Source organism: Saccopteryx bilineata, chromosome 11, assembly GCF_036850765.1.
Source record: "Saccopteryx bilineata isolate mSacBil1 chromosome 11, mSacBil1_pri_phased_curated, whole genome shotgun sequence".
Lineage (NCBI taxonomy): Eukaryota > Metazoa > Chordata > Mammalia > Chiroptera > Emballonuridae > Saccopteryx > Saccopteryx bilineata.
This window is the reverse complement of record NC_089500.1, coordinates 7869540-8013718: the sequence shown is the minus strand read 5'-3', so window position 1 is coordinate 8013718 and position 144179 is coordinate 7869540. Positions and strand designations below refer to the sequence as shown.

Here is a 144179-nt window from a genome sequence, read left to right as displayed (position 1 = left end):
GGACTACATGATTAAAATCTGAAATATTGCTTTTTGCACTGGCCAGATAGCTCATTGTCCAAGAGTACACAGATTGCCAGTTCATTGAGGCACATACAGGATCAGATCTATGTATCTCTTTCTCTCTCTCTCTCTCCCCTTCTCTCTTGCTAAATTGATAAATGTTTTAAAATTCAAAAAAAGAAATATTGCTTTTCTAATTAATTATGACACTCTTTTAGAGAGAAACTGCTTCAAATCAAATTGGTCAAGTTATTAAATAAAGGGTATTTCCTGAGTACTGTGCTTTCTATTTTAAATACATTATCTAATTTTACTATCAGAATAGGTTTCTAAATTTTAACTGTCCATTTATTATAGATCTGGAAAAGCAAACCCACTTTCACAGGGTCAACGACCAAAACTATTGGATTTACATTTTGGGACTCTGACCAAGATGGTGACAGAGGAGCCTCCTGGATTTTTCTCCTCCTACGGATGCACCAAAGAGGCTGGTGAAAGGTACACACTTCCAGTTATAAGATGGCCATGTTTGTGGATCTTACACATAGCTGATGTTAATGTATCATGTAACTGAAATTTGCTAAGAGACTCAATAGTAAATAAAAAAGGTATGTTGAAGTGATCCATGGGCTAATTAACTCAGTGATGAGAACCTTTTCACAATGTACATCAAATCAACACATTGTGTTTCTTAAATATAATAATCTTATTTGTGAATCATACCACAATAAAGCTGTGAAAAATAATAAGATTTAAAGCACAATTATCTGACTTCAAACTCTGGCACCATCTGCCTGACCAGGTGGTGGCGCAGTGGATAGAGCGTCCGACTGGGATGCGGAAGGACCCAGGTTCGAGACCCCGAGCTTCGCCAGCTTGAGCGCGGGCTCATCTGGCTTGAGCAAAGAGCTCACCAGCTTGGACCCAAGGCCCCTGGCTCCAGCAGGGGGTTACTCGGTCTGCTGAAGGCCCACGGTCAAGGCACATGTGAGAAAGCAATCAATGAACAACTAAGAAGTCGCAACGCGCAACGAGAAACTGATGATTGATGCTTCTCATCTCTCTCCGTTCCTGTCTGTCCCTGTCTATCTCTGCCTCTGTTAAAAAAAAAAACAAAAAAACAAAAAAACTCTGGCACCATCTTATTTTTTCCCAGCTTTATTAAGATGTTGACAAATAAAAATTGTATGTATTTAACATGTAAATGTGATGATTTAATATACACATGCATTTTAAATGATCACCATGATTGAGTTAATCCCATCAGCTCACATAGTTTCCCTTTACCCATCACCCTTGCAACATACATTTGTGAGTTTGAGAGACAGGAGCTACATGTTAATACAGAAAATTATGTGAAATTATTATATGTTATCTTCTGAGTTGTAGTTCTATACAGGTTTGTTTTTATTTCAGGATGTCAATTTTTCAAAAAGCCCAAAGGTTAATCTAGGCCTATGCAGATTTCTTTTTTTAAAGACTTTATTTATTCATTTTAGAGAGGAGAGAGAGAGAGGGAGAAAGTGAGAGAAGGGGGAAGGAGCAGGAAGCATCAAATCTCATAAGTGCCTTGACCAGGCAAGCCCAGGGTTTTGAACCAGTGACCTCAGCATTCCAGGTTGATACTTTATCCATGGTGCCACCACAGGCCAGGCAGTCTATGCACATTTCAATGCAATGTCACAAAATCAACACTGAAAAGGAAATCTTTAAAAAAACTCCATGTTAGAAAATAAATGTTTTCTCTAAACTACCAACTTTTAAATTAATGGCAATTTTTGCCTTACTGAAAATCATTACTTGCCTTAATTGGGGTAAACTAAATAAGAAATAGCTCCAAGCCTTATTCATTTTCTTTAAAAAAAAGTCAACTTTTATTTTTTGCATACAATAAATTCTGATTCCAATGTTCAGCAGACAGCATTCCCTAGAATCAGCGATCCTGGCTCCTTGCACATTGCTACTTTCTGAAAGCTGAGGGGCTCAGAGATGCCCATGGGACCCTTTGTGTCCTGTCAGTGAGGAGGAAGAGGCCGTGGGGACTCCCCGGGGACTCCCCACCCCCACTCCTCACTGCCTCCCTTCCTCCATATCCTGTCATACACTGGGCACTGGGCGTCTCCTAAGGGAGGGGCGGCTCTAAGTCTAGCAGCACCCCTAGGGAGAAGAGGGGGGTCATGCAGATTGTGACACTTCCTACATTTCAGGATGAAGCAAGGAAACATCAATTCATCATCTAGTAGAGAGAATAAAAATACATACTAATTGTATGGATAAAACCACCCAAACAAGAGAACAGCAACCACAGGCAGTTACTGATGCATTTGCTGAAGAATGCATGATGTAAAGAAGAAAGAGACGTTCTACTGTTTCAGTCTTTTTTATCGTAACTCAAAGTACTACATTACCGTATACACACACACACATACACACACACACACCTATAGACAGAGACATACTAATTCTTCTTTTACCTTCTTTTTTCTTATGTTTTATATTTCTTTCTGAGGTTTTCTTTATCTTTTTTTTTTTTTTTTTTTTTACTAACAGGTATTCCAATGATAGCAGCATTTGTCTGTTGCTATTGTTTTGTTTTGATGTTTAGTTTTACCGGCGCATTACTGGTGTTGGGACTTAAATCAGGATGCAATACTGGAACCTTTGCCTGAATTGTATTTTTAATTTGTGGAATTCTGTTAACTTCAATGATACCTGAAGTCATAGTCTAATCTGTTTCCTCCATCAATATTTCTGTGATAGTCGGTCATGATTTCCCCTGGAGCTCCCTCTCAAAATTGGTCTAAATTCAGAGTTTCATTGGGTGAGTCTGATTTTTCCAATAAGGGCCTTACTTCACTCTAGCACAGACCCTGAAGTCCTTGCGCAAATGAGACTACCTCTTGAATTTATGTGTTTCTAATGTGCTTCTGTCAATGGCAGGGAAGACATATCTGTGCCAACCAAGGATTATATTTCTGCTTGTTTAGTTCAAAATCTAGGAGAAGCTTATTTTGTTTGCTAAGATGAACAATTCAACCAAAAGCCCTAATGTGAAGACAGGTGTTATGATTGATATCCTCTGCTCTGTGTCTCACAGTTGCCCATCTATGTAATTCCTGAAGACAATGCCCACTGTTAAAGTGAGCAGGCGTAGGGACTCAGAGGTCCCTGCGTAAGACACAATGCTCTGCCAAAAAGGTTCAGCATTCCCAAGATGTTCTCTTTCATCTATTTTTAGGATTCCTGGCTAATATACCATATATTCCACATTGAAATCTGCTTAGTTGATGATATATTTCTGCAATAATCTAAAATTTGTCCTTCTCTATCTTTACAGTTAAATATACTATATTTAATCAACTCCAAGTTACCGATGACTATAAATTTTGCTAATATGTCATAGACAAAGTAGTATTATAATTATATAACCTATTGATTGTAAGACATTTCTCAATTTCTGGTATGTAAATCTATGGAAAAAGTATTCATCTTAAAATCAGTGTAATATGCTGTATCTTTAGCAAAATACATATAAAATATTTTGAGCAACCAGTTAGAGAAGCTCCTTGTTTTTTAATAAAACAACAAAAAGATTAATCTTGCAGATAGTTTTTAATTATTAATGCATTGTGAATATAATATGATATCTATAGTTATATGTCCACCTGCATAAAGTAATGCTTTATTCCACTGAGATCCAGGGTACCAGATTTCCAGCTGTACCTGTTGACTGATTTTTGGCAACACTATGGCAATAAAATGCCAAGACTTCTGACAGTTTACCTGAGCATGCAAATTCTTTAGTTGTGCCTCTAGAATTAACTGGTCCCTGATCTCATGTTGTAAGTATTCAGTGCTAGCAAGAATGGGTTACTAACTTCCTTCAGAAACTCCAACTATGCATTCAAAGAAGCTAAGGGGTCAAATTGTCTTCCATGACAGAAAACAATTGGACTTGGGTGGTGGGTATGCTACATAATCAAATGTCAAAGTAACCTGGAGATGTTTTCTCTGAACCTGTGTACCCTGATTGATCAATGTCACCTCGTTAAAATTAATAATAAAAAAATTAGACTTTAAAAAAACAAAAAAAATCAAAGAAGCTAAGAGAGACATCAGTTTGATGTGGTGCCACTTTGAAGGATGGTACGTAGCATCTCTTTTAAATACTAGTTCAAAAATGTGCCTAGTGTGTACGTCTACCTTATGCATTCATTCATATTCAGGGGCATGTTGTAAATAAAGAATTTTGAGGGATACCAAAATAGGGTTTAAAGGATACTGAGGAATAGCATATTTCAGCGCTATTTTTTAGGGTTGTTAAGCTATCAAGTAATTAATTGTCTTGAAACCCTTATGACAGGAAGTAGTAAAACTTAAGAGTAGATATCAGCCCATGATGAGGTTTATCAATGGAAGCATATTTGGGTGTAAAGAAACATATTTTGTAAAAAAAAATGACTTCAAGTTAGAAATATGAACTATATAATTATATATAAATCAACAACTATATAAATTTTTAAACAGTACGTGAAATCCAGAATAAATCTCAAGACATGGCTCTGCCTAAGGTAATATTGACAAACATTCAAACTTATGTTAGCTTCTTGCACCTTCTCCTAGACCAGGGGTGGGGAACCTATGGCTCATGAGTCAGATGTGGCTCTTTTGATGGCTGCATCTGGCTCGCAGACAAATCTTTAATAAAAAAAAATAATAATGTTAAAAATATAAAACATTCTCATGTATTACAATCCATTTCCTACCGCTCATGTTCATGGTTGCAAGTGGCTGGTGCCAATCACAGCTGTCCTCCGGGACAACAACAAATTTATTGGATAATGAATAACGTACATGGGTCGTTGTATGGCTGTCACAGAATTACATTTTAAAATATGTGGCATTCATGGCTCTCTCAACCAAAAAGGTTCCTAACCCCTGGACTAGACCCACGCGCACTCTTCAACAAGAACTCCTCCCCTCCTGCCTCTCTGCCTGATAACCCTCAATATCTGATCAGGTTCCTAGTTCTTCATCATCCCTCCAGGGGATGTCTGATCTCTCCGGTCTGTCTCAAGCAAAGAAGACTGTCAGCTTGGTTTTTCCAGAACCCTCTTACCCCTGTTATTTATTTATTTATTTATTTATTTATTTATTTATTTATTTATATATTTCTTTCTTTCTTTCTTTCTTTCTTTCTTTCTTTCTTTCTTTCTTTCTTTCTTTCTCTCTCTCTTTCTTTCTTTTCTTTTCTTTTCTTTTCTTTTTCTTCCTGAAATGAGAAGCATGGAGGCATGCCCACCAGGGGGTGATGCTCTGCCCATCTGGGGCGTTGATCAGTTGCCACAAAAGCCATTCTAGCACCTGAGGCAGAGGCCACGGAGCCATCCTCAGTGCCCCCGCCAACTTTGCTCCAATGGAGCCTTGGCTGTGGGAGGGGAAGAGAGAGACAAAGAGGAAGGAGTGGGGGAGGGGTGGAGAAGCAGATGGGCGCTTCTCCTGTGTACCCTGATTGGGAATCGAACCTGGGACTTCCACACGCTGGGCCGATGCTCTACCACTGAGCCAGCGGGCCAGGGCTTTCTAATAACTTTTTTTTAAAAGATTTTATTTATTCATTATAGAGAGGGGAGAGAGAGAGAGAAGAGGGGAGGAGCAGGAAGCATCAACTCCCATATGTGCCTTGACCAGGCAAGCCCAGGGTTTTGAACTGGCAACATCAGCATTTCCAGGTTGATGCTTTATCCACTGCACCATCACAGGTCAGGCTCTAATAACTTTTTATTCACTGATCCCACTCTGTTCCTTGGCTATACATTCCCCCACTATAAATTCCACTGCAGTGATCTCTTTAGCTATCACGATGATCCTGAATAAACTGTACTTTGCCATGTAACAAGTATCATGGATTTTTTTCTTTAATAATACATGCTTATTTTTTTTTAGAATTGTAGAAAAGGTGTATATAAATGCTCTCATAAAATGTAATATCTGGGATAACCCAATAAAACCACTAAACAATTATTTTTACTGATTGGCACACTGGGTTGAATTCAACTTGCTCACCTCCAAGGCTTTGCGAAAGCCATGAGAATAAAACACCTGTTAGAGTATGTCATATTCATTTAGGAGGTGCTCAGTTAAACACACAGATTCACAATTTAGAAAAGGTTTATAGAAAATTATAACCTAGAGTTTTTATACCTTAACACACACTTGTGAGTACCTAGTATCTATAACCTTTTCACCTTTCTTAACCTCAGACTAAAAATGGAAGCCTTGGGACTTTTAGAAGAATTGTAAACTGAACCAATGTTTATATGCAAAGCCCACCTGTGTACCTTTCAGTGGGGTTCATTATGGACTCTACTCCAGCCTCCCCCCCCCCATGCACTAAGACTCTGAGAAATGGGAGCCCAAATTCTAGTTCATTGTAGATGAAAATACACAGCAGGGCCTGGACACGTGGTAGGTGTTTCAGCCAACAGTTTCACAAATGCGTGCAATTACTTAAGTCAGAACTATCCAAAGTCACAGCCCAGAGCGCTCTCTAACGCAAACAGTCACAGAGGCTCTTAGCATGTGCTCCGTGCTTATTACTCTGATCAGCTTACCTGGCAGGATTTCCACCAGTTATTTGGGGTTGTCTCACCGGCAGATGAACTCCATAAGCTGCACACACAGGCAACAGCAGAGAGAAACCAAACAGTCTAGAAGATGGGAATTTGTAAAGGCAGGTTCAGAAAAAAACTGGTTGAGGTAGTTTTGCATTCTGCCCCAGAAAGGTCAGACTGAACAAAAATAAACATTTGTAAACTGAGCAAAGGTGAGAGAGTCGATGAGCTCCTTGGGAGAATGGCTCACATATTAGGATGCCACTTGGGAATTGAAACCACGGAAAGTGCTCTTCGGGGCCGTATTGGCCCATGGCCTTCACCCCAAAGTTCAAAAGCAATTTTAAATCACTTTAGTGAGCAGAACTGCGATGCAGAGATTCTGTCCAGATGGAGACAAATGACTGATTGTGGTATAAGCTGCCAGTCAAACAACGGGCAAGTCACAGGGTCCAAAATGTATGGCCCTCAGTTTAGCATCCCTAAATGTTAAAAGTAACAGAATGTGGGACCATCAGGATCAAGGAAGGGGCTGTCAGAAGTGAGCAAATGATTCATGGGATTTTATTCTTACTAGAGTATAATATTATAGTTGTCAGTCAAGATGCCAGAAAGCCAGTGTTTAGATTAATTGAGTAAATCACCCCCAAAGCTCTCCAGGGGTGGGGAGGACTTGTCAGGTATGAGCACTGTTGGCACAGTCTGGGAGTCAGTTCCATCTTACACACAGCCCGACTTGTAGTTTTAGAGCCCAGAGCTCCTAGTTCCAGTGTGCCCTTAGGCTGACTCATCTATCACATTTGGTCCTTATCTAACTGACTGTATTGCCTTTCCAAGAATCATTACTAGGGCTAGATGCTACTGGCTACAGTTCTGAACACAAAGAGAGGGGTAAGGCAGACAGAGTCAGAGTAAAACCAAATATGGTCTCCTACCTTTTCCAGTTATCTTTGGAATTGTCAGTTATGAATAAATGGGGGGGGGGAGTACACACATGACATGTTGAAGCCAATTATTATGAAACAAATGTATTTCCTTCCAGGTAATCAATCTGTAGACTTTACATATAAAAACTGAAATTCTTGATTCATTCTCTATGACAAAGAGAAGTATTTTCACTTGGAATATTGCTGTAAGCATAAACAGAAATCTACTAAAAAGGAAGAAAAATATATCTACCAGACCTCATGTGTGGAAAGAGTAACATCTCCAAAATAATAAATTATAATGAAGAAAACATTGCATAGTGAATAAGTAGTATGAGAACAGCATGAATAATTGCCAAATCTCATAGAACAATTGTGAATATTCTTAAGGGAAATTAAAAGTAATGGTTGACATAGTATCTTTAACTTATTTTCTTCTTTTTCAGTCATTTTATAAGATAACTGTCCCATAGCATTATGGATTTATAGTTAATACCAAAACCATTTGTCTGACCAGGTGGGGGCATAGTGGATAGAGTGTCAGCCTGGGACACTAAAGGTCCAGGTTTAAAACCCCGAGATCACTGTTTTGAGCCCACAGGTTACTGGCTTGAAGCCCAAGGTTGCTGGCTTGAGCAAGGGGTCACTGGCTTGGCTGCAGCCTGCCCCACCCCCATACCCTCCACATTCCCCTACCCTGGTTAAGGCACATATGAGAAAGTAATCAATGAACAGCTAAGATGTCGCAACTATGAGTTGATGCTTCTCATCTTTCTCCCTTCCTGGTTGTCTGTCCCTTCCTCCCCATCTCTCTCTCCTCTGCTCTAAAAAAATAAAAATAACAAAAACATTTGAGATTAACATGCATGCTTTTAAAGCAAAATTTAGGAAGTAAACTCTAAATAAAATAACATTTTTAGTATTGTATAGGCAAGAATCCAGTAGTCTGGTTTAGCACCATGGATTTTACACACACACACACACACACACACACACACACACACACACAATGCTTTCAGTATAGATAGGGTATGCTGTAAATCTGCACCGTCACCACGTGAGGTTGTGATGAGCTTGAAGTACTCACTGAGTCTCCAGATCACAGCAGGGTGTCTTTAGGACAGCAGCCTTCACCCTCTGGGCTACCAAAGAAGGTTCTAAAGTTAAATAGAAATGAACTGGCATCTCTACTCACTAGAACAGTGATACTCTTCACATATATTTAGAGGAGCGCTGAGAAATGGGGGAGCAGGGATTTATATGCAGTCTTTACTTCTGTCTCCTTACCCTCTGTGTTTTAGGATACATTTCATTTTTCTGTCTGAGTGGCACCCTTTTCTTTAGACATTTCCTCTCCCATTCCTTGTTATTACTAAGAAGCGATCATCCAACACGATCCAAACAACTCGAAGGTTAGTGTTCAACAAGCTCTTCAGACGCGAGAATCTACATAGTGAGCACACACCCGTGAATGTAAAGAAGTTGGATCTGAACTACTAGGATAGCCACGTGCTCTTGATGAATCTGCTTTTGGCTTTTGAGTTTCCTGGAGCTCTGGCTCTCTCTGTGATGATTTGGTGGGGTCAGGTTTTTTACGGAATGATTCTTGTGATTAACCAAAGGATACTCCAGAAAACACCTGTTTTTGCTTAATGTTCTCTGAATTTAATTGGCTTTTATTTTCATGAAAAAATCAACAAGCATAGGAAGCTTGAAGCCCAGTGCTTCCATAGACACATCACAAATTCAAGCAAAGCTGTCAGTGTCACATTTGGCAGAACTATGACAAATAGTCAAAGGTTTACAGCATACAAGTGTACATGGATTTTTTTAGAAAGAGAAGGCAACTTAGAAACAAGGTAAGAGGGTGTATGGTATTTTGTTTGTCCCGGCCACAAACTCTCTCTGGGTTGGTAGTGGTATTGAAGAAAATAGCCCATACAATAGGGATGGGGAAACTTTTTGGCTGAGAGAGCCATGAATGCCACCTATTTTAAAATGTAATTCCATGAGAGCCATACAATGACCCGTGTACCTTACGCATTATCCAAATAAAAATTTGGTGTTGTCCAAGAGGACAGCTGTGATTGACTCCAGCCACCCACAACCATGAACATGAACGGTAGGAAATGAATGGATTGGAATACATAAGAATGTTTTATATTTTTAATGTTATTATTTTTTATTAAAGATTTGTCTGCGAGCCCAATGCAGTCATCAAAAGAGCCACATCTGGCTTGCAAGCCATAGGTTCCTGACCCCTGGCCTATAGTATGTAATAACAGATATTGAATATTAATACTAAATCAATATATTTCATTCTACATATGTTTTTAAACTCATATAAATTGTATTTGGATGTAAATGACCAGTTATTTATTCCATAATCGATATTATCAGTTGCAGCATCAATCCTACTGAATGGGGAAATTGACATTCCCTGCGCTGACCTTGGTAAATCTAGGGTGCTGTAGGTCCTTTTCTGCCCACTTCCCAGAGAACATTTGCTTTGTATTCATAGAGGGCTGCCATAACATCACTACTGAAGAAACTTTTTTTAAATGTTCATAAAACCCTAAAATTTCATTCTAAATGGTCTGAAACATTTTAGGATGTAATTGTCTTTTGCTGGAAACTTCTGGTTTTGGATACAAATGATCATTTTTCACTATGCCAAACTAATGTTAATCAGTAGAATGGATAAAGAGAAATATGTGGGTAGATGGATGGATGGATGTATATGGAAGTAATTAGAAAGAAATTTCTTTTAGTCTAAAAAAATACGTAAACCACAAAACCTGTCAGAATAAATTCAATTTAGCTAATGTATGTACTCTGCCCTTAAATAATTCCTTTCCTCCCATTCCTGCCTTAAGCAAGCCAAAGGAATCTGGTGGAAAAAGTTTAAAAATAATGCAAGTAATTTCCCACTTTCTACTTAGTAACTAAGAGAGCCCAATTTAAATATTGGTAAAGGACTTGGGTAGTCAGTCCTTCAAAAAAGAGATACAAATGACTAGAAAGCACATGAAAACAGCTGCTCAAAAATAATTCTTTGTATATTCTGGATACTAGACCTTTATGATATATGACAGGGGTTGGGAAACTATGGCTTGCAAGCCAGATGTGGCTCTTTTGATGGCTGCATCTGGCTCGCAGACAAATCGTTAATAAAAAAAATAATAACATTAAAAATATAAAACATTCTCATGTATTTCTATCCATTTATTTCTTACTGCTCATATTCATGGTTGCAGGTGGCTAGAGCCAATCACAGCTGTCCTCTGGGACAACACCAAATTTTTATAGGATAATGCATAATGTACATGGATTGTTGTGAGGTCAGGAAGTAAACTTCCCTCCTTTTAATCAAGTAGTCAGCTAGCTAATTGCAGAAACCCTTTTGACAAAGAAGATGACTAAAAGAAAAAAAGATGAGGAGTATCTTACTTTTCATCAGGAATGGACAGAGGAATTTGCCTTTGTGGAGAGAGCAGGTTCTGCAGTACATCTAATATGCAATGATAAAATTGCATCGATGAAATGATCAAATATAAAGCGGCACTTCAACACGCCATACTACATTTGCATCGAAATATCCAGTGGGGAACAGCAGGAAGAAAGCATGTCAAGAGCTACTGTGCAGAGTGCAAGCTAGTCAGCAGCAATTCCATGTTTGGACCCAACAAAGTGACTGGAATTCAGCTAGCTTTGCTGGTGTTTTAGCAATTGTGAGAAATGGAAAGCCATTCACAGATGGGGAGTATGCCAAAACATTCATGCTTGATGTTGCCAATGAACTTTTTGACAACTTTTTGGATAAAGACAAGATAATCAAATGAATAAAAGACATGCCTCTGTCGGCAAGAACTGTTCACAATCGTACCATCATGATGGCAAATCAGAGTGAGGCAACAAAAGTGAAGGACATAAATGCAACACCATTCTTTTCTCTTGCTTTTGATGAGTAAACAGACATAAGGCATTTATCCCAGTTCAACGTGATTGCAAGGTATGCTGTCAGTGACATACAATGGGAGGAAAGTCTTTCTGTTTTGCCTATGAAAGAGACAACAAGAGGGGAGGATTTATTCAAGTGTTTCACTGAGTTCGCTAAAGAAAAAAATCTACTGATGGATAAACTTAGATCGGTGTGTACTGATGGTGCTCCGTGCATGGTGGGGAAAAACAGAGGATTCGTAGTGCTTCTTCATGAACATGAAAAGAGAACCATCCTAAGTTTTCACTGCATCCTACATCAGTAGGCACTTTGTGCTCAGATGTGTGGCGAGCAGCTTGGTGAGGTGATGTCGCTGGTCATTCAGGTGGTCAACATTATTGTTGCCCAAGCTTTAAATAATCGCCAGTTTAAAACACTGCTGGATGAAGTTGGAAATAATTATCCTGGTCTGCTTCTGCACAGCAATGTGCATTGGTTGTCAAGAGGGAAGGTGCTCAGCTGTTTCACGGCTTGTCTGAGCAAAATCTGGACTTTTCTTGAAATGAAAAACATCGAGCATCCTGAGTTAGCTAACACTCAGTGGCTCCTGAAGTTCTTCTGCCTCGTGGACATGACTGAACATCTGAACCGGCTCAATGTGAAATTGCAAGGCATTGGAAATATAGTCTTATCCCTTCAACAAGCAGTGTTTGCATTTGAAAACAAGCTGGAATTCTTCATAGCCAACATTGAAATAGGTCATTTACTACACTTTGAAAAACTTGGAGAGTTTAAAGATGCATGCACAGCAAGTGAGCCTGCTCAACATCTTGATCTCCAGCAGCTAGCAGGAGATCTAATCTCATGCAGCCATTCAAAGAGTGCTTTGGAGAATTTCGTGAGTGCACTCGTCTTTTTAAGTTCATCACCCATCCACATGAGTGTGCAGTGGATAGTGCCAACCTGAGTTACATCCCCGGTGTCTCCATCAGAGATTTTGAGTTACAAGCTGCTGACCTGAAGGCCTCAGACATGTGGGTGAATAAGTTCAAGTCACTGAATGAAGATTTGGAAAGACTTGCATGACAGCAAGCAGAGTTGATGAGCAAACACAAGTGGGGAGAAATAAAAATACTTCAACCCGCAGACCAGCTGATTGTCAAACTTGGAACGTGCTTCCCGTCACATATCACACACTGCAGCATGTGAGTTTTGCTGTACTGACAATGTTGGGCTCTACGTATGCATGTGAGCAGTCTTTCTCACATCTAAAAAACATTAAGACCAACCTACGATCACGTTTAATAGATGGAAGTCTCAACACCTGCATGAAGCTTGACCTCACCATGTATCAACCAGACCACAAAGCCATCAGCAAATCCATGCAGTGCCAGAAGTCACATTAATGGTAAGAAATACTTAATTCATCAGTGGTTAGCAACAGCATAACAACATTATTAAAAAGAATTCAGAGACTTATTGGACTTTAAAAGTGTTGGTCTTACATAAAATGCACACATTTACTTGTATTTAATGTTAAACATATTGTATGGCTCTCATGGAATTACATTTTAAAATATGTGGCGTTCATGGCTCTCTCAGCCAAAAAGGTTCCGTACCCCTGTTACAGGCCATGTGGCAGAACGGTTAAACTAAAGTTGGTGCCAGATCTATGTTATTTCCTGAAGCTTCCTGCCTTTGATAAATTTCATGGCAAATGGTCACAGACCTTATGCCAAACATTTGGCAGATAATTTGGAATCAACCTTTGCTGTCGCATCAGAATTTCGGATCTCTGACAAGAATTTGAATGTTGCCTTTGAGCAGAAAGCATCTGCCACGAATGGCCTTCCTGCTGCGATCAAGACAATTAGAGGCTTCTGTTTTAACCTGCGGGTTAGATGATCATCATGCCCCTTCTTAAAAGGTATTTGAGGAGGAAAAATAATGCTACAGAAGTTCAACTTGAGCAAAGTGCTGCTGTCAGAATTTTATTCACACTAAACGGCCTCAGCATGTCACTGCTTTCCTATGGGAATGGCAATGGCTCTCTGTCAAACACCAAATTGATTTCAAAATCTCCTGGATGGCGTCTGAGGCCCAGCAGTTGGGTGCTGGGTATTTTATCTGACTACGTGTCTGTCCATGAGCCAGGGTCCCGTTCAGCGGTTGCGAGACATGTCTCCACACGCTCCCAGCACGGGAGAGGTTAAAAGCATCAGGGTCAACAACCTGACCTGCACAGATGGCCACCACAGCCCTGCTTCTGCTCCACGTGGGGGATGTTTCCTACACGTGCTGCCACAATGAGCACATTCGGAAAGGATACACGTTTTCATGCAAAGCCCATCAAAATTTAGAAGTTGTTTTTAAAATATACGACCTTTTACATTTAGATTGTGGCACAGAAAGATATCTTACACCTTATAAAAGATGAAAGAATAATAAGTTTTCAAGGTAGCTCAGCTCATTTGCATCGAGAACTTATGAAAGAGCACAAAAGATAAGTCAACGGAGGGTGGGAATTCTCTGGAGAGTTCGGGAAATTTTAAGACAATTAACCTTGTTTTTTTTTTTTTTCCATTGTGCCAATTAACAGTCAGTTTTCCTAAACACACAGTATAATTGTGCACCCAGGGATACTGCTAGGGCATAAGCAATGACTGTCCAGCTCATCAGTTTTAGCCTGGACTGTGCCCACTCTTGAAAAAAATGTAAGTGTACTGAGGTGGTAAGAGAAAAAAGGAAAATGTTGGAACTCAGGGATATAGAAAAAGACAGGAGAAAGTGTTTAAAAATCAAGCTAGTTTGTACCACATGAAAATTGCCATCTCTAATAAAGTGAACCCCATCCTTTGTAGGATGGGACAGGTACAGGTAGGTGTGTAGGGGTGTGTGTGTGGGGGTGTGGGTGATAGCAGAGAACATATATAGTCACCTGTCACCTGGAACACCACAGAAGACCATGTTAAAACATTTACCTTATGGTTTACGGAGCATGGAGTTGAAAGGTTGAGGAAAATTAAGATATTTTTGATCAGTCTGTAAGAGAGACAGAACATTCACAGGGAGTAGGTAGGTTCAATAAGAGAAAGAACAAGGATTTAACTCACCCTGAGAAAGACAAAGAAGAAAAGATAAAGAGAACTCTACAAATGTGTGAGACTGTGTGAGAGAGAGAAAGCAGAAGATTCTGGAGGGTCAGAGAGGCTGGGAGAGGAGCACTGAGTACTGCCTACCAATACGGGCATGCAAATTCATTTGACCATGGTGGCCTGGACCCCTGCCATGACTGAGGGAAGGTGATCTATAAGGCGAGCCAGGATAGATCGGGATGATGTCCCTGTAGGATGTGGAGGGGCATCCATGTTAACTCCCTGAGTTCTTCCTGCCTATCCACCACCCCATCTTTCCTGTTTGGAAAGTTAGCATAGAAAGGTGGTTGTGACATGGGGTCCTGTGGTACTTTGGTGGGTTTTTCTGAAGTCTTCCTGTAGGGAGCACTCATCTAACACAGTGCCTGCGACGTGTAGACCTCCTTTAAACAATAGGACCGTGGGAGATCCTACTTCCCAGAATGCACTGCCCTGAGAGCATCTTATCACCTATTGTTTACACTCTGTGCCCAGCAGAGGGGAGAGATTGGATAAACACACAGTGAGAAACAGAAACCTGCATTTTGGAAAACCTGAGAGTACTGCCACTTTTCAACCTGTTCACCAATTGAATAAATATGGAATATTTAAAAAAGCCAAGTTATAACCACATGCATATTCAAATGAAGTTGTTGTCTACTCATCTCTGGCAAGTTGTCTGATCAGCCATTGGATCTGATGTCTCCTGCACTTTCCTGAGTAGAAGAGATATTGGGCCCTGGCTGGTGGCTCAGTGGATAGAGTATCAGCCTGGCTAACAGACATCCAAATTTGATTCCCAGTCAGTGCACACAGAAGAAGCCACCATCTATCTGCCTTTCTCCCACACCACTCCCCCTTCTCTGTCTCTTCCTCTCCTTCAGCCAGTGGCTCGATTGGTTCAAGTGTGGCGCTGGGTACTGAGGATAGCTCCATTGAAGTGCATCAGGATCAGGCACTAAAAAATAGCTCAGTACTCAAGCATCAGCCTCAGATGTGGTTGCCAGGTGGATCCTGGTTGCGGCACATGCAGGAGCCTGCCTCACTATCTCCCCTCTCTTCCCCTGAACAAAAAAAGAAGAAGAAAAAGAAAAGAAAAAAAAATAAGAAGAGCTATTGAAGAAAGAATGTTGTATAAACACTAAAGAATATTATATAACATTTGTGGTAATAAATTTTCTGATAGATTCTATTCAAACCTCAAGTTGATCACTTCTAAATAAATTTTGAATATACAAACATATGCAAGTCTAGACATGATGTAGAGATACAAGCCATTCATGATGTTGAACATAATTTTATGAAGGAATCCTTTTTAGTGGACTCACTGTGTGAAATGAGAACTCCTAGATTCCATTTTTTTTTTTTTAATAATTTTATTTTTTTAATGGGGTGATATCAATAAATCAGGATACATATATTCAAAGATAACAAGTCCAGGTTATCTTGTCGTTCAATTATGTTGCATACCCACCACCCAAAGTCAGATTGTCCTCTGTCACCTTCTATCTTGTTTTCTTTGTGCCCCTCCCCACCCCCTATCCCTCTCCCATTCCCCCCTCCCCCCCGTAACCACCACACTCTTATCAATGTCTCTTAGTTTCACTATTATGTCCCACCTACGTATGGAATAATACAGTTCCTGTTTTTTTCTGATTTACTTATTTCGCTTCGTATCATGTTATCAAGATCCCACCATTTTGCTGTAAATGTTCCGATGTCATCATTTCTTATGGCTGAGTAGTATTCCATAGTGTATATGTGCCACATCTTCTTTATCCCGTCATCTATTGATGGGCTTTTTGGTTGTTTCCATGTCCTGGCCACTGTGAACAATGCTGCAATAAACATGGGGCTGCATGTGTCTTTACGTATCAATGTTTCTGAGTTTTGGGGATATATACCCAGTAGAGGGATTGCTGGGTCATAAGGTAGTTCTATTTTCAGTTTTTTGAGGAACCACCATACTTTCTTCCATAATGGTTGTACTACTTTACATTCCCACCAACAGTGGATGAGGGTTCCTTTTTCTCCACAGCCTCTCCAACATTTGCTATTACCTGACTTGCTAATAACAGCTAATCGAACAGGTGTGAGGTGGTATCTCATTGCCGTTTTGATTTGCATTTCTCTAATAGCTAAAGAAGATGAGCATCTTTTCATATATCTGTTGGCCATTTGTATTTCTTCCTGGGAGAAGTGTCTATTCATATCCTCTTCCCATTTTTTTATTGGATTGTTTGTTTGTTTGTTGTTGAGTTTTATGAGTTCTTTGTATATTTTGGATATTAGGCCCTTATCTGAGCTGTTTTTTGAAAATATCATTTCCCATTTAGTTGGCTTTCTGTTTATTTTGTTATCAGTTTCCCTTGCTGAGCAAAAACTTCTTAGTCTGATGTAGTCCCATTCATTAATTTTTGCCTTCACTTCTCTTGCCATTGGAGTCAAATTCATAAAATGCTCTTTAAAACCCAGGTCCATGAGTTGAGTACCTATGTCTTCTTCTATGTACTTAATTGTTTCAGGTCTTATGTTTAGATCTTTGATCCATTTTGAGTTAATTTTTGTACAGGGGGAGAGACTGTAGTCCAGTTTCATTCTTTTGCATGTGGCTTTCCAGTTTTCCCAGCACCATTTATTGAAGAGGCTTTCTTTTCTCCATTGTGTGTTGTTGGCCCCTTTATCAAAAATTATTTGACTATATATATGTGGTTTTATTTCTGGACTTTCTATTCTGTTCCATTGGTCTGAGTGTCTATTTTTCTGCCAATACCATGCTGTTTTGATTGTCGTGGCCCTATAATAGAGTTTGAAGTCAGGTATTGTTATGCCCCCAGCTTCATTCTTTTTCTTTAGGATTGCTTTGGCTATTCGGGGTTTTTTATAGTTCCATATAAATCTGATGATTTTTTGCTCTATTTCTTTAAAAAATGTCATTGGAATTTTGATGGGAATTGCATTAAATTTGTATATTGCTTTGGGTAATATAGCCATCTTGATTATATTTATTCTTCCTAGCCAAGAACAAGGTATATTCTTCCATCTCATTATATCTTTTTCGATTTCCCTTAACAATGGTTTATAGTTTTCATTATATAAGTCCTTTACATTCTTTGATATGTTTATTCCTAAGTATTTTATTTTTTTTGTTGCAATCGTGAAGGGGATTATTCTTTTGAGTTCCTTCTCAGTTGTTTCATTGTTGGCATATAGAAAGGCTATTGACTTCTGTATGTTAATTTTGTATCCTGCGACCTTACTGTATTGGCTTATTGTTTCTAGTAGTCTTTTTGTGGATTCTTTGGGGTTTTCGATGTATAGGATCATATCATCTGCAAAAAGTGATACCTTTACTTCTTCTTTTCCGATATGGATGCCTTTTATTTCTTTGTCTTGTCTGATTGCTCTGGCTAGAACCTCTAGTACCACATTAAATAAGAGTGGAGAGAGTGGACAACCCTGTCTTGTTCCTGATTTAAGGGGGAAAGCCTTCAGTTTAGTGCCATTTAATATGATGTTAGCTGATGGTTTATCATATATGGCCTTTATCATGTTGAGATATTTTCCTTCTATACCCATTTTGTTGAGAGTCTTAAACATAAAATTGTGTTGTATTTTATCGAAAGCCTTTTCTGCGTCTATTGATAAGATCATGTGGTTTTTGTTCTTTGTTTTGTTGATATGGTGTATTACATTAACCGTTTTACGTATGTTGAACCATCCTTGAGATTCTGGGATGAATCCCACTTGATCATGATGTATTATTTTTTTAATATGTTGTTGTATTCGATTTGCTAGTATTTTGTTTAGTATTTTAGCATCTGTATTCATTAGAGATATTGGTCTGTAGTTTTCTTTTTTTGTGCCATCCTTGCCTGGTTTTGGTATGAGGGTTATGTTGGCCTCATAAAATGTGTTTGGAAGTATTGCTTCTTCTTCAATTTTTTGGAAGACTTTGAGTAGAATAGGAACCAAGTCTTCTTTGAATGTTTGATAAAATTCGCTGGTATAGCCGTCAGGGCCTGGACTTTTATTTTTGGGGAGGTTTTTAATGTTTTTTTCTATTTCTTCTCTACTGATAGGTCTGTTTAGGCTTTCTGCTTCTTCTTGACTCAGTCTAGGAAGGTTGTATTGTTCTAGGAATTTATCCATTTCTTCTAGGTTGTTGAATTTAGTGGCATAAAGTTTTTCATAGTATTCTACAATAATTCTTTGTATATCTACGGTGTCCGTGGTGATTTCTCCTCTTTCATTTTGGATTTTGTTTATATGAGTTCTTTCTCTTTTTTCCTTGGTAAGTCTTGCCAAGGGTTTGTCAATTTTGTTGATCTTTTCAAAGAACCAGCTCCTTGTTCTATTAATTTTTTCTATAGTTTTTCTGTTCTCTAATTCATTTATTTCTGCTCTGATTTTTATTATCTCCTTTCTTCGGCTGGTTTTGGGTTGTCTTTGTTCTTCTTTTTCTAGTTCCTTAAGGTGGGAAGTTAAGTGGTTCACTTGGGCTCTCTCTTGTTTGTTCATATATGCCTGAAGTGATATGAACTTCCCTCTTATCACTGCTTTTGCTGCATCCCATAGATTCTGATATGTCGTATTGTCATTTTCATTAGTCTGTATATATCTTTTGATCTCTGCACTTATTTCTTCTTTGACCCATTCATTTTTTAAAAGTATGTTGTTTAGTTTCCACATTTTTGTGGGATTTTTTTCCTCTTTTTTGCAGTTGAATTCTAGTTTCAAGGCTTTATGATCAGAAAATATGCTTGGTACAACTTCAATTTTTCTGAATTTGCTGATATTGTTTTTGTGGCCCAACATATGGTCAATTCTTGAGAATGATCCATGTACACTGGAGAAAAATGTATACTCAGTCACTTTGGGATGAAATGTCCTGTAGATGTCTATCATATCCAGGTGCTCTAGTGTTTTGTTTAAGGCCACTATGTCTTTGTTGATTCTCTGTTTGGATGACCGATCTAGAGCCGTCAGCGGTGTATTGAGGTCTCCAAGTATGATTGTATTTTTGTCAGTTTTTGTTTTAAGATCAATAAGTAGCTGTCTTATATATTTTGGTGCTCCTTGGTTTGGTGCATATATATTAAGAATTGTTATGTCTTCTTGATTCAGTGTCCCCTTAGCCATTATGAAATGGCCATTTTTGTCTCTAAGTACTTTTCCTGTCTTGTAGTCAGCATTATCCGATATGAGTATTGCTACACCTGCTTTTTTTTGGATGTTATTTGCTTGGAGTATTGTTTTCCAGCCTTTCACTTTGAATTTGTTTTTATCCTTGTTACTTAGATGAGTTTCCTGTAGGCAGCATACAGTTGGATTTTCTTTTTTAATCCATTCTGCTACTCTGTGCCTTTTTATTGGTGAGTTTAATCCATTTACATTTAGTGTAATTATTGATACTTGTGAGTTCCCTATTGCCATTTTATATCTTGCTTTCTGTTAGTTTTGTGTCTTGTTTGATCCTTCTCTTTCGTTTTTCTATCTTTTGTTTTTATTTGGTTGTATTCCATACATCTTTGCTCTGTTGCTATCTTTTTTATCTCATGTGCTTCTGTGGTGGTTTTTTCAATGGTGGTTACCTTTGAGTAATGAAAAGGGTCCCTACCCTGTTCATTGTAGCGAACTATTTTGTGAGTACTTTTGCACTCCATCGTCCTTTGCTACTGTTAATCTCCATCTTCTCCCCCTCTTTCTTTTTGTTGTTGTCACAGTTTAAATTTGGTTTTATTGTGTTCTTCTTGGAGCTTTTACTTGTGGCTCTGTTTTTTTTTGTTCTTTGTATCTGATTGGAGAACCCCCTTTAGTAATTCCTGGAGTGGGGGTTTTCTGATGATAAATTCCCTCATCTTTTCTGTATCTGTGAATGTTTTTATTTCTCCTTCGTATTTGAAGGATAGCTTTGATGGGTATAGTATTCGTGGCTGAAAGTTCCTCTCTTTCAGGACTTTAAATATTGGGGTCCACTCTCTTCTAGCTTGTAGAGTTTCTGCTGAGAAATCTGATGATAATCTAATGGGCCTTCCTTTATATGTTGTATTCTTCTTTTCCCTGGCTGCCTTGAGAATTTTTTCTTTGCTGTTGGTTTGTGTCAATTTCATTATGATATGCCTTGGAGTAGGTTTGTTGGGGTTAAGAAAACTTGGAGTTCTGTTTGCTTCTTGAACTTGAGGCTTTAGTTCTTTCCACAGGCTTGGGAAGTTCTCATCAATTATTTGTTTAAGTATGTTCTCCATTCCATTTTCTCTCTCTTCTCCCTCTGATATACCTATTATTCTTATGTTATTCTTTTTGATGGAGTCAGATAATTCTTGTAGGGCTATCTCATTTTTTTTAATTTTTGAGTCTCTTTCTTCTTCTCTCTGTTGTGCCTCAAGTTGCTTGTCTTCTATTTCACTAATCCTCTCTTCTATCTGACCTGTTCTATTAGCTAAGCTTGTTACTTCGTTTTTCAGCTCGTGAATTGAGTTTTTCATCTCTGTTTGATTTGTTTTTATAGTTTCAATTTCCTTGGCCATATATTCTTTGTGTTCATGGAGTTGTTTTCTGATTTCCCTATATTGCCTTTCTGTGTTTTCTTGTATATCTCGGAGGATTTTTAGGATTTCTATCTTGAATTCTCTGTCATTTAGCTCCAAGGTTTCCAATATATTAAATTTTTCTCCATAGATTTTTCCTCATCTAGCTGTGTTACCTCTCTTTCTTTTGTGTCCATGATATTCGATTTTCTCTTCCTTAATGGCATCTGAGGGTGGTTTTGTTGATAGTATTAATGAGATTTAATAAAGAATAAAAAGTTAAAAAAAAATAAAAAAATAACAAATCGAAAAGAGTTGTTTTTTTAAAAAAAAGTTAATAATGAAATAAAGAAAAATAAAATAAAATAAAAATTTTTAAAAAAGGAAATTATTCCCCCTCTCTTTTTTTCCTCTCCTCTCCTCTCCCCTCTTTCTTGAGAAAATCTTGTGGTGGACTGTGAGTTATAACAAACAATGCCTGTGATGGAGGGCCTGAATTGGCGAAAAGTAATAAAGGGGCAAAAAAGAGAGAAAGAAAAAAAAAAAAAAAAAAAAGGAAAAAAAATAGAAGAAAAAAGAAAAAAAAAAGAGCGTATGGACCCACAAAAAGCAAATAAGGAAAAAATTTGGGTCAAGAATAAAATGATTTGCTTTTAGGTGTTGGTTTTCTAAGAGTTATGATGAGAGGAATAAGAGGAAAATGGAAAAATGGGGGGACAAATTAAAAACTTACTATTGTATTTAGTGGAACAAGAACTAGATAATATGGAGAGCCAGGGATGGGAGCACTGCTAGTGAGTTAGAAAGGTGAAGTAAAAACCCCCCAAAATGCCACAAACATAGGTTTGAGTCCCAGATAAGATAATTTGTTTGTTATTGAGGTTTGAATGAGAGGAGATGTAAAGGAGAAAGAAAGAAACTAATATAGAGGGAGAAAAGAAAGAGAGAGAGAGAAAAAAAGAGGGAACCACTAAAAGAAGAAAAAAGAAAGGAGAGAGAGAGAGAGAGTTAAGGGTTTTGGAGTGCAACCCTCATAGAGAGAAAGGAAGAGAAGAGAAATGATAATGGGAGATGTAACACTTATGGGTAGTGTAGTTCAAGGAGAGGAGAGAGTAAGACCGGTAGAGAGTTAATCGGCCAAATTGGAGGAGGAAAAAAAAGTCTCAAGAATGAAGATAAGAGAAACAAACGAACAAATATAATAAAATGGGATAGGTTATAAGGTCTGCAGATTATTCTTGATTTTGAGAGGTTATCTTCTTGCTTTTTCTTTTCTCTCCCTCTTCCTGGTCGGTGACTCTGTACCCTGGGTTCTGCCCCTTTGGCACGCTCAGGTAGAGGTTTGCAGTTGATAAGTCTCTATGGCAATGTCATGTATTGTGCTTTATTCTCGTTGGGAGTCGAGGCTCATTAGCATTTATAGGCTCCGACAGTGAGAGAGTCTGTGTTCCTGGAGCCTTTCTCCTAGTCTTTCCTTCCTCAATTAGTAGCCTGATAGTCCAGGTATGGGGTTGCTGCTGCCTCTGCCTGGATAGTAAGAGGCTCAAATTGCTGGCAACTCCCCACTCTATTTCCACTCAGCACAGGGCTCTGGGTAAGGCTCAGTCAGTCAGAGCTGCTAGCATAATCAGGCGGGCTTTCCGCCCACTCGAAGACCTCTGGCTCTGCCACTCTATCCGGTAACACAAGCGGGCGCCCACTTCCGGGGCGCTTGGAGGAAACTCTCACTCACTGTCTGCAACCAGGATATCCGGCCAGCAGTCTCACCCTCTGAGTGAAACCCCCAACCGCAGGGAAAAGTTGCAGCGTTGGAATTGAGTCTCGCTCCGTCCCCGTGTGCGGCTTTTGCAAGGCGCTGGGGCGGCCCGAGATTCCGCTTTGGCCCACACAAAGGCCCCTGACTCTGCCCCTCTCTGCGATAACACGGGCGCGCACTGCGGAGGCACTCGGAGGAATCGCTCACTCCTTATCTGCGCGCACACCAGGATATGAGGCCGGCCGTGGTTCCCTCTGAGTGAAACAGCCTCCAGCACGGAAAATCTCCACCGTTGGGATTAGTTCTCACTCCCTCCCGTGCGTGGCTTTCCCAGGGCGCTGGGGCTGCCCAGAGACTCTGCCCTCAGCCCACAGAAAGGCCTCTGACCCTGCCTCTCCGTGGGGCAACACGGGCACCCACTTCCGCGGCTTAGGAAGAAATCTCTCTTCCACTAACTGCGCACCGACCAGGAGCCCGGGTAAAATGGCCGCTCCGCTTGTCTTTCTTTGTTTGGGTTTGGCGCGACTGTTAGCTTGTATTGCCCGGGTTGCCACAGGATCAGATTTTCCTCGGCTTGGATCTCTGAGCCACAGCCTGGTTTGGCCGTTTTTGCTGTGGGGGCCTGGATCTATTCACCCCCTTTGCCCGCCTCAGTTTCTATATTCACAGTTACCAGAGAAAGCCGCCCTGTTTAGGTTAGTGAGGAAGGCGGAGCATTTCTTACTCCCTATTTCCTTCGGGGTTTGGTTATATATTTAGCCAATTTTTCACTCAATCATACCTTTGGGTGTATTGCGAAGAATCTGGAAGCTCCAAGTATAGGTTTTTCTGTTTCTGGTTGAAGATCTTGTTGAGTTTTGGGGGAGATTTATCGGTATCGCTTCCTACTCCGCCATTACTCTGACGTCATCACAGATTCCATTTTTTTAAAAGACCTGTGAAAATGCTCTACGAAGGGAAGGTACTGGTTTTCAATTGATGCTCATTCTTAGATTTATTTGAAACCTTAATTTCATGTAAAATGATAATTTTGTACTAAGGCAATATGATCTGGGGAGACTAGCTGGGATAATGTTTAAACCATGGGCTCAGGAGTTTAATGAATTGTGAGTCTGCCTTTTGAATATTGTGTGAATTTGGCAAGTTATTTAAACTATGGCACATTTATGACAGGAATGATTGAATATTAAATGCTATGTGCTTATGAGTATACCTAGAACAAAAGTATGATCCTATCAGAAACACTTATTATCATAACTGCTTTAACAGTTAGCCCTAACATTTTAGAAGAAATTACCTGGTAGATCACTTAACAAGTAACATACTTTCCAAACAGTTTACTTCAGTAAATAACAGGAAATACAATTCAGAAACAAACTCATTTATTCAACTATCTAACTGATAATGTTTTTTTTTTTTTTGAAGTACTATAAAAGCATTGCACTTACAAAATTGTTACTAAAGATCTTTAGCTATTTTATTTTTTTCTAAATAGGTGGATTATATCTTGCAAAACTACCCACTTGGTGAAGTCAATTTCCATGCATTTTTTAGAAGATTAGAACACATTTCTTTGTTTAACAACAAGAGGAAACTGGGCAAGCCGAGGAAACGTCAAATTCAAACTCATGAGAGATCAAGAGATCAAGATCAATAATGACAAGAAAATCACTTTTTGGTGGATTTCTGAGTCAGTCCCTCCAACAGCACAGAGAGGAAAATCTTCTTAGGAGAACAATGAAAGAGTATGTTCACAAGTAATGGATAAACAACATGTTAATAATCTAAAACTTTTAAGAAAGTTTTTTGTGTATGTATTTCCTAGGGTGAATTTTAATGATATCCATGTATTACATTTTCCCCCCACTGAGAACTGTCAGGATTGTTGTTTTTCAATTATTTATAAGTGCAGTACTATATATTTTTATTTCAGGTGCTATACTGAATACTGACTAGCATTGTTCACTCTAGGCTAAATGAGACTCTCTTGTGTTTTAGTCCACATAGTATTCCGACAGAATATTTTTGGCTCATACACAAAATAAAAATGTATGTATATGATTGAGTTTGCATACTGGAATATATACATGGTCCTGTGCTAGAAAAACTGTATACTTGATATACACTTGTGATTAAGCAACCTTCTAATTGAATGCTTACTTTAGTCATTGGTCCCAGATTCCAGCTTCAGAAACTATTGTTTGATACATAATCGTGATTATTTTACTAATTCCCTAAAAAAAAGCATTATATTGTGGAGATTGTAAACATTGATCATGATTTAAGAGATTTAGGGACTGATGGTCATGTAATTATAGAACAGTTGCATTTGATAGTTCAACTTCATATTCATAGTCATAAATATAATTATAAAATATAGCATTTGGGGAATTAAAAACAATGTACTTCACAAATTTATTTAGGGAACCTGACACATAAAGTCATATTTTAATGTAGGTGTTTTCATTGGCAGCCCCATAGAAGGGAAATATTATTATTGCTAATAACATCTTTATAAGGAACTCTGTAATTCCTTCCTTGAAGATGCTCAAGAAGACAGTGGTTGTATGCTACTTCACACCAGGCACTGAGGTGCCTTTGGAGCAATTTGTACAATGTTTCTAGTCCTCAAGATACAAACAGCCTCTTTGTAACTTATCCCTATACAATCACATTATTCCTCAAAACAAAACTATCATCAACATTCTGACTCTGTCCAGTTACAGCTACCAAATTTTACGACATGTGCCTAAGTAGCTCAGAACATCAGATAAGAACTGACTTTCCTTAAACATGATATTCTAGAAAAATATTTCAACTTTAGACTGAATCCAGGGCACTCTCTCTCAAATTCGGTAACACCCTACCAACATGGTTTGGTTTGCTAAATTAGAGGCAAAGTCAAATCAAACAAATACACAAACAAACTAAAACCACAATGCAAATACTTCTGTACCCAGCCATTATCATATAATATTGCCATTAAATTGACCTATTTACCCTATATACGCTCGCCTTGCATTTTAACTCTTCCAGTTATAATGATAGACAATACTGAGAAAAGACAGTGAGTGAAGATACACCAGTGTGAAGCATCCGTTATTGTGAGTTCTTCCATTCTCCAGTGCAATGGAGAAGTCATACCCTTTTCAAGTGTACCAACTGATCTCCACCTCTAAAGGCAAGCAGCTGTTACCAACATAAAGAAAATGCAAATAAAACCGTGTAATGCATAAGCATATGGAAACTATAAAAAGCATCTCTTTTCATTTTCGATAAATTCTTCACAGCTCAGCAGCAGAGTGTCTACAGGGACTCCTACTGAGAATAAATGTAGTTCATTACATATCTGTAAAATATTTGAAAGTACAGTAAACAAAGATTTATAAAAAATCCCCATCATTATTTTGCGTGGTATAAAATATTTCATTTTCGCTAGCGTGTGTGTGCTGATCGGTTGGTTGTTGGGGGAGAAGTCGGTGAGCTGTGTCTGTCTCTATCATCTGTATGCATCTTGAACTGACTTTATAATCCATAAAGCAGTATATCACCACCATCCCATTCTACTATCTCACTGTATTCTGCAGCAACAATAAGCATATTTGATCTCCAAATAACTGAAAAGATAAATTCCTTGCAAAGTGACTTGAAATTTTAAAAATAGCATACTGTATCCTTGTAAAATAAATAGAATGCAGTCAGCTTGTTAAGTTTCTGGGCCTCTGCCTCTTCTTTGCGGCTGGAGTGAAGAGGACAATGGTTTGTAATCAAAGCCTTTATCTGTCTATCTTCCTAGTCTGATTGCCTGTGTAGCTCAATGTTTTGTAGGATTCTATCTCACAATCACCTCAAACTGAAGTTCATAGAAATTTCCATGAGTGCCTGACCTGTGGTGGCGCAGTGGATAAAGCGTCGACCTGGAAATGCTGAGGTCGCCGGTTTGAAACCCTGGGCTTGCCTGGTCAAGGCACATATGGGAGTTGATGCTTCCAGCTCCTCCCCCTTCTCTCTCTCTCTGTCTCTCTCTCTCTCCCTCTCTCTGTCCTCTCTAAAAATGAATAAAATTTAAAAAAAAAAATTAAAAAAAAAAAAAAAAAGGAAATTTCCATGAGTGTGATCGATGTTTCCACATTTCATCAATTGCCAGTGTTCATTCTAGAATATAAGACAGTTTTTATGAACATTTATCAGGAAGTCAGGAGAGGTAGCAGAAATGTCTAGAGGATTATACTAACCTTTGTCTTGGTTGATTTCCCCAAGGGAGAAGAACCAAGGACGGTGTGTCCAGGAAGTGCCTTTGTAATGAAGGCCAATGGGGAATTGAATGGAGTAGAAGCTGCAGCAAAATTTCCAATGTCCTCATCTAATCTTCTAGAACTGGGAAAACCCTTCAGAAACTGCCCCACCTAAAGGAAAAGTGGGTGAGCCTTTATGTTTCCTACAATGACTAATCATTAGATGTACACAGTTCTAAGAAGGTGACGTGAGCTTGGACAAGGCAGGGAGAAACCCGACAGAGTGATTTGGCTAAGAGCCCGGAGATGCCGTGGCTTCTAGCTCCAGAGGAACAAAAATGCCTTAGTCATGCAACAGAAATTTCGACAGTTCATTTTGATGGCCTCCACAGCTATAATAACTATGAAATCCTCATCTGCTTGAAATAATCTTGGAGGTTACCTGTTCTACCAAACCACTTATTTTGACTTAGGAGTGTTTGGTCCTAATTCTTGATAAGTTTTGATATATAAAGGTGCAAATCACAGTTCAGCATATATATGTTGAGCTATAAAACACTGTACAGCCTCTATGCATTTATATATAAATAATCAGGTAATTATTATATAGCTAATTAATATCTGAAGTAGCAAAGCTACTCAAATATAACTCAAATATAACCATTTTTATTTATCCAACATGTATATGGGTATATGTGTTTTATATATATATAAATACATTGGTGTGTATATATACATGCATATGTGTGTATGTATGTATATATCTGTATATATATGTATATGCTACAAGTGGTATATAGGTTGGGTAACTCACTGTGTGCCTGTCTCTAGTTCATGTGTCAAGCTAAAAAATTTATTTTTAATATAATATAGATCTTTAATCTTTAGAATGAGAACCAAATGTAATTGGGTACAATAATAAATCAATTTTTAATTACCATCTTTAAAAATTATGGTAAAATATGCATAGCATAAATATTGTGGTAAAATATGTGTAGCATAAAAATTACCATGGCCCATAACTGAGAGCCCAGTTTGGTGGCACGAAGCACATTCACATTCCTGTGCCACCATCACCATCATTTATACACAGAGGTCTCTTCATCTTGCAAAGCTGAAACTCCGTATGCATGATAAAATACTCCCAGTTTTCCCATACCTCCATCTCCTGGCAAGCATTATTCAACTTTCTGTCTCTATAAATTTGATTACTCTAGGTACTTCATATAAGTGGAATTAGACAATATTTGTTCTTTCGTGACTGGCATACTTCACTTAGCATAATGTCCTCAGGATTAAACCGTGAGGTAGAACATGTCAGAATTTGCTCTATTTTTAAAAGTTGAAGGAATGAATCTAGTATACCGAGTACATTTTGTTTATCTATTCATTTATCAATAGATACTATTGATCTATTGGAAGTATATATTGAGTAATAATGTGGGTGCAGAAACATTTATTTAAGACACTGTTTTCAATCATGTTGAGTTTATACCGAGAAGTGGAAATGCTAGATCATATGGTGATTCCATACTTAATTTCATGAGGAACTGCCATACTGTTTTCCTCAGCAGCTGTAACATTTACTACATTTTCATTCACATTGCACAGAGGGTTCAATTTTTCCACAGCTTTGCCAACACTTCTCATTTTCGGTTTTATAGTAGCAGACGTATGTAATATGAAGTGTTATCTCATGATTTTGATTAGTCTTCCCTTATTAATGATGTTAAGCATCTTTTAATGTGTTTATTGGCCATTTGTATACTTTCATCAGATAAATATCTGTTTTAAGTCCTTTCTCCTTTTTTACAATTGAATTGTTTGTGTATTTGAGTGCGTGTTCTGAAGATGTAGGAGTTATTAATTTTTTGTTTCATTATTTACAAATATTTTCTTCCAGTTCATGCTTGCCTTTTCACTCCATGGCATTCTTTGATGCACAGAAATTTAACTTTGGTATAATAAAATTTGTTTTCTCCTGCTACCTGTATTTTTGGTGTCTTATCCATGAAACCACTGAACAATATAATGTCATGAAGTTTCCTCACTTAAAAAAGGTCGAGAATATTATGCTAAGAGAAATAAGTCAGATCCAAAAAGTCAAGAATCATATAACTTCACTTGTATGCAGCATATAAAACTGAAAGCAAAAATAAATGAACAAGACAAACAAGTAAAAACTGACAGACACAGACAACAGTATGTGGTTACCAGAGTAAAGGGGTGGGGTTATGACAGGGTAAAGAGGGCCAAATATATGATGACGGAAGAAGATATGACTTTGGGTGGGAAACACACAATGCATTGGTATAGGTGATGTATCAAAGAATTGTACACTTGAAACCTATATAATTTTATTAACCCCAATCAATTTAATTAAAAAAATACCAGCACTTAAGTCAAGACAGTTCCTCATTGGTATACTTCATTCCCTTCCTCTCCTCCATACATTTTTCCTTAACAGTTGAGACTGCACACTCCACATGTATATCACTAAGTTCCTTCGACAATTTTTCATATGCACTATAACAATCACAGCCTATCTCTGCAAGCCGTGATCTACGCTGCTATAATTACAACGAGCAATTCCATAAAGTGTGTTTATCTTCTCCATCAGATTTGTTCTGTCTTTACTGTAGATTTAATCTTAATATTTGAATGGCAGTAACTCTGTTATATGGCAGTATGCAATCAAAACAGATACGAGCTTTGCAAGCATGTAAAATATTTATGCAGTGGCTCTCAAGAAAAATTGAATAATTCCTTGAAAAAATTTTTTAAATTTATTCTACCCCTCAGAACACCCTGGTCAATCTATAACGAACAGGCCATCCTTACAGTAATGATATCGATCCTGCCACTAAAGGTTAGGCAGTAGAACTTGACATCTGTTTTATAAATTTTTTTATCCCCACTGAAAACAGGGAGCACAGTTTCACAGCAGTATCCATACTATCACCTGTGACTTACAGAATGAAGCCAGCAGAATAAAGTCAGCGTGCATTTCTTCAGGGAACAAGGTCATCCTGTATGTTCTCTCACAACAAAGATCCATTCTCTCGTGCCCACAATCTAAGTTATTTGACCATATTTTCTGTACTCTGCCAAGGCGGTTAAGTTGTCACTTTTTTTTTTTTTAAGTGAGACATCACATTTCCAAGCTTCCAATCTGGTGTTAGAGAAAGGAATGTAAATCCTAAACCAAGGAAGAGCCCTCTCTGACCCATATTGACAAATCTTCCTCTACAATCAGAGTTTATTCTCTATTGCCCTCCTGGTCCACTCACAAGCACAATCCCCAAGACCCTAAGGACTAATACCACTGAATCACTACAGTGGCACTGGTGCACGTGCGGGTGTGCACACAGGTACATCGGTCATGCCAGGGGAGGTTTGACCTCATTTCCGGACTTGTGACCAGCAGAGCATGAGTAGGGGTCCTACTGAGGGAGGCAAATACTATCTTGCAAACCATCTCTCAGAGTTCCAGGGCAGATGTGACAAACCCAGAGAGGAGACCTCGGGCTGGAATCAACACTGTTACGTGTAAACCTGCAATTCTTTCTGAGCCCCATCCTTACAACTGGCAGGCATATGACCTTTGATCACATTACACATCCTCTACACAGGTCTCCATGTTGGGATATGAAATGAAATGTGGCAATATTTTACGTAACGTATATGTGGGTATGCATACATATATACATACATATATAATATATACAGACAAAGAGAGAGTTGGAAATTAGTTCAAACCTAGAACTTTAGGTTGCAGATCTGAATGTGAGACTTGAAAATAAATGAAGAGCTAGCCTAGACTATGCCCCAGAGGGTCAAAACAGGAATATCAGAAAAATAAAATTGCATCTCTGAAAAGTGAATTTGGCTGCTGAAGAGAAAAATTGAGCAGTGGTGGCATGAGGATTATCTTGAAGGAATCAAAAGGGTACTCTTATAAGAGGAACAGGATGTGTGGAATAAAACTCTAGATGAGAGAATTAAAATTAGTGGATATAAATTATGGTGAGGAAGATTCTGTACCAATATTATGATATTCTGAAAACAAAATATTATCAGGAAAAAAAAATAAACCCCAGAACAACATAGACTAAAGTTTCTCGGAAATGGGTTTATTCTCATGCCTGTGGATGCGTTTGAGCAGAAGCAGGGCTGACGCTAGCCAAATGTGTCGCACGAACATGTGCGCCCCCTGGAGGCCTGGAGTATAGATGCAGTATGAACTCTTGATACGAGATCCTAATATTTTTACCTAGGCGCATTACAAGTTATGATTAATTCATGATTCTATTTAATTATATATTCAGAAACAAGAAATATTAATATACTTACTATGCATCTCTTTATTAAAATGATTCGTACTGTAATATATACATATGGTACTTTCTTTTAGGAAAAAAATAAATAATTACTGACAAAATTCAAAACAGCCTAGAGGCATGGGTTCATTTATAAAGCTAAATGTGAAATGTCACAGTATTTTCTCACATCCAGTCCTGTTAAAAGTCAGGGCTAAGATATATTGATGTTTTTTTCCCCTCATTTTCCCTTTTATTTATTATAGATTTACTTTTCTGCTGCTATTCATCAATGTTAATATAACTTAAATAACAGCATTGTTTTTTATTCTGATTTTATAAAACTCGGCTTTGTCGGGCACAATAGTGATTCTAGTTTTACACAAAGCATCATTTATAAATTGGCACCCCAAAAGGAAGAATTTAAAACAGTCACCCCAAAGGTTTCCATTGACTTTAATTTTGATAGTTTACTGTTATTTGAAACATGCATTAAATTTATGTTGGTGAGTACAAACTTCGTTAATTTCCTCGCACATCTGTCTGCAAGAGGTCTGGGACATGCTGGCCGCCCAATACTATAACCTGAAGCAATTAGCTCTCATTCCAAATACATCTCTGTTTGTTCATTTTTATGAACTTTGCTTTTGGGGGGAAAATGTATTTAACAATTCCCAGAGAAGTGGATGGGATTTACAACACTGAAAATAAAAACGTTACCCTACATGAAAGTTAATGTCATGTCAATTTGTCTAGGCATGGTATCCAGAAAAGTGGTTAAACATTTTCTAAACCTTTGTTTAGGTTTGTTCTTTTTTAATCTACATATGAAGTTAACATTGCAATTTAATAAATTAGTAGACAATGAGTAAGGCATATTACCTTCTATAATGTGGGTGGGCCTCATCCAATCAGTTAAAGGCCTGAATAGAATAAACATTGATCTTCCTGAGAAAGAAGAGATTCTACTTACAGAGTGCATTGACTCCAACAGCAACATCAACCTTACTTAGCCTGGGTCCCAAGCCTGCTGCAGAATTTGGACTCACCAGTCTCCACAAATCATGTGAATGAATTCCTTCAAATAAATTAATCTCTCAATCTCTCTGTCTATTTCTCTGTCTCTCTCTCTCTCTCTTTCTCTCTCTCTCCCTGTCATTAGGACATACCAAGAAGGTGGCCACAATTTGGAAGCCAGAAAGAGAGACTTCATTGGGAATCAAAATTGGCTGCCACATTGATTTTGGACTTCCCAACCTCTAAACTGGTGAGAAAAAAATCCTATTGTTTAAGTTACCCAGTCTATGGAGATGTGTTATGGTCATAAATACCATAACAATACAACCTCTACACATGACATCATCAACACATGAGCTTAACAGGTAATGGCTAGAGTGTCTTGAGAAAGGAGCAGAATGGCATTTATTTACTAGTCATCCTTCTGCTTAGGCCACATAAGATACACATATCTACACTTTAGTTGTTCATTCAGAGAGATTTGCTTACATACTTCTTACTCAGACCTCCTTGTCACCACACTCCCACCATGTTCTGACCATGCAGCTAAGCTTTGGGCCATGGCCCGTGCATGGGCATAGACTTGTTCTGGCTATGCCTCTTCCAGGCAGAATGAAAAACCAGGTGAACCACTAGAAGTCTCACCAATGCGAAGATTCTCCTTCACTACCCTCCTTCCTGGATGTCCTAAAACAAAGAGCCATAGTCCCTGAACAGTTCACATGTGAGTGGTGCCTGCATATTGGACAGGGTTGTCTGTAAACCTGACCAGAGTTTCTTTCCTCTTCCTCAGTTAACAGGTGTTCAGGAACTTGCCGGGAGGCCTGGGCATAAGCTAAGCAAGAAAAGGTAGCAGGAGGAGCCACGGACATTCGGGATACTTTCTTGAATGCATTTGTGCCTTCAGGGCATGAACCCAACTTCTAATATGACACTTCCATTAGATGACAGAGTGCCATGCACGCCCAAGGGGACAGCTTTATGGCTCAATCAACAGGTCATGATGGGCAGATCAGGTCTCATGGCAACTTGGTGGCATATGGTTAAGCATTCAATTTGTACTAAGGTTTGGCAGGAAGCAAGAAGCTGTTTTCCTCTGAGAATGGTAAAGCTATTTTTCCCCCAAACCCTAAGGTTCTGTGCTGTGATTCACCCGTAGGGCCCTACTCCCATACGTTTCAAGTAGCATCTCGCTTTGCCACCAACATTTCAAGCATCATCGATCTGCTGGATTTTATTGGGCTGACAATGACAGGAGAGTGTGCGTGGCAGCCTGAGCCTGTCGCAGAGTCTTCCCAGGACTGGCGCTCACTCAAGGCCTGTAGCTTTTTGGGTCACTTATATATAAATGGACCAGAATAGTTGCGATGGACTGAATTTAACAACTCGACAATACAACTATTAACAGTTTGAGCTCCTAATTCCCAATGTGACTGTAATTGTAGATCACGCTTCTAGAAGGTAATTAAGGTTAAATGGAGTCATAAGGGTGGCCGAACCCAATAGGGTGGGGAATGGGGGTCCCATAGGCAGAGGGAGATGGAGAGCTTTCTCCTTCTCTGTTTCTGTGCCGAGGAAAGACCAACCAGGTTGAGAACATTGCGGAAGGGGTTGTCTGCGACCACGCAGGGCGTGCCTACCCTCACGACCCTACTGCCACCCCGACCTTGGACTGTCTTCATCTTCAGAACCATGACTTTGAGACCTTTGATCTTGCTGTGACCTTTCCTTCCCTTTCTCCTCCTTCTCCAGCAAGGTAGGAACACGCACTCACTCCCACTCACTCCGTCATTGTACTAAAATGTTCTAAGACAGGAAATGTGTGGACACCCAGAAACGCTTGATCGGTAGGCATTTGGTGAGGGCTGGCTGTTGACAGTATTTTGCTTGTTTTCAGTACCAGTTCACGCCTTAGACAACATTCCCACGTCGCCCAGTGGGAGTACAGGCGCGCGTGTCTTTACCTATAATCAGAGTGGAGAGCCTCCAGAAACCCCGAAGGTGTCTCTCCCTGGGCGCTGCTGCCGCAGGGGCACCGCTTCCCCTGCGGGTCTCTCAAGGCCCGGCTTCTCTCCTTCCCCTGTCCACATCCTTTCATCCTCTTTTTTTCCCATAAGCCACCAGCCTTTATACCCTGGGTCTTGACCCTGCAGCACCGACTACCAGGCATCTGCCTGAGCGCTTCTACACTCTTCTCTCTGCCTGCAATGCTACCCTGCCGACCCTTCCCTCCCTGTCTCAGTGGCAGTGACTGCCAGGTCTGTGCCCTGGGGCCGCCTTGCCCAGGAATCCTACCCAGTTACCCCTTCCGGAAAGTGCAACAACCTTCCTCCCCCCTCCCCCAGCATGGGTACCTTCTCATCCCTTTTCCTGGACTTTGTTACTTTCTAGCCTTCATGCAGACAGCACTTGGATGAGTTATTATGTTTTTTTTTTCTACTAAATCAATTCTGTTAATATCTGACTTTTGGTCTAATACACCAAAATTACTTTACACTTACATGTAAAGTAATTATTGATGTGTGAGAGAGATTAAGCACCATTTTATTACTTGTTTCTATTTCATGGAGGGAAATAATGTGAAAAAAAAGGGAGAGAAAATAATTCATTTCCAGGAGTGACGTCACGGAAATGGCGCCGTGAGAAGCGCGTCCGACAGCTCTCCCCTAAATCACAACAAATTTATCAACTAGAAACAGAAAAATTTATCCTCGGAGCATTCCGGAGTTCCACACAAACTGAAAGCAAAAGGACTGTTATCACTTGAATCTGAGAGACGAGGGTGTGGAGGAAGCTACCGCAGCGACGCTCATTCAAGCCGCCAGGGAGTGCGCCTGCGTGCTATCAAGAAGACCACCCTCAGATGCCGATAAGAAAGAGGAAATCGAATATTATGGATACAAAAGAAAGAGAGGTAACACAAATAGATGTGGAAAAATCTATGGAGAAAAGACTTAACATATTGGAAGCCTTGGAGCTAAATGACAGAGAATTTAAAATAGAAATCTTAAAAATACTCAGAGATATACAAGAAAACACAGAAAGGCAATATAGGGAGATCAGAAAACAACTCAATGAACACAAAGAATATATTACCAAGGAAATTGAAACTATAAAAACAAATCAAACAGAAATGAAAAACTCAATTCACGAGCTGAAAAACGAGGTAACAAGCTTAGCTAACAGAACAGCCCAGATTGAAGATAGGATTAGTGAAATAGAAGACAAACAACTTGAGGCACAACAGAGAGAAGAAGAAAGAGACTCAAAAATAATAAAAAATGAGAAAGCCCTACAGGAATTGTCTGACTCCATCAGAAAGAATAACATAAGAATAATAGGTATATCAGAGGGAGAAGAGAAAGAAAATGGAATGGAGAATATACTCAAACAAATAATAGACGAGAACTTCCCAAGCCTGTGGAAGGAATTAAAGCCTCAAATTCAAGAAGCAAACAGAACACCAAGTTTTCTTAACCCCAACAAACCCACTCCAAGGCACATCATAATAAAGATGACACAAACCAATGACAAAGAAAAAATTCTCAAGGCAGCCAGGGAAAAGAAGAGTACAACATATAAAGGAAGGCCTATTAGATTATCATCAGATTTCTCAGCAGAAACTCTACAAGCTAGAAGAGAGTGGACCCCAATATTTAAAGCCCTGAAAGAGAGGAACTTTCAGCCAAGAATACTATACCCATCAAAGCTATCCTTCAAGTATGAAGGAGATATAAAAACATTCACAAATACAGAAAAGATGAGAGAATTTATCAACAGAAAGCCCCCACTCCAGGAAATACTAAGGGGGGTTTTCCAACCAGATTCAAAGAACAAAAGAAAACAACACCACAAGTAACAGCTCCACCAAGAACACAATAAAACCAAACTTAAACTATGACAACAAAGGAAAAAAAGGGGGGAGAGGATGGAGATTAACAGTAGCAAAGGATGATGAAGTGCAGAAATACTTATAAGATAGGGTACTACAATGAATATGGTAGGTACACTTTTCATTACTTAATGGTAACCACTCTCAAAAAAACCACCACAAAAACACTTGACTTAAAAAAGGTAGCAACAGAGGAAAGAAGTATGGAACACAAACAAACAAAAACAAATGATAGAAAAACAAAAGAGAAGAATCAAACTAGATACAAAACTAACAGAAAGCAATTTATAAAATGGCAGTAGGGAACCCACAAGTGTCAATAATTACACTAAATGTAAATGGTTTAAACTTACCAATAAAAAGACACAGAGTAGCAGAATGGATTAAAAAAGAAAATCCAACTATATGCTGCCTACAAGAAACACATCTAAGCAACAAGGATAAAAACAAATTCAAAGTGAAAGGCTGGAAAACAATACTCCAAGCAAACAACACCCAAAAAAAAGCAGGTGTAGCAATACTCATATCTAATAATGCTGACTACAAGACAGAAAAAGTACTCAGAGACAAAAATGGTCATTTCATAATGATTAAGGGGAAGTTGAATCAAGAGGACATAACAATCCTTAATATATATGCACCAAACCAAGGAGCACCAAAATATATAAGACAGCTACTTATTGACCTTAAAACAAAAACTAACAAAAATACAATCATACTTGGAGACCTCAATACACCGCTGACGGCTCTAGATCGGTCATCCAAACAGAGAATCAATAAAGATATAGTGGCCTTAAACGAAATACTAGAACACCTGGATATGATAGACATCTACAGGACACTTCATCCCAAAGCGACAGAGTATACATTTTTCTCTAGTGTACATGGAACATTCTCAAGAATTGACCATATGTTGGGCCACAAAGACAATATCAGCAAATTTAGAAAAATTGAAATTGTACCAAGCATATTTTCTGATCATAAAGCCTTGAAACTAGAATTCAACTGCAAAAAAGAGGGGGAAAAACCCACAAAAATGTGGAAACTAAACAACATACTTCTAAAAAATGAATGGGTCAAAGAAGAAATAAGTGCAGAAATCAAAAGATATATACAGACAAATGAAAATGAAAATACGACATATCAGAATCTATGGGATGCAGCAAAAGCAGTAATAAGAGGAAAGAAAGTTCATATCACTTCAGGCCTATATGAACAAACAAGAGAGAGCCGAAGTAAACCACTTAACTTCACACCTTAAGGAATTAGAAAAAGAAGAACAAAGATAACCCAAAACCAGCCGAAGAAAGGAGATAATAAAAATCAGAGCAGAAATAAATGAAATAGAGAACAGAAAAACTATAGAAAAAATCAATAAAACAAGGAGCTGGTTCTTTGAAAAGATCAACAAAATTGACAAACCCTTGGCAAGACTCACCAAGGAAAAAAGACACAGGACTCAAATAAATAAAATCCAAAATGAAAGAGGAGAGATCACCACAGACATCATAGAAATACAAAGAATTATTGTAGAATACTATGAAAAATTATATGCCACCAAATACAACAATCTAGAAGAAATGGATAAATTCCTAGAACAATACAACCTTCCTAGACTGAGTCATGAAGAAGCAGAAAGCCTAAACAGACCAATCAGCAGGGAGGAAATAGAAAAAACTATTAAAAATCTCCCCAAAAATAAAAGTCCAGGCCCAGACGGTTATACTAGTGAATTCTATCAAACATTCAAAGAAGACTTGGTTCCTATTCTACTCAAAGTCTTCCCAAAAATTGAAGAAGAAGCAATACTTCCAAACACATTTTATGAGGCCAACATAACCCTCATACCAAAACCTGGCAAGGATGGCACAAAGAAAGAAAACTACAGACCAATATCTCTAATGAATACAGATGCTAAAATACTAAACAAAATACTGGCAAACCGAATACAACAACATATTAAAAAAATAATACATCATGATCGAGTGGGATTCATCCCAGAATCTCAAGGATGGTTCAACATACGCAAAACGGTTAACGTAATACACCATATCAACAAAACAAAGAACAAAAACCACATGATCTTATCAATAGATGCAGAAAAGGCTTTTGATAAAATACAACACAATTTTATGTTTAAGACTCTCAACAAAATGGGTATAGAAGGAAAATATCTCAACTTAATAAAGGCCATATATGATAAACCATCAGCCAACATCCTATTAAACGGCATAAAACTGAGGACTTTCTACCTTAAATCAGGAACAAGACAGGGTTGTCCACTCTCTCCACTCTTATTCAACGTGGTGCTAGAAGTTCTGGCCAGAGCAATCAGACAAGACAAAGAAATAAAAGGCATCCATATCGGAAAAGAAGAAGTAAAGCTATCACTTTTTGCTGATGATATGATCCTATACATCGAAAACCCGAAGGCCTCCACAAAAAGATTATTAGAAACAATAAACCAATACAGTAAGGTCGCAGGATACAAAATTAACATACAAAAGTCCATAGCCTTTCTATATGCCAACAATGAAATATTAGAAAACGAACTCAAAAAAATAATCCCCTTCACGATTGCAACAAAAAAAATAAAATACCTAGGAATAAACATAACAAAGAACGTAAAGGACCTATATAATGAAAATTACAAAGCATTGTTAAGGGAAATCGAAAAAGATACAATGAGATGGAAAAATATTCCTTGTTCTTGGATAGGAAGAATAAATATAATCAAAATGGCCATATTACCCAAAGCAATATACAAATTTAATGCAATTCCTATCAAAATCCCTATGAGATTTTTTAAAGAAATGGAACAAAAAATCATCAGATTTATATGGAACTATAAAAAACCCCGAATAGCCAAAACAATCCTAAGGAAAAAGAATGAAGCTGGGGGCATTACAATACCTGACTTTAAACTATATTATAGGGCCACGATAATCAAAACAGCATGGTATTGGCAAAAAAATAGACACTCAGACCAATGGAACAGAATAGAAAGCCCAGAAATAAAACCACATATATATGGTCAAATAATCTTTGATAAAGGGGCCAACAACACACAATGGAGAAAAGAAAGCCTCTTCAACAAATGGTGTTGCGAAAACTGGAAAGCCACATGCAAAAGAATGAAACTCGACTACAGCCTGTCCCCGTGTACTAAAATTAATTCAAAATGGATCAAAGACCTAAATATAAGACCTGAAACAATAAAGTACATAGAAGAAGACATAGGTACTAAAATCATGGACCTGGGTTTTAAAGAACATTTTATGAACTTGACTCCAATGGCAAGAGAAGTGAAGGCAAAGATAAATGAATGGGACTACATCAGAATAAAAAGTTTTTGCTCAGCAAGAGAAACTGATATCAAAATAAACAGACAGCCAACTATATGGGAACTGATATTTTCAAATGACAGCTCAGATAAGGGCCTAATATCCAAAATTTACAAAGAACTCATAAAACTCAACAACAAACAAACAAACAATCCAATAAAAAAATGGGAAGAGGACATGAACAGACACTTCTCCCAGGAAGAAATACAAATGGCCAACAGATATATGAAAAGATGCTCAGCTTCATTAGTTATTAGAGAAATGCAAATCAAAACTACAATGAGATACCACCTCACTCCTGTTAGATTAGCTATTATCAACAAGACGGGTAATAGCAAATGTTGGAGAGGCTGTGGAGAAAAAGGAACCCTCATTCACTGTTGGTGGGACTGTAAAGTAGTACAACCATTATGGAGGAAAGTATGGTGGTTCCTCAAAAAACTGCAAATAGAACTACCTTATGACCCAGCAATCCCTGTACTGGGTATATACCCCAAAACCTCAGAAACATTGATACGTGAAGACACATGTAGCCCCATGTTCATTGCAGCACTGTTCACAGTGGCCAAGACATGGAAACAACCAAAAAGCCCTTCAATAGAAGACTGGATAAAGAAGATGTGGCACATATACACTATGGAATACTACTCAGCCATAAGAAATGATGACATCAGATCATTTACAGCAAAATGGTGGGATCTTGATAACATTATAAGGAGTGAAATAAGCAAATCAGAAAAAAACAAGAACTACATGATTCCATACATTGGTGGAACATAAAAATGAGACTAAGAGACATGGACAAGAGTGTGGTGGTTACCAAGGGTGGGGGGGGAGGGAGGACATGGGAGGGAGGGAGGGAGAGAGTTAGGGGGAGGGGGAGGGGCACAGAGAACTAGATGGAGGATGACGGAGGACAATCTGACTTTGGGCGAGGGGTTTGCAACATAATTTGATGACAAAATAACCTAGACATGTTTTCTTTGAATATATGTACCCTGATTTATTAATGTCATCCCATTACCATTAATAAAAATTTATTAAAAAAAAAAAAAAGAAAAAGAAAATAATTCATTTCCAAGAAAATAATTGGCTTCTGTGAAAATATATTGAGATCGTTTCAAAGAAAATCTCTCTGAGAAGTCAGACAGCATTCTCACAACAGAATACTCGGAATAAAGGAACATGAGAGGCTCAGGGAATGCATCGTTTTTTCAGTGCATTTGGAAGTCATTTTTTGTGCTTAGTAAAATTTGCTTCAAAAGTACAAATCTCAGATGATGGAAAAAAAATTTAACCCCAAATCAACTTCTGGGTAGAACTAATTGCATAGGAGAGGTGAGTTTGCATACGGAGGGATGTCTCAGACAACACTGTAAAGCTGTTCCATTTGCTGATGAAATTTTTGGCATAGTACCAGGTTTTTAATATTATGTAAACAATATAAAATTATAATGAAAACTCAGACATGGTAAATCCTTAGTAAACGGTTTGAATACCTGACTATATGAAGGAATATTAAACAAATAGAGAAAGATCATAAATTTTATAATAAAATTACATATACTTTTATGATATGCTTATTGACAAAAGTACTTATTTTTCTATCGCACTCTTTTAAATAGATCCCTAATAATTGCATGGAATTATGTTGGACTATCTCATAAAGTCAATTTTTATGATTTCTGAAATTTTAGAATTGGAGAAGTTGGCAAATGTTAAGAATAAATATTTAGAAATTTTAAAATGTGAAATATTTACATGTCATTAGTTCACAAAACTATAAAGTACCATTAAAGTAAATAAAATTGTGAAAAAGTGAATTAAACAAGCTTTACAATATTTACATATTTTCATTTATGCTAAAAATAATTATTTTAAAATTAAAATGAAGATGAACAAACTGAACAAAAGCCTGCTTAACCTAATATTCAATAAGGGGGTTAAAAGTACAAACTTCAAATTAAGATAGAGCAAGGGAAGCTCGCAGAACAGAGAAATATTTTTTTAAAAAGAAACAAGTAAAAAGCACAAGGTTCATGTGTTTTTTTTCTCATGGGAATTTTTTTTTTTTTTTTGTATTTTTCTGAAGCTGGAAATGGGGAGAGACAGTCAGACAGACTCCTGCCTGCATGCGCCGGACCGGGATCCACCCGGCACGCCCACCAGGGGCAACGCTCTGCCCACCAGGGGGCGATGCTCTGCCACTCCGGGGCGTCGCTCTGCCGCGACCAGAGCCACTCTAGCGCCTGGGGCAGAGGCCAAGGAACCATCCCCAGCGCCCGGGCTATCTTTGCCCCAATGGAGCCTTGGCTGCGGGAGGGGAAGAGAGAGACAGAGAGGAAGGAGGGGGAGGGTGGAGAAGCAAATGGGCACTTCTCCTGTGTGCCCTGGCGGGGAATTGAACCCGGGTCCCCCGCACGCCAGGCCGACGCTCTACCGCTAAGCCAACCGGCCAGGGCCTCATGGGAATTTGAGCAATTCTTTAATGATCACAAAGTAAAATAAACCCTAAACTGTTTCAGAAAATAGAAAAAGACCGAAAATTTCCACTTTTATGTGAATACTCTGAAGTGTGATGAACGTAATAATAAATACTATAGGTTAGTATCACTTACAAATATCAATGAAAATTATCGAACACTTCCACAGCATTTAAAGATCATACATTATGACTAATTGCTGCTTATTTTTGAAATTCCGTAAGTGGATAAAGACATCCTTTACTACAATACATTATCTTTATAGAGCTAGGAAGTAATATCATCATCATTTCCAAAAATAAAAAGCATAATTTTAAAAGCTGAACTTCTACACCAAATGCCTGAGGTAGGTACAATAATCCCCACTTTACATATGAATAAAATCAAGGCCTATGGTTAAGGCTTTTGCCCAAGGTCACATAGCTACCAAGTGGGATTGAAGTGCAGCCCTCACCTTCCTGATTCTAAATGGCACTATAACAGCTCAGAACAATGGGCAAGGTTTTGGTGACATCCTGAGCACCTGCACTTTTCCCACACTGTGCCAAATGCTCTACCTGTACCTTCACTTTTCATACACAACAGTCTCAGCAGAGGGGTAGCCCTGTCCTCCCTGGTTAACAAAACGGGGACAAGCCCCCAAAGCTTCAGCAGCTGAAGGATGCAGCTGGAATCCAATCCAGGTAGTTAAAATAAATCACATGTCTATTTGCAGAAAGAAGCAATCAAACAATATAATGGAACATATGGTTATTGTTTCTTTTTATCATTTCTTTATAGAGAAAAAAGATTCCTATAGGAGTAAGCTCTGGGGATCTAATAAACATCATTGTGAATATTGGTAACAGTACTGTATTAGACACTTGAGAGCTGCTAAGAGTAGATCTGAAAGGTCCTCACCACGAAAAGGCAGTAGAAGAGTGCGACGCAGTAGAGGTCCTAGCTAAGACGCTGATGATAGTCACACTGCAGTTCCTAAGGGCATCGAATCATCACCTTGTGTACTTTAAGCTTATACAATGTTATACAATATGTCAACTGTAAATAAATTTTAAAAAAAGCTGGAAAAAGCCCATATATCGATAGAATCAAAATCATTAATAACAAAAGAAAAAATGAGAGTGAGATCCCACAGGGCTCCACGGCCCCTTGCACCATGTGAGGGTATGGTGGGACTTCTGCCACCTGGAAGAGAGCCCTCGCCGGTCACGCAGGCACCCTGGTCTCAGACTTCCAGTCTACAAAGCTGTGAGAAATAGATGTCTGTTGTTTATAACAGAAACAACAGTCTGCCCAGTCTGTGGTACTTTGTTAATGCAGTGCGAACAGGCTGAGAGAGTGATGTAATAAGAACGATGATATCTGTGCCTTCCATTAGACTTTCTTGTTAGATGCTGGGATACCATGCACGAATAACTGTTGTCAGAGAGAAAAATTCTACAGCATCCATGGATTGAATCTGAACAGCTAATAAACCAAAAGTTGCCGCTGACTGCTATCTGAGGTCTGTCTAGATTTCACCCTCGTAACCTAAACACCTCCTCAAAGCCCGGCCTCTATGCACCATCACTTTGGGGGTTCAAATTTCAACATAAGAATTTTGGTCAGACACAAATGTTCGGACTCTAGTGAATCCTCTGACCTCAGCTCTCTCGTCTCCTCTACATGGTAGGTTTTGCAGCACAGAATGAACACGCGTAGGCAGTGCCCTGAGAGATGTCCACACACTGCCCTTGCACAATAGTATGGTGACTCTGCTCTCATCCATGCCTGGCAGCCTTCAATCCAGACTACTCAAGAAAACCCTGCTAGTCCTCAGACAGGGGGCAGAGAAGAGGCATCAGGGAGCAGAATGGGGTAGGGGTCTGAGGCTCAGAACTCGATCCTACCTCTTCACTGTCTCTTTCTGATTTCTGTCACACGTGGAGCTCTCTGGTAGGGAAACCTGAGGCCACTGTTTCCTAAGCCTTTTGTCACTTTTCTTGCACACATCAGGCACCACCTTGACTTCCTTCACCATCTGTGTAGGGTTCTGCTTTCTCGAATCTGTTATTTTAGTTATCACTTTTCCACATGTTTTCTAGTTTTTGATAGTATATTCTTGCTTTCCTCATTTATATTTTGTTTATTTTATCTGGAGTCATCTCTTTAAAATTCCTACAATCTCACTTTAGGGGTGTTTTCTGAGGTAAAAGATGTAAATCTGCCTGACCAGGTGGTGGTGCAGTGGACAGAGCATCTGCCAGGGATGCTGAGGACACAGGTTTGAAACCAGGGGGTTGCCAGCTTGAGCACAGGCTCACCAGCTTGAACGTAGGATCGCTGGCTTGAGCTTGGGATCACAGACATGATCCTATGGCCGCTATCTTGAGCACAAAGGTTGTTGACTTGAAGCCCAAGGTCACTTGCTTGAAGTCCAAGGTTACTGGCTTTTCCAAGGGGTCACTCAGTCTGCTGTAGCACCCTGGTCAGGGCACGTATGAGAAAGCAATCAATGGACAACTAAGGTGCTGCAATGAAGAATTGATGCTTTTCATCTGTCTCCCTTTCTGTCTTTCTCACTTAGAAAAAAAAAAAAAAGGATATCCATATATTTAGCCTAGTGGTTCTCTATGAAATAGTCATAGGATTTTGAAGTTAACATTTTTATAGTATTGTCAGTTTGTCATTTGTCTATGTCCTTGAGGTTTTCAATATTAAAAGGGAAAATATGAACCTGCAACTATAAATGTGGATAGAAAAGAAGAATACTGCTAGAAAAGATATGGCGACATTTTAAATACAACTGAGGTAATATTACGGTGTGTGAAGAAGAGGCTTCTTTCAACACTGTTTGCACCACCAGACATATTCTATTAATTACACATGGGAAGATGATAATATAAATTTCAGCTCCATCCAAACATACTTTCAAAGCAAGAGAAAAATGGCATTATAAAAAATCCTAAAATCTTTATGCCTCACTAATTACCTAGAACTCCAAATATTGTCAACTTTCTTCACTGTATATGAGCTCTTCAATGAAGCATTGCTACAGGTGTGCTGGGCACACACACACTAAACATATTTAATTACAACTGCTGAACAGGTCTCAATGTTGTTAATGTCAGGGGGGTTTCAGGAAGAGGAGCTGCAAAGGAATGAGGCAGCAATAATACCGCAGGTGGAGGATCCCAATCTCTCCAGGATTGAGGTGCCTTGGAGAGATCAGCTATCCAATTTATTAAGCAGAAATATGTCATCTTGCATAAGAAATTAACAAGCAGAATACAGTGTACAAGTTTATTATTCAGTTTTGCAGAACTGATTAGATTGCTATTGTCCTTTCTGAGACATAACACCACGCCATCTACTGTCTGATTCCTGACTTGCAGAAAGCTCCAGTTGGGCCAAGCACCCACATGCTTCGGCCTTCCTTGGACGTGACTGCTTTCAGTCACGTATGCTTGGTATCGATTCACTTCCTCAGATGGAAACAGAAAGTCACTCGGTGTTTTGGCTTTCCTCCAACATCAAATACATTGAAATTGACTTGCCTTGCTTTAAGATACTATTTCTTTTCTTCTTTTCCAAGTGAGAAGAGAAGAGATAGAGAGACAGACTCCTGCATGTGCCCAGACCAGGATCTACTCAGCAACCTTTGTCTGGGGCTGATGCTCTGCCCATCTGGGACCATGCTCTCAACTGAGATATTTTCAACATATAAGGTGAAGGCTCCACAGAGCCATCCTCAGAGCCCAGGGCTGATGCATTCAAACCATTTGAGCCATAGCTGTGGGAGGCAGAGAGAGAGAGAGAGAGAGAGAGAGAGAGAGAGAGAGAGAGAGAAGAGGAAAGGGGACAGGTGGAGAAGCAAATGGTCTCTTCTTCTGTGGATCTGACTGGGAATGCAACCCAGGACTTCCACATGTTGGGCTGACACTCTACTGAGCCAGTGGGGCAGGGCCTAAGATACCATTTTAAAGTTACTGTTTTTTACACAATCTTTATATAAGAAGAGATGTAAAAGTTGAATCTTCAAGTGGCTAAATATGCCCTTTCAGTAAATAATGCTGCAATTTGAAGAAACGTAAGAATGTGTAGGTCCATGTATCTTATATCAATTGGAAGCACTTATCTTACAGAATAACATTAAACTTTGCTTACAAATAATAAACGTCATGACTAAAAGTTATACAATTTTTTACTAATGTACAAACATCTCTTCAGCTTTTCATTTGTTAACTGTGTAGGATGCAATCAAATAGTTGTATTGAGAAACTAATGCTAGCAATTGCCTGTTAATTTTCTTGCAATTAGTAAAACATTTTCGTTACTCTGGAGAAGGGAAGATAATATGGGACAAAAGGGAAGGATATAAATACTAATCTAAGAATTGGGGAAATGAACATTAGGATTCTGGGTAAAAGAAATTAACTAAGCATACATGAAAGGAGTATGTCACCTTCTTACATCATGTGAGCGTGACTTGAAATATCTGTTTCAACCTAAAGACACTGGAAAGTCTTTCTGTTTCGATTTAAGACCTTTTGCTCCATTTTCGCCCTACTTCTGCAAAATTCTAAATATAAATTTCACATGGTGGTTTTGTGACAATATTGTGGCTCTATTCTTTATGGTTAGAATAGAGATAAACATTAACATGGTTGTTTCTTAAATTCATATTTGGCACAGATAGAACTTTACAAACTTTTCAACATCTTGGCAGATCAATTTGAGATAAAGAACAATTATTCCAAGTTGGCAGTGTGCATACCATGCATTATTAACCAAATGTTATTAGAAATACTTGAATAACACAACCAAAATTTATCACTTTCAGAGAAAGAGTGTCTGTGCTTATTTAGACATTATTTTCCGAGTACAACTTAATTACATTTTTATATGAACTAGATAGTAAATATAATTTGTCAAAAAGTCATTTTTTGTAGTTTTTATTTTGTGAATTTTCTAAAATCCTAAGTTCTTAAGAAAGTTTTATATTAAATATGTTCTGTAACAGAATAAAATAGCTTCAGTATTTCCTCTCCGTGTCTTTCTAGTTTCTCCTTCCTTTATTTATTTGCACACCCTTTAGTCTTGTTTTTCTTTGTTTTTATTAAATTTCTTGGGATGATACTGGTTAATAAGATTATATAGGTTTCAAGTATACATTTTAATGATACATGAACTTCACATTGCATCTTTACTCAATGTTATTTTCACTAGAATAGTGATTCTTACTAGTTTTATTGTAGGTTTATATATTTTTGGTAAAAATTACAGATGATTAAAACTGAGCGTTCTTCCAGGTTCCTAATCTCCATTAAAATTTTCTTTAAATCAACTTACTTGGATGTTTATAATAGAAACCGCATTATTGAATAAATTTGGTATGGATTTTGCCTTATGAACAAATCAAATAATGTATGTAAATAAACTAATATAGGTCAACTTAAACATAACTCATTTTCAAGACCATATCAAATAATTAATACTCATAAGACACTATTCCCCACAGGAACTGTTTGAATTGCTTTACATACATAAGTCATTAAATGATTGTAGGTTTATTATTAGTGCTGTGCCACCTTTGATAAAACACAGACTCAGGGAAGCTCAGATATGCTCAAGTTCAAACGTTAGTTGAGTGAGTTTCACATTCAGGGCATGAGTTCTCTTAATTTCCATCATGCATTGAAATTGAGAAGTATGATTGTTGACTCTCTATTCTATGGAACACATTTTATATAATTAAGACTGTAATTCTCATGCATAAAGGATTCAAATGTTAGAGGTTTATAAAGATCAACTATATGTTTGAAGTGAGGCATTTTGCATTTTACTGCAAATATAAAAAAACATTCACTAATGTAAATCATTTTAATATCCATACTATATCAAGATAAGAGGAATTTTTCCTAACCCTGCTAAATAATTCAGGAAAGTTTTATTAATATTCATATCATGCCTGTGATAAACTTCAAACTTTCAATTTGAAATCCCCATTCAAATATGCACAGCTAATATAGCTACTATACAAACAGGTACCACTTCTAGAGTGTTTCCAAAGTCAGGCCACATTCAAGTACTTTCAGTTATGTCTACACTACTAATACTTAATAAAATATAACTTTTCAAATATCAGCATAATAACTTTATCAAGTTTTTACATTAAAAGGAATAAATCTATGTTATCACATTAAAAGGTATAAACTTATCATAGAATAAGTTCATTGATTTATTACATTAACTCAGTACCTACATTGAAGCTCACATTCATGTTATCTGTGGTGATGACTAATGATGTCAATACTAAATCATCCTCAAAGAGTCCACAGTCTCCTTTCAACCTCTATTTCATAGAGAAGTCAACTCTATTTTCAAATCTCTCAGAAATGCTTCCCTCTCCCTTTGTGAATATCATTGTACCTGACTTCTGCCTCAGGGTGACACTTCCTACACTGACTGATGCTTCCTGTCTCTCACACCTTCCTTATTCCAGGCTCATTTGTAGAGGGAGTATTTCCCTATCGACCTCTCATTCTTCCTGTCACTGTTGTCTGACTATTTTCTGGTCATCGTTCCCATTTTTCTTTACACTGTTCTACCCAAATCTTACCTTCATTATAGATATCTGAAATCATTATAAAATCAAAACAAAGATGACATCCTCTCCAGTTTACCCACCAACTCTCATGATCCTACCTTGAAACCTGTCACCATAAATAATTCCCATGCTTCAAATGGATTTTAGATAAACCATTTTTCTGAACATCACTCAATAGCCTTCCTGTGAGGAACACCACTGACTCTTTACGAAGAGACTGTAAAACTGATTCATTTCCAGATATAGTCCCATAAAAACACAGCACATTTTCTATGTTACAGTAGAAATAATAGCTCTAAAAGTTCAATGTGATCATGAAAATCATCATATTTTATTGTAATTCTAAGTAAATTTTCTAAGATGACTCAATATAACACATAAACACTTCATGAGCCAGTGTTGCTTTTTGATCACCAATTTTTTGTTATGTTCCCCCCTTTAAGGAACTAAGAAATACATATGAAAATAACAAATAACTATTTACTAGTCAAAGTTCTCCAGAGAAACAATCAATAGGACCCCCTCTCTATCTCTCCTCAAAATCTGCTGACATTAATGTCAATCACAACTAAAAAAATATCTTGACAGTGACCTCTGGACAACATAGCCTAGCCAAGTTGACACAAAAATTAACCATCACAAACAGCAAGGAAAAAAGAAGACATAAGAAAAGTTGTGGGGTTGAATATACAATTGCATGTCCAAACTATGCAACTATGCAGATTTTAGTGCACAAGGTAAAGCAAAAGCAGATGTACAGTTGTGAGCATGTGAGAGTATATTGTATATATTATTTTCCATATGAACAACCATAAGCCTATTTTTTTATAAGCCTATTTTTGCCCTACCCTGTATTGACAGTGATGAGTATGTGAAGTGGGAAAAATAGCAACTTACTTAGCAGAATAGCATCATCCCCTTTAGATAGAATTGAAAACATAGCAATGCATAAAAATTTCAGATTATCTCAACATACATCCTTTATATAAATTCATAGCTTTTAATACTAGTACATTTACTTTTTACATATAAGAACTTCAGAAATGTTTTTCTAGGGACAAAGACCAAATATAGTTATTTTCTTTTTAAAAATTAAAACAATTGTTTTCCTAATTTTTACCAAGAAGTAGAAGGGTAATAGTCATAATATCTAGTTTAAAAGAAAAAAATGTATTTTGAGTGGAGAACTGACTAAAGAGACATTACTAGTTATTTCTATATTTTGATGCAGAAATGAAGCATCAGCAAGATGGAATAAATCAATCAAGATACTCTGTTGATTTTCGGGCTGTGATGTAGGTGAAAAAGAAATGGGGAAGATGATAAATTACAGCCAACAGTCCCCTTCATCACCTTCTGCCTGCCACTCCCTGAGTTAGGGACAGAAAGCCCTGGTTGAGATGTTGCCTCTGAAACATCTGAAAGGCAGGAAAGCAAAGCCAAACAGAAGGCGGACGGGCAGTAGAACTTATTTTTATATCCTTCATTGATACCCAATAGATATGATACACCTTGACATCCAGCTATATCTGACCATGATATTTGTTTAGTTAGAGGCAAAGAATTAACTCTTCATGTGACAAATCATAAAGACAACACTCTCAGAAATAAATAAATTTAAAAAGAAAATGATTAAACTGGACCTGACTATGACAATGCCTTTGGAAGTTCTTGAAGCCATGTACAGAGATCGTTCAGTCACAGATCAGACTGGCTGGTGGCCCATGAGGGGTAACATGCCCATGGTAATTGACTCCAGCAAGTGTCTGGATTGAGGAGGAGTAAATGCAGAGAAAGAACCTAACTAATGCGACATCTTTGGGACAGGTTGGTCCAGCCCTGACCAATAGAATTATACTATAATACAAGTTGAAAGTGACAGACATACATGCAAACTTTCATAATTTAGCAGTTCTATTTTAGAAAGTAAAGATAAACAGGTGAAATCAATTTTAGTACCATATTTCACTTAACCGAATACATCCACTGTATTATCACTTCAATATGCAATCAATGGAGTATTATTAATGTGATATGATAGACTCTTTGTTTTCACATTAAGTCTTTGAAACCCTATGTGTATTTTGCTTCTACAGAGCATCTCAATCCAAAGTAGCTTCATTTCACATGGTCAATAGTCACCCACTTCTTTAGCTGTCAAAAGTAAATATTGTGCATAGTAAATATGTGGTAAATGCTAGTTATTATTACTGTTTTAAGGAGCTGGGTTTTGTTTGAACTGTGAAGGGAGAAGTGAAAGAGTGATAAACGTCGAGAGAAGTGAAAACACCTGAGATCTGTTTACGAGGCAGACTCAGCAGAGCGTGATGAAGGGCTGTGATGTAGGTGAAAAAGAAATGGGGAAAATGATAAATTACAGCCAACAGTCCCCTTCATCACCTTCTGCCTGCCACTCCCTGAGTTAGGGACAGAAAGCCCTGGTTGAGATGTTGCCTCTGAAACATCTGAAAGGCAGGAAAGCAAAGCCAAACAGAAGGCGGACGGGCAGTAGAAACTGTTATTTTCCCTCCAAGGGTCCCAGTTTTGGCAGACAGGAAGTTGGGTGGTGCTTCTGGTATTCCCCTGAAAATGTCCCTGTCCATTGTCATAGGCAGTGCTATTGCTGTTGAAATTTCCCTCTATTTTGACAAATCACCGATTTTTCTAATATATAATAACATTGAGTTAGTAATGATTTCTTCAGTATTCTCAGGGAATTTTAAGGGGATCATCCCCTGTATTAAATACCTATCTGCAGGAAAGAGTGGCTGTCTGACTCGGGTTAGATTGTGCTCTGTATTGAAGTGGGTTGAACACACCCTCGATCTGCATTATTTCAGTTTTCACTCTACTAATAAGAAGTAGTTGTGTAAGATGGGGAAAATAGAAAAGGCAATTACTCCAGTGGAGTCAGCAGACCCATGGGCTTCCAAGGATGTAATCTATTGCTGCTCCTCCAAGCGTTATTTTTTTCCCTGCAAACTTTTCTGTCTTGTGCTATTGACATCTGTGATTATTGGCATTTTCCTGCTAATTAGATAAATTTCTGATTTGAAGAAAACTAAGAGAAAAATCTCTAGGAAAGTTTCTCTTAGACTTTTGTAAATCCAGCCTTTCAATAATTTTCATGCATTTAATTCCTTCAATTATATTTTTTCCCTTGGACTCACCTAGAATGATAAAAATCAAACTCCGATTGGCACACTCCTTGGTCCTGTAAATTATCATCAGCAATAACAACATCAGGACAGAGAGACAGCAAATGATGCTTCCAGACTTTGAAAACAAACCTGTCAGTGTTTCTTATATTCTCATGGATACTCGTGAGTACTATGGTTTCTGTGACAGTGTTTTTAAAAGAAGATGTACATGTTAATGCGACTAACTGGAGGCCACCTGTGGACACCTTAAGATGCACACTAAAGAGCTTTCATAGAAAGGTACTGTTGAACCTTCAGCATTCTAAATGTTTGTCCATGGCTTTAATTAAAAATATGAAACCTGCTACCTATTACCAGATGCAATACAGCTGAAAGACTGAAAAAAAAACAAGCATAAATTATGCACAATGAAAATTTCTTTGTCTTGTGATTTTAGCCAGTTTGCTACTCAAGTTTATTTTGACACGTGTCAAGTCCAAATCTATAATTTGTAGGAAGTCATCAGATATGGGATCTCTTTCACCTGCTTGGCACCTTCCCCATGTGTGACACACGGCGATATAAAATTAATGTTGGTGGAAATTCTTGCGATAGAACGTGTGACAGCATTCCGTCTGCAGCTGTTCACTGAGTTCTTATGAACTTGAAATAGAAGGCACTTATGATCCAAAAAGAGCAGCCATGTCTCTCAGCCTCGCTGTAACCATTCCTCTTTTTGGCTAAATGAATTCTGTATGGGTAATTTAGACCTGTCTGAAGAGCTTAATTTATTATTTCACTGATGACCTATTAAGCACTAGGCTCCGGACGATGGCCTGTGATCGTTAAAGAGAAAAATTTGGCATGATAAATTAGGATCAATTCAGAAAGCAGTAACAGATATGAATTTAAAAAAAATTAAGCTAACTAAAAATAAAAAGATCAGGAACCACTATATCTCTTCCTATGACCTGTCATGTATCACTACGGGACTTTGCAAATTAAGTGACTTGCATTTAACCCTTTTCTAAGTGAACTTCTCTGGACATTTGTAAGTTTCTCGAAATGTGACTGGGGATGGATACAGCGGTTTAAAACGATGTCAGAATATGCTCTGCTGGTGATAATTTTGAAAACTAGAAGGCTGGTCCACACTGGACTATGTTTCAATATAAAATTGCCCATAAAGATCCTGGAGTTCCAGCCTGACAAATTCAAGTTTTAGAAAAAGTTTCCATAATTCTTTAGTAAAAAATTAAACCCACTTGACTGTTAAATTATATAAGGGAAAAAATTTTGACCTGCTGGCTTTTGTTTTAAAGAAATGACAGGAACTTCACTACTGTATCTTATGAGAAGTCCTGCATAATGGTAATCACTCTACCAAATGTGTCCATTCAGAAGGATGGCTGCTTTGGGAGAAATTATGGATAAAATGTAAAGCTAGTGCTGAAAATCTAGGTTATTTCAAAGTCATACAATCTTCTGTGAACCAAGCCAAGTTAAAGCAGAACCAACGGACAAAACCATCTGTTCTTTAAGGGGTAAAAAATGTCAGAGGACTAGGGATGAAAAGTATTGCTGATCAGTTAGTGGATTGAACACTGCTTCAATTCATTAGGATATGTCCAATTAACTTCAATAATACTTACCTGAATATAAAAGGACAGAATGTGTTTACTAGTCGTAATGATAACAAATCTTACGTATTCAGGTTCTTCTCATTTACAACTTACTTTCACATGATTACTTTCACTTGATATTTCAAAACAGGCCAAATACATACAGTAGGTATATATTTCTACACAGAACTGTGACAGGCACAGGGAAGTCATGATGATCTGATTTGTTTTCCTCAATCCCCTCCCTGTCAGATCATTGTTACTATGTTTCATTTTGCACCCTAATAGACTGAAGTGGAGAGTTTGAATCACCAGTCCATCTCTGATAGAAACCATACTAGGACCTTTTCTCCAAGGTTAATCCAGGCAAATTCCTCCTCACACTGTTTAACTGTTTAGGACACTGGAAACAAATCATCATTCAAAGCGGGAGAGTACTGAAATATACCAGTAAAGTGTGTTGGATTTCCAAAGAAATAGCCTAAAGGATTGGAGAACATGACCTGTGGGCAAGCTGCCTGGTTTCACAATGTTTCAGCCTACGCACTAATTTAGGTATCTCCTGCGGCTGTTTAACATAATAAAACCATGGTTGCAAAGTTGCAGTAGAAACCTATGCATTGTTCCCCTAAATATGTCCCAGCAGATTCTTCAAGGAAAGATTGGTTGACCACAGCCTGGAATTCACCACAAGGGCCACCAGCAATTTCCAATTCAACAAAAACCAGTGAGAAGCACAATCCCCAATCAGAGGACACTCAAAACCAGAGCTTCTTCCCAGGAAAGGAAGGTCAAACCCCATGTAGGACACCAACCTCTACGACCTGCACCTGGCAGACAGACCCCAAAACATAGAGCTTTGAAAACCCATGGAGCTCTTGACCAGGAAAGCCCTTGTCAAAGGCTCCAGCAGACTCAGGCACCCCAGGCCCCAGCAAAGAAGCAGACCTTTGAAATGTCCCTGGAGTTTATATGAAGGCAGCACATTTGCTGACCAGAAGGCTTCTGCTGGGGTCAGGGCCCTGCGGGGTTGGCTCCAGGGACGCTGACTGACGGAGGGTGCCTCATTCATCTGTCTTCTTCCCAGAAGGACGGAAGGAGCCCGCTCCAGTGGCCCGGGTACCATCTCTGCGCTCTCCTCCTTTGCTCAAAGCTGTGGGAGAGACTTCTCTTCCCAGCAACCAAGGGTGAAGGGTTTGGGGGTGTACCCACTTTCCTACAATATTGACAAGAAACTCTGAGCAAACAGAACACCAGTGACTCTCCTTAAGCCATCCGAACACAGACAAAGCAGTTCCTGGCTCGGGCCGAACCGCTGCTCTGGGACCTAGGAAGACAAGTGCAGCCGTCTGGGCTGACAGGCAAACCCAGAGGGTCGGCCCGAGCCTTTCATCGGTACTCAGTGGGAATGACTGTGGCCTGTGTGCAGCTGATGTCTCTCATAAACTCCCCTCTGGGATTCCAGCGGGTTCTCCTGGGAAAGAGCCCATTGGAAAAGTAGGCCCAGAATGTTCTCCGTGACCTGCTCTCCAGCGGAAAAGACCACACAGGGACAATAGCATTTATGTATGTGTGTATAAAGTATACACACACACACATACATAACCATTGTATGTATATGTATATATGACACTGTTTTCCATTACACATCTCTGAGGTGCTGAGTGTGTGTGTGTTCATGTATATCACTTAATAGATTTGCACTAAATCACCCTAAAGAATGAAATGTTATAGTGATTGCATAGCTATCTCATTTTAGTGATATTTAATAGTATTACTCAAATATATATATTTTGAAGAAAGTAACTGCTTAAGTGACAAAAATAACCTAAAATTCGCATTTTAGCTCTTGCTTCTTCTATTAGTTGAAAGACACGTTGGCGACCTACTATACTGTGTCTTTACAAGTAGTTTAACTGGTTTAACTGTATGAGATCCAATCCTCTGTTGACTGCACACTATACTTCCTAAAAAATATCTACTGATATGTGAGTGTTCTAAACCAATAACCCTGAACTTTTATTTTTAATGCAAAGTGGTACAGGTAGGCTGTTTAAAAGTTCATAATTATTCTGATTTTTTCTCATCCGAGGCAACATCTTAAGGCCAAGGCTAATTGTCAAAGCCGCGTATCAGATCATGTCTGCTTGAGTTAAGGAGCTTCCAGAAAATAATGCTGCCTCTTGAGTGGCTTTTTTAAAGGTGATGATGCCACTGAGATCTCTGTCTCTCAGTGGGACTGTTGCCATGGTTAACATATTTCATACAGTTCAGCATCCTACCTTTCAGAAAAGCAATCAGAGGTCCTTGTGAAAGAGTCTAATTTAGTTAATGCTCTAAACAGTATGAAAATAAATAGAAGTGATTAGGGAAGGGGAATTTGGGGCTGAAATCTGCCTCAGGGAGTAATGCACAGGCTATCGAAAGTAGCACTCGGCTTTCAGAATTGTAAGGTGTGCAGCAAAACAAGTCTCAGCTTGGAGATGAATAGCCCTGCACTAATAACGTTCTTGAAGTTCAAATCCCAAGGTTCCCCAAGGTTTGTGCAAGCAATTTAACCCATTCTAAACTAACAGATGATTTGCAAGGGCAGAAAGCCTTCTGCAATCTGGAATGTTACATATGCTAAGAGGATTCACTCATGGAAACCTCAGCTATGTCTTTCAGTTCGAGCTATCTCTCTGCATTTTAGTAAATCTATTCATGTTTACTGATGTTGCAAACCAATCGTTAGAAAAAGAGAACAACATAAGAAATTTAGGATTTTAATACAACACACATGTGTGGGTCCGTTTTACTTCTTCCTTACACATAGTCAACTATATTCTCTTCCTTTGAGCTGATAATGGTTGACATTTGCCTTGGCACAAAATGCAAAGAGACCCATATTCCTCCATTGAAGTGAAAGTGAGTAGAATGCATACCTGTTGGGGCCAATCTTCAAGTTGATGACTTGTCTCCCTGGCTTTTGTCAGACCTGAGTCAGGCTTCATTTCAGCAAGAGTAACAGTCATTTTAATGACCTGCTTAGGAATACAGTAAGGGGTCAATGCTAATCTGTCCCCACCATATTTGAATATTTTCTTTAAAGGTATTATTCGTGAATATTTTTGATTACCTGTACTTGCTTTTCACCATGTAGACTAGAAAAGGAATGTGGTCACTTACACCCACTTGCCTTTTGAGAATGTGCTTAGATATGTAGTTCCTAATGTATTCTCATTCTTACTTGCTTTTTCTGTTTCCAAGTTTATTACTGTAAAGAGTTCCATGCATTTTTGTCCTAAATTTTCTCAGAAGATATTTTTAAATAAGGAATTTTAAATGAAAACCTCCAATATAATTGGCTGTGTCTTTCTGTATTGAACAGTTCAAAATCGATACCTCATTTGATATATCTGTTGGGGAGGTAAAAAAAAACAATCACAATTAAGATATGCAAAAAAATTGATCTTCTCAGCATGTCAATTTTGTACCATGACCACGAGTTGATCAAAATGGAACCTTCTCCACTGTTTGCATTCTGAGTGAAGTGGACATGTGCTAGAGAAATCAATAGCCTAGAACTGGTGCTCAGTAGCGATGGTGCCTATTTTCTAGGTATGGGGGTCCTCTATTGGTCCGTTGTCTCTCCTTTGACAGGAGTGTGATACTCTTTGATATGATAGAGTCTGATGTCAGAAGGGGGAAGTTAAAGGAACATGCCCAGCTTATTACTTTGGTCTTGTTCCCAGGGAATTGATCACTACTGGGAAATAAGTCAGCAAATCAGGTCTATGTGTGTGCACGCTTACTGTGTTTTATCCAAGCACAGGAGAATCACCCGCCAATCCTATGTGTCTCGGTTCTCAGTCTCTGTGACTCCGAGGTCATAGTTTAAAAGCAAGCTAATCCCTGTCTCTAGTTAGTAATTAAATTGTAGAAAAAAATTAAAAGGATATTCTAGTATAAGTGATACATATCACTGAAAATGCCCAAATAGAAGCAATAGCAAAGGAAGCATGAGGGGGTGGTACCCAAAGCAAGGCCAACCAATGGCCGTTGCTCTGAAGGTTCCTATGTGAACTGAGTGTTCTCTCCAGACTCTTGCCTTCATCTTCCTTCTTTCTTTAGCTCATCGTTTATTTGCTCTTCACAGCAACATTAAAAAGTCACAGAAAAGTATTTTTCCTATGCTCTTTGTGGGTGATTGTTACTATGGAGAAGAAAGCATGCCATTGTAAGTGAATGAGTATGCTGGGGGTGTATGCCATTGCCTGATATAAGAATAATTTAAGAAGAAATGTGCTTGAATAATCAATGTTTCTTCTGCACCCACATGTTTTGAGTGTGTCATTTTTAGGCACTATATTAGGATATCTATTCATAAGGAAAGAAAAATGTTTGGCATTTCATTCTCATAGGAACTCTTAAGTAATAATAATATGAAAAAAGAAAGGGGAAATATGTTTTGAAACAGAAATGCTAACTAACTCTTAATCTGGTACGTAAGTACATATAATTTATATACAACCAGAAGAACACTGACAGTAACAAAAAATATTAGCAACCAAATATAACTAAAGCCCCTTCATTAATAGACTAAAGCAGCAATGTAACTGAGGCAGCAGCCTGCTATAACAGGTAGAAGCCAAGAAGCCAGAACTAGCTTGCCTGGCTTTATATGATTGCCACTCATCAGGTGTGTGACTTCCAGCAAATTGCTGAGTCTGCTTTTGTTTGTTTCCTTGTTGATATCCTGGGAATAACATTAGTACTTTCTCATATAATAGAGGATCTAACGAGAAAACACTTAAAGCCAGCCAGCCAGCAAACGAACAAAAACACCTAGCCAGTCAGAGGTAGAGACTCCTTTGGAAGGAAGCTGAGCCCTACTTACCTTAGCACTAACCGGTCACCATGGCCAGTGTCTCCCACTTCACCTCTCAGAGTTCCTCACCGTTATATTTTCAGGCTGGGGCTCCGATATTTCCATTGCTATGGTCCTGTGCAAGGTTTATGATAGAATACACAACTCGGAGGTTCTCTCAGAAGATGTTACTGGCCAATCAAAGCTTTGATCTGTGTTTCCTTACTTATTGAGGACCAGTGCACATAAATGGAAGAAAAGGAATTTTCAGTCTTATAATTTTCCTAGCATGTTCTTTGGCACAGATTTCCTTTTCAGGTATTTATGTAAAAAAAGTAAAATAACTATAGATACTATTTTATAAAGAGTAAGAAATTTCTGCACTTAAAAACCATGTTTTGGGACAAAATCGTTTAAAAATGTATGATAATAGTAAGTAGTTACTATGAATAAATGTGTAAACTGGGTGGGGCTAAAGCAGGTTTACAGTTATGAGTATGCAAAACAGAGATTATTCTTATATTATTTATTAGTTGTTGCATTGTTTTCCATAAAAAACAACTGTAAACCTGCTTTTCCCACCCCCTGTGTGATTTATCAACTTCTAATTTCATTTATACAATTAGTAAAACTAAAAACACTTTCAGTAAGTGGGTGAAATCCCCTTTATAAACTGATTATGTCAAGTATGGGTATGTGCTAAGCTTTAAAGAGAGTTAAAATTAGATAATTAGCTCTACAGAGAAAGCTTCCAGGATGATGTAGTGGTTGTCTGGATAAGCCCAAAGTTTCTGAAAACTGAAGTGTCACTGTGAGCTGGACAATTGCCTAGAACCTGCCTGAGCTCTAAGATTGAATAAAAGGAGAGACGATAAAATCTTACTCATCAGAGGACATATGGCGACGTGTCCTTACTTTTTGTTTTTCAAAACAGAGAGGATGGGGAATGGACCTAAAAGCCAAGGGTGCAGCTCTGCACTCTGTGTTGTCAGAGGCGATGAGAACAATCTGCTCTGTAATTTAATTTTAAGTTCTTCATTTGAAATTAGAAGTATGAGTATCAGATGTGAGGTATTAACAATAAGATTGAAAGCTTTCTCTTGGAGCCATTAGCTTGTTTCTTTGATTTCTTCCATGCGGTTCTAGTGGGACTTAGAAATAATTTTCTTTTTTTGTTATAAAGTGAGCAAAACCAAACCTTTCCTTTTTGATAATTTTTTTGTAAAATATATCTAGAAAAAGTTGCCAAAAAATTTAGTTACTACTTAATAGGTTGTTTTGTTTTTTGCTTAAATATTTAAGTATTATAGAGATATGACTTTCACTCAGAACATCTCATATCCAATGTATAATGTGAGCAATTAATATTTTCCTTTGGTAATAATATAACATTAAACTGGAAGGGTCAAGGTGGGGAGGCAGTAAGTAACACAGGGTAATTATTGTCCTGGGCTAATTTATTTACTTTCTGTCAGAATTATAATAATTTTAGAGTAAGTAGATCAGTCTATGAGCATTCCTAAATATGAACTTAACAATAATGATTATGCTAACAATAATAGACAAAATTATCGCTTGCCATGTATTAGGCAAAGTTCATTCTTTATATAGATTATTACAATGAATTCCTACAATACTGCAATGAATTATATATTCTTGATATCCTCATCGTACAGACAAAGCCATCAAAAAATGTTTCAAATAGTGTGACAAAGTTGACATAACAAAGAATGGTTAACAGCTGAGAATAATTAAAAGTATACTTCATAGAGCACTTGCTCTCACTACCATGCAAATGAGGTAATTTATGGAAACGTGAATATTGTACATCATCTCCCTTTCCCTTTCTAAACAAAATATTCAATAGATTTTTACCTCTATGTTGTTGTAAATATATTTTAGTTTCCTCGTCCAGCCTTATTTGTAGCTGAGATAAATCACTTTGCACAGCAGAATTCAATAGAAGATATCCCATTTTAAATATAAAAAGGAATAGGCACAAAGAATGGCATGAAATAAAGTTGTGTAAACAATTGTAATATACTCTGAAATGGTTTTAAAACCACTATAACTTACATGTCCTTCTTTTGTATTTTGCTTATGGTTTATATTAAAAATTAGAATTTTAAATTATTGGAACTATGTGAAATGCCAAATTAATTTGATATGTTAATATATTCAGTTTATTGATTAGTTTCTACCTTTCGAAGGGAACATCATAAAAATGTTTTATTTTATTCAGTTTTTCATCCCATCTGCATGAACCTTTCTGATGCCCACCTCAGTCAAATCTCAGACAGTTGGCACAGTTTCTGATCACTGTCAAATATTTTTTTGAAAACCCCTTTTCCAGGTAGCAGAAGCTCTTCAACTCACATGCTGTGTAAGGTTCTATCAGCCTCTCCCAGTGTCATTGCTGCCGCTGGCCCTCTGGTGTCTCAGGAGAGATAGGAAGAGGAGTGACACCAGGCCTGATATACCTGGCTGGTGCTCTCTTCTCCCGGGCAGAGTCCACTGTCACAACAAGCACCCTACTGTCCAACTTTGGGCCCTCCATCAGGGGCCACTGGCCTGGGGTCCTGGGAGACAGGTTTAGCCCTTGAGGTCCCCATTGTTCCCTAGCTTGTGTGACATCTTCTTTAGACAATTAAGTTCAGCTCGCTCTCAGCTCCTACCTCCTGTGCAACATTTCTCAGCTGCAAACATTTCACCAACAGAAAACTCCTGCAGCTTTGGTTGTCAGAGGCTAAGTAACTGCATCCTGTCTACCTGCGGCCCTCTCTCTTTCCAGACATTTCAGACCAGTCAATCAACCCGCCATCTTCAGAGAGCTAAGAGCAAAAGGCAGCAATAAATTCCAACAAGTCCCCCAAATCTGCTTTGTGGTTCAGATGCTAGTCTCATCTCCAGAAAAATCAGTTTTTCACAACAGATAAATAATAGATGATACATAGATGGATAGATGGGTGGTAGATTGATAGATAGATGATAGATAGATGATAGATGATAGATAGATAGATGATAGATAGATAGATGACAGATAAATAGACATAATTGGAAATGTAAAATGCCACGTTTCTTTCCTCCATTTATCTCTCAAATCAGTCTCCCACCCGTTAGTGTATCTGGCATTTAGTAGCCTATCTACATCACATAGAAGAACATGCAGCTTACCTGGTAGGTTTTGAGTGACCCTGTAAGCATAACAACGCATTGTGCTCTGAAATGAGGAAGAAAATGAGAAGTGGGATTCTCGTCTTTGCACATTTCCACCCTCACCACACTTCATGGGAACTGATTCATACACAGCTTTGTCCCTCACTTATCAGAGGACCTGTTCTGAGTGGAAAGAATACCATGATTACCTTTTTTTTTTTAATTCCAGGTATAATATCAATAAGTCCATTCAAGTTAAAATGGGAAACTCATATAAGTTCTAGAAAGATTTAAAAAATTCTTTACTGAAGAACTACCCAATAGTAATCTATTTTTTTAAATTTATTAATTCCATATCAATATTCAACAAAAGTCAATACAGCTTCTATACAAAACCAAGAATTGATTGGGATTCATTCATGTAGTCATTTAAAAAATATATTTATTGGTCATTTACTGTGTGCTAGTAGCAATTTTAGACAAGAGAAAGTGAACAAGTCAGACAGTTCCCTGCCCACTTAGGGTTTACATTCTAATGGGTAAGACAATAAAAAGTAAAATCTAGATAATGTAATAATAGCAGGTAGCTAAGTGATTTGATGAAAAGGGAGGCCAAGCAAGAGCCACCGTGGGGGCCGGGGTCACTTGGGCCATCCGAGGGAACCTCAGAGGACCACACAGATGAATGAAGGGAGGGGCTGACATGGAAACATTTGAAGGACGATTGTTTCAGGTCGCGAGGATGAGATTGCCAGCGTAGAGACAGTGCGGACGAAAGTGAGGACAGGATAAGCCACGTGCCCACATGTCGGTCGGGACACTAGTCTGTATTTCTGATGTACTGTGAAGCCATTGGGATCAGTCCGCCCCGCGTGTTCCGGCAGAATCGCACCTGCCTCGCGAGGATTCTGTTCATGGAGCCCATGCCTTGATCAGTCGCCCATCATGCTGCTGTTTGACAGACTCTTCCCAACCATGATGGGGAAGCGGGAGACTGGATCTCTTGTCGCAGATCCCAGACTCTGACCCAGAAAGATGAGGCAGTTTTCAGTGGAAAGGGAATGAACTCAAACTCAGCTCTGCAAGGCTCCAGCTCCCGCACTGAGTGAGCATCCATGACCCCTGATTATCTCTGATTCTTAAAAAGGGCTACACACGCTCCTGTTTCTTCTGGCAGTAATTTAGGGTTCATGTCTCACCCTGTGAGTTCACTCAGAGAGGAATGGAAGCACTTTGGGTACAAATATGAAGCTGTGCTGTTTTTATAAACATCTGCACTGATGGAGCCACAATTGAAATTGAAAAGGATGAGATCTCAAGGTCAATGTCTTTAGCTTAGGGTACAGCTGTTGTTTCTGCAACACTCATGTGACCAGGAAAGGGTTAACATAGCTATAGAAATACTGCTGAGTACAATTTCTAGCATATCACAACTTCTCTAATAGAATCAGATAGCATTTTTTGGATGCAGTTCGAAAGGACTCCTTTTAGACAAGAAAATAGCTGTGCAACCAGGTGTGCTCTTCTATGCATCCTGTGATTGACAATCTTTTCAGTACTAAAACATAATTTATTTTAACACATCGGCTTTATGCCATTGGCACAAACATGAAACCCGGTCGATGGGTTTCATACATAGGATTGCTGTGTGGTTTTATAAGGTGGTCATCCTAAAGGAAAAGATGTTTATAAGGCATTCAATCTACGACAGAGCCTTCTGCATCCTCAGCACTCTATTTCTTCTTCCTCATCTACTTTCCATAAATTGCTTCATCTGTTATCATTCTTTCCAGTTCTTCAACTATAATCACATGAATGGCATTATTCTTTAAATACAGGGAAAAATTCTTCATGATAAAAGTTTCCCTAACTTTACTCCTTCAATTTGGATGATGATGTGATAGAAATATAAATGTCTGAACTCATAAATTTCTATTTTATTTGCAAGTTTTCACTCTTACAATTTTGTTTGCTCTAATATTCTTACTCTTCCCTAAGTAAATGCATAAGGATTTACTACAACTTGTCTATTTACTGTCGTCTGCTTTTTATGTCTTCCTAAATTATTGTGTTTCGAGTCTTATATTCGCGGGCTTTGTAAAGTGCTGCTATCTCTGTTGCCAAGATAACGGTTGTTGATTGATATGGGTGAGGAAACTCTTCTATTACAGAATGTGGATGTTTACATTTCAAAGTGCAGAGAAACTTGGTTCAGCTCAGTTTCATGTGATATAAATAAAAAATGTAAACATAAAAACCAACTTTAGGACATTGTATTCACCACTTTCTTTCTGTTTAAAGTAAACTATGAATTTTGAATCCCACCTTGATTTGAGTAGAATAAAAAGGATTATTCTTAAAGAGTTGATTAAAATGAACGTGTTTTATCATCAAATATTATTATAAAGCTTTACATCCTGCAGCTTAGCGTTCATCTATCATAATGTGACAAAGTAACGACTGCACCTAATTCTACATTCTGTAATAAAAAAAGACACCGAGTAATAAGTTATAGTCTCAGCTCTCAATAAAAAAAGGAAATGCTGAGAATTTTATCATGTTTCTTCACGTGAGTGATAGGATTCAGGGCAGTTGATCATAATACTTAGAATGAATATTAATTTAAGTCTGAATCCAGTTCACCTCTCATTTACCTCTATCACTTTAGTAGCAATAAACGTTAACTCAAATTTTTTCACACTTTGCACCATTTCATAACATTTAAATTTAATGAGTAAATGTTGATATAAATTTTGTCATTGTATGTGACATGATACACATTTTTGTTAAACATAAAAACAATTTATGAAAAACTTCTAAATGTATTTATCCCCCTTTTATATACAAAGCTGTACTATCAAAAATAATCCAAATTTATACTATAGCTTTGATTAATTGACATGTAGCAATTAGCTGTCTAAATCTGAAATCAGTTTTAAAGTGTGGTCTTGACGAAGATTTAAAAATATCAAACTAGGATGAATCATAGAATCCTAGTAAGAAACTGGCTTATTTATGTAAATAAAATATTTCTGTAAATAAAACGGATTTTTCAGGTTTTATTTGATTACTTAGATTCTCCTATGAATTTAAGTTGATCTCTGTATAGTATCAAGCACTTAAAACACATACACACTTTACTCTTACTCGGTAAGATGTAATAAATGCATACATGAAATAGTATTAAGAGACTCTATGTTCAGTGCTTTTCCCATATTAAACATTCAAATATGCGGAGAACTGGTATTGGATGGTGTTGGAAGTGATGCTGGGAGCACGTGTCAGTGCAGCTGGAGGCGCCTTGCACCCGGGAGCTGGCTGGCAGCATCTCTGTCCACATTAGCACTCAGTGACAAGGGGCTGGCTGGAAATATCCGTGGGCATCAGCTCCGAGGAAATCTGAAAACATTCTAACTCAGGTCTTATCCTCTCCACCCCCCCCTACCCCCCCCCCTCCCGAGAACTGGCAAGTACAACTTTTTACCAGGAGACTACCTGTTTGCCTCAAAGCACATTAGTATTAAAAGAAATTAATTGGATTTATTGAGGTGACATGGATTGATTAAACCACATAGGCTTACCCTGTGCGCTCTTGTAATACATCCTCTGCGTACCAGGGGTGGGGGTGGGGTGGGGGGTGTTGCGCTCACCACCCCAGATCCGCTCGCTTTCCGCTCTTGACCCCTCTCATCGCCCCATGGCAATCTCTATACTGTTGGTTTTGGGTTATTTTGTCTTTGTTTTGTTTGTTTATTCCCTTCACCTTTTTCACCCCAACACCCCTGCCCCTCCCCAAGCCCTAGTTATTCGCCTGCACAGCAGAACCAAACACGCACGCCAGTCTCTCAAAGCGAGGTCCCAGTGCATGCAGGTCATCAAAGTCCTCGTCCCGGTCGGAGTCTGCGGACCCCAGCGAGCTCAGGGACGCGGCCGGGGACCCCGCGCCTTCGAAGGCGTAGGTCCGGAACGAGTCGAAGGGCGGGGCGCCGGGGTCCGAGTCGGCCTCCCGGAGCTTCTGCAGGATGAACTCCCTGAAGATGGCGCTCTCCGGGCCGACCTGCAGGGACTGGCGGTACAGGCTGCGGATCTGGGCCGCGCCGGCCGGCCGGGCCCTGCGCCCCCGGAGGACGCTGCCGCCGCCCAGCTCCGCCACGTCGTAGGCCTGCGTGTCGTCCTCCCCGCCGCCCTCGTCGTCGTAGTGGACGATGTTCTCTCGGAAGTCCTCCCCCTTCCCGGGAAACAGCGTCCGTGTTCGTCGTCGTTTCAGCCCCAGGATCAGAAAAAGAAACCCTGACAAAGAGAGCAGACCGAAATATGAACACGGTGTGAGCGAATGAAACACTAACAACAACAACACGCACAAAAATAATGGAGTTATTTTCAGATTGTGTCTCTTATGTTTAGCACTTGAAGGAAACTCTTGGGACATTCCTCCATATGAAACTCTCTTCTTAATGCTTCAAAGGGGCTAGTGAATATGTAGCGTAGGACTGAATAACGGGCAGATGGTTCTGGAATCTCAAAGCATCATTTAGGTGCTGGGAACTCTTTGTAAAGCACAGAATTCTTTGAGTTTCACTCTCAGCTGTTCAGCACAGGTGATAATGGTGACTACTTCCTAAGGGTTATTGTGAGGGTCAAATTGCAACATTTATAAAAAGCACTTAAGACACTCTCCTGGCGTATAATAATCACTCAACAGAAGCTCACCTTTATTACTGCTAGTTTTTATATAACTATATGTTACATGTGTAATGGGTCATAACCATTCTTAAACAGATGTGCACACACATATTCATGCACCCATAGAACTCAAGGATCGTTGATTTTCACCCAGAAGTGTATATTCACTATTTCTTAAGAATTATTCCACTTGATTTAAGATTTATAATACATTCACAAGAGGAATTAAAAACATATGCACAAAGCCACACTATATCACTGATAAAATTTTTTATTTTCCCTATTTACCATGTTATTTTCAAGAAATGAAGGTACATTCAGTTCAGCACTACTTACCAAATATTATCACAACACATATCAGAATAGCAATAACGATCTCATTCCTGAGTCCCAAGGGGAGCATAAAATCCTTGTTACTGCAGGTCTCCGTACTGCCCTTGTCACCACAGTCACAGACGCGAATGGTAAGAGTGTTGGTACTTGTCAGTGATGGGATTCCACTGTCGGCAATTAAGATGGATATGTAGAAGACAGGCTCTTCTTGAAGGCTAAAACCAGTTCTGTTAGTCAAAATTACAGCTGTGTTATCTAAAAGAAAAACACATGTGCATAAGTTTTTCAAAAGTACGTTAGAAATTCATACCTGGTATACGTATTGCAGGCATTAGTATAGAGATAATCTAAATAACTTTTTACAGTTCAATTTCTTATGCCTCAGTACTGTTTTCCTCTTTTGTTGTTTTGGGATTTCCACCCACCAAAATATTTTCTGTAGCAATCAGACAAACTTTAGAAGACAAATTATAAAACACAAACAAATGAAATTTTATTGAAATGCATGCCTACATATGATTTTTCTCAAATCATCTTTTCAAAACAAATTCTCCATCTTGCTTTTGAAGACTATGAAACCCTTTTGATTCTAGTTACTAGACTGATATAACAGGTGAGAGAATTTACATTTTTCCAATATACAGTTTAATTGTAAGCACAAACATTAAACTGAATCAATTATTTTCTTTGTTTCAGTATCTTTATTTTGCCTCAGTACTTTGTTTTGTATGAATATAAACAAATCTAAGTTACAACTCATTTCTTATATTGATATTTAAGTTTTTATTCTAAATCTATTTGAGTTCCCTTCACGGGGGAATTTGACAAGGGAAGAACATGTCTGCATTTATTATTTCAGCAAAAGGTCTCCCCTACATTAATTATTAAATGCTTTTGTGTCATCCCAAAGGACAGCTGCAGGTATTTGGTTACAGACGCTGAGTAATAAATCCAATGATGATACATATCTTTGGGATATAAAGTAGAATTAAAACAGACGTCCATATAATGTATCGATACTTGTCAGTGATGGGATTCCATTTCCAACTTTACTGATGTGGAAGAGAAAAAAAAAGAGTGGGTTTCTATAAAGTTAATTGTTTCTAAATGGAAGAAAAAGAAATTCTGTCTATCTGAAATCCTTTAGACCATTTGTCTAAAGGATATTGATATAAACATTTCATTTTGAAGAAAAAATAATTTTAAACCAATTTCATATAGTGATAGTTATAATTATTGACACCAAATAGCTTTGAATTAATTGAGATAACATGACTATAAGTTAAGAATGTATCACTTTCTTCCCTGCACAGAGACTGAAGTTTGAGTGACATGAGAAAAGAAAGGGACCATTATGTCAGAACCACCATTATGTCTGTAGGGTCATTCAGACTTTACAAGGACTTACAGCCACTGATGACTTGAAAAAGTGCTTCTAATTTCAAGAAATCCAGTAGAAAATGGGGTTTATATTTTCAGAACTTGACTCTGGGTTTTGCTTCCCATTTTCATTTCTCCTTTTTTTGCTCTCTAATGCAACATTATCATGTTTCAGTAACAGAGCTAAAAGCAATGCTATAAGTTTGCTTAAAATCAACCATGCTGCTAGAAGAATGGATCAAAAGCCATCAAGAGTGAGTGGAATTACCTTGATTATCTATGATTGTAAAACTCGAGTTCTCTGTGTCTTCCACAGATAAGTTAAAATAAAAATAGTGACCGTCTATGGATTCATCTCTATCCACCGCACTGATGGTCTGAATGATCTAGAAAAAAATAGAAAAAGGAAAAAGGTCACTGTTGGTGGTGTTGTTCTTTGCTTTTTAATTAAAATTCCTTGACCAAAATCTTTATGGACATTGCAGAGGATAACTATCTAATTGATGAAGATTTTAATGTATTTTCTCAGGTTAAAAACATATTACTCCCCAGTTCAAAAGAATGTTTTGATATTACATAATAAATTCATTTTTGTTGATGGGGCAGATGGTTTCCTGAGGCTGAGCTTGTTAGAAGCTCTCAAAACACTGCAGCTATCTGTCAAAACTACCTCCCATCCTTCCTCCCAGATTTCTCCTTTCCCTCTCCCACTCTCCCTTCCCCACCTGCATTCCAGCCAGTACAATTTGCTGCAATTATATATTCCCTATTTATATTGAGATCATAACTGCAGTGAAATTATTGTCTTACTAAAGTATTTGCTAAGGTCATGTTTTTAAAATTGACTTAAGGAAATAATGCATGTAAAGCTTAGGAGCAATGTACATGATTTTCTTTGACCCAAGGAAATGACAGAAGATGTGTTCCACATCAGATAAATCCCTCTAATTTAGATCACAAAAAGTGAAGCAATGCAGCTATGAACAAATCGGTCCTCACTTAATTATCTTCTTTCAATTCTGGAAATTACATAAATTGATTATTCGAGTTAATAGTGTGTTTATACTGCTAAACACACTAATCTTGAGTTATTACATTTTAGTACTTTCAGAAATCATGTTTAATTATAATTTGCCTATGATCTTTACAGTCATATGCTTGATAACTTTCTTGTGTTTGAGTTTACGTGGTACGTAGGTGTTTAATTTTGTCTTTTGTTTTGCTATGAGTCATTTAAAAAAGATACATCTTTTGGGAATATACCCTAAGAACACCATAGAACTGTTCCAAAAGGAGAAATGCACCCCCATGTTTATAGCAGCATTGTTCACAATAGCGAAGATCTGAAAACAGCCCAAGTGTCCGTCAGAGGAGGAGTGGATTAAAAAGCTTTGGTACATATATACTATGGAATACTACTCAGCCATAAGAAATGATGACATCGGATCATTTACAATAACATAGATGGACCTTGATAACATTATACTGAGTGAAATAAGTATATCAGAAAAAACTAAGAACTATATGATTCCAGACATAGAAGGGACATAAAAATGAAACTCAGAGACATGGACAAGAATGTGATGGTATTGGGGGGGGGGAGAAAGAGAGAGAGGGGTGGGGGAGGGGAGGGGCACCAAAAAAACTAGATAGAAGGTGACAGAAGACAATTTGACTTTGGGTGAGGGGTATGCAACAAAACCAAATGTCAAAATAATCTGGAGATGTTTTCTCTAAACATATGTACCCTGATTTATCAATGTCACTGCATTAAAATTAATAAATTAAAAAAGATACATCTTTACGGTTTCTGTTTTATAAGGATTTAGTAAATATAAAATAGTATTAAATGAGTAAATGGGAAGAATTGGCCTTTGTTTAACATAATTTTGTTAATATTAATAGTAATAGTTAAGAGTAGTGTCATCCAAGTTCTTAACATGGGGCCAGGTTCCTTCTTAAGAGATTCTAAATGAGCCATAAGATGTCTGTGTACACTTGACATTGCACAGAAACACTGTCGAAGTGTGACATGTTATTAAAGATAAAAAATAGACAGCTTATGCAGAACGCAACATAAAACATGTAATTAATATGTCAGCAACTTATTATGAGTTCTTACCTGACCATAGCCTGCATTTTCACAAACGTAAGTCTCATAGTGTTCAGAGAATTCAGGAGCATGATCATTAATATTAAGAACTTGTACAAACACAGGAACTGCAGAAATTTGTTCAACATTCTCTGCAATAAACAGAATAAAAATAATGTTAATGCTGTTTTTAGGAGAAATAATTTCAATTGAATAAAAGCTATCCGAGGACATGCTCTCTATATAAATCATATATTTATCAACAATACAGCTTAGAAAAGAATGTTCTCAACACATTCAACTCAACTGATATTTATCAAGTGCCCTGTACCGGCCACAGATGTAGGAGCTAATGGGAAAAAGCAGTAAAGAAGATAGTTACACAAACATCATCCTAAAACCCAGAAAATATTTAGCATATTTGCATTAATGCATCTAATCCTGATGAATATGTATATATATATTATTATTATTATCCTCCCAGCTTTACTTATACAAACACTGAGAAACCATTTAGTTTCATAAATTAGTGAAATAACTTGCTTAAGGTCCATAGCTGAAGAGGAAAAGGCAGTAAGAAGACAATAACCAGTAATCTTAATGATGGCTTCAGTCAATGCATTTTATTTTTTAACTTTTTGATTAGTTTTAGTGAGAGAAGAAGGGAGAGAGAGAGAGAGAGAGAGAGAGACCAACTTGTTTTTCCATTTACTTATGCATTCACGGGTTGATTCTTATATGTGCCTGAAATGGGGATGGAACTCACAACTTTGGCATATCAGAACGAAGCTCCAACCAACTGAGTTACATGGCCAAGGTCCAGTGTAGTTTTAAAAAACAAACAAACAAACAAACAAACAAAGGATATAAAATAATGATGTAAATACATGGTAAAATAAGGTAATTAAAATAATATCTAAGAAAATTTTTATATACACACTGAGTCAGGAGGATCTTCTTAAGTGAGGCAAGAAATACAAGACCATGAAGGACAGAAAGATATGATTTAATATATTTTTAAATGGCAAAGAAAAAATGTAAAAAAACCAAAACAACAACAAAGCAACAGTAATATGGAAAAGTGTCAGAATTACAAGATGAAATATTAATAGCTTTCATGTTTAAATCTTGAAAAATGATACGAAAAAGATAATTCTGGCCCTGGCCGTTGGCTCAGTGGTAGAGCGTCAGCCTGGCGTGCAGAAGTCCCGGGTTGGATTCCCGGCCAGGGCACACAGGAGAAGCGCCCAACTGCTTCTCCAACCCTCCCCCTCTCCTTCCTCTCTGTCTCTCTCTTCCCCTCCCGCAGCCGAGGATCCATTGGAGCAAAGATGGCCCGGGTGCTGGGGATGGCTCCTTGGCCTCTGCCCCAGGCGCTAGAGTGGCTCTGGTCGCAACAGAGCGACGGCCGGAGGGGCAGAGCGTCGCCCCTGGTGGGCGTGCCAGGTGGATCCCGGTCGGGCGCATGCGGGAGTCTGTCTGACTGTCTCTCCCCGTTTCTAGCTTCGGAGAAATCCCCCCCCCCCCCAAAAAGATAATTCTGTAGAAGTATGAACAAACCACAAATTTATCAATGAAAAAAAATTCAAATGATTCATACCAGGGTTTCTTAACCTTGGCACTGTTGATATCTTACACAAAAAAATTCTTTGTTTTGAGCCATTAGCTATGCATTGTAGGATGCTTTGCAGCATTTTTTGGTCTCTCTTCACACTAGTTGTGATAATCAGATTTGTCCTGAGATATTGTCAAATGACCTGTGAGGCGAAACAGACCACAGTGGGGAGATGCTGCAGTATCAGAATATTCCCAAAGGCTCTTTCTCACCAGAAGTGAGGAGAATGATTTACTCAGTCCTCGTAATTGATGTTAAACATGAAAATCAGAGCCAGTAATTGGAGTGCTGAGAAATAATGGAGAATAACAATACCTTTTCTAGAGCCTAAGCTGGCACCAGAGAGTGACAGTCAAATTACACCCAGCTTGGCCCTTTGGACCTAGGAGGGTGAGTCGAGGCTAGCGGTGCCTTCCCTAACCCTTCGGGAAGGAAGTCACAGAGGCAGCGTGAACCAGCTCGCATGTGTGGATTCAGGGAACAGGTCAAAGGCAAAAGAAGGGCCCTCGTAGATAGATGGGGGATGGGCCGCGGATGAGCTGCTTCTGTCCTTTGTCCTCTCGTGGCAAGTCTCCTGAGAACCTTCAGAGCATAGAGAAAGAAAGCAAAGATACGCACCTGAAGAAAGGAAGGGGAAAGCACGTTCAAGAGAGAGATCGTGCACTAGTTCCTCTGTTTTTGTTTGTTCATTGGTTTGTTTTTTAATCTTTCCATTGATTTGAGGGAGAGAGAAAAAGAGAGAGAGGAAAGAGGGAGGGAAGGAAGGAGAGAGAAAAACATCAATTCATTTTTCACTTGGTGTTTCATTTAGTTGTGAACTCATTGACTGCTTCCTGTACTTGCTCTGACCTGGATGAAACCCACAACCTCTGGCGTGATGGTTAACACTTTATCCACTGAGCCACCCTGTGTCCTTTGTCTTAAGGGTTTTTACCTGCTTTCTAAAGGTGGGAATTTTAGGCGTGGTCTCAGGAGAGGTCTTCAACAGAATATCGTTTGCTTTCCAGTGTGCCTTTAAAAAGCTCGTCCATCAAAACGAGCATATAAAGGGGTCAGGGTCATTCTCTGGTCAGCTTCCCTTTCAAAGAATGTCTCCTAGGAGGGACCAGGACTGAGGCCGCAGGGGTCCCCAAACTTTTTACACAGGGGGCCAGTTCATTGTCCCTCAGACCGCTGGAGGGCCGCCACATACAGTGCTCCTCTCACCGACCACCAATGAAAAAGGTGCCCCTTCCAGAAGTGCGGCAGGGGGCCGGATAAATGGCCTTAGGGGGCTGCATGCGGCCCGCGGGCTGTAGTTTGGGGATGCCTGGTTGGAGTGTGTAAACCACATGCTCCTAAGTGTACTGGGTTAGGGAAGATAAGACCTATGTTTTCTTATCTGGCTATAAATGGGTTGGCTGTTTAACTACCTGTCTCAGTGTCCCATTCCCCTTGCAAAAGAATTTCCCTAGCTTCTTACCGTCCTGCCTGAGCACCAGTATATAAGACTTTAAGATTCAATGTATCTATTCCAGAACTGTCTGCATGGCACCCAACTAACCCAAATGTATGTCAAAAGGGAACAGGCCAGATAAAGTACAACCATACTATGAAATTCCATGTCTTTATTAACAATGTATGAGTCAATGTAACAAATATATTAATATCATGAGCTTTAAAAAGGTATTATAAACTTGGTTCTAATCTTGAGAAAAATGCTTAACCATTGTTTGTTTCAGCTGATTCTCTGTAAAATCAAAATGATATTAGTAACTACTTATAGAACTGCTATAAAGGCCTGTTATTAAATAAATTAATATATATAAAGCATTTAGAAGGTTACATAGCAAATAAGCAATAAATACCAAATATTCTGTCTATATCTACTAACCAGAAGTGATATACATGATATTTTGTGAAATGATAAAAAGCAAGTTGCAATATATTATATTCTATATGTATAAAACATTATTTTAAATCTTCCTTTTTTAATTTAAAGATGCTGTGAAATGGTACATAGAATTAAAGAGGGAGGTTTCTTTGTTTCTCTTAATGTTTTTATTTATAACATACGCTTTTTAGTTCATGTAAAGGCATTATAGTTACAACTGTAACTTCTAATGCAAAGGCACTTTTTATTTTTTTAAAAAAGACAATTCTCTTTGTTGAAAGTAAGGGAAAAGACTATTCTTCCTTCCTGTTAGAACATTTACCTGAGAAAACTTGTAATTGTTAGTTATTTCTCTGTTTTTTTGAAATGTATGTAAACATTTTACACGTTAAATAAACCTCTTTCCAATTTTACAACCAGGTTCATCTTTCTCAACTATTGGGAGCCAACTCTTTGCAGTATAATCACCAAGGTGGAATTACCCCCTTTTCCAGTTTCTGTGAGCCTTGTCCTTGTTGAAAAGCTACCACATGTAATAAAAGAATAAAAAGTTTAGTTTTCTTTTCTTTTTCTTTCTTTTTCTTTTTTTTAGGTAAGAGGAGGGAGGTAGCAAGTCAGACTCCCACAAACACCTCAAATGAGATCCACTCAGTAAACCCATCTGGGGACGATGCTAGAGTATTGAGCTATTTTTAGTGCCTGAGGCTGATGTGCTCAGACCAGCAAAGCTATCCTCAGTACCTGGGGCTACACTCAAACCAATCAAGCTACTGGTTGTGGGAGGGGAAAAGGGAGAGAAAAAGGATAGGAAAGGGGGAAGCAGATTGTCACTTCTCCTGTGTACCCTGACCAGGGATTTAACCCCAGATGTTCATATGCTGGGTCACCGTTCTATCCATTGTGCCACTGGCTGGGGCCAAAAGTTTAGTTTTCATTTGGATGAAGTCAATTAGCAAATAGAAATGGTCACTCAAACTATTTAGTATATTTAAAATGAACTATGTGTGACATGTGATGTAAAGTCCTCCTACTTAAAGGCTAGTAATTTTTTCTCTTGAGAACATACTTGCAATGGTCTATATCTGCCTAGAAATTTCAAGATGGAATGATTCAAAATTTAAGACAGACCTTTTAATGGTTTAAGCATAAAATATATCACCATAGAACAACTTTTTACATAAATATGTACACTGGAAAAAAGTACTCCAGGTACAAATAAATATAAGAAAAATTAGTCAGAAATTCATTTAAAGTTTTTATTTTTCTTCTGTAAAATTCTGCATAAAATTAAGTTCAAATAAACCTTTGACATGACTACATAAAACAGATCTATATCTTCACAGATTCATTTTAAAATAGTTGTTTTATTAACTTAGCTGACATACTGATAAATAGCTTGTCGCTTCATTTGGGAAGTTTTCCAGGACAGAGACTAAGCACAGTGAACTTCATTTGCTGATAAAACATGCTACGGGGCAGCATCTCATTCCTGTATCAACATAACTGTTATGTTGCAACATTCTAGGTAGTTACCACATACAGCAGGTGCTTTTATAGCACTTTGATGGGATGATTTGTTTTCCATTATTTAAGTGTTTCTTTTATATTACTACTGAAAATTAAATAGTAAAACAATTTATAAGTGGTAATAGGAATGATCAGACACTGTTAATTTAAAATAATAAAATAAAATACACATGTATGAATTGACACATAAAATACGAGTTAACTCTAATTCCAATAATTTTTTTGTGTGTATTTTTCCAAAGTTAGAAGCAGGAGGCAGACAGACTCCCGCATGTGCCTGACCGGGATCCACCTGGCATGCCCACTAGGGGGCGATGCTCTGCCCATCTGGAGCCTTTCTCCATTGCAACTGGAGCCATTCTAGTGCCTGAGGCAGAGGCCATGGAGCCGACCTCAGTGCCCTGGCCAACTCTGCTCCAATGGAGCTTTGGCTGCGGGAGGGGAAGAGAGAGACAGAGAGGAAGGAGAGGGGCAAGGGTGGAGAAGCAGATGGGCGCTTCTCCTGTGTGCCCTGACCGAGAATCAAACCTGGACTTCCACATGCGAGGCCGACGCTCTACCACTGAGCCAACCTGCCAGGGCCTAATTCCAATAACATTTTAAGGCAGTTTTTTGTCCCTATGTTCAGAGGGAACTGAATATTTTAAAAAGTATGGTAAACCGATATGTGGCTCCCGAATGAGTACTTACCTTTTTCTCTGGCTATAACGCTTAAGTTGTACCAAGCACTAACCTCTCGATCGAGAGGGTTAGTTGTGATGATAGTGCCATTGTCATTGATATGGAACACTTTGCTTCTGGTAATAGAATACCTGAACCAAAAAAAAAGAAAGTGTTCCTTAATTTTATTTTTCTCTGCATAACCATAATCTATAACACCCTTTTAAAAACTTAAGACAAATTTTAAATACATGCTGCACATAGCTAATTAAATTCTGAACAATTTTCAAAAAGGTATATTTATATATTTAAGATTCAACTCAGTAGAGACAGGAAAAAAAAACTAAAATGGCTTCAGATTTAAATTTATGTAGGCTCAATCCAAACTCATTCTCTTTCCTGAGAAAGAATTTTAATATGTGAGTGACTAGGTTAAAAAGGAATGACAATATGTCCTTCAGAAAATAAAAAGCAATGCAAATAAATGGTATAATATGTATGTGTATAATATATATTATATATATCGCAGAAATGACAATAGTAGAACTAATGTGCTATTAGATCATACATGGAAAGAAGCCAAATACTGAGATTCCCTCTTGCAAAAATGACCTCCTACTCCACAGTGAAAGAGTCTTCGAAGTACTCAGCATTCTTATCAGCCGGAAAATTATTAATAATAAAAATTAAAGAAGGTTAATAAGTAGGGTTTGGTGACGGCTCCTCATTGCATGGATATTTTGGAAGAATGAGATATCAATGAGTTTTACCAGGTAATTATGTTGCAAAAGATGAGAATATTTTCATCTTAAATTGTCAGGTCTCTAAAAATATCACTATTTTGTTGCTTGATGTCCAGGGAGAACTAAAATTAAAGTGATAGAAAAGTAAGGTTTGGAGGAATTCAATTCTAACTCTACTAACTTTTAAACCTTTATTTACTTACCTACCGACAAGTGCTCACATTTCCTACCTAAGAAATTCATTAACAAATGAAACAACAGTTTACCAGTTAATATTTTGTATTAAATATCTAGAATATCCTGTCTCAATAATACACCATTAGAAATAAAACCAATAAAAAGTTAGAGATTATTTCCAAATAAAATAAAAAAATATTATGGAGTCAGCAGTAACATTTTAAGTCATAGCCAATAAATAGATTTAAGAAAGGAAACATATTTGCAGTACATTTTATAAAGAGCCTGAGCTGGAAAGCTTAAAATATAAAGTGTTGATGCTTAAAAGATTAGTCTTTGATTCACTTCAATTTTCCTTTGATGGACTCTTCATCCTTTAATACACACACACACACACACACACACACAATGGAATACTGCTCAGCCATAAGAAAAGACGATACTTATCAAATAAATCAGTCAGCAAAAGTTAAGAACCATGTGATTTCAGTCACATGTGGAATTTAAAACTGAAAGCAACAAATGAACAAACCAGAAAAACAAAGAAGCAAACCCTCCTAGACACAGACAACAAACAGTGTGGTGGTTAGCAGAGGCAGGGGAGTACAAACAGTGTGGTGGTTAGCAGAGGCAGGGTGTACAAACAGTGTGGCGGTTAGCGGAGGCAGGGTGTACAAACAGTGTGGCGGTTAGCGGAGGCAGGGGTACAAACAGTGTGGCGGTTAGCGGAGGCAGGGGTACAAACAGTGTGGCGGTTAGCGGAGGCAGGGTGTACAAACAGTGTGACAGTTAGCAGAGGCAGCGGGGTACAAACAGTGTGGCGGTTAGCGGAGGCAGGGGTACAAACAGTGTGACAGTTAGCAGAGGCAGCGGGGTACAAACAGTGTGGCGGTTAGCAGAGGCAGGGGTACAAACAGTGTGGCGGTTAGCGGAGGCAGGGGTACAAACAGTGTGGCGGTTAGCGGAGGCAGGGTGTACAAACAGTGTGGCGGTTAGCAGAGGCAGGGGGTACAAACAGTGTGGCGGTTAGCGGAGGCAGGGTGTACAAACAGTGTGGCGGTTAGCGGAGGCAGGGGTACAAACAGTGTGGCGGTTAGCAGAGGCAGGGGTACAAACAGTGTGGCGGTTAGCAGAGGCAGGGGTACAAACTGTGTGGCGGTTAGCGGAGGCAGGGGTACAAACAGTGTGGCGGTTAGCGGAGGCAGGGGTACAAACAGTGTGGCGGTTAGCAGAGGCAGGGTGTACAAACAGTGTGGCGGTTAGCGGAGGCAGGGTGTACAAACAGTGTGGCGGTTAGCAGAGGCAGGGGGGTGGGCACACAGAGAGTAAAGGGCTCACATATGTGGTCACAGAAGATCTAACTTTGGGTGGTTGGCACAAATGCAGTATACAGATGATGTATCAGACATGTACACTTGACATCTATATAATCTTATTAACCAATGTCACCCCAATGAATTGAATTAAAAAAAAGCTTAATAAAATGTGACTGTGCAATACTTTCTCATTGCTAACATTTTCTGCCAGAATGATATAAACAAATGATTCTTCCGAGCTGCCTTCTCCAGATGCCTTTACATCCTGTACTAATGCTTGTGTGACACAAAATTTCTCCCCTTCGTGGGAGAAATTGAGACACACATACATTTAATTTTGTTTTCACGACATATTTTGAACATTTACTATACCACAGGGAAGAAAAAACAACTTGTGATCCTAATATATGTAACACAATCTTATTTAAAAGACACTTCCAAATGGAAGACTGTCCAGAAAAGACATTGAGAGTTTTTGCAGTTTTTTTTTTTTGATAGATGCTCACAAACTATTTTTAAAAATAATGAACTTCAGTATTAGAATGAAAACTGTTTAGGAAAAATATTTTTGGTAGAATATAAGGTAAGTAATACCCAGAAGTGATACTCTAATACACATACTTCTGTTCATATTTGGGTACATCTCACTTATTTATCTCATATATCCTGACATTTTTATTTGTAGTAAACATACAACTCTAATAATTTGGTATATTATTTCAAAGTCATATCATGTTTTTATCAATGCTCATAGGCATTGTTGTAAATCGATCATCATTCATTGCCATATTTATATCACTAAAATTCAATGTTTAAATTGTTTTCAACACTTTATTTTCATAAATGATAATATAATGAATATCTCAATCATTAAAGCATATTTTTAAAATGTATTCTAAGTATTTTAAGAACAAAATAAACAGGTTAATAAATATGCTACTTTAAAATCTAAACAATTGATTTACTGGGTTATAATTATTTATAATTATATATTATTATATACATATATAACATATATACTTATATTTTTTCTAAAATCACTGTAACTAAATAGAAACTATATCTGTATATTAGGAGAAAATTCATTTTTTTTGTTTTGTTTTGTTTTGAATTTTTTAAGTGAGAAGTGGGGAGGCAGAGAGACAGATTCCCATATGTGCCCCAACTGGGACCCACCAGGCAAACCCACTAGGGGGCGATGCTCTGCCCATCTGTGGTTCTATCACTAAGCAACCGTGCTATTTTAGCACCAGAGGCAAAGACAATGGAGCCATCCTCAGCACTCAGGGCCAACTTGCTCCAACCAAGCCATGGCTATGGGAGTGGAAGTGAGAGATAGAAAAAAGGGAGAGGGGAAGGGGTGGAGAAGCAGATGGTTGCTTCTCCTGTGTGCCCTGATCAGGAATTGAACCCAGGACATCCACACACTGGGCCAACACTCTACTGCTGAACAACCAGCCAGGGCCAGGAGGCAGTTTTTCTAATTAACAATTACAGTGAAAAAGTGGGATCATCTCTTTCAAAAACTTAAAGAAGTTCCTTCTTTGTATCTGCATCTTTGTATTTGTAGCCCTTCAAACTACACAGCAGAGCCAGCAGCATAATAAATACATGGAGGTTTATAGAATTCTCTGAGCTGTGAAGTGTAGAAAATGATTAAGGGGACATAAACAGATTTTGTTTTTATGTCTAACCAGAAATTATTTGAAAATAGAAAAAAAGAAAAGAAAAAGAAAATAGAGTACGTGAATATAACAGACTAGTTTAATAATGACAAATACTGTTAAATTGTAACAAAGAAATTCACTTGTAACCAATTAGACTTATTTCATTTTGATTCCTTTAAGTGGTATCTTAAAATAGTGCAATTTTTGAATATTGTTTTAATTAAATAATATTTAAATGAACCACATTTGGATCAGCTTTATTTCTTCTTTGGGAAAAACCCTCACCTCTTCACCCCAACTAATAGAATTGGTTGCATGTAATTTTATATGGTCATTGACTATTTTTTGCATGTGTGCAGTTGCTAATTCCATTGCTTTTTAACCAATAGTGAGGCTCCCTATTAGAACTTGTCTAAGCTGCTGCAAATTTGATGTGCCATACAGATAAATATAGACATATCCTTGCTACACTCATATGAAATCTCATCTGTGAGCCATTCTGTGTTCATTCATTCCTTACGGCAAAGTTGGCCTTGCAGACGTACCGGACAGGAGATTTCCTCTGATCTGGATCTGTGGCAGACACGGTGCCCACAAATGACCCCTGTGGCCTTCCTTCAGAGATTTCAAATATGTAATATGGGAGGAGGAAGACAGGGGGCTCGTCATCATCTTCCACCTGGATCTTAATGAAAGTGGCAGAAGCTTCAGTGTGATACTCCATGAGCTGCTCATCAACATGGTGGTTTTTAACCTTTGCTCTAATTCCATAGTGGCTCTGGTGCTCAAAATCCACTTTCTACAAAGAAGACATAGCTTCAGTAATCCAAGGCATCACTTAGAAAAAAACTTTTTGCTATTATAATACCTCAGTCTCAGATTTTACTTTCATTCCTCCTGAGGTTGTTCTGGGTTGTTTTCCCTTTTTTTTTATTAAACTTATGGGGTTGACATTGGTTAATAAAATTATGTAGGTTTCAAGTGTACATTTCTATGATTCATGATCTGCAAATTGGTGGTACTTTTTATCTACTTGAATCCTTCTGATATGTTCACTAAGCAGGTGCACAGCCAATACCGATATGTATTTTGCTATTTATGTCTATTAAACATGTTTTCAGATAATAGTTCTGTTTTTACATTTAGGTTAAAAATATACTTTTCATAAATATCGTATGGAGTTAGAAATTAATTTCTTGTCAATTAAGATCTGTTCAAAAATTTTGTTCTGTATTTGACATTAAAAAATGTTCTACATGTAATTCAAGAAGTTCTATAATAATTAAACCTCATCTCTAAACTCCTTGTCTCCTTAAAGCATAAATCACACTTTCTCATTTCAATTATTTACTGAAGCAAAATAAACTGGCCACATGAAATAATTGTATGTATTTCTGATTTGATTTTGTATTATTCTGAAAAGTAAATAATTTTACTAGGGCTACCTTTTTTAATATAACTATTCCTTCTTGGGTCTCATTATTAGTAATGATGTCGAAGGTTTGTGACTCATCTTCAATGCTGTAATCCATTTCTGCATTATCTCCTATGTCATCATCAGATGCCAGAATTTTTCCTATAGAAGTACCAGGGGGCGCCGACTCAGAGACAGTCATGCGGTATAATCCTTCAAAAACAAAATTCAAGATAGTTAATATAAATAATTAACATAACAGTCAGCCAATTAGAGCTCCTTTTATTTGTGGATTATAGGAAAACCCATACCTACCCTTTCTACCAGTTATTTGCTCTATGATAGATAGATAGATAGATAGATAGATAGATAGATAGATAGATATAGAGATAGAGATATTCTTCCATTATTTTTAAAATCTGAACATTTTCTAATAAGCTATTTGAGCATCTATCATTATGTCTTAACTATATCTTGGAAAGTCCTATTAGCAGGATGTATCATTTCTAAATTTCTATTCCTATAAATATCTTCTCACTATTCCTGGGTTTTTTTGGGGTTTTTTTGTATTTTTCTGAAGCTGGAAACGGGGAGAGACAGTCAGACAGACTCCCGCATGCGCCCGATCGGGATCCACCTGGCACGCCCACCAGGGGCGACGCTCTGCCCACCAGGGGGCGATGCTCTGCCCCTCCAGGGCATCGCTCTGCCGCGACCAGAGCCACTCTAGCACCTGTGGCAGAGGCCAAGGAGCCATCCCCAGCGCCCGGGCCATCTTTGCTCCAATGGAGCCTCGGCTGCGGGAGGGGAAGAGAGAGACAGAGAGGAAGGGGGGGCGTGGAGAAGCAAATGGGCGCTTCTCCTATGTGCCCTGGCCGGGAATCGAACCCGGGTCCCCTGCACGTCAGGCCGACGCTCTACCGCTGAGCCAACTGGCCAGGGCTATTCCTGGGTTTTTTTATTGACCCTCAGCCATCCCAAATTAAATTTGATAAAAACAGATTTTCAATTTTACTCAAGAATTCTGATACCTAAAGACCAATAAATGTAAGCATAAATTAAAGATGGGAGAAACTAAAAGCAAACAGTTGAGTTCCAAGTATAATAGCTTGATTTTAAGGTTTTTGACCCTGGATCCCATTAGTCACAGTAGAAATGGAAATGAAAGTTAGATCCCTAAAATTTGGTAATGAACACACTTGAGAAATGATGTTTAAATTAAATAGCCCTATTTTTTTTAGCCACAGTAAAATAGTGGCAATTATACTCAAAATACACAGATTAACTGAGGTTTTTCTTATTTTTCAGAAGTATCTTGCATAAAACTGACAAAGAACTAGCTATTCATATATTATTATTTGTCATTAATGCTAAATATAGGAAATAATCAGATATATTCATATTCTAAAGAATGAAACTTTGTAGAACTAAAAAAAGATCCCAGATAATATAATAATTTTCTTTAAAGAAGTTCTTAATATCCTTGGAATTAAAGAAATGAAGTGAGTCACTTCACTGACTCCTTGTAAGACTGTCATTTATATTCTAAAGGGAAGAAATGTTACTTAAAAGTTGGCAATAGTTTCCCATTTAAGGAAATAAGAGCTAAATGGTGCTGTAGTGTTTATTTCATTGTGGGAAAATTAAAAGAATTGTTTATTTGATTGCACAAATTAAAAATTACCTACAAGTAATTCTGGAGAACTCGGTGACATGGATCTGACCCAGAACTCAACCTGAAACCAGATGCTTTAAACCCTTCACTAAATCAATACTTAGTTTGTGATAGTTTCCGTACTTCCAAAAATAAATATTTTGGATGCAAATGCTTTACAAGACTCTATCTAGAGGCTGCAGATAAAACAAGAAATGGTATGCAGCTTATGTTCTTGAGGATGAAGCAGACACTTTAAAGATAGGTCGTGAATGTTTAAATTGTGAGGAGGGCAACGGGATGTCAATAAAAGAAAGCAGTTTGAAAGAGTCAGAGGCCAGCACAAGTCAATACACACGTTTTCGAATGCTCTGGCGCTGCAAGGAAAGAAGGAAAACGTTTTGAAGAATGAGGTGACCTGATGGTACTAGGATCATGCCTTCCCCTCTCTGGTTTGAAGATATTAACGCTATCATTTTACATCAGGATTCTGGGTAACTAAGAGCAGTTTAAAACGATTATCTCAATTTGCTAAGAACTGATAAATATTGTTTAAATAAAAACTAAAAAAGCAGCAGAAGTTTTGAAAACATCTGTCTCCATGAGTTTCTTTGAGAGTTCTCTGCCTTCTAGCCTTAAACTTGCTATTTCACCTTCAAATAAAATGTAGACTAGTTTTTTTCAGTGAATCCAGCCACTATTTTTCTACATTTATTATATTCTGACTATTTTATAAAAAGTGCTGGGCATTTCAGTTCGACATGGTCTTCTTGCTGTTAGGGCACACCAAAGCTGTGGAGCTGGGCATTTCAGTTCAACACGGTCTTCTTGCTGTTAGGGCACACCAGTGCTGTGGAGAGAGTCACAAACACTACACCACCCTAACATGGAGATGAAACTCACAAACTGCTACCCTGCTGCCTAAATCCCTTCCAAAGAGGAAATGTTTTGTTGACTTACAAAGAAATGAAAAGATGTAGCTCAATTACATAGGATGCTCAATTACCCTACATATGATGTATGTGGTTCTAGAAAGCTAGAAATGAGTTCTAGAAATGTACAGCATGGTGACTATAGTTAATAGTACTATATTACATAATGGGAATCTGCTAAGAGAGTAGAACTCAGATGCTCTCACCAGACAAACCACACACACACACACGATATGTAGAGATAGCTACATTAATTAGTTTGACTGCAGTAATGATTTCACTATATATGTATCAAGTCATGTTGTGCCCCCCAAATATTTACAATTTCCATTTTAAAAATCATTGTGGTTCATTTTCTTTATTATTAAGTGAGAGGCGGAAAGGCAGACAGACAGGTTCCTATATGTGCCCCAACCGGGATCCACCTGCCAAGCACCCTATGGGGAGATGCTCTGCTCATATGGGGCTGCTGCTCTGTTGCTTGGCAACCAAGCTATTTTAGCACCTGATGAGAGGCCATGGCACCATCCTTAGTGCCTGGGGCCACCTTGCTCAAAACATTAGAGCTATGGCTACAGGAGTGGAAGAGAGAGAGAGAGAAGGGGGAGAAGTGGAGAAGCAGATGGTCACTTCTCCTGTGTGCCCTAACCAGGAAACAAACCCAGGACTTACACATGCCAGGGTAATGCTCTACCACTGAGCCAACTGACCAGGGCCTTAAACTAACAAAAGTTAAATTGGATGATAGCATAGAAATAAAAATTTAGAATTCTAATATTTCTCAAAAGTTCAGAAAATCTATAACCCTGATCCTGGCACAATTGGCTGCACTGAGTAGCTTCTACATTTTATAGGAGAGAGGGAGAAAGACACAAAGGAAGAGAAAACCTATTCATTGCTCCATACTTAACACATTTTCCTTCTATTATAATTGCTCATGATGTCTGGAAATGCTTGCAAATACTTTTCCGTAGCTAAGACAGAATCCCTGAAAAAAGAAACTCCTTAGAAAACAAATTCCTCCCAGGAAGGTCATAAGAAATTCTTTCTGAAGCACACCATGTGATTTCACTTGCACTTATACATAAATTCTCAGAGTAGGCATGACCTATTCTTGTTACAAAACGGAAAAATGCTGGTTGTAGGTAGAAGAATGACTCCCAAAGGTATTATATCCTAATAACCCAGAAAACATGAAACAGGGAATTAAGGTTTAGGATGTAATTAAGGTTGCTAATCAGCTGACCTCGAAATGTGGAGATAGCCTTGGTTTATCCAAGTGAGCCTGATATAAGCACATGTGTCCTTCAAAGTGGAAGAACAGGTCACAATATGTGTCAGAGTGACGGCAGGGAGGGAAGGCTATGGCACCCTTTGCCGCTTCTGAGATGTGTGGCTACAAAGACCAGAAAGCAGCATGAAGTTCACAGCCATCACAGGAAACAGAAACCTTCATCCTTCAAATGCAAAGAACCGAATTCTGCCAATACCCGAGTCCCAGGGAATGGTTCTGCCCGGAAAGCAGCCCAGCAGAATGCCTTCCTGGATCTTACTTGGCCTGCTGACACCCGTACCAGATATCAGAAAGAGAACAAATTGGTGTTAAGAGATGAATTTTGTGGTTATCGGCTACAGACATGACTGAAAAATAACACATGACACTTTCATTTGTATTTGACTTTTCACATGAATGAACATAATCACTCAATTAAATGTATTGTATAGAATGGGATGGCTGTAGCTGTGCTTTTAGAAGGCAAGTTAATACCTGCACATTCTCAACACACTTGTAATGATGTTATAATACAAATTCAAGAGGTTTTCTACTTACCTTCTTGAAATATCGGTTTATTGTCATTGACGTCAGAAAGTCGAACTAACACGCTGGTTGTCCCAGACAGTGCCCCGGGCAGACCGAGCCTGTCTTTGGCTTGAATAATTACCCAATACTCGTCCTGCAGCTCTCTATCCATTTTAGAAGATATTCTTATAACACCTATAAAATGTATTAACTCCAATTATTTTTTATATTATTTTTATTATATTTATTATTTTATATTAACTATAGCATTTTTCTAGTTAATTTCTTAAGAATTCAACCATACAATCAATTGTTTGACACATTTTGAAATACTACAATATGCCAGACATGGCCCTAGAGAAAAAAAAAAAAACAGTTGTGCCTATTAAGGACACTTGTATACCCTTAATAAAATCCCATTTTATGAGTTCCCAACAAGTAGAAAAGAATCTATCTTACCTTATCTCAATTTAGTCTCTGCTATCTTTTCCAGCATAATATTAGTGTGCTACCATGAACTTTTCTCCTTTATGTGGATTAAGTTAGGTTGTTAGGCATAAATGTGTAAATTACAATACCAAATTTATCTAAAAAATATTAGCACCTGTGATGTCTATTTTGACTCATGGTGTATAAAGAAAGGTTTGTTTTTGACACACAGTTATTCATCTTCTACCAAGAGAGATAAACATATAGACAGATATTCAAATTCAAGATGAACCATGATGGATATGGTAACATACACCCACTTTCTATAAAATCATTTAGTAAAAATTATCACTGGACAAAAACCTAGGAAAAATCTGAGCAGTCCATAGGACAGGTGGATGTCATCCTGAAGATTTTGGAAACATGTAACAAAAACACAGAAAAGATAATGGCCAGTCCTCAAAAGCTTCCGAGATCAGAGGAGATCGGGAGCGTTCAGGGTGGTATGGCCGTAGACTCAGTCCTCAAAAGCATCCGGAAAAATGTTGCTTATGAGAAAAAAATTTTGTGATACCAGTTATCTTTTTTTAAAATATAAAATAGACCACATTGTGACAGGATTTTAATTGCTGATAGAGTATTTCACAATTATAATCTGTCATGTGAATCAGTATGAAAACCACTGACTATATTAAGCAGAGGGGGCTGCTATCTCCCGACATGTAACTCAAGAGAGAATTGTTTCATGCTCTCAAGGGGGATGGTAGTGGGGCTTCTGATCCTTGATACGATATTGCCAAACATGCAGTGATCAGTCAGCCAAGCATCGAGAGAGGGGACATAAAGGCCTTCACTCCCCATGTGCAGAGCTTCCACAAATTGTACCTGCTTTATTTTCAACTTTTCTTCTTACCTTCAGACTAAACAAACGTTACATAGTAGATCCCTTTATCCACCCTGAAATTTACAACTTCATTTTTTTTGGTTCACATTCATCTTACTGTCCACTCTATTAATGCAATTCATAGCTTTGGGTAACTTTTCGACATATCTTTAAAACACAGTGAGGGTTGGGGAAAAAGTGCTTAAAATAGGAAGCTCGAGTAGGACCCAGCACATGTCTGTCTTCAGACACCTCGCCCTCTCCTCTCCTTCTCTGCGCTTTCCACACTAGGCTCCAGTCCACGAGCCTCAACACTTGCCCCTGTCAGGAATGCCTCAGACATTTTTCCCATGACCCGGAACGCCCTTCCTCTCCTCACTTCGGCCACAGACTCAGCTCTGCCTTTTAGTTTGACCACACGGTGTAGAGTATGCTCACTTTCCCTCTCTATCAGATCTTGTTTGTTTCACTTAATAACATTCACAAGCTAAGTGTATGTATTCATGAACAGTCACAGGTTTAACATACATTTGTAAGTTCCAGGAGAGGAGTCCATGTGTTTTTGTTTATTTATTTGTTTTTGTTATTTTTTTTAAGGTTGTAATGTAGTAAATACAGTGTGTTGTAAATGCCTGTTACACCTTCAACCTTTCTCAATCAAAATTGAGTGAGGGAATTAAAATTTAATGTTTTAAGAAATCCACTGCATGTTGTTAAAATAGCTTTTGTCCAGTGCATCAAGAACAATGGAAGCTAGGGACCATCTTTGGTTTAAAAATATAGTCACTCAAGTTATATTTTTCAGAATCTGATCCTCTCAAGATACTTTGAGTGAGAAAGGTTGAGATATTTATATTTTCTCATTAAATGAACCAATAATAAATGTTTTAAGGTCCAACAAAATGCTCTAATTCTTTTAAGCTTTAAATGTCATCAAGATGGAAATATTTACGTATGGTGTTCCCCCTATAAAGACTGCTGTCTTAGGGACAAATGCTGACAAACTATTTCAGCAGTTCCTCCTTCTTCAAAGTCTTATATGTAAACATAGAGCTCCATGTTTCATAGGACATACTCAAGCTCACTCCATGCTCCCTGGTGCTTTAGCACAAGGGAATGACCTCCCCCCCTTTTTTATTTTTTTTTTGTATTTTTTTTTTGTATTTTTTCTTTTATTTATTTATTTTTTGTATATTTCTGAGGATGGGGATGGGGAGGCAAGCAGACAGACTCCTGCATGCGCCTGACTGGGATCCACCTGGCATGCCTACGGGGGGGGGGGGGGAATGCTCAGCCCATCTGGGATGTTGCTCTGTTACAACCGGAGTCATTCTAGCAACTGGGGCGGAGGCCATGGGGCCATCCTTAGTGCCCAGGGTGGATTTGCTCCGGTGGAGCCTTGGCTGTGGGCGGGAGGAGAGGGACCAGGAGGGGGGAGAGGGGGAGGGGTGGAGAGGTAGATGGGCGCTTCTCCTGTGTGCTCTGGCCGGGAATCGAACCCGGGAATTCTGCACACCAGGCCAATGACTCCGACGGGTCTACCATATCATGCTTTTAACTTAAAAAAAAAAAAAATTTACATTTCTTTTGAAAGCTGATGAACAGGAGACACCAAATCTACCTTCTTTTTAGATCTAGCTAATAACACTGTTCTGTCTTTTTTCCAAATAGCTCCAGATATATGGAAAAGATTCATATAGGCGGATGGGGATCCTCAAAACCCCTCAGCGAGATCTTCTGAGAATGGCTTTTAAGATACCTAGAGGCAGAAAAAGCCCAATAGAGATCAGGGGGAACTACCAGCTTTTAGGATACACCCTTAAAGGCTCCAGCACCCCAAAGGGGTCTCATAGGATGCCATCTGGGTCCTGCTTCAATAGTGGAAAGGAAGGTCATTGAGCTAAAGCCTGCCAGGCTTACACACCTCTGCTGTGAGGAAACAGGGACACTGGAAGGTAGGCTTCCCCCTCGCTCCTCTAAGGGAGGGTTCAGTCTCTTCCAGGCCTGCTCCAGCCACCTATGACCTAACCTTGCCCAGAATGCTGGGGTTTGCCACTGAAGGCTGAAGGTGCCCAGGGCCGTCGACCCCATCTACGACACTGTGGACGAGCCTAGGGTATTTCTTCCAAGAAGCAGGTAAACTGATCTCATTTGCACAAGGGCCACTTAACTATGTTTTGCCTGAATAGTCAGGTTTTTTATTCTTCCCTCAAAGATCTCTGTTGTGGGTGTTGATAGTCCTATTTTCTGCTGCTTTGCTTAATATATAGTGATTCCTTTATTCCTCCTACCTCAATGCCCCACTCATATTTCAGGCTGGGACCTACTCTTAATTTAGAGCTCTCTTTCCTCCTTTTGCCAACTTGTATTATGAATTTACCTTTGCCACCCAGCTTAGTGTATCCCAAGGTTCTCTTTACCAGGCCACAGTCACAGAGCTCCAGGGAAAAGCAACCTGGTCTCAACTCTCCAGGCAGAGGAGAACAGAAGCTCCATATCCACGCATGCTGCAAATGGCTTTTTCCAGTCTACCTGAATCATTACCAGCTAGAAGCAGCGGTCATTGGGACTTGGACATGAGCTGCAAAGTACAGAATGGTGACAACAATTCCAGTGCCATACGGACTTTTCCTGTGGGGAACTTTCCTGGACTCCTGCTCCCTGTGACAGCTCCTAACAGACTGAACTGTGGTTGGGTTGCATTTTTCAGGGATTTGGCATGGTGAGGGGGCCAACTTGGACTTGGGGAACATGTTAAGGACACTACTCATTTATGGATTCTTGCTGTATTGGCCAAGAGTTTGCTTAAAGGCTTTTAATCACTAAAAAAAATAGAGGACTAGATGAAGAAGACGGGGCACATATACACCATGGTATATTATTCAGCTAGGAGAAATGGTGACAATGGATCACTTATAGCGGAATGGTGGAGTCTTGGTAGCATTGTGCGGAGTGAAATAAGCGAATCAGAAAAAAACAGGAACTGCAGGATTCCATACATTAGTGGGACATAAAAGCGAGACTGAGAGGCATGAACAGGAGTGTGGTGGCTATGGGGGTGGGGGGAGGGAAGGAGGGAGAGGGGGAGGGGAGGGGGAGGGGTACAGAGAGAACTGGAAGGAGGGTGGCAGAGGACGATCTCTCTTTGGGTGATGGGTATGCAACATAACTAAACGACAAGATAACCTGGAAATGTTTTCTTTGAATGTATGTACCCTGATTTATTGATGTCACCCCATTAAAAAAAAAATAGTGTTAAAAAAAAAAAAAAAAAAAAAAAAAAAAAAAAAAAAAAAAGATGGAAATAATAATTTATCTCTTATTAACAAGTATGGAATTTTCCTTCTTTTGACATTTGCCACATTCTCTGATTCTCTGTAGTTAATAATGTACTTATGTAAGTTTTCTTTTCCCATTTTTAGAGGCTATAAACTCTTTTTTTTTATATATATATAAATAAATTTTTATTTTAATGGGGTGACATCAATAAATCAGGGTACATACATTCAAAGAAAACATTTCCAGGTTATCTTGTCATTTAGTTATGTTGCATACCCATCACCCAAAGAGAGATCGTCCTCTGCCACCCTCCATCCAGTTCTCTCTGTACCCCTCCCCCTCCCCTCCCCCTCTCCCTCCTTCCCTCCCCCCACCCCCCATAGCCACCACACTCCTGTTCATGCCTCTCAGTCTCGCTTTTATGTCCCACTAATGTATGGAATCCTGCAGTTCCTGTTTTTTTCTGATTCGCTTATTTCACTCCGCACAATGCTACCAAGACTCCACCATTCCGCTATAAGTGATCCAATGTCACCATTTCTCCTAGCTGAATAATATACCATGGTGTATATGTGCCCCATCTTCTTCATCTAGTCCTCTATTTTTTTTACAGTGATTAAAAGCCTTTAAGCAAACTCTTGGCCAATACAGCAAGAATCCATAAATGAGTAGTGTCCTTAACATGTTCCCCAAGTCCAAGTTGGCCCCCTCACCATGCCAAATCCCTGAAAAATGCAACCCAACCACAGTTCAGTCTGTTAGGAGCTGTCACAGGGAGGCTATAAACTCTTAAAGGCAGGGTATATGGGATTAATCTTGGTCTTGGCCATGGCCATTGATATTTGTAAAATAAATTAGTGTCATATAATTCTTATGTATGTAACTGGAATATTTAAAAGCACAGGAAAAACGTTCTACTTATTTTATAAATTAGTCAATTCATAATAAACATTGGAATAACAACTTTATAAATTCAATTTTTAAATTGAAATTCAAAAATTCATAAAATGCAGACATACATTTTTGAAAGTGAATGCTTCATTTCAGTTCCTACCTCAGTAAATTAATGCTTAATATTAGAGATTCTGGTTGGGTTTGCAAGTATAGCTCACTGTGGTTTCAGTTAGCATTTCCATGATGATTAATGAGGTGAACATTTTTACCATGGTCATACGCTTTTGTTTATCAACAGTTTTCCAATTGTTTGTAAAGTTATTTTCTCCATATATTTAAAATTGGGATATCTGTCATTTTCTAATTCATTGGCAAGAGTCCTTACATATATTTATTTGTCTTATATCCCATACACAACCATTTGTGGTATAGGTGTGTAAATCTAATCTTTGGCCCTGGTTTGTTGACTCAGTGGTAGAACATTGGCCCAGTGTGTGGAAGTTTCATTGGAGTTTCATTTCAAGCCAGGGCACACAGGAGAAGCGCCCATCTGCTTTTCCACCCTTCCCTTTCTCCTTTCTCTCTCTATCTCTCTCTTCCCCTCCCGCAGCCAAGGCTCTAGTGGAGCAAAGTTGGCCCGGGCACTGATGATGGCTCCATGGCCTCAGCCTCAGGTGATAGAATGGCTCTGGTTGCAATGGGGCAATGCGCCAGATGGGCATAGCATTGCCCCCTTGTGGGCATGCCTGGTGGATCCTGGTTGGGTGCATGCAGGAGTGTGTCTCTCTGCCTCCCTGCTTCTCCCTTCAGAAACACACACACACACACACACACACACACAATAAATAAATAAATAAATAATCTTTAAACCTTAGAAAAATCAGCTAAAAAACTAAAAATGATTAAATGTTTAAAATACAATCCATTTATTTATTTGTATAACAATAGGTCTGCTATCCAATATGTTTGTAAGCTGATAATTTTTGCTGTTATATTTGCCTACTTAGAAGCATGCTGAATTGCACATTGTTTGATGCAGAAATACCTGTTGTTGGTTCAATGGAGAAGTATGGTGGGCCTTGCAGCAAGCTGTACAGGAGACGAGCATTATTGCCATAAGAAGGATCATCAGCATCACTGCCTGTCACCTGGATGACGAATGTTCCTGAAGAGGAAGTACAGTGTGTCCATAAAGTCATGGTACACTTTTGACCAGTCACAGGAAAGCAACAAAAGACGATAGAAATGTGAAATCTGCACCAAATAAAATGAAAACTCTCCCAGTTTCATACCTATTCAGTGCAGTTAGATGTGGGCTCATGCACAGATTTTTTAGGGCTCCTTAGGTAGCTATCCTGTATAGCCTCTACAGATTCGTCACTGCTGATGGCCTACCATAATGGGGTTTCTCCACCAAACTGCTGGTTTCCTTTAACTGCTTATCCCACCGAGTAATGTTATTCCTATGTGGTGGCACTTTGCCGATATTCACATTGCACTTTGGTAATGGATTTGAATTTAGCGAGCCACAGAACACACTGTACTTTCCTAGTTACCATCCACATCTCGACTGACATGGCTGTGGGTTGCTCCATTGTATGCACGGTGTTAGGTCATCACCTGTGCATGTGCACATGCTGCCACAACATTCTACAGAAACTGGGAGGGTTTTCCTTTTATTTGGTGCAGATTTCACATTTCTATCATCTTCTGTTGCTTTCCTGTGACCGGTCAAAAGTGCACCATGACTTTACGGACACACTGTAAATACAAGAAAATCAGACTGTGGTCTTATTGAACAATCAACTCAATTCTGTAGAGAATTCTTTCTTTAGCAATTATGAGGAGGGTATACAATAGAAGACTAGTCTACCTAGTTGTTTTGAATTTCAAAACTATGTAGTAGCTTTCTGTACAGACAAGAGAATGTAACCTTATAGAAAATGGCTCTAATTCTTATATACGATGTGGAATTTTAAACATGTAGATCTATGACTTACTTATATAATCACTGAATCATCTATTACAATGTGTAATTCAGGAATTTTAAAGGTATGTTATAAGTGACAAAAAAAATTAGGAACACATTCCTTTAAAAATCACATTGTGGCCCTGGCCGGTTGGCTCAGCAGTAGAGCGTCAGCCTGGCGTGCGGGGGACCAGGGTTCGATTCCCGGCCAGGGCACATAGGAGAAGCACCCATTTGCTTCTCCACCCCCCCCTCCTTCCTCTCTGTCTCTCTCTTCCCCTCCCGCAGCCAAGGCTCCATTGGAGCAAAGATGGCCCGGGCGCTGGGGATGGCTCCTTGGCCTCTGCCCCAGGCGCTAGAGTGGCTCTGGTCGCGGCAGAGCGATGCCCCGGAGGGGCAGAGCATCGCCCCCTGGTGGGCAGAGTGTCGCCCCCTGGTGGGCATGCCGGGTGGATCCCGGTCGGGCACATGCGGGAGTCTGTCTGACTGTCTCTCCCCATTTCCAGCTTCAGAAAAATACAAAAAAAAAAAATCACATTGTGATCAGTACCTCAAAAAAATTGAAGACTGTTGATAAAAATATTAATAAGAATTATTTAAATGAGCTTGCAATAGTATCAAGTATCAAGATGGGCATACCTATTTTCCCTGCTTAACTCTCTTCTATAAATTACTTGCTTGTTTAAAGAACTTCTTTAAAGTGCAAAGCAAAATCTACCAGATATTTATAAGATAAACATTGTTATTAAAATCTAGTAGCAATCAATAAAGACTTGAAAAATGAGTATTTGTACATTTAAAATTAATAATAAAATTAAACATTTCAAGTATTAAGCTTTTTTTTCAAGTATTACTTTTAATTATCACTATAGAAACCAGCATTATAGACCTTCTTTCAGATATGCATTTATTGAAACATGACATTTGGTGTCAGTAAGAATGGTAACCCAAACAGCACAAAATCAAGTGGCCTATGTAATTTTCTATACAAGTAGCACTATGATATTTTTTTCTTTATAATCTATTCTTATGTATTGAGAAACTCTAATAGAAAGCCCTTGCATTCCTTAGTAATAAAATTGTTGAAATTCTGCCATGGCCCTAATCATATGTGATGCTTGCTGTTTTGTTTTAGTATTTATATGTGAGTTATTTCACATTTGTTTTATACTGTACAACCAACTCAAAATGTAGACACATTTGTTTTATTGTTTTGAATTTTATTTCTTCCATTTGTGATGATATGGATGGCCCTTAAGAGCATTATGATAAGTAGGATTAAGTCAGATAAAAAAAGACAAATACATAATACCATCTTTGAGGGGGGAGCCAATCTTATAGAAACAGAGGCTAGATTGTTGGTTACCAAGGGCTGTGGTGGAGTAATTAGAGATACTGATGAAAGGGTACAGACTTGCAGTTAGAAGATGAAAACATTCTGGAGAAATAATGCACAAAATAGGGATTATTGTCAAATACACTATATTACAAATTTCAAAGATACTGAGATACTAGACCTTAAAGGTTTCACTACAAAAAATATAAAATAGAATTATGAGAGGTGATGATGATGCTAGCTAGCTACTGCTGTGGGGGCAAGCATATTCCAATATATAAATGTATCAAATCAAAACACTGCACACCCTAACCTTACAAAATGTAATATGGAGATTATATCTCAATAAGTAAATAAATAAATTTATACTTCTTGTAGTGATTGTGAAATTATTTTAACAAAAGCCCTCTTAGGAACCATCAAATCAATCAGTTTGTATTGAGCGAGGTATTCTGTGAATTACTCTTCTTTGGATACCTGCATTTACTTGCCCTATAATTACTCCTTGTTTTCATTTCATTTCTTTCTATAGGATTTCCCATTCCAAATTTCCAGAACCAGATTACCTCTATGTAGCTTCAGGAGTAATAATCAAAATCATGATATGGTTAGTTGTTGACCAGAAAAAAATTTCAGTATTAAAACTTTAGACTATCTAACACTATTTCTCATACCCCAGGGAAGAAGCCACAAGGAAAAACTAGATATCTACAAAATTTACTCTAGTGTATTGTAATTCACCTACTAATAATATATTTTTTTATAAAAAATTAAAAAAAATAGGATAGTGTGCCTACCTTGGGTGGTACATACAATGCAATATACAGATGATATATCATAAAATTGTGCAATTGAAACCTGTATAATTTTATTAACCAATGTCACTCCAATAAATATAATTTAAAATGGTAAAAAATACACACACACACACATTTAAAATAAAAAATATAGGCCCTGGCCAGTTGGCTCAGTGGTAGAGCGTCGGCCTGGCATGCAGGAGTTCCGGGTTCGATTCCCAGCCAGGGCACACAGGAGAAGTGCCCATCTGCTTCTCCACCCCTTCCCCTCTCCTTCCTCTCTGTCTCTCTCTTCCCCTCCCGCAGCCGAGGCTCCATTGGAGCAAAAAGATGGCCCGGGGGCTGGGGATAGCCCTGTGGTCTCTGCTTCAGGTGCTAGAGTGGCTCTGGTCGCAACAGAGCAACGCCCTGGATGGGCAGAGCATCGTCCCCTGGTGGGCATGCAGGGTGGATCCCAGTTGGGCCCATGTGGAAGTCTGTCTGACTGCCTTCCTGTTTCCAGCTTCAGAAAAATACAAAAAATAAAATAAAATAAAAATAATCAGGGACAAATGTTTCCAGGCCAAGATGCCAGAAATAAGATAGAGTTAAGAAGAATACTTCTGGGTAAAACTGGACAAAGGGTCACCCTCTTTGAGAATGCCTGTGACAATGAAAGTTGACCCCTAGGATTATATGTAAAAGAAAGTGATAGTACCCCTGAACTATGTGTATACTGAATTGCCTCACCCTTAACTTCTGCTATTCCATTTTAAGACACCATTTCGTAATTAGAATTGGGGAGTTTATGGCAACTCTTAAAAGTTTTTATGGGCTAGGTCCTTGAAATTGAGTTAGAAATGAATGCAAACCAGAAAGTGCAAGAACTTTCTCTTGGGGACTGAAGGTGCATAAGTCAGAGTGTGTTTCTGATTAGAGTCACACTAGCTTGATTAGACATATTGTTCATAAGAGCAAACAACTACATTTGCCATCTAAAGATATCCTTAAATAATTTTTTATTCTGTTTAGAGAACAAAAGTTAAACTACAATGAAACTGACCTTTCAGAATCACACAAATACAATATTCAATAGAATAATTCCGGGTTCTGTTATCACATTGATAGTTGATACTGTTTGCCAATATTATCATTGAAAGTGTTTTTTTTTAAATAAAAATTTAGAATCAGTTTTATCTTTCTAGATAGCTTTTAATCTTTAGAGCTATTTTTTTCTTTTTTTGCAAAAGAACTATGAAAATAAATTTAAGATGATACTTGGTTTTACCTATTGTATCAGAAACACTATTGCAAAAATATATTATTATGGGGTTACACAAGATGTAAATTTTACCAGGTATTTGAGAGAAAAATCATAGTTTAGTATTCTTGAAATATTCATTTAATGACATACTTTATCATTTGTTATGACACAGAAAGAAAATTATAATGAAGTAATGGTATGTTAATATAAAGCATTTATTATGTTGGAGAAAGTATATATAAAGTATGCTTTAATGTTAATAAGTGCTAAAACTTATACAACTACATAAAATTCTTGAAGATTGCAAACATTATGAACAGCATTATCAATTATCTTCCCAACATGTTAGACGTATTTATTCATCAAGAGTAAAATCTGATGTAAGAATAGTGTAACTCTGTCAAAGTTGATTTATATAGATTTTAGTATAAACCAGAATCATTACAGAGGACTAAAAGATTCTCACCCAAATGTTGTTTAATATTAGGAACAAAACAGTATTACATGGGGTTGTTTGATATTTCACATGGAATGCTTCATCTTCTAGCGATTATGGGAGGCATCCAAACATAAAAAAGTGACACAGTCATAAATTTGGATTTGCAGACAAGTTTAGACATTATGTAGGCAATAGATAAGTCAGCAACTTGTGGCAAGAATATTACATATGTAAAGTTTGCATTTATTATGGAATGCTAACTAAATAAACAGCATGTCTTAGTTTACTCGGGTGCTTAAATACCAAAATCTAAACTATAGATTTCAAAATGACTCATTTATATTTGCATGTGATGTTTTGTTTTACATTCAGTGGTAAAAATATGAACAGGGTTTTCTTGGGAACAAGGATATAAACTGTCTGACAGAAAAGCTATTTTTACTCGCAATGTTAGTACCAGTAAACTTTGATTAATTCGAAACACATTTATGAAGATGTTAACTTGGACAAGGGTCAAATTCAAAGCAGCGCAAATTAAACAATTCTTTTTTTTACCTATAGTCTTAATCTGTGATTTTTGGCAACAACCCAAACAAATATTAGTTGATCTAGTAAAAATATAATTTTCAGACATCAAATTCATGATGGAGATAGTGGTTTAATCCATGCATCTGCTCACTTCTTCACACTGAGAACTTATTTTATTAGCTATTCTTAGTTATTTACAAGTGTGGGTTGGCTCATTTTTACTAGGTTTATATTTGAGATGCAATTGATTTACAACCTAGAACCACCAAACGAAACTCAGGAAACAGATGGCATTTCTCTCTTGGCACTTTCAATGTGTAAAGTATTTTTCAAATATTTTTGTTTCTCTGTCCAGGATCACCTAAAAATTTAGGTCATTCTTTTTAATATTGGGTTGTAGTTTAGATACCTCTACTTTTAATAATATAAAATAATTTAAGTCAAATAAATTGGACTATGTTTAAGAAGCAAATAATATATTCAAAGAGATTACAAAAGCAACCCTCTTTGTCCCCATCACTTACAATTCACATATTTGAAGATAAGTTTCAGAGAATCTAATTTTCATAGTTGATGTAGTTTAACTCTGAGTGGTACGAATGTTCATGTATGTCCTCGTGCTTCCTGACCATCCAGAGTATGATCAAATTATTTTAAAGATGTGTAAGGCAACATTAAAAAAAAGGCAAACGTATGTTCTCCTTGTTTCCATAAATTGGTTATCAAACAAACATGATTTTAAGTTAATAAAACTGGAACTGGAACTAATTTCATTTTTTGAAAAAATACTCACTCCTAGGGGTCAACGAGCATGAAAAAAACTCACTACTCAAAGGGTTAAGAAACAAAGATTTTTTTCTGTTTCATGTTAATGCTTATTATAATTTATGAAAAAAATGAAATTACCTAAATCTGTATGAATTTACATAACTCGAATTTAATCTCTTTTTTGTAATTGTTCTACATTTTGACATATTTGTGTCAGATTGATGATAAATACTTTAAAGTGAATTTTTTTAGTTTTATTGAGATGCAGTTGGCATCTAATATTATGTAAGTTTAAGATGTTGCATCTTATATTTATATATGCATCTTATATATATATGGTAATAATAATCACAATAAGGTTAGTTAACATTTCCAACACCTCACAAAATTATAATGTTGTTTTTTTGGTCTCTCTTAGCAACTTTCAAGTAGTAGTATTACAGTCGTGTTAACAGTACCATGCGGTATATTAGAGCCCTAAGAATACAATCATCTTAAAACTGGAAGGTTGTACAATTTGATCTTTTTCTCCCCCTTCTTGTCCCCTCTGGGCCCAGGCTACTGCAGCTCTACTCAAGAGCCTTGGTAAATGGCAATGGATATGGAAAGAAGATGAAGGATTAACAACATAGTTTGATAAAAAAAAAAATCCATGCTATTCATTAATTAAATATTGAAATTGAGAGAAACAAAAACATTACATATAATATTAATTGGTGGTTTCTTCCAAGCAAAGTTAATAACTGTAAGACTGTTTCGAAGAAAAACCATCTTACAAAATGACTGATAGCGATAGGGATACCCACCGTCTGTATCTGGTAACATTTCTGGTTCCAGCAGACCGTCATTCTGCTGACCCCTTCTGTCCATGGGCAGATATAACAGATGCTCGTTGCTCTTAGTAGGGTTCCATACAAAGCCAGAGCCCTGACTGCCATGTCCACAGGATGTATTCAATTACACAGATGGACTAGGCTAACATGTGTACTGGATACTCTAATTGTGAAGCACAAGTAGCTAGACATTTTACAGACCAAACCAATGTTTTGTGATCTCTATCACATCAAACACCGTGTGACTTCACTTAGTGCTATGATACAGTTACTGTATCATACACACTGCAATACCCTTGTGGGCTGACTCTCCAACTCTGCAAGATGGCTGTTTGATACCTTCTTCTCTTTCTCTATAATTTCTCTCTTCTGCTCTCAATTATTGCCTTCGTCTCAAACTTCGGTGATAAAATAGAAACAATCACTTACAACTGGTTTGTTACCAACCAGTATGTTACCCTGCCTGAAGCTGTCCCTGCTCTTATTGCCCTAGATTCTCAAGAATAGTTTCCCAGCAGTCCTATCTTTCTTAAGCTTCAGAAACACTCTTCTTCTCTGTCATTTCCTACAGTATATAACTCTGCTATTAAATGTCCCATCTTAATAAATAATTCAACAATGATTTCTCTAAAATCCCCTATACCTTCAGTTCCCTCTGCCCTTCCCTCACATCTCTATTTTCTCGCAGTCACATAGCACTTTTAACATTTGCTAAATTAACTGTCACCTCCTCTTCTCCTTCCATTCATGCAGTAGAATAATTTTGAAATACTGTAGTTATACAAATTCAACCAAATTGCTCTAAATGAATTCACTGGGTATCTTCCATTGGCTAAATCAAGTCACTGTTGTCTTGATTTTATTTCACCTCATGGCAGCATTCCATGCAGTGTGTGTGTGTGGGGGGGGGTCTCTTCATTTGCAATACTTCATCTCATGTCTTTCTTTTCTTCCTATGTCACTAGCCAGTCCCATTCATATGAATTTGTCAGCCAACTCCCAGTTGCTCAACAATCAAGTTACCATTCATGTTATTCTCATCTCTATTTATGTTATCAACTAAGAGCATCTCACCTACGGTCATGCCCTGCATGCTCACTACATGCCAATAACTCTCATATTCACAACTCAGTCCTCGTTCCCTGCTCTGGGAACCTTTTCCCAGAACATGGCATGACTGGTCTCTTTGTATCATTCCCTTCAAAGATCACCTCCTAAAATTAAAATGTCCCCACCTCTTCCAGTCAATTAATTGTTATCATCATACTTTTTCTATACCTAACACTTTTCAACATAGAGTGTCAACTACTATCTTGTTTATTTTAAAAAGTTTTTTATGCCCTGGCTGGTTGGCTCAGTGAAAGAGTGTCGGCCCAGCGTGTGGAAGTCCAGGGTTCAATTCCTGGCCAGGACACACAGGAGAAGTGCCCATCTGCTTCTCCACCCTTCCCCCTCTCCTTTCTCTCTGTCTCTCTTCCCCTCCCGCAGCCAAGGCTCCATGGGAGGAAAGTTGGCCCAGGAGCTGAGGATGGCTCTATGGCCTCTGCCTCAGGCTCTAGAATGGCACTGGTTGCTGTGGAGCAATGCCCCACATGGGCAGAGCATCATCCCCTGATGGGCATACCGGGTGGATCCCGGTCGGACGCATGCAGGAGTCTGTCTCTCTGCCTCCCCGCTTCTCACTTTAGAAAAATACAAAAAAATTATTTATTGCTTGTGTTATAACTAAAACATGTTTCATACTAGTGATTACCTCATAGATATTTTTTTCAACTGAATCCCCAGTTTCAAAGAAAAATTCTTAGAACAGTTTAAATCAATAATACATGCTTGTCGAAGAAGAAGGATGAGAAGAATGAAGAAGAGGAGGAGGCAGAGGAGAAGGCAGATCAATGGGAAAGAAATGTGTCATTGCCCGCCTATCAAGCAGAACAACATTAATGTGTCATTTAAATCTAATGGTAATTGGTCTTGATACATATTACACAGCTAAATTTGTTTATACTGTAGTTAAAAACTTATGTTCTGAATACATGTAGAAAGAGGTCTTTAAATTGCTACCTGGAATGTGAAAAAACAAAGAAATAGGAAAATATACAATGCGATATACATTTTTAGACTCACTGTCTAATAAATCAAATGTTCAGATAAGACAGGTTTTGAGTGTGGAAAAAATTTTAAATGACCATTACTGAATCATATTTAAGTTCATCACATTAGCAAATTATATAAATAAAATTTCATTCCTTCTTGTGTTATCAAAATTTTCTGACTCAGTGAATAAGTGGACAAATTTAGCTTAGACACACTATAATTTTCCTTCTGTTGGAAAAACATTTTCAATTCCCTGAGTTGTCAATTCTTATATCTAATGAAAAGCACCTTTTTCTACATGTATTATATTTTTAATTTTTATAAAAAGTTTAAGATTGGGTTGAGCAAAGAACTTGGCAATGTACACAGCTTTACAGAAGTATTCAGCCCACTCATTCTGTGTTTACTCTTCCTGCTCCATGATTTTATGCGCAGAGAAGTCTGGTCTTGTCAATTGACTTCTCCTATTTTTACAGGCATATCTTTTAAGATGGCTGTTTTTTTTTTGTTTGTTTGTTTTTCTGGGATACAAAAGTATATTTTGTCTTGTAAAATAAATTCTTACATAGAAGAAACTAGTAACTAAACAAGCTGAAGAGTCTTATTGATCCCTCAAATAAACAATGTTTAACCTTTTCCCTACTGCTTGGAAGACTAAGTATATATTTTAAGAAGACTAATAATTTATCAATATATAGCACCACAGCTTACAAAATTTCAATAGTTTAATTTTTCAAATATTTTACTTAACATGCTGGTAGAAGGAAGTGCAAATGTAGAATTTTCAAATCCTTCACTTCCAGATGCTCAAAATCTCAAATTTGTTTTCACTGTTAATATATGTTTGATGGAAATCAATAATCGATACCTTCTGGAGACATCTCTGGTACAGTGGCCTCATAAGGTTCATCTGGGAATTTCGGTTCGTTGTCATTGATGTCTGTGACTCTGATGACAAACTCAGACTCGGGCTCCACAGCCCTTCCCGTAGCGGCGTTTATCACCTGGGCTCTCAGAGTGTAAGAGGCCTGTTCCTCTCTGTCAAGTTTCTGAACCGCAGTGATGCCACCTGTTCTCTCATCAATGACAAAAAGAGTTCCAGCCCCATCTCCAAAGAGCTTGTACTGGAAAGAGTTGTTTCCATTGTCTAGGTCAGACCTCACCTGCAAGTGCAAAGAGGGATCATTTAGTGTCTAGATACGTCAAAATGGACAAGTCAATTTCAACAACTTTATTATTTTTTTGTCTATTTTTGCCAAGTAAATAATTCCTAATAACTCCCATATTACATTAAATAAGGTACATTATTGCTTTTAAGATTGAATTCTATCACCAAGGATATTCTACTTGATCTTTAAACATACCCATTCTTCTCTGTGCTCTCATTATTTTTATTTTTTAAAAGCAAATAATTCTGTTTATAATTCATAGTGTTAATGTAATTTTGAATTTTATATGTAGAAACAAGGATTATTATGGAATAGATAAAATGGGTTTTATGGTTTCTTTATATTTAAATTATTTTCACATAAAGAGGAAAGCCTAGCATAAACTCCTAATTATTGTGAATCTTGGGTTTTCCTGTTTCATCACTTCTGAATATGCCTTCCTTCAAAGTAAGAACTTCCCTGAAATTTTACAAAATTAGCCAAGAAATGCAATCTTAAATTCAGACCTTTTCTGATAGCTCCAGGTAGAATGTATTATTCTGGACCAATTAATACATTTTTTGTATGTGACTGGGAAGAATATCTGAAGATATCTAAAATGACTCATTTTAATAACGTTGAATACCACTGCTATGCAGTAAAAGAAACAAATGGGTACCAGTAACAAAAAGATAATTAAAAAAGTTCTAGCTCTTTTAATTTGATAATCCTTCATTATCATAAAATAAAAACGAAGTCGTCATTACCTAATGATAAGAAATTAAGGAGCCTGACCAGGCGGTGGCGCAGTGGATAGAGCATTGGACTGGGATGCAGAAGACCCAGGTTTGAGACCCCGAGGTCACCAGCTTGAGCGTGGGCTCATCTGGTTTGAGCAAAAAGTTCACCAGCTTGGACCCAAGGTCACTGGCTTGAGCAAGGGGTTACTGGGTCTGCTGAAGGCCCATGGTCAAGGCACATATGAGAAAACAATCAATAAACAACTAAGGTGTTGCAACGAAAATCTAATGATTGATGCTTCTCATCTCTCTCTGTTCCTGTCTGTCTGTCCCTATCTATCCCCCTCTCTGACTCTTGCTCTGTCTCTGAAAATAAAAAATAATTAAGGGAAACAAATGCCCTGTCAAATAACTATATCTAAATAAAAGCAAAGCACAACCCCTGGTTTTCAAATACCATTTTGATGTAGTTTGAAAATTTCATTTAATATTAGAATAAAAACAAGTCAAATTTAGTAAGAAATACATACATCTCAAGTATATTTATAAGGTAATTTTTATAGATCAGTGCAAGTGATCTTTTTAAGGCCCCATATTTAAGTAAAAATAGCAAAAATATTTTTGAACATCTACCTCTTAATGTCACAAGATGTATTAGTTAAACACATTTCAATTAGATGGATGCTAGCATTATAAAATGTGTATATTGCCATTCAAAAAACATTTTCTCAAGCAGTTATTATCAATTTGGAAAATCAAAAAAACTTTACATTTTTACTGAATTGTGTTTCTAAACTTAAAATCACTTTTAACAAATAGTTCAGGAAGAAAATTATGTCGGACACCTCAGCTATGTGTTACTTTTACTAGCTATTTAACAACAGGCACCTAAATGTTCATTATTACTCTCTTTGAATGAGGTATCTGTATGTTCTGCATGTTGTTTAAGCCTAATGAGGTTATTTTTAAAAAATCTGGTTGAATATTTTCATAAATACACTTACAGAATGACAAAATAGGACAAATGGCAAAACCAACTGTCGTGTGAAAGACAAGCAAAAAGGGGATTTGTGTACGGAGCAGAAAAATAGACACTAGGAAATGGGACTGACTCACTAAAAGCCACCAACCCGTGTTAGTCTGTCCTCTTTCAATGAACCGAGAGACTATGGAGCTCGGCGGAGTCCACTGCACATGTGGCTGGACTGACTCCATTAGGTAGTGGACAGTTTAGTATGGACCTCATAGGTGGCATCTTGTCTGTGATCTGCCTGCATTCATCTTAGAATATAAAAAAGGATGAGAAATATTACTTGCAGGGCACACACACACGCACACGGGCACACACATTTTGAAATATATTTGCCTAAGATCTAATCTAAGCCTCTGGTTGAATGTGCTCATGTACACTTGGGTGATGGAAGAGATAGATAACTCCTATAGAATCTGGACATCAGGCTAAGATGGCAGCTCTCCTAAAAGGACTAGGGGAAAAAAGGTTAATGAATTTTGAGTGCTTTACCCTTTGGGCCCAATTAAATTTTAGTGCTGGTTAATTAGCGGTTAAACTTACTTCAGTTCAGGCATCTCAAGATAGAGCTTTACAGAAAGGGACATGATATTGTAATTACCTCTGTTTAAAGAAAATCAAGGAACAATAAAAACCAAAAGCATAAATAGGACGTGTTCTTTCTCATTAAGAAAATTCTCTTAAAATAAATTCTTATAGGAAAGTGAAAATAATTACTCTTTGTACTTCAACTTCACTAATCAAGTGAAGTATGTAGGCTCTTGAAGCTACTCAACTGTAAAAGGATTTGGTATTAATCTGTTCCATTAAAAATTAACGAGGGTATATCAACACCTACTTAGCATAGTAGAACATCAGGCTAAATATTGCAGTGATGTTATTGTTCTGTTACTGTTCTCAGTGTAGTTGCTTTGATCCATTACCAAAAATAACACCATTACATTTCCAGATGTTGACAATGAGGGCTGCATTTTTATATGGGAGACTAAAGCAAAATTTGAAAACCAGGTTTTTCCTTTCTTTCTCAAGCTCTGGTGGATACTTCAGGTATTAACAAATCTGAACAATTAACAATGCTGGTGTTTGAGGTTTTTCATGGCTCTACTGAGAAAATTCATTTACTTAGATTCATACAATGTTACTTCCTATCACAGTTTCAGAAAATCAGTACCTGGCCAACGAATTGACTGGTATTATTCATTTCCTCTTGTACAGAAAACGACCGCCACATCCAGCCACGCTTAGGTCGCCAATGAGACCCCCCTGGGCTCCTTACACCCTCTGTTTCCTGGGTTTCTGTCGCTGTCAGGCAAGGCAGTAGGAGAGGAATCCCCAGCACAAGAGGCAGCAATAAGCAAACATTCATTCTGCCCCTTGGAGGCAAGCTGCTTGATCCTCTTCACAAGAAACAATACGTTGCAAATGAAAATCTTATGCTTCTCTAGAATCTTTCAGTTCTTAAACATCATTCATATTCCTAAAGAACAAGACACAAAACAGAATTTGCCAATTTTAAAAATAACATTTTCTCACATAATTGCTCAAGTAAAGATTCAACTCGTGCATCTGTAAAAAATGGAAAATTTACATTTGATTTATGTTTCAATTAGACTGGTTAATTATATTTTGTATCAGCCACAACTTGAACGGGGTAGTGAGACACTTCTGCTCAGACACCGCCCAGGGGAAGATGTGGTCAAATGTGCCTGGGTTGCAAGATTGCTCTGGTATCTCTTGATTGACAGTGGAAATTGAGATAGACTTTTCTTTCTTTTTTTTATATGCTTATTTCTTCTATCCCATCTCAGTTAAAAAACAGAAACAACACAAAACAAAACAAAACAAGAAACTTTCCCGTTAAAGCAATAGTCAAGCCAGCAAGGAAAAACTGATATTTCTCCTCTTTTTCAACAGAAATATACGTTTCCTCATACAGTTTTCTGAACTATCGTTTTATGTAGTGTTAAATAAATAAAATGACAATGCACGTGAACTCCCAGATAATTTGATAATTACTTCTGCTGATGTTAAAAAACACTGTGAATAGAGAGTCTGTGCAAGATTTTTACCATTTTATACTATGAAAGGTAAGATATGGAATATTTTTTATCTTGTCAAAGAAATAATGTGGTTTAAAGCCATAGAATTCCTATTTCTTTTTTTTTCTTTTTTTTTTTTTTTCATTTTTCTGAAGCTGGAAACAGGGAGAGACAGTCAGACTCCCGCATGCGCCCGACCGGGATCCACCCGGCACGCCCACCAGGGGCGGTGCTCTGCCCCCCAGGGGGCGATGCTCTGCCCATCCTGGGCGTCGCCATATTGCGACCAGAGCCACTCTAGCGCCTGAGGCAGAGGCCACAGAGCCATGCCCAGCGCCCGGGCCATCTTTGCTCCAATGGAGCCTTGGCTGCGGGAGGGGAAGAGAGAGACAGAGAGGAAAGCGCGGCGGAGGGGTGGAGAAGCAAATGGGCGCTTCTCCTATGTGCCCTGGCCGGGAATCAAACCCGGGTCCTCCACACGCTAGGCCGACGCTCTACCGCTGAGCCAACCGGCCAGGGCGAATTCCTATTTCTATTAGGAGTTTTCTATATGATCTTCTTTTGAGTGTTCCTGTATTTATGCACATATCTTGAGAGATATTTTAGGTCTTTGGCTCTTGTTAGGAAGAGTGTTAAAAAGCACCTACTTAAGAAAGAATGTGCCTGACCTGTGGTGGCGCAGTGGATAAAGCGTCGATCTGTAAATGCTGAGGTTGCCGGTTCGAAACCCTGGGCTTGCCTGGTCAAGGCACATATGGGAGTTGATGCTTCCAGCTCCTCCCCCTTCTCTCTCTCTCTCTCTCTCTCTCCCTCTCTCCCCTCTCTCTAAAAATCAATAAATAAAATATTTTAAAAAAAGAAAGAATGCATTGTCAGAAATGTGGATGGTGTGGTTTGTCTATATTACCTTCAAGCCAATATATCCTTTGTTATAAGTTTACTTAACAAAGGTCATAATAAAATTCAGCTGAGGTGAAAATTAAAGATAAATTTCATCCTTATAGCCTGACCTGTGGTGGTGCAGTGGATAAAGCGTCAACCTGGAAATGCTGAGGTTGCCGGTTCGAAACCCTGGGCTTGCCTGGTCAAGGCACATATGGGAGTTGATGCTTCCAGCTCCTCCCCCCTTCTCTCTCTCTCTCTCTCTCTCTCTCTCTGTGTCTCTCCCTCTCCTCTCTAAAATGAATAAATAAAAAAAAATTCATCCTTATATTGACTATTTGAAATTCAAAGTAATGTCTGTTGTTCAGAAATTAACTATGTATATTTAATAGCTAGTGAATAATGAAAACATATGAACATGTGGTTTCCTTTATGGGAAAATATTTTGCATAAATTTGGAAAATCACTAACAGTAACATTAAGTACCCTTATAATGTTGAATATGTGAGCCAACATAATGCATTAATAAAAATATAGGTAAATATAAATTTTTATTTTTGTTTTATTAATATTTTTAAAATGGTTCTACTGTTTATACATCAATAACAACGTGTTGCAAGATAAATGACATGAAGAAGTAACATTTATGATGATAATGGCACAAATGATAGATGTAGAAAAAAAATTCTGGTAGTCAACATCTTACAGATAAAGTGATATAACAGCAACTCAAGTAGACTGCTCTGACAAGTGACCAATACGTATCAACATGAACTATTGATGTATATAATAACATCTCTAGCCACTCCATGGGAGACATTTTGAATCACAAAACATGAAAACAGGACACACAGCTTCCAACAGAAACAGTCGGAACATTTCTATGGGGTGAGCTGAATAAAGGTTAACTGTCATTTTATGGAAAATAATACACCAACTGATAAATAGAAATAAGACAATTAGCCTGACCAGGTGGTGGCGCAGTGGATAGAGTGTCGGACTGGGATGCGGAACGACCCAGGTTTGAAACCCTGGGGTTGCCAACTTGAGCGCAGGCTCATCTGGCTTGAGCAAAAAAGCTCACTACCATGGACCCAAGGTCACTGGCTTGAGCGGGGGGTTTCTCAGTCTGCTGAAGGCCCACGGTCATGGCACATATGAGAAAGCAACCAATGAACAACTAAGGGGTCGCAACAAAAAACTGATGATTGATGCTTCTCATCTCTCTCAGTTCCTGTCTATTTTCCCTATCTATACCTCTCTCTGACTCTCTCTCTGTCTCTGTAAATAAATAAATAAATAAATAAATAAAAAGAAATAAGACAATTCCTTCTCCTACTCACCACTGAAAAAAAAATATCTCAAAATAATTATGCTGAGTAATAGAAGCTTGACAGAAAATTTATATTCTATGTTTCCATTAATATATCTTTCTAGAAATAGAAACCTATCACAACGATAGAAAGCAGATTAGTAGTGAGAGAGAATGGAGATGAGACAGGAACAGGAAGGATGACCAGGGAACACTGCACGTGGATGGCTCTGTGCTTTATCTTGATTGAGGCCATGGTCTCACATAAGTAAAAATACGTTTAACCTGGAAACTAACAGATAGTTTTTTCTCCTTTATGCAGTGAAGAATCTTCAAATTTGTCCACTGGGAGGCAAATATAAATTGAATTAATTAGAAAAAAATTATGAAAAACGAAAGTTAAAATTAGGGCAGTATATAATACAAGTATACAAATGTTTCAAAATTAGAAGACTGTGTCCTACGAGGTTATGGTCATAAATAGATTGCATAAACCAAGTCAATGGTAAAGAAAAATGACATGCAGAATTTACCATGATGAGCACCATGACAGTAGGGAGAGAAACAATCTAAAACAATCTGAAGATATATATATATATATATCTCAAACAATGACACTCACTAAATCTGGGTGATTTTTCTATTATATGTTATATTTTTCAGGTGATGTGTATGATTGAAATATTTCACAATTAAATCAAAATTTAAAAGTCAAAATACAATTGTATTATCCTAAATCATAATAGAACAGCTCTGAGTACCCTTTCATTTGAACATTTTTGTATGTAGATACAAGAATGAAATAGTAACAGTAACGATGTCTGAATGATGAAATAATGTGGCTTCGTTTATACTCTTCTACATTCTACATTTTCCATAATGGTCAGAAAATATACTCTTCTATTTCAGGGGAAAAGAAAACATTTCAAATAATGGTCCACTTGTGATTGAAGAGTGTTGGCAGCTGTCAACAGTGCCAGACTGAGAAATACTCAGGGCTGAGGCCCGGCTAATAAGGAAAAATGCTCTCAATTAGTATTCTGAGATGATCCCTAGAGAATCAAGCAGGGATATTTTTGCCCTACACCTGCAATCCTGGTCCTATTTTCCAATCAGGCGGATACCTGGATAAAAACCTACCTATTATTCTAAAATGGAAAAAGAATATCATGCTAATACTGTCTCTTGTTAGTGCATTAGATTTAATCTCATTGCCAGTATCTAAGCATAATTATTTGAATTTATCAAATAGAGTATAGAGTACATTATATGTTAAAAAATATAATGTATAACAATAAAATGGCTTTGGTATTAAAATATTATTACATAATAAAACAATTTTGCCTATATTAGAGTAACACTATTTTCATAAGCATCAAATGTTACATCCAAGAAGAATCACATGATTTTAGTATTGAAAATGTATTTCATCTAATGTATGACATACCCATATGAAGAAATTTATATCTAGAAATTTTAAGGAGCCTGCCCAATACCAAATAGTTACCTAACAGTAAAGGTAGGCATGGAAATCTAATCTCAAGAACACAGAACTATGCTTTACTGAACAGAAGAAAGAAAATTCACAGATATCTGATAGCATGCATGACATCTGTCGCTAGTAGTACACCTTTAAAAATTGAATAAAGATATATAAATTGCATTGTAATGTTTCGATAAGTCTTGAAACTAGACATTCAAAATGTTTTCCATGATCTCCTTTTAGGAGACCTCCACCCCTCTTATTCTAAAGACTCGGGAGATTGTTAAAAAAAAGAAGTCACAATGATGGATTTGGTGGTTGTAAGGGGGAAGATTAAAGTTGAAGCTGGGGAACTGTGGATGGGATAAATAAAGAAGCTTAATCCTATTTCTGATCTTTTAGAAATCAAAGGAAACTTGGCAGACTCATAGAGTGACACTCCATAAAGACTTTTAAATGGCTTTCTCAGAACTGCTAATAGGAAATCCGGAAAAAAGAGAGAGTGGATAGAGGCTGCATTCCCCAAGTGAGAAGAGAGCAGTATTTCTAGACCCCAAACTGTAACCATCTATGTACCCACTCTTCCTTCACAGACCTAGAATATAAAAGATCATTTTCTGTTCCATTTACGAATTCTCATTAAACATACTGTGCACATTTACTGTCACGAGTAAAAGCCATGTGCTACAGATAAAGCAACGTAAAGTCAGAATGCCTGTCTTGGAATGTCTCAAACCCTCTCTGACAGTACACCTTCTTCCATTCACTATTTGTGTCGTGTCCTAAGATACGGACCAACCAGTGTCACTCTGTCCCTGGCCGGCCACTGTGAACTCTATTTCTGAACAGTGAGGAGGGCTGTAGTTAAATGAGCTCCACATTCAGTGTGCTAAGCATTGACAAGATTGAGCCTGAGCATGCAAAATATTCTAGAATGAGAAGAGACAGATTCCAGTTGATGAAAAACACACTAGCAAAATCACATTTTTTAAAAATCCAGTATCCTAAGTTCCCCCGCCTTCCACAAGCGACCAAAATATGATTTCTCCTAATTATTTTCAGGCTAACTCTTTGTGTGCCTCTGTACTGAAGATTTGTCCAATGTTCCTGTTGGACCCTATTCCTAGTTATAGGTTGTCAGTGCAATTAATCTGCATAGAACTTAATTATGTCTTTGCCATTTTGTGATCTGATCATTTAGCCATTACATATCCTTAGGCTACTTCTCACCCTTATCTCCCTGTGTGATTGCAGTCAAACCTGGAAAATATTTTCTTTCTTAAACGCCTTTCTCTTACTATCCTTTTAAAAATAAGTAACAAGGACAAACAAAACAATGCTTTATTTCTTGTATCTAAAATATTATTCTAATATGACTTACTTTATTTAAAGAGGTAAATCCATGTATATTTGTCTATATTTTTATTTTCATTGTATAATTTAAAAACACTGGAAATTCCCTGAATACTCTGAATCTATTCATTTGGAGAAGAAACATAAAATTGGCCTCACAGTTGACAAGGAACAAGTGAATAAAAACAAATTTTACAATTCATGTTCACATAATGTTATTCAGCCATTGAATATAATGCTATAAAGTCATTTTATGATATGGAAATACGGTTGTAACACTTTGTTAGGTGAGGAAAAGAAACTAAATATGCATAAAATTATTTCATTCATTTAAGGAAAATGTAGACAAATGCAGAGAAGAAGGTGTGGAAGGTTATGCCCTCAGACGCAGACAGAAATCATCTCTGAATTGAAAAATTTTAAATGGATTTAAATTTCACTTATGTGTATTTCTACATTTTAATATTTGTTCAGCTGATACACATATACATATTCTTATGATAAATTATAAGACTTTTTACATAAGTAAAGTTTATTTAGCACCATAGTGATGATCAAGAGATTACTCTTGACTGACGCTGGAGTTATTCTACCAAATAACGTCAAGCTGAAATGTTCTAAAGGCAGATTTGTGAACAGAAGAGTGCAGCAGGGATGACTGAATGGAGAGAACAGTCCGCCACCCACGAGCCGTACACCTTCGGACACCTGGGCTCACCTCTAGGTGCCTCAGTCATCTCGTGTGAAAAATGAAGTTAATAACAGTGCCTATTCCATAGGGTCATTATCTTGACTGAATGAGTTCATGCATACAGGAGACTATTTGATGCATGCTACGTGTCACATGTTTTTAACTATAAAAATACCTCCCTATAAATGGAGTGTAAAGATCTGATCATTTACTTACTTCCAAACTTTGAAATATTGAGCTGCTGTTATTTCTGCAAACACACACACACACACACACACACACACACACATACATAAAACTTCATAAATAACTATTGCAAAAATAGTATAGGACACATTGCCCCTGATGTATGTCTTCTACATGTGTTTTCAAATGATTTGAATGGTATTATATTTCTTCAAGCACAGCTAAATGATTATGACAAATAAAAAATTGTCATGCTTGAAGCAATATGTGATATTGCATGGGTATATATAGGCTGAAAATGATCCCAGTGTGACTCAGAACAATTATATTTTCAAAGAAGACTAATTATGACTTAATGGATGAAAATATTATAATCTATGCACTTATGCTATTTGTAACTGGATCTAATTAGACATTGTCTTTTCTATGACCTCTTCTTGGTTACATAAAGATAATTATTCCATCTGTGAAAACTTATAAAAATATAATGCATTCTGAAAGGCTTATGGAAAACTGAGCTAAGCTGAGCTAAGCCAGCTTCTCATAAAGAAGAGCAGATGGCAATTAATATAATGTCTCCATCTTTAGAAAACCATAGAGTAGACCTGATCAAAATTGTACTTTAAGAGACTTATGCTTTACAATAGTCAGAAAGTTCCACAGCTGAAAAGAAAAATGAAAGGGAAACTCTTAAAATTACGGTTTCTAAAATAATCCTTAGAATATAAAAGAACATTTTTATGTTCATCAATTTAAAGAAGCATGTCTAACTACTGATTGGGTTCTGAAGAAATGAAAAGCCTATGGATATTGTTTTTCTGTCTTATTTCTCTCTTCTTTGGCAACCAGGCACTGTAGGAATGAGATGATGGAGACTCGGCCATGCTTGGGTCCCTGAGTGACTGCATGGAGCATGGAGCTGGGCTCCAGGGATTCATTAACTACTTGTGAATGAGCTTGCTGAGAATTTGATAGTTACTTGGTTACATAGCCCAGCATCCTAATAAAACCCCCAACTCTATTCCCTGCACCTTAATAGATATTTCATGTGCTCTCTTTGTTAACCTTCCTTGTAATTCAATGTGAAAGTCATGGTTAACTTCCTTTTAAAAAGAGAAGGTAGAAGATCAAAGTGAGCTTACATAAACTGACAAGAGAAAGAGAGTCTCAAAGGCCAGCTATAGACAGTAGCTGGAATAAAAGACATTTCAGAGCAGATAAAAAAGTGCCTAATCTGAAAGAATACAAGAAGTTGGATAGGGCCAGAGTTGGGGAGAAATATGATGTGCCCAGGGACAAGTTCATTTGCATATTAATTTTAAACAGCAGATTATTTCAGACAGCCATCCAGGTTAAACTATTTCCAAGTGAAGATATTAAGGCTACAAATCTCCACAGCCTGTAGAATCCAGCTAATTCCTTCTTCTGTTATGTCAAGCCTTGCTTTCTCTAGTCAAACCAGACCAGATTTTTCAAGGCCATTTCCTCCTTAATATTAGGTACTCAATTCTTCTGCCATTTTCTCACAATTTTTTACAGCAAATGCTTAAGTCTTTTATTTTGAGTTTTATTTTCCCTTGTGATTTCATGATTTGTCTGGTGCAATTAGAGCTAAAAGCAATCCTTGAAAGTTTAAGATCAGGATGTTTTTCATGCATACCCACCATAAGTAAAATATTACAATCAGTTTGGAGCATGGTATTAAAAAAATAAAACTTGAAAAAATTCTTTCTATAGTCAGTGTTATAATGAACAACTTTTGAAGTTAAAATTAGATAGGTATAAAGGCACTGAATTTTGTGAAAAATGAGCAATTTTAGATTTTTTTTCCTTGAGGTACATAGTACAATTCTTTTATTCCTTAGGTAATTATTTAAAGTAGTTGGTTTTTTTTTTTTGGAGTTGTAAAGAGAGAGAGAGAAAGAAAGAGAGAGAGAAAAGCATTTGCCTTGGTGGCATCGAGGTAGCAGGCAGAAAATATTTTTTTGTTGGCTGCTTTTCATATGTGATGTTAACACATTAAATAACAGCACTTAATAGCTGAAAATAAAATTAAATATTAAATTTTATAGTGAATAAAATCTTTTATTTTATGAATAGTTATACAGATGAAAGGTAGTTAAGAGTAGTAAATACAAAAAGAGATAGACAGCTGAAGGTGAGGCTACATTCACACATCCATAAAGTAGTAGTCACAGTTCTAATGGTCTCAAAAAGAGTTTTAAGAAATATAGAATTTAAATTTCATTAACATGAATGGCAAGCTTTCAGTAAATAAATTCCCTCTCTATAATTCTCTCTCTCTTTTAAAGATTTATTTATTGACTCTAGAGAGAGGAGAGAGAGAAAGAGAATGTAGGAGGAGAGAAAGTTGGGGGATGAGTTGAAAGGATCAACTCATAGTTGCTTCTTATATGAGCCGTGACCAGGCAAGCCCACTGTTTCGAACTGGTGACCTCAGTATTCCAGGTTGACAGCTTATCCACTGCACCAGTACAGGTCAGGCTATAATTTTCAAAACAAATAAAGTTAGGTATATTACTTAAATTCCAAATATATAATATATCTATATCTACATCTGTCTATATCTATATCTATATCTATATAGATACATGTATATAGTTAATCTAGGATAGAAAATGCATTTTAAAAGTTACTTAGGTTATCTTCTTTAAGTTTCTGATTCCTCTGTAATTGATTCCAAAGAGGATAAACATTTCTAAGTGCTTAAATGTGGACACATTCAGTATAATCTGGATGAATGACGGAATTATTGAGTAAATAAATGTTTTGTGCACTATGAGCCACTCCAATTAGTCAATAGGTAGGGAGAGTTAATACATTCTAAGAAAAGGAATGATATCTTATATGAAATAATTCCTCAACATTTTTTTTTAATCTGGCAACCCTAACATTGTTTTTTATCATTATATGTAGAATTGAGCCAATTAATCTTATTAAGATTTCTAGTATTTAACTCACATATATATAGCTTGATTTTAAAATTATTTGTTGAATTTATTTGGTGACATTGGCGATAAAATATATAGGCTTCAGGTGTACACTGGGGAACAAAATTTTTGTCACATCCACAAAAACACTTGTTCTTATCTAATTTGAGTGTGTTGATCTCAAATATGACATTAGTTTTTCTCTGTAAGCTACAGGTTTTTTGCAATTCAAGATTTCAGGTTTTCATCTTATTATAAAATTTTCAACATTTAGTTTAACATAATGAAGTAGAATGTCTTTTTGGGCATCATCTTAGTGGAAATATAATTAATATAATGCAGTAAATACACTAATACACTAAAAGATATGATTGCATCAGAATTTGTCTACAATTTCAAAATAGAACATATTAAAACACTTATTTTAATCATAAAATTTGCACAAAACTATTTACATTCTATTCAGGCAAAAATTTGCGTTTGTAGCTCTTGTGTTTGTGTACTTGTTGAGGACAATCTTGTTTGATGCTCCAGCAGTAGTCTGTTCATCACTAAGAGCTCCAAGATTTTCGGGAAACTTATCAAAGTGACTGTTCAGGAAGTGAATCTTAATGCTCATGTTACATCCAATGTCATGGAAAGCCAACAGTATCGTTTGAACCAGAAGTTCATAGTTTTTTGCTTTTTTGTTGCCAAGGAAGTTCTTTGTAACTTCCACAAAAGACTGACATGCTGCTTTCTCCTCCTTATTCATCTTCCTGACAAATTCTTCTCATGTATGAGGGTTCGACTTTGAGGTCCATCGAATACACCTGCCTTTATCTTCTCAAAAGACAAGGCAGGAAAAGCAGAAATAATGTTGAAAGCATTCACTTTCTCTATTCAAAGCCTGAACAAACTGCTTCATTAAGCCAAGTTTGATGTGAAGTGGGGGAAAATGATTCTGTCTCGATTAACTACAGGTTCATTCACAATATTTTATATCCCTACTCCCAGAGCTTCACATTTTGGCCACTCCTTCTGTGTCCAGTGTTTCTCCCGAGCTCGGCTGTCCCAAAAACACAAAAAGCAAGGATACTTTGTGAAACCTCTCTGTTGTCCTAGCAGGAAATTTACCATTTTAAGATCCACACAAATGATCCAGTTATGCTCCTCATACTTCAGAAAGTCGAGGACAATTTTTATGTCATTATAATCTTCTCACAGATGAGTTGAATAACCAATGGGAACCGCTGCATAAACATTACTGTTATGTAGGAGAACACATTTCAGACTCCGTTTAGAGCTGTCAAGAAATAGCTGCCATTCTGTTGGACTGTAAGTGGTAACACCTAGCTGGCTGAGAATACTACTGATATCATGACAGTAAATAAAATGTTTGGCTTTGGAAAAAAAGTCCACAAAATTTGTTCATGCTTCCTGAAATGGAAAACTTTAGCTGACCGGTGAAGTACATTCTTTTCTTGAATCCTGGAGGCTAATAACTCAGCTGCTTTCTTTGATAGGCCGAAATCTCTTACGAACTCATTCAATTCAGGTTGGCTAAACGGCTGAGGGGTTAATGACAGCTTGGCAACAGAAGACCTTTCAGATTCTACAACCATTTCCTCATGCATCTTATCAAAATACACTTGATCACCATGTTCACCTTCTTTGTCCTTAGAAGAAATAAAACCATTGAAAACTGGAACCGAGAGTGTCTCAGAGTGTGGGATAGGCCATATTGCTGAAGGAATATTAGGATTTACGATCATATGCTGTTTTTTCTTGCTGATGCCCTTTGTATGTATCAGAAAGAAATAACAGTCACTGCTGTGGTCCTTAGATTCATGCCAAACCATGGGAATACCAAAAGGCATTCCTTTGTGTTTTCCTTTTGTCCAGTCACAAAGCATTTCCTCACAATTATGACACACAAGATGAGGAGCACAATTCTTGTCTTGATCACCAAGGCGAACTTGAAAATAGGCAATATATGCATGTGTCACAAATGATGAAATATTGCGCCTTTGACGTTGAAGTGTGTAACAGCCACATATATAACAGAAAGGGTCAGGGCTCTTCTTACATTTACGCTTACTTGAAGAAGCCATGATTCAATCTTAAAACAACATAAGAGGGTGTTTTTATCAGATAATAATTTTTTACACTTAAAAACAACTACAATTATGTAAAAGTGATGTTTGTAAAACATTAATTGCCTTGTGGTTATGTTCAATATAAGAGTCGTTGCCCTTTAACTCCAATTTAAAAACCAATGCATGTCATTAACTGTAACAAAAATAAATTAAAATTGCATAAAAACTAGAGCATGCACCGTAAAATGGATTTCAGATTTGGAATCAGTGATGCAAAAATATATAGAAAAAGTTTTAAAACCTCAAGCAACAGAAAATAAGAAACAATTGTTCCCCAGTGTTATATAACACATTGTCTGTACACTAGTCATGCACTCGCTGCCCCAAGTCAAGGCCCCATCTCTCACAGTCTACCCCCACTCCCCACTACTCCACCTCACTCCACACCCTCCTCCCTCCTGCAGCCCCCACACTCTTGTCTGTGTCTATAAATTTGTTTTCTTTGCTTAATCCCTATTTCCCTTGTTTCTTTAATCCCTACAAAACAAAAGCTCAGAGACATCCTTATAATACGATTTCACATAATCTTATAAAAAAATCATTCCTATGAGTTATGAGCTGTGTGTTTGAAATACTAGGTAAAATATAAATATATAATTAAACTGATGTATAGGTGAGTTTATTAAATATACATTTTAAAAGTGACATAGCATTTTAACAAATAATTTGTGCAGTCTTACAATTATCAAATGATATATATATATATATATATATATATATGTATAAGTACATATACCTACACATTGTGTTCTTAAAGTCATGGTGCACTTTTAACTGGTCACAGGAAAGCAACAAAAGATGATAGAAATGTGAAATCTGCACCAAATAAAAGGAAAACTCTCCCAGTTTCATACCTATTCAGTGCAGTTTGATGTGGGCTCACACACAGATTTATCAGGACTCCTTAGGTAGCTATCCTGTATAGCCTCTACAGACTCGTCACTGACTGATGGCCTACCAGAACAGGGTTTCTCCACCAAACTGCCGGTTTCCTTCAACTGCTTATCTCATTGAGTAATGTTATTCCTATGTGGTGGCGCTTCGTTATAAAGGTTCCGATATTCACATTGCACTTTGGTCACGGATTCGAATTTAGCGAGCCACAGAACACACTGAACTTTCCTCTGTACCATCCACATCTTGACTGGCATGGCCGTGGGCTGCTCTGCTGTATACACGGTGTTGCATCATCATCTGTGCATGTGCACATGCTGCCACATCATCCTACAGAAACTGGGAGGGTTTTCCTTTTATTAGCTGCAGATTTTACATTTCTGTTGTCTTTTGTTGCTTTCCTGTGACCGGTCAAAAGTGCACCATGACTTTACAGACACAATGTATATATATAAATTTGAAATATGTTTTAGACAGATATATAGTCACAGATATGCATGTGTGTATATGTAAATGCATATACATACTTATTATTAACCAATAAACTTGGACTCAAATCCTAATGGGCCTATAGAATTGGCATATTCTATAGACATTAGATAAAGAAGGAATATATTGATAAATAGGCAAAGAGAAAACAATGCCCTTCAGATGAAAGACTTATTTAAAAGGAGGATTTATATCCAGCTAAAAAGAAGTAATACTACAGACCCTTTATTCTTTATCTAACACTGTGAGAGAAGGGATATATTTTGCTTTACTAGTTCAAGAGCAATTTCAAGCACCATCAAGAAATATTTGTTTAATAACAACAATACCATTGAAATTCAAACAAAAGATGCATCTATTCTCTTCTCTGTATTGTTTTTAGTGTTCTGGTTATATATAATGTTTGTTTCTGAATTTGTTAGTATTATCTTTATATCAAAGGATATCATAGACTCTCCACTAGATATTTTTAAGAATAAAATAGATGGCAAACTCTTTTAAATTATTTAGCAATAAGTCAACTTTAAACAGAAAAATGGGGCATTTTTCTGTCCTATGATGTATGTATAACCTGCTCATCTTTGTAGGAATCACATTTGTAAATTATGTGCTTAAGGAAAATAACTTAGATTATTTTAAGCCATAACTTGTGTGCCCAAATGATTTCCACTTTAATATACTATTCTGTAAATTCACAACAATCTTTTATCATGAAAGGTCTCAGAATGAAGGAACAAAAATTGTTGGTGTAGTAATACTGTATGTTGATAAGTCATTGTCCTACAATAACATTTCCAATTTTTATTTCATTAAGGGAACAATGGCTTTATAACATATAAGTGCCAGGTGTGCAACATTAAAATTCACTATCTGTACATAGTACAGTGTGCTCGCCTCCCCCCTCACATCTAGTTTCCATTAGTCACCATATAATTGACCCCCTTTGCCCATATTGTCCTTCCTCCACCTACCTTCCCCTCTCATAACCACTAGTCTGTTGCTTGCCTCTCTGGGCTTGTTTCTGTTTGACTTGTTATGCTGAAGCAGGGTCTCCAAAAATTACATTTTATTTTGTAACATTAAGGTATTATTGGATGATTGTGTGTGTCTTTTATTGAGTAAGTAATGCAATGCATTTCTGCAAAGACCGTTTCTGCTTTCCTAAAGCTAGAACTGTTTTTAAAGTCAGGTAAGAATTCTCTTACTGAGTCATGTAAGAATCTTCAAGAGGGCATGCATCATTTCAAAAAGAAATTGATTTGTTGTAGGTTGTAAACAGGCAAGTGTTAAAACATTTTGCTGGATTCTCTGAAATAAGTGGTAACGTGAGTTGGTAGAAAACTCTTTAACACTATGGGTTTTGTTTTTGTTTTGTTTTTTTTTACAGTGTCAAACATCTTTCTGTTCACTTTGGTAAAACTAACTCATTTCTCAAATCTGTGATCTGTCAGCAACATTGCCAGGAAGAAGAATTCATGTGGGGCTACTGAATTCTGAATTTGTTTACATTTCATCTGCAATCGGATATGCCAAAGCAAAGATACAGGTGATTGAAGATCATGGATATTAAAGGAAATCATCATGACAACAAAATATAAAACTTCCAATCTCTCATGTTCATCAGCATGGTTCTCAAACATGAGGTCAGTGGCAACGGAACCCAATTTAAACACAGGCATGTGAAAAAAAAAACACTATGTCCTTTTAACTGTATAAAACCACATTTACTTTTTATTGCACTGCTATCAATAACATGTTAAATATATAACTACTCTGTAACATATGAAATGTAACAATATATAAGGGTTACATGTCAGGAGCATGAGTGGAAAAACTTCAGTATCAATCTATCTTAGAACAAAAGAATATTAACAATTCTTAAGAATGCATAGCAAACATCTGTGCATATCACTTTAAAGCATCTTCGATGTATGATGATTTAATTGAATGAATAAGATTTTCCTGGAAATAAGCATTTTGGAAACATTCCAAAAGGGAAACAAAACAACACAAAAAACATAAGTGGATAATATGTGTTTTAAGGCTTAGGCAAATTGTGTGTGTGAGAGAAAGAGAGCGAGAGAGAGAAAGTTTAATCATAAAATACAAATATTTTATTAAGGCACAAGTAAAGGACTTATTAAAATTAAGACTGTAAAATACAGATATAATTTATACAATGACCTAATATATTTGAGTCATTGTTAAGACTTGGTAAAGTAGAAAACACATATAAAGAATAAGATGGCAGCCTGACCTGTGGAGGTACAGTGGATGAAGCGTCAACCTGGAATGTTGAGGTCACAGGTTCGAATCCCAGCCTAGATAAGGCACATATGAGAAGCAACTCCTAGTTGATGCTTTCTGTTCTTCCCTCCCTTTCTCTCTCAAAAAATAGGCAAATAAAATCTTAAAAATAAAAAAGAAAAAATATCAGGTGATTTCTAAATTTCATAAGCTGGTTATTTTTAAAAGTTGTATAATTCTAGAATTTTAATATTGTAATGTTTACTCCTTTGTGGAAATACATTACTGGTTAAAAAATTGGTAAGCAGAAATATTCACATTGCATTAAAATTTTAATATTTTAAAAATATCTTTTACAATTCACTTTTAAATTATAGTTGACATACAATATTACATTCTTAAGTTACTATGAGTTTGATCATATCCCCTACTTTTCAATACTTCCTGGTGACTTATTTTATAGCCAAAAGCTTGTAATTCTTAATACCCTTCAGCTTTTACAAATAAAAAAGTTATAAGCATGTATATTTGCATACACATTCTTAAACATTAACAGTACTTAGAATTTTTATTAAGAATATTATATATTATTTTATTGTTATTTGGTATTGCAAATACACTCAAAATGTATATATTACTAATTTTTCAAATATTTTATATAAATAATGACTTCTATATAGACACAATAATTTAAAAAATAATTTATAGAAGCATAAATTTATATAATCTAAATAAAAATTTACCATTCTATTCAGATATTTCCATTGTTTACCTCTTCATATTTTTTTTAACATATGGTAGTTACAGATTTACTAGATCCCTTCAGAAAGTTTCATTGAAATTGTTTATTAAAATTAATAACCCAATTAAAATTATTTGTAACACATTAAAATTGAAGGACTATTAGTGTCTTTCATGTTTTTCATTGTCTTAGTCTATACTTTTATGTCTTTTATATTTGATAAATTAGCTTTTTTGTTATAAATAATATATTGCAAATAATATGCATACATGTTTAAATATGTATGTATTCATAATAGACTCAATGGTTTACTTTTATTAGTATTATTATTATAACATTCTTAATTATGCTTTTTGTTTTAAGAATGTTTGAAAATCAATAGAAAGTTTGATAGCAAAAAAGAAAGAAAATTAAGTAATTGTATGTCAGATTTGATAATACATTGTCTTTCAAAGAAACATTTAATTTTATTCAGATGTTCAGAAAACTCCATACTGAATATAATTTACTTAAAATAAATTAGTTTATTATATTAAAATATTAACTTCATAAATAAATAGTTTTTCTCATATCTTTAAGATTGATAACTTTAGTGTGTATGACATGTAATAGTACAGAGGTAATACATGATGGACTAAACACCAAAAATCTAGGGAAAGAAAAAGATGCAATAATGATACATACCACCCCAAGAAACAGTGTTTTAAATGTTCTAGATATGAGCAACTTTTATTTTCCTCCATCTAAATCATAGAGATGGTGAATTGTTCTCACACATATTTGATTTAGAGGAAGTTTAATATGCACACCATAGTTTTTAAAATTTAGACTTTTTCTTTATGAAGTGCAAATGAGCAAAGATCTTTGCAAAGTCCTGTTTGCCCCTATAGCCATTGAAAAATAATTTATATAGTTCAATATATGCCTGACCATCACATTCTTACCTGTGTCTCCTCAAGTTCTAGGATTTCAGGGGAAACTGAAATTCAAGATTCGCGTTTACACATAAAGAATAGTAGAAGAGATGGTTTCCTTTTGCTTCTCTGGCTTCTCATCAAACCTGAATGTGCCACAGTGCTCTGAGCCTGTGCCTTTTGTACCACGACCCTCAGTGTGTCACTGCTGACAGAATGCTATTTTGGGTTTTCTGAGTAAAGCCATGAACACTGTGCCCTTTGTGTCAAATGTTTTCAGGTCACTCTGGAGTCCGCTCACAGTCTGGGATTAAAATGCAGAGAGCTCCCACAAGTAGTATGAGCTGATTATATGTATTTTTCCTTTTCCTAACAACAAGACAAAAGAAAATAAAAATAAAGTACTTATTGGCTTGAGGTGATAAGGAAAGAGTTTAACTTATGTAAGAGAATTCTGCAAGTGGAGAGGACATGCCCTCTGCTTGGAGATTAGCTGATGAAACAAACGATCAATTTAAAGCACAGAAATTACTAAACAGAGAAGAGATTTTCCACTGTGTCTGTGCCTTCTGGCTGCTTCTTAAATCAGTCTTTTCTGCTCAGGGGACAAGTAAAATACAGAAGGAGATAGCAGTGTCTAAATTGTGATCCTCTTCGTGTCCTGGGTTCATTTACTCCCTAAGAACACTGATTATATGGAATTTATAATTAGATTTTGTTATAAATATTATTTACTCTAAAATACATAATATTAACTGTCATAATGTTTTTCTCAAGCTGTTTCTTAAAAATAATTTTCAAACCAAATCAGAAAGAGGTTAAAAATATAAAGTGTCTAAAACTATGAATGTATATATAATTTAATATTTTTAAAGTTTATATGTGCAATTATTATAAGGATGCAGCTTCAGATTTCAAAAATATACTTGAGTCCTGCAATGTTGGTACTATAGTCATGCTTATTGCTCTTTAAATGTAACAAGGGAAAGGATTTCAACTAACACTGTGAGAACCAAATAGATTGTGGTCTGATTTAAGTTTACGTAATTTTTGCATTCATAAAAACCAAATTTTATTAGTTACCATTTGTTAAATAAATGCTGCATACTTCTGTAACATGTAGCAAACCAAACAAGAAATAAGCTTTGTCTTGTCAGTTTCTTTTCTTTTTTTTTTTAAACCATGGTAAGAACTCAAAAAAAGATCTATCCTCTTAACAAATTGTAAAGTGGATAATACAGTATTGTAAACTATAGACACAATGTTGTACCACTCATCTCTGTGCCTTCCTCATCTGCAGAACTTTAGACCTATTGAACAACCTCCGGTTCCTCCTGCCCCGGGCCCTATCAACCAGCATTCTACTTTCTGCTTCCCTGAATTTGACTAAATTAGATTCCTCACGTAAGTGGAATCATTCAGTATTTTTTCTCCTCTGACTGGCTTATTTCACTTAGCAGAATGTCCTCAGGATACATCCATGCTTTACTGTTTATGTAAGAATATAACATTGTATGGGCTGTTGCTTCTTTCTTTGATACAATTTCTACTTTGAAAAATATACTTTTCCAAACAGAGAATGCGTGTTCAACGTGATGTCCTGAGGCTTATCTTACGGCATGAGGAAGCAAGTGTGAGTCAGCATTTGCTACACTGATTGTTGCAACACCACTGAAAGGACAATCAGAACTGTAGAAACTACAAGGACAGCCTTATATTTTCCAAAGAATGTGCATAATTAAGCATAAAGGAACCTTATGTTTAATATAGAATACCATGAACAGCAATGTGTGATTTCATTAAATGAAAAATGCGTTATAAAATACCTGGGTAAAGAAACCAATGATGTTTGATTTTAAGATAGGCATAAAGTCCTTTAAATTACTTAACAAAAGTATTGGTCTTCCCTGGAGGCCAAAAGGTGATTAACAGCAGATGGGCTGCAATCCAGTAAGTCTCTACAGCTGTGTCACAAGGAAGATTATAGTCTTGACTGGATGGATGAGAACAGGCATCTGATAGCTTGGAGATGAATTCTACTGCATTGGCCTCATAGAAGAAGAAAAGTCCATAAATGAAAAGCCCATAAACCCTTTCCCAGCTATGGGAGGAGAAAGAAATTTGGATAGTGAATGGAACGTGACTCTGTTTGAATGAAGAGTTTCAGAATCAAGTGTCCCACTACACTCATAGAAGTCAAAGCCATGAGTCTAAGGGGTTTGGGAGGTCTCCACACCATAGAATGGATGCATGAGAGGATGGATGTGTCCTGAGACACAGCTGCTGTGTCATAACCACACAGAAACCTCCCAGTGAACCATAGGCAGCTCTCAAATGTAATCTGGAGGATTTCTGCAAATGTCATCTGCCGGCAGTCTGAGGAAGAGAGATTTGAGTCTCATAAGCATGCAAGCCAGAATTATAATGAGTAAATCTAAAGGTTTGAATTAAAATATTATAATTCATCAAAGCTCTGAAGAGCCAACAATGTTTTCTGAAACCACGTATTGGAAAAATGTAAGTCTATTGATTAACTGTAGACTGGACCAGCCAATAAAGCTCAGATCTAACATAGGCTGAAGATGAAAGCCAAACATCACTCAGATTCTGCCTATTCCTTGAAGATAAACCTTTCATCAGAAAGCTCAGGTCTACTACTTCACAGCATTGACTATGCTGGTGCCTTGAATCAAATATTTAGGCTTTATTCACTCAGCTGTGTTCAGGATAATAGAATCTAAGGTCTATATCCTCATCACCACAGTCTTGGAGCACAGTATTTCTCAAATTCAAATTATATTCATGAAGGTTTCTTTGAAAAAAATCATGATATCTTAGAATAGAATAATTTGGAAATGTATTAGCTATATGATATCATTGTATCCACTAGGACTCTTAAAGCTGCCATATAGAATTCAACAGAGAACAAAATAAAGTCAAAACCTGGCTTAAACAATGAAGAAACTTGACACCTGCATAAAAAGACAGATTGAGGATTGGTTGATCCAGTGGCTTCCCAATGGAATTACTTACCCATGTCCATTTGGTCTCTGCTTGTACTTAAGCATAGTCATTTTTCCCCCAAAGAGCACCAAAAACACTCCACTTTTGTCTTATTGGCTAAAATAATCATTTGTCCATATGGGAACAAATTATGCCAAAGAGAAAAGCTTAGAACCACTCAGCCATTTCTGCACCTGAGAGTAGAAACCACTTGGAGAAACAGACAGATTTCACAAGGTCAGCGTGGAGTAGTTGACTCTAATTGTCAACCTACAGTATTCACAATAGATGTGTAAGTTGCTTGTTTAAAAGCTGAAAATAAAACTTAATTTTCTTTATGAATAATTGTTTGATGTCCTTTTTTTATTTTAGTCCAATTTGTTGTATTTTATTTTATTTTCTAAAGAATGAGCATAAACCACAATGACAAATAGTAAATAAAGTGTATACTGAGAATAGTAACAATATGCAGAACACTAGCTAATCCATATACTTCAAGCAATGGCAAGTCCTTTTTATTTTTTGTCAGACTCAGTAAAACTTGGCTCCTAGTAAAAAATGCCTTCTATTGAATACGGCAACGTTTTGTATGGCCTTAGAAGATTTATCTTTTAAATTCTAGTTGCAGCAGCATTGGTTGAATATAATTAGAATATATCTGTTTATAAAAGTTCACATTTCCTTTTTTTACTTTGGTTTTGTTACTATGAGATCTTCTCTGGAGTTCTGCATCCCTGGAGGAATTCTGTTTGATTAAACTGTAACATAATCCCCCATGATAGATGAAATTGACAATAAATAAGTACATAGATAACAAAAACATTTATTCTATAAAAGACATACTTCCGCAAGTGGCCATACAGAAAACAAACAACTTAAAATACTGGAATTCAGAAGCAAAACTCCAGAAATGCAGAATTATCTTCCTTGACCCCTGGCTCCTGATCTATCATCTTTACTTTTGCAAGACATTGTGTCAGAGGTTAGAGTTATACAAAGACACATAAAATTCAGACCAACCATTTCTGGAAAATGAAAAGCACAAATAATTTCTAAGCATCATACAGAAGTAAACACAAAAATGAAAATCCAATAGAATCATTTGGGAAAAGAGAAATGTTAACCTTCACTGAACTTTGATGAAATGTGAAATGTGTGTTACTGACTCGAGAGAGACCATGGGAGAAGTGCAGAACATACCAGTTTGTTGGCAAACTGAGCTGCACTTACTGTAGAACTGGTCATCCTGAGTATTGCTTATGTTTCCTGAAATATAATAACATCTCTAAAACATTTCTGCATTTTACAACATTTTCCATATACCTCTAAAAAGAAAAATCATGCTTACATGGTATACATCTAAATTAATGAAATGTAACCATTGAAAATTGATGATTTAATATTAATTAAATGGCCATCTTTCTTCCTATTACAGCCTGCAAACTAAGAAGCCCGTGCGCCATTTGCACTGGGCCTTGCAGTTATAGAAACAAGGTTTTATGGGAACTGAGCCATTCTCATTGGTTTATGCATTGTCCAAACTGTCTCTGTCTACTTTTATTCTAGAATAGCCACATTGAATCATTGCAACAGAAACTCTTGATCTAAAATAAATTAAAATATTTATTATCTAGTCATTTACAGGAAAAGTTTATCAATTCCTGATTTGTATTTATGTAATAGAGTTACTTTTAGTTAAGATTTATAGTAAGTTTATTTGAAAATTATACATATATAATTGATAGATAAATCCATATATAAGCACACATAAATATAGAAAAATAAAACAGCAAAAATAGTCTTAATCTACATTATATTCTCTAAGAGTGGGTCAATGAAGTAATATGGATAAATAAACCTTAGTATTTTTTAAAGATTGCTTAAATATACTTTTCACAAAAATTAGAGGACATTTTATAGCTTCATATTCATTTTGAAATGTTCTCTAACTTTTGTGAGCAGTACATTTTATTTTCACTTAAAATATATACATGGAAGTCTAATTTAATATATAGGCAACAGATATATATATATACACACACATATATTTATATATATACATATATTTATATATATATTTGGTGAAGATGTCAAGACATTTTCTTTGAGAGATCATCTTCATGTGTCTAGATTTTCCAATTTGTACATTAAGAATAAAGAAAAATTGAAAGAAACATGAAGGCTTACAGGTGCCAAAAAAATTCAACACACTTTTTCAGAGCTGTTTTTAGGTCACAGCAAAATTAGGCATAAAGTACTGTTAGTTCCCATAATCCCCTTGCTATAAATCCCCCTCCAGAAAGGTGTATGAATCTACCCGACCTACAATCATTGTCACCCATGCTACATAGATTACATTAGGCTTCACTCTTCAGATTACAGTCTATGGGTTTAAACCAGTGGTTCTCAAAGTGTGTGCCAGAGCACACTGGTATACCCTAGAAGATTTCCAGGTGTGCTCCATGGTATTCCAGAGAAATATGTGCCTTTTGGGGACCAAAAAAACAACAGGTTTTTGGAGTTTAGATTTTTGGGGGACAGAGGTGTGAGGAATTGCCTGCAAACTGACAGTCTGCCCAACCCCCTACCTCACTTGTCTGATTAGGGTGGGAAAGAGTGTTAAGCTGTGGTGCTGGATTGTTTACACTACCCTCCATGTTCCCCAAAAAGACTGGAGGCAAGTTTCTTCTATCCTTTGTTTGGTGTCAAGTTAAGATGATATGTATGGTGGGGTGCCAGGGTCCAGCCCCAGGGGGAATCCAGGGGTCCCACAGGAAGAGACAATGTTGGCGCAAATCGAGTGAGAGAGCTGAATTCTTTTTTCTTTAGCATTTACTGCCAGGCATCTCTGCCAATGGCTAGTCTAGCTTTATTTTTATACACACACACTAAGTTACAATCACATGGTATTCAGAATACATTGATTAATAATTGTTTTTGTTTCACTATGGTTACATATTTCTAGGTAACAGTTAATTCATTTCTATACGCTATAAATCAGGTGGTAAGTCATTCCGAGTATAGTTATACAATAACTTGAACAGCAATAACAATATTGGTACAAACTTCTAAAAGGTCAGTACTGATTAATAACTCTACCTTACCTAATGTCCTACTGTCTAGTAAAATTTTATTTATCTACTAATTATACACTAGTTAAGTTCTAACTTATTTTTCTCAGAGTGTTCCACCACCTGCAGGTCAGGTATGCAAGAAGAAAGGAAAGCTTCTCTACCACATGAAAAGGCTAGGGAGGTAAAGTAATGCATTAAGTGAAGGCTGAAAGGTGCTTCTGTGTATAGTTACTGTTTCCTACTTATTCATAAGTCACAATCTATTTTTTTAACATGATTAATAAGAAAGAATTCTCCTACAAACTTAACCCTTTTCAAGGGATATCATAGCCAGCCTCTTATGTCTATGAGCCCAGGGAAAGGGCTTACAGGCTTTTCTGTGGAACTCACATTCTCTGTCTCATTTCCAAAGGAATTACTACAAATCTTCAGGGAAAGCACGGTGCTATTATCCCTGTGCCATCAATGATAGCACACACACCCAGAAAAGGGGGGATAAAAGGCCAAATTAATTCAAAAAGTTAAAGGGGGAAGTATCATTGCGCCTTTTCTCTGCTGTGACTTTGTCAACCAGCAGCTGTTGATTGGCTTCTGACAGTGGGGATTTTGGATTGATGATTAAACATAAGGAATTGTCTCTTGAAGCCTTTTGGATTTCTATAAAAGAAGAATATGTGGCAATATCTAAAAAAGCTTTGAACATTTTACTATAATTTTCAACATCCTATTTATGTGAATTAGGATTTTCTACCCTCAATACAATTAAGAGTAAAAAGAGAGGAATTCTTCAATGCATTGATGAGGAAATGAGAGTTTGTCTTTCAAAAATATGCCCAAACATTGAAGAAATCACTAGGACACATCATGCTCATGTTTCTCATGAACACAAGAATAAAAAAACTTAACACATTTGTGCCGGGACCTGCTGAATTGACTAAATCTTACTAAGAATGTATCTATATATATAGAAAGATAACTTTTTTGTTGTTTTTTAATTTTTTAACCCCTCTTTTTTACAAATTCTAAAAAGTATAACTCCAAAAATGTAACATGAAAATGTTTTTTAATGTCAGAATAAATTTAATTTTATTATATTTTGTTTAATTACCATAAAAACACACTTGGACTTTATATTTTTTTCTTTAATATATGACTTAGTTATTATAACATTTCTCAGAAACTTGTACATAGTGTGCCTACAATGATTGTAGAATTTTAAATGCGTCCCGACTTCAAAAAGTTTGAGAACCACTGGTTTAGACAAATGTAGAATGACCTATGTGCCAATGTAGTACCACACAGAGTCCGTTCAATAAGCCCAAACGCTCTGTGTTCCACCTATTAATCCCTCCCTCCATCTTAACCCCTGGCAACCAATGACCTTTTGACTCTCTTCATGGTTTTACTTTTTCCAGAATGCTGTAAGGTGGAAATCATAAGTGTACAATCTTCTCCTAATGGCTTCTTTGACTTGACAATGTGGATTTAATATTCCTCCTGTCTTTTCATAGCTCAATAGAGCATTTATTTTTTATTCCTGAATAATAGTTCATTGTCTGGAGACACCACAGTTTATCTGTACACCTGTTGGGGGACATCTTGGTTGCTTCCAAGTTTTAGCAACTATGAATAGAACTGTACAGGTTACTGAGTGGACACAATCTTTTACTATTTAATTTTAATGATTTTGTAATATCTGTTTTTTAAAGCGTTTTCATTCGTACCCTTCAATAGCATTTTAACATCTTAATTTAGAAGCTTTTTTTTTTTAAATTCATCTTAGCTTTGCCTGACATGTGGTTGCATGGTGGATGAGGTATCGGCCTGGAATGCTGAAGTCGCAGGTTTGAAGCCCCGGGCTTACCCGGCAAGGTACATACAAGAAGCAATGAGTTTATGCTCCCCCCTCTCCCTCTGCACCTTTCTCTCCTCTGTCTAAAATCTATAAATAACATCTTTTATAAAATGAAACTGGTTTAAACAAATAGTAATGGCTTGTGATTTTCAGACACAGATCATTAGTTATATTTTGTAAATCCTTGTTATCAAGAATAAGAAAGCCTGGCAACAGTAATTGCCTAAGCAAACGTAACTGGCCCATTGGAGGCGTGTAATTGCAAGGCTGAGGCCAAAGGACGCTCAGGGACTGGGGTGGGCGGTGTCAGGTCCAGACTGTCTATTGTGCAGAAATGGAGAGCTTAAATGTTTTCATCTTGCCTGACCACGTGGTGGCGCAATGGATAGAGCATCAGACTGGGATGCGGAGGGACCCAGATTCAAGACCCCGAGGTCACCAGCTTAAGTGCAGGTTCATCTGGTTTGAGCAAAGTTCACCAGCTTGGACCCAAGGTCGCTGGCTCAAGCAAGGAGTTACTCAGTCTGCTGAAGGCCCGCAATCAAGGCACATATAAGAAGGCAATCAATGAACAACTAAGGTGTCGCAACAAAAAACTGATGATTGATGCTTCTCATCTCTCCGTTCCTGTCTGTCTGTCCCTATCTATCCCTCTCTCTGACTCTTTGTCCCTGTAAAAAAAAAATGTTTCCATCTCACAGTGCATGTGGAATGGCTGTGCTAAAATATAAATTATACATTCATAATCTTATTTCATCCTTACAACAGTTCTTCCAGGTAGTTGCTGGCCCCCTTTACATTTGTGTAAACATAAGACAAATACCAAAGCAGTTTCCGAATGGTTAGAGGGATTTTTTTATGTCAAAACCCATGTTGTACTCACTGTAACACACTCCCTCTGTACTGAAGAAAACTTAACAATTATTAAAAGAAATAGTTCTTTAAAATATATGGCCATCAATTTAGTTTAGTAATGCTATGGTAGCTACCACATGCAGAGCAACGAAACCAGGGGTGTATGCAGTCAGACCAACTGCCTTCCTTCCTTCACTGACCCCCCTCTTACTGGCCTTCCCAAAGAAATTTCTGAACATCCACTACCTTCCAGGCAACTGTCTTAGTACTGGATGCACATTCATGAATACCATTCAAAGGGAACTCATGTTCTAGTAAAGGCATACGGCAAGTAGACAAGATAAATGTGTATGCAAAATAGCTGAGCAGAAAACAAAGCAGATGAGAGGCCTAGTGAGTACTGTCGTGGAGTAGGAAGCAGAGAATTTTATACAGATGTGTCAGGAGAGGTCCAATGGACAAGGAGACAGTGGGTGAGAACATCTCCTCACCCACTGAGTGAGATGAGGGAGTGCACTCTGAAGTTATCTACCAAAGAACAGCTCAGATTGCAGGAAACTCTTACCCTGAAACGATTAAGAAGCATCAAGGAATCCATCTTGACTGATTGTAGAGAGGAGAAGGAAGAAGACGAGGGTGTGGTGTGTGTGTGTGTGTGTGTGTGTTCACTGTGCATACTGCGGAAGAGTTTATAAGCCCTTGCTGGCAATTTTAGGTTAGCTGGCTTTTAAATGGAGCAAGATGGAAAGGCATTGGAAAGTTTTAAACAGAGAAGATGTGATCTAACTTCAATTTAAAGGGCCAATGTAGTTTGTGTCTTGAGATAAGAATGTTACGGGCTACGTTGGAAAAAGGTGTAAAGCATGTTGATTTTGGCAACCTTATGCAGCAGGTATTGGTCAGGCAACTTGGGCTGCAAGGAGACCGGGACTGTAATCATGCTCAAGCGGAGTGTCGCGGATGTAAAAGAAGAGTGAGGAAGGGCTGTAACCAGTCTGGGGATGTTCGTGGTGGAAGTTCACGGTTGTCTCCTTAGGTCTCTAGAAGTGATGTGGCTACTCTCTCTGTCTGTTTCTGCTCCTCTTAGCACCAAATCATGTCATTTTCCTCTTCTTTCTGACTTTGGCTTTTCTCTCCCTCAGCTATATTGCTTGCTTATTCATGACTAAATAAGAGCCAACAAGTCCTTACTCACAGATTTGAAGCTTCTACTAGTAAATGCTTAGTCTCTTCATATTATAATCCTATATATCAATAAATGAACAACAACAAACCCAAGTAAACAACCTAACATTATATCTTACAGAACTAGGAAAAGAACAAAAGCAGCCAGAAGTCAGCAGAAGAAAAGAAATAATAATTAGAGCAGAAGTAAGTAAACTAGAAAACTAAAAGAATATACAAAAACAAACAAACAAACAAAAACCTAATGCAACAAAGAGCTGGTTCTTTGAACAGATTAATAAAATTAACAGAACTATGGCAAGACTTCCTAAAGAAAAAATGACAAAAGACTCAAATAAACCAAATCAGAAATGAAAGAGAAGAAGTTACTGTAGACAACAAAGGAATACAAGGATCATACAGGAACACTGTGAAAGACTATATGTCACCATATTCAATAACCTAGAAGAAATGGATAAGTTTCTAGAAATAGATAAACTTCCTAGACTGAATCACAAAGAACTGGAAAATGTGAGTAGACCAATCAATGATGAAGAAATTGAAACCACCATCAAAAATCTCCCAAAAAAGTAAAAAGCCTAGGACCAGATTGATTCACTAGTGAATTCAACCAAACATTCAAAAATATTTAATACCTATCCTTCTTACACTATTTTTTAAAAAATTGAAGCAGCAATATTTTTCTTTTATAACTTCTAAGGGGTAAGAGTATGCTGTGTACATCTTACACTTCTTATCTTTATATTTGCCCCTCTAGTCTAGTTTTTGAAGGCAAAGGCAATCAATGCAAACAGTGGCACTTCTCCAGGGCATCCCTGCCAGCCCACAGGAAGGGTGCTGTGGCCGTACTAAGCAATACAGAGTTTTCAGGCACCATGATGTGTGTTGGCTATTATTATTTCCATCCTCATCCTAGGCACAAAGAAACTAAAACTCAGAGAATGTCAAGCCATCAAATTTCTGTCAATCTGATGCCAAAAATGATAAAGTTTCCAGTCTATCGTGTGTCTGATGTTGAGGAATACCAGCACAGCCTTGACTTATTCAAAGAATGTTGACTATTGAGTGTGACTCTGTGTGATGCCCTGTGCTACAAGTAGAGAAAAACAAGTCAAAGAATCCCACTGTCACGGTCTTTCTCTACAAGAATCAAGGCCCTGCATTTTTAGACTCTGATCAGGGCTGTGCTCTGTTTTTCACAGGGTACCACAGGAGCACCGGAGGATGTGGTTTCATCTACCAACGTTTTGCAGATGGAAGTATGGAGGCAGCCAGATAATTAGCAAAAGAGACGGTGCTCATGTTAAGCTCCATCACCAAGCAGGTGTACCTACATCAAGAAAGATAAGCCTAGCCTGACCAGGAGGTGGGACAGTGGATAGAGTGTCGGACTGGGATGCGGAAGGACCCAGGTTCGAGACCCCGAGGTCACCAGCTTGAGTGCGGGTTCATCTGGTTTGAGCAAAAGCTCACCAGCTTGGACCCAAGGTCGCTGGCTTGACCAAGGGGTTACTCAGTGTGCTGAAGGCCCGCGGTCAAGGCACATATGAGAAAGTAATCAATGAACAACTAAGGTGTCGCAATGTGCAACGGAAAACTAATGATTGATGCTTCTCATCTCTCTGTTCCTGTCTGTCTGTCCCTGACTATCCCTCTCTTTGTCTCCGTTAAAAAAAAAGAAAGAGCCTGACCTGTGGTGGCGCAGTGGATAAAGCGTTGACCTGGAAATGCTGAGGTTGCCGGTTCAAAACCCTGGGCTTGCCTGGTCAAGGCACATATGGGAGTTGATGCTTCCAGCTCCTCCCCCCTTCTCTTTCTCTGTCTCTCTCTCTCTCTCTGTCTCTCCCTCTCCTCTCTAAAATGAATAAATAAATAAAAAATAAAATAAAATAAAAAAGAAAAATAAAAAATAAATTAAAAAAAAGAAAGAAAAAGAAAGAAAGATAAGCCTATGTGCAATATCATTAAGAATGCCATCGTAACAGAATGTCGAAGAAAACTGGTATACTTGGACTTTAAGGTGGATGTTGAGAAATGTTAGGAGTTAAGCATGAAAATATAAGCAGAACAAACACACACAGGTGTTCGATTTAGTTCTGAATATATTAACGTCTTTTGAACAAGGAGATGTGGTTTAAATCTGAATTGTAGAAAAGTGATTTTGGCAATGGTAAGAGGGAAGGATATTTAACAATGAAGGTAGGATATCCGATTGTGAATCTGTTTTGGTAATTCCCACACAATGGGTAAAACATAAAGGCATAAACTAAGAGGTGAAAATAATTTTGTCAAGATATTTATTATTTAGACCCTTTAAGTAGGGGCAGGGGGTGGCTAAGTGAGGGGGTGGAGGGATTGAGAAAAAATGTACACACATTGACAAGAGTATAGGGATTGCTGGTGGGGGTGGGGGGAGGTGGAGGAGAGTATCACAGGATAAATGGTGACAGACTGAGACTTGACTTGAGGACACACAGTACAGCGTTCAGAGACATAGTGTAGAAACGGGCACTGAAACTTGCATATAATTTACTAACCAGTGCTACCACCAAGAATTTGATTTAAAAGAAAAAGATTTGCTAATTGTAGGTAAATATTTTGGGGAAGTAGAATGTGTTTTTTACAGGTTTCTAGGTTGGCCACTTGTGAGAAGAGTGACCAAAGGAGAAGGAATGAAGTAGGACAGTTTGGGATAGTATGTTTTGGGAATGAAGAGAGAAGAACATAAAATTAAAAAAAAAGGGAAAGGTGTTTTAGGAAAGTGGTGTCATTGAGCTTATCATCATTATGGGACTGATCGAAAATAGAACACCATTGAATTCTCCAATCTTGGAACATGATACAGTCTCCATTCATAGTTCTTTATAATGTATAACAGCAATGTTTTTTAATTTGGTCTTGACTACACTTCGACTAAATAGTTCTTAAATAACATCTTGGACTCTTGCTAAATTCACTTATTAAGCGTAGTAGCCTTTTTGGTAGATTTCTTAAAATTTCCTATATAAATGAGCATGGCCCATGGTGGCACAGTGCATAAAGCATTGCCCTGAAATGCTGAGGTCGCTGTTTCAATCCCTGTACTTGCCTGGTCAAAAACACACAGAAGCAATAACTACTTCTACTATGAATTAATGTTTCCTTCTCCTCCCTCTTCTTCTCTTCTTTCTTTAAAAAAATCAATAAATAAAATAATTTTTAAAAAATTTCTATGTAAATGGTTAACTTTTAAGTAAGAATCTTTCTTTTTCTTTTTAATCTTTGAATACTTCCTTTTCATACCTTATTGCTCTGGATCAAACATTCAGTCCAGTGCGGAAAACACATTTTGAGAGTAGACATGCTTGTCATGTTACTGTTTAAGAGGAAAACATTTCACTTTTTATGATCAAGTTGAAAAGGTTCCTTTCAGTTTCTAGTGTGCTTAGAGATTTTACCATGAATGGATCCTGTAATATTTCTGTTGCTTTTCTACTACCAACTGAAATGACCGACTCCTAAAGCATGTAAGAGAAACCTATGAAAAACTGCATTTCTTAATTTCGTTCAAATGAACCCCTATTCTATTAAGTATTCAAAACTTTAACCTTATCAATGTCAGTGGCTCTATATATTATTTTTATTTTAAATACTTACTGAGAGTACATTTTTTTTTTGTATTTTTCTGAAGCTGGAAACGGGGAGAGACAGTCAGACAGACTCCCGCATGCGCTCGACCGGGATCCACCCGGCCCGCCCACCAGGGGCGACGCTCTGCCCACCAGGGGGCGATGCTCTGCCCCTCCAGGGCATCGCTCTGCCGAGACCAGAGCCACTCTAGCGCCTGGGGCAGAGGCCAAGGAGCCATCCCCAGCGCCCGGGCCATCTTTGCTCCAATGGAACCTTGGCTGCGGGAGGGGAAGAGAGAGACAGAGAGGAAGGGGGGGGTGGAGAAGCAAATGGGCACTTCTCCTGTGTGCCCTGGCTGGGAATCGAACCCGGGTCCCCCACACGCCAGGCCGACGCTCTACCGCTGAGCTAACCGGCCAGGGCTGAGAGTACATTTTTAATGTAAATTATTTCTCTTCTAGAGATACTCTGTCGTTTGGGTTCTTGCCACATGATCCAGTTATACTGTGGTGGCGCACAGGAGACAGTGAGGTTGGAAGACACCCACGTGAAAGGCCAGCCACTAAAAGCAGCCAAGAGTGGTTTTCAGGAGTGATTGTGCTCTAGAAGTAGTTCACAATGTCAGATTGCTATAGTTCTTCCTGAAGTAATGTTAAGGGGAAAAAAATACATAGAGTTGGATCAGGGTTTAGGTTCTAAAGGAAAATGTTGCAAAGTGCAACAAAGGTTATTTTCATTTAAAATTGAAGTTGAGTTCTAAAAGTTAAAATTCAGAACTTTCGCATGATCATGGGTGATATAAACTTTGAAGGACCACTATCCAAGGTAACTTACCAAAGGACTTTCGGTTCTCAGGGCCCTAATAGTTAATAATAGATTGTGCCTCCTGTGACATACACCTCGTGGAAATTATTTTTGGTAAGTCTGTGAAAGCTGTTAAAATATTAAAGTGTTTTAAGAAACATCTCTAAGACCTCCTATCATTTTCTCCTTTTAATGGTTTTATTTAGGATGTTTTCATCTTTTACAAAGATGCAAGCCACTTATCACTGCCATGTTTGACAAACAAGATGGTCAGTAATAGTTTTCACACAGAGCCCATTCCCCATCAAGTAGCTAAAATAGTTAAAGAACCTTCCAGAATGTTTTCATGCCATTTTTGACAATGGAGCTCATGAAACCTGCTTTTTGTCTATTTAAAGATTCAATCGGTACGGGGACCTACAGCTGAAGATTTGACTGATGATGGGTTAACCAATCTCTGAAACCCAGGCTTGGAAAGCAAGAAAATAAATTTCCACTGTGGCTCTTCCACATTTAAGATATGTAACCAAGGGCAACTCATTGTTTCCATTATATGTAAAATGGATAGGATTGTCATAAATATTCAAATACACAATACAAATAAAGTCATTATATGCACCCTGCTCATGCTTATAAATTATCCTTTTTCCTTCTGCTAAAAGCAAATATTTTGCTTGCTAATATGATGAAAGATTAGATGATGCTGCAAATTGATTCAAATCAACCAGCTTGAAAACTTTGTGAGGGTGTTTTTTCCACAAATGCCTTTCACGGAGAGGAGGAAGATGAGGTATGAGAATGAGACCCATCTTACCTGAGACTCCATGCCACCTATCAGAGCACAGGGGAGAAAGCCTGGATCCCCTCGTGTCCTGGGGAAACGTCCCTCCACAACAACACTGGCAGGCGGGAAGATAGTTTTGGATACCTGCACGGCCTGAAAACACCTCAACCCCTCTTCCTTCCTTCCCCCGTACTGGCAGGCTCAGCACCGCATCTGCCTGCAGGTCACTGGGTCTAATCCTGATTGCTATCTAACCCTATTTATTCCAGAAGGACCCTGAGAGTCCCAGATCATGCTACCACTATCTATGGACTTCCATCACTGTAGAGCAGTGCCTGTCCACTCTCCTTCCTGGAAGAGCCAATCATCAGCGAAGATCCTCCAAGCATTATTTTTAAGTATTTTATTCACTTTCTTGCTTTAATGAAACTTAGCTCTCCCTGAACATACTGCCTCCCAAGAAGCCTTTCAAGTTCCCTTTTGCTTCTCAGACTTCTAGAAGTGACAGCCTCATGTAGCTGTGCCATGCACAAGTCTTCTTGATACAGTCATCTGCAGAAACTAGATCACTTTTTCTTGTATTTTGAAGATTTTAGCTTATGATATTGCTACTCGCTTCAACAAGATCTGCCAGTTCTCTCCAAGAAGACATCATAATTCTACAATAATTTCTACATAGATGATCTTAGTATATACTTTAAAATCCTCTCCTCCAGTGGTTTTCTCCCCTCGTGTCAACCTTTTACCATACCTTACGCTTTGTCATTACCAATAACTGTTATCTATTTAGGATCTTATTTTCAGATGTCCCATTTTATCTTTTCATCTCACAATGCTGCATTGCCTAATTCCAACAATCTCTGACCACAGAGGGATTAACTTAGAAACACAATTTTCCTTCCTCTCCTACACTCTCGTTTGCTCACTCTACTCCAACTCCACCACCTCTTGCTATGCAGCCCAAAGGCTAGCACTCTGCTGCCTCCAGGCATTTGAATTTACTATTTCATCTGCATGGAGTGTTTTTCTTTTTCCCTTCAAAAGCCACACGGTAACTTGAGAGAAAGTTTCATATCCAAGCAAACTCAATTATACTGTTATAAAGAAATGGGAAATAGTCCATTAAAATATGAAATGAGCCTGAATGGGTGGTAGCGCAGTGGATAGAGCGTCAAACTGGGATGCAGAGGATCCAGGTTCGAGACTCTGAGGTCGCCAGCTTGAGCGCGGGCTCATCTGGTTTGGGCAAAGCTCACCAGCTTGGACCCAAGGTTGCTGGCTCGAGCAAGGGGTTACTTGGTCTGCTGCAGCCCCACGGTCAAGGCACATATGAGAAAGCAATCAATGAACAACTAAGGTGTCACAATGAAAAACTGATGATTGATGCTTCTCATCTTTCTCCATTCCTGTCTGTCTGTCCCTACCTATCCCTCTCGCTGACTATCACTGTAAAAAAAATTATATATATGGAATGAGTCCTCCATTAAGCTTTGGGGCCAGTGGTGGGTGAGACTGAACAGTCTTATAAGCAGATGGTAGTTCTCAGAAGGCCTTGAATTTCTGGGCTGTCAACAATCATACTATGATCAATGTGTATCTGCTTTCCTAGCAAAACAAATTTCTTAACTCCCATTCATTAACTTTGCCACACTAATGAACGAATCATCTCCTGCAGGTTCTGATTGATAGCTATATTTAGAGCACTGCTTGTGGTCACCTGTGGAGTGAGGTTCCTTTTTAGAATGTGCTAGAGACTCACAAAGCATGTCTGAAGCTTTAGTTTCTAAGTGGTATTTCAAATTTTAACTAAAACACATTGGAGTATTGATTAAATAGGTTAACATACACTAAGTCACAGCATGTATACTGAAGTGTTTTATAGTGGATTACCCAGTCATTTGGATCTCTGCTAGCATTATTTGGAATCAACAATAGCCAACAGAAAGTCAAGAAAAGTGTCACCTATCAGATGTTTGCTGAAGATGAACATCATGTGTTGGATTGCATCCTCCAAGAAGCAGATGAAAAGGTGGAATTTGATGTGCAATAGTTCATTGGGCAAAGTTCCTGGGATTGGTGACTGAGAAATCAGAAGTCGCCAGGCTAAACTGTCAGACCACAAATACAAACCTGATGCCTAGGGAGGGAAGTGGGAACAAAGGAGGACTGGCAAGGAGAGATTTAAGGCTGCAGCATCATTCTGGTCAAATTCTGGTTTCTCACATGGTGGGTCATTGACTCAAAACAGCCTGGAAGGGGATTCTCATAGAAATGGACTTGAAATGGGAACAATAAAGAAACTAAAAAACTTGGAATTGTCCTTGAACCTTGGAAGGCGAGCACTTAGATTTCCCTAAATTATCCATCCTAAGCTTTTTCTACCTCTGATCCAACTCTTCCAAGTTTTTGCCTCTGCTACAATCGTCCCTTTATCATAATTTTGTTTGATAGCAAGAATCGTCCAAGCTCTCTCTCTCTCTCTCTCTCTCTCTAGTCAATGGTACTTTTATCAACTTAACTTGGATTTCATACTGAAATGATTACAGTGCACTTCACGAAGGTATACAAACCCAGGTTTCTGTATATGAGAATAAATGTCTTCTTTCATTAGGTTGAATGTTTGTACTTGAACTATACAACTAAATAAGAAGCACTTGACTTAGTTGCAAGGCACACAGAATTCAATTGCTCTAATGGCACCCAGAATATTCAATAAAGTATCAGAAACCTGAAAGCTTATAAGACTGCTGAAAGCAGTTCCATGTAACAAGCTATGACATCACTCTTTATAAGGTTTGCAGGGAGCCATGGGAGACAGTGCAGGATAATACAACATAAAGCACTGTGAGGTATTCTAACCATCTGGGTTTGTTTGCAGGTATTTTCATATAAAAATGACAGCTAATGTAAAGAGTCAAGATAAAAAGTAAAACTATTCTTCAGAAAATGATTTCAGTGGTGTGGAGAAAGAAACTACTGAAGCACACTTCCTCATTTATGTCCAAACAAAATTGATGGTTACGCAAAAACTGAGATTTCATATATAATTCTATTCATGAGTTAATTTATGTAATACCCCTGAATCTCAACCTTATTCACATGTATTCATTATAAATACATAGTAAACTAAAGGGCACTTGAAGAGTTTTTAATGCTAAGTATCTGGTCAATTCAAATATTTGTTGACATATGAGTTTATTGCAAAAACATATAACACCATTTTAATCAAAAAGCTGGTAGTCTCTGCCTGAAAAGGCGGTAGCACAGTAGATAGAGCATCAGACTGGGATGTGGAGGACCCAGGTTTGAGACCTTGAGGTTGCCAGCTTGAGCGCGGGCGCATCTGCTTTGAGCAAGGCTCACCAGCTTGAGCTCCAGGTCGCTGGCTTGAGCAAGGGGTCACTTGGTCTGCGGTAGCCCCATCTCCCCCCCCCCCCCCCCGTCAAGGCACATATATGAAATCAATCAATGAACAACTAAGGAGCTGCAATGAAGAATTGATGTTTCTCATCTCTCTCCCTTTCTGTCTGTCTGTCCCTATCTGTCTGTCTGTCTCTCTCTCTCTCTCTCACACACACACACACACACACACACAAATAAAGCTGGTAGTCTCTTGATATCCTAAATTTAACTTCAATGATCAAAACTGTCTTAGTAAATTTTTGCTTTCATTAAATATTACAAATAATAAATTAAGTTCCTAGGAAGGAAGTTACTTATGGAGACTGAGTTATATCTAAGAACTTGCATTTTTCCATTTCACTACATCTTCTAAATAATCCCAGGAACATTCTCATGCTCAGGAAATCTGTAGCAAATAGATTTCTAACCCAAACCAATGAACAGAAGTTGTTTTCCTCACCGATAAAATTGACAGCTACCATGAAGCTGTATTTTCTGCTCCTTGCTCCTAGGTGGGTATTTTTGCAACAAGATACCAATTGCTCCCTGAGTGCATCTCGCTGAGAAGCACACTTAAATGGGAAACACACTAGGTTTCTGTGTTAAAAGAGGAAAAGTATGTACAATGTATTGCTTCTACATTTTTGCACAGGTGTACTGGCACACAGGGCGTGGTGGTTGCATGTTTACACTCAAGTCCACAGTGCATTCTGCTTTGTCTTCTTTTGTAACAAATTTTTACTTTCCCTGGTGACTGTGTTTTCCCTTACTGTGGACTACAAACAAACAAACAAACAAACAAATAAAAAAGCAGGTCCTAGGGTAACAGTTTCTTCTCCATGTAATAGTAATTAGATATAGCTAGATAAATAGCTATTACTAGATTATGACTAATGCTTTAATAATTAACATGAAAAATAGTGCTGGATGAAAGTATGCACTGTCTTCCCCTGTCTTGAGTAATTTTGAATAAATGATTGTATCTATCATGATAGAGTAAGTCAGATTCTAGTTTTAAAAAAAAGTAAAACTTTACTGGCTTAAAAACAAATGATTCTTTCTCCTAAAACTACATTTTCTAAAGGTTAGCTGGGATTCTGCTCTGTGTACTTCCTCAAGAATGTCAGTCACTGGAGCAGACACCGCATGGGATTGGTCTCCGTTGTCAGGGCGGCTTAGAGAAAGACTGACGGGCTGCAGACTGGGTCTTTAATTCTACAACCAGACCTGACAAATGCCACTTCTGCTCACGCTGTATGGGTCTTCAATGGAGCAGGCAGTGAGATCCTGGTAGTTTCTGAGAAGGAAAGGCGGCAGTGTTAGAGCGGCAGCCCTCGTGGTACCACAGGCTGTGTACCCGTGCTCCTGATACTAGGTTCCTGTCCTTGCTACATGCAGACATGCTCCCTCCTTCCTCCAGGGAACAATGCAAAATGCTCCTTCAGTCACTGCATTCCAGCTCAAATTCCAGGAACCCTGAGTCATATCCAGTTTTTGTTTTGTTTTTTTTTTAATCATTATTATCAAGTCCAAATATAAGTCCTCTCGGTCTGGAGACCTACACGTTAGAACAAGTTTTTTCAAAACTCAAACATGCTATAATAGCATAGGTACCGAACCCACAATAAACTCTAGCATTTGCAAAGAATGCTACGTGCACAGGGCAGACACCACTATGCAGCCATCCTGATCTCTGCCTTGCAAACATGGCCAGGGCCCAGTCCCTTGAGGTAGAAAGTGCCCCCGGGGCCACCCTTCACTCTGCCCCTAGGAGGGGTTGTCCAATCAGTTTTCTCTGAAGATGCTGATGTCCTATTCTGACAATTGCTTTTTATCAATTTAGTCTCCTGATCATGTCAAATGGGATTGGAAACTTTCCTGTCTCTGGTCGCCTGGATCAAAGGAGTATTTTAAGTCTAAGCAGTCACTGTTTGCATTGGTCTGAGCAATGGTAGTGGTATTCTGGCATAATAACTCTCTCAGAAACCGAGCCGGCCCTGCTCCGTTTGGTTCTTGTCAAACCAACAGGTCAAGAGGGACACTCACATTCTTTCCAAAGTATACTTCCCTGGGTTTGCTATTTTATTTTCTCTTCCCCACCTCAACCATGACGAGGTATGTGGTAGGCAGAATTCTGAATTAAAAAAAAAAAAAAAGGAGTCCAGCAAATGATTAAAATTGAATACATATAAAAAGCAGCTGCATGAGGTGGCAGCAAATCATTTTATATAATGAGAAGTTAAGAGTTGACTTTGACTATTGCCAGAAACCAATGCCATGGTCTGAATATCAGATTTTTTTCCCGAATGTAACCAAGAAGGTATAAATTCTCACTAACTTGGCTCACTAACTCTAGCAGGGCTCAATTTTTCTCTTGTTTTTGTTTTTATTAATATCATTATAATTATAATTTCAGGCTGTATAAGGAAATAGGTTTCTAGTATGGAATTTGATCTTAAATCAGTGATTTACAATTGTGGATGTTAGTATTTTATCTTTAACATTATTGATCCCAATTTTAATAAAAATTGGGAAGGTAGAGAAATTTTTACCATGTTTTATACACAAGCACAATAATACAACTGTAAATTAGGCCAGATGCTGAAGGAATATAATTTCACATACATAAATACATGAGAATAGACATGGTGAAAACATTGATTATACTAAACATGTGTTTAAATATGTTTTTATCTCTTGTTTAATTTTACTATATTATTTTAAGTTTGACTAAATTGTGAGTTTAAACCTGCCAGTTAATTTGTTTGACTCATTAGAAACCTTGAATCAAGATGCTTTCCAATGATTAAATAGGAGTCACAAATTTAATTAAAAGATTAAGAATTCTCACTATTTAAAAAATAAATTCAAAGGTAATTTTTTAAAATGTAAAGAAATGTTCAAAAAATGCAACTAAATTTAGTAATGATATAATATCAGATAAAATGAGTAGAGAGGTATTCTCTATCTCTTCAACATTTGGCAAAAAGTTGTAGAATATTATCTTCCATATTAATGGATTTTTAGAATTTGCCTGTGAAATTTGATGGTACTAGAATTTTCATCCTTAGAAATCATTATACCAAAAATTAAATGTCTCAAATAGATCTAGAGCTCCTGCAATTACTTTATTTTTCTTTTGTTGACTTTTATTGTTTGTATTATCCAAGGATTTGTTTCTTTTCCACTGAGTTTTAATTAATTATTATTTTATTTGAATTAAATGTTTAATTTATTGACATAATTTCCTTATCTCTTTACTGTAAAAGACTAAGATAATATTTACTTCAGAAGTACAAGATAAATTTTTAAATATATAGATATCAAATGCATTTATTAAATTGTAAATATATGGTATCATATATCTAACTGATGGGAAACTAAGAATTATTCTTTCTAAGCCAGGGTTCTCAACCTTGGCACTACTGATATTTGAGCTAGATAATTCTGTTATGGGGCTT

General features: G+C 37.6%; 1 protein-coding gene across 3 annotated transcripts; it reads right to left on the bottom strand.

The window, feature by feature from the left end:
- Nucleotides 1–65176: 65176 nt before the first annotated feature.
- On the bottom strand, nt 65177–122293 carry CDH19 (cadherin 19). 3 transcript variants are annotated; one of them, XM_066247097.1, is made up of 13 exons: nt 122178–122293; nt 120502–120653; nt 104998–105303; nt 101777–102071; nt 91947–92066; nt 85447–85611; nt 81061–81242; nt 80161–80414; nt 75743–75864; nt 70068–70189; nt 68214–68331; nt 66569–66820; nt 65177–65839 (listed from the first exon to the last, which is right to left on the bottom strand). In XM_066247097.1, exons 3-13 carry the CDS (start codon nt 105190–105192, stop codon nt 65349–65351), a joined length of 2316 nt encoding a protein of 771 aa, XP_066103194.1. In that variant the 5' UTR covers nt 105193–105303; nt 120502–120653; nt 122178–122293; the 3' UTR covers nt 65177–65348. The 3 variants fall into 3 exon arrangements, with proteins under 3 accessions (XP_066103194.1, XP_066103196.1, XP_066103195.1); XM_066247099.1 differs by lacking the exon at nt 85447–85611; XM_066247098.1 differs by lacking the exon at nt 120502–120653 and having other exon boundaries at nt 122178–122281.
- Between the last annotated feature and the right edge of the window lie 21886 nt (nt 122294–144179).

Bases quoted from the DNA above. Each gene is read 5' to 3' on its own strand.
- CDH19 (XM_066247097.1), bottom strand. From the start codon at position 105,192: ATGAATGTTTGCTTATTGCTGCCTCTTGTGCTGGGGATTCCTCTCCTA. The intron at 80,415-81,060 runs GTAGCCCTAGTA...TCTTCTTTGTAG, and splicing joins GAATAGTTATATTAAAAAAG to AAAGTGGATTTTGAGCACCA. The intron at 66,821-68,213 runs GTAATTCCACTC...TTTTTCTTTTAG, and splicing joins TACAATCATAGATAATCAAG to ATAACACAGCTGTAATTTTG.